Source organism: Adiantum capillus-veneris, chromosome 28, assembly GCF_014529385.1.
Source record: "Adiantum capillus-veneris isolate H3 chromosome 28, ASM1452938v2, whole genome shotgun sequence".
Lineage (NCBI taxonomy): Eukaryota > Viridiplantae > Streptophyta > Polypodiopsida > Polypodiales > Pteridaceae > Adiantum > Adiantum capillus-veneris.
The window spans coordinates 63,170,805-63,308,175 of NC_140958.1; the positions used below are offsets into that span (position 1 = coordinate 63,170,805).

Below are 137,371 nucleotides of genomic sequence, written 5' to 3' on the forward strand. Positions count from 1 at the left end.
AGCCCAAATGTTGAAGTTGTTTCATTCCATAGATGGAATTCTCTTTTGCTAAAGAGACATAGAGTGAATGCAATGAGCCAGACTTTTGGCTTTGAAAGATAACCAAGTTCCCTTTGCGAATCATCCAAGATCCATTTCCAAAGACATTAGTATGGCCCAAGTCCTCAAGCTGACTGGCTGACACCAAACTTTTAGCCAACTTTGGCACATGTCTGACACCTCAAAGGTGCCATTATGCATACATAGTATCACATCTTCAATGCCACAAATCTCAACTTGATAGAAATCACCAAGCTTAACCAAACCATGTGTGGGAGAATAACTAGAGAACCACTCCCTATGCAAAGTAACATGAAAACTAGCACCTGAATCAATGATATAGTTTTGCGCATAACACTCATCTAGAGACAACAATGCATCTAGACTCAAATTAGCAGTGATGCTCTTTGGAGGATCATAATTCACAATGGATTTCCCTTTCTCACACATCAAAATGCGTAAATATTTCTTTAAATGACCCTTCTTGTAGAAATGGTAGCATTCCACATTACGCATGTCACGTCCATGGCTCTTGATAGGATTTTGGTTAAGGCGGATAGGTGTTAGTGGCATTCATGAGAAATTAGTATAATGGATTTAATTACCAACAAGATGTAAACTCAATGTGTATACAATAGTGGACAACAATACATTAGATTGGAAATCAACTAAGATACATAGTACTTTTATAGCCCAAGGTTAAGCTTCTAAAAGCATAAAAATCATGGAAATTCTTTAATGAGGTCTTTGAACTTCATTTAATGCATGGGTCATGGATGCATGCAAGTATGCCTCATGGAAGTGTATGGCCATCTTGTCACAGAGAGAGAGGTTATTCCCATAGCACTCCATGGCTAGGGCAATCCCAACAAACTCCCCCTGAAATAGTCATGGATACTCTAACGTGATTCATCTAGGGTTTTTGATGACACACTGCTACATCATAGGTGGTTCAATTTAATTCATCACTCTATGGTTCACAAAGCTGGCCATTTGATCATGCTTAGGTTCAATTCTAGAGGACATCACAATTATAGAAGGGGTAAAAGTTAAGTTGCTTCACATGTCGTAATTGTCTTCTTCATGCTTGATTCCATGACTTGTTTTTGAGTTTTTTTATTGTGTCTTAGTGGCTCTTATTCATTTATGTCATTGACCTTGGTTTCCATGTCTTCATTCGGTTCATCTTCATAAAGTAGATAAGGCTCATGCTTATTGTGCAAATGATGCAAATCGTGAGAGATTTTATGAAGGTATGCAATGGGGGTCTTACCAATAGGATTAGTATCCTCTATGGCAGTGTCTAACCCGTTAGAATGGTGGAGCAAGAGTGCAAGCACAAATGCAATTGTTTAAAGAAAAACTCCCCCTTGAGTGACACTTGGTTAAGAGTCAAAACGATGGTGACTCTTGAAACCCCTTGCAGTGCAAAATTTTGGTTCTCTCAAACCCTTTTAATAAGAATTGAAAAGATTTGAAGAGGGCTCCAAGATTCAAAGGTTTGAGTTAAATGAATGGGAATTGAATTTATTTATTTACTTATTTTCTTATAAACAATGCTTTGTTCTTGTGAGGGCAAAGCTTGGGAAGCAACTTAAGACAAAGACCCCCCTTTTGAGGCAAGCTCCAACGTGGGACACGGGGCCGAGATGATAAGCGTTTTAAGAAAAATTTTACATTGGTTGTGTCTGCAGACGCCGCGTGAGCATGAAGGACAAAGTTTGAGGGCCGGTACTGAGGAAGCTTCAAGCAGTGTTAGATATGGCGAACTTGCAACAACAATACATTGATGGGAGCAAATTAGCAATTGAAGTCAAGGCCAAAGTGGACTAATCTGAAGAGTTGAGAGATTGCGCAGCAGGAAAGGATCATACAAGAGCAAAAGCAACTGAGGATGATAATTATGCTTGTGATTTGAGCAGCTACATTGAGCAATGGTAGCTAGGAGCTGTAGCGTTTTTGGTCGATGGAAAACTCGGCCTGAGTTCGGTGCATGCTGTAGGCCCGCATACCTAGCTAGGTATGCGGTGCCTCTCGAACAGAAGCTCATGATGTTATTCATTGTATGAAAAACACTGGAAAAGACTCCGTTTTCCTACACACACACACACGCACACACACACACACATTACTGAAAAATATCTCTTACTGCTAATGTTAGCTAGCTATGAACTTTGAGCTTAAACGATAAATTGGATATATCTCTATTACCAAAATTTAGTTAAAAAGCACCACTAAGGTGATAAAACAATACTACTAGATATTGCGATAGTGCAATGTCCGAAAAAAATCACTTTTCCAAACATAAAAAATTCTCTCCTTAGTTCTGCCAAGAGGAAATTTATGAAAAAATAGGTTTATTCTAACACATTACTCACACAAAGTGTATTGCGCAGCAATTTGTGTTTCAGTCTGTGCCTTAGGGATCGGGAAACATTTGTTGTGGACCCAACTTTGGAACCTTTTCACACGCATATGAGCAGGTTATCTTTAAAGTTGAGAGCGATAATTACACTAGAAATTTCATATTATAATTTGAACCGGCTTAAGAACCTTCTTGCCCAAATTTGAGCCGGCCGTTTTCTGTTTTTTATTTTTCAGGCTTTGGATAAAGCGAACGTATCTTTACCCAAGCCCGATGATGCTCACCTTTCCCAAGCGTGAACAACATAATGGTTCATTTTTTTTACACTTTGGAAAATTATAATCGTCTAGGCTTGGCTTGACAAAATCCAATGTTTTTTAAAAGATTTTCGACCTCAAGCAAAAAACAAAAAAAAAACGGAATCACTTGGAGGCTTGTGCAGTACGCGTTGGTCTCGACAGATAAATGTGGGTCACCTATAACATGTAGGTTATCTACATCTACACACACACACACACACACACACTCAATTCATCCTGACTAAGGGACTGCAAAAAAACGCCGTGGCTCACAACTGCAAATGATGATGGCATGGCTCACAAGCAAAAATACAAATAGCCTGTGGCGAAACGACCTATTTTGGCGATTGGTTTTTTCTCCATGACACACACACACACACACACACACACACACACACACACACACACACACTCCGCACACTTATTTAAAGAGCACTATCGAGGGCTGTTTCTCACACTCTCTGTGTTTCGCAATAGGCACTTGCTCATTTACTACGTAGTACACGCCGTCTACATTTTATACTAGCTTGCTTTCATGCGTGCCACACGCTTATTACGAGCGCCGTGCAATTCTATGCTCTACAAACATACGGCTCTATGCTCCCAGCTAGCTACAAATCACACTTCCAACATGTTATGACATACATGTTTATTGAATGCCCAAGAATTTCTCCTCAGTAGCCTATAATTTACACATAATAGTATTATTTAAGCACTTGACCATACTTCCTTGGTTGAAATGATCTTCCTTTCAAAGTTCAAAATCTCAAAAGATTCTAGACAACGGCCAAATACGTGAATAAAAACACTTTCTCGAGGCCGTCTATCTACAAACTTTACAATACGGCCACTTTCATGGCAGAAAAACGAATGGATAATGAAGTCATGTACTCTACCTCCTCTCAGGTGGAAAGTTATTTTTATTTTCCTTCCTAATTTTTTTTTAGCTCGTGTTTATCTCTACTTGGATTTTCACATTAAACTTGTTAAATGTGTATATAGATACATATTAACATGAAAAGTAAGTCATCAATTACTGTGTTTATTCATAGACATCCATAACCAAGGCAGGTTATAGATATTTCTATTGTTTACTAGCATGATATTGCTACTGATAACAGTAGTAGTTTCGGACTTTATCCTTATGGGAATAAACATAGACTATTCTAATGGTATATTAACCATATAATAATAGGCCTAAGAAGTTAAAATGGATCTTGTTATAAAAGAGGACATTGATTTACAAATAAGATACTATTCCCCCTTAACACAACAACAAGCATTAGAAAAAGCCTTTTTTAATGCTAGTATGTCAGTATTAATTTATTTTTTCCATTAACATAAGAACTAAAGTCAATTTATGTTCAGCTAAACACTATGCATAGCTTAACTAAAACCTTTGCTTGGAAGGTTTCTCCCAGCTAAGTACCACAATTTTAAAATCTATTCATGCCTTTAACCAAGCTTGATAATGTAATTTAAAAAGCGTATCTTTCACTTACCAACAAATCTAGAGTTATTACTCTAAGCTACATAGGCTATGATTTTTTATTTTATTTTTTGTCGTCACTGAACAAATTTGAATGCATGGATATGAGGGACATGGATGATAACTGTCGGATCCGCCCTATACCTGCATTCCACGTCTAAACAAAATTATTGATGTTTTTTTTTTTGCATGATGGTTGCAAGTAAGGACTTCGGCTTCTTTTGTATTTGAATTCAAGTGTTGTTCGAACAATTTTTGGCAGGAATACTTCTTCTACTTCTGCTGCTGCTTCTTTTTTATTTCTTAAATGTAATGAAACATCAAAATTCCATTTCAAACGTACATGTTTTTTTGGTAAAAAATATGTATGTATTCACTTTTATTAATCTTTGTCATGTCTCTTTTTGAATATACTATTCAAATTGTGAATAAAGTATATAGATTAATACTTCAAAACACACATAGGCACAAGGACATAAATTGCTTTGTCAATTTATGACCAAGAGTATGGCAAAGATACATAAAAATAGGTTTTGACCTGATTCTCTAATTGGGATACATACACACAGTTATTATATCTTCGGATTGACTGGTTTAAAGGTTGTATGTATTACCTCTTTAATTTTTGCACTTTTTTGTAAGGTATCTCAAACCTACAAATACATTGCCCAAATGCGAAATTTTTAACTCCCCAAAAATTTAAAAGCTATCAATAAAAATTGGAGAATGGCACGTGCCAGTTTGTACAAACATACCCTTAGGCGTCCTTTGATGTATCCTGCAAATAGATACAGACCTTTTCTTGCTAGAGTTGATTTTTTTAATAAAAAATTTGGTTGTAAATCAATTTTTTTAGCTTTCTTTCTCCTTTCCTCTAATAAAATTCTCTATTTTCAAAACTAACTCCTTTACCTTGGGTTGGAGTTTCCTGTCGAACTTACTTCTTCTAAAGCGAGTATTTATGTTCTATGTTGCATTGAAGATGCAACTGCATCTAAACTTATTATTAGATCAACAAATTTAAACAATTATCCTCATGGTTCTTTACTGCAACTTCTTTCATTTAACGATTCTCTTAGAAGCTCTCGTTAAAAACAAGAAGGAAGAACTTAAATTCTTAAAATTAAAACAACTTCCTTTGCACACACAATCACTTGCTACCTTTTCCTCTTCTGGTGCAGAGTTGACCAATTTTCTTGAAAAGCTATGCGGACTTAACCTGGCCTTCATTACTACACTAGTTGCTCCTACTATCAATGTGACAAGCAGTACCTTCACCGCAATTCGGCGATACTGGAAGCTATTAAGAACTTTCAACCTGACTTATGCTCGCTTAGTGAGTCCACTCTTTTTAGAGATGGTTCCTAAAGTGTCAAACCGCTTCCCATTTCTTCCTTCAAAACAACTTTAGACTCTTCCCAACAAAGATTTTTTGGCGCCTATCTCACTTGATCTTGGATTTTCATAGCCAATTTGCCTGTTGTCTGCATGGATGAATGCAAAGTTCATATTCTTAAAGGTACCCAATTCTTGGATAAAGGAGAGTTAATCAATGCTCCCTTTACCGAACTTTTTGGATCCTGCAAAATGCTCTACTAATACTGGGATTTATGGGCGCACAAAGGGTATTATGGCTTTCTCCAAGCCAAATGCAGACTACTTTTCAGATTCTATTTGAAACATTTACATGCCTTATATCAAATGTGCCTGCAAATTCCTCGACAACAAAGCAACATGTGAATCTAGTATTATTTGGTTTGATCATGCAGTTTGGTATATTCTTAATCACCTGGAATTATTATTCCCAGACAAAGCTGCAAAATTTCACTTATCATTAATAGGTTTATGGCTGGGTAGACAAGCTCGTAACTTGGTTTTAGCTCAAATTGCTTTCATTCACTTCCGCAACATGATGATTGAAGTTCTCAAAGAGCTTAAAGAAGATGAACCAGGAACTTTTCTTACATCGCAACTACAAAGGAGTAAAGACTCTTCTCAGTCTTCTTAAACCTAATACAAAAGAAGAAGCTACCCCATCCCTAAAACGACATATTTTTTTAACTAACACTCCTAATTCACTTACTTCTTTTTTGACTCCCTCTATTACTTCAAGTTCTAACTTTGACAGTGGTAAAACTAAAAGCTATACCGGTAGAGGTAGAGCCAAAAATCTTCATGTAAAACATCTTCCTCATATGTGATTGTAATATTTTCAGGTTACTACCAATATGGCGGGCTAGAAGATCTTGAATAAAAAGGAGGAGGCTCAGAATCACATTTTGTGCATTGTCTTTTTGTAAACAAAATTCTAGAATTATACCCACCTAAAACTCTTATTATGGAAATATTTCAACAACACTTTGGTAATAGTTCTCTACTTGATTCAGTTTTGTTTGGATGAAATACACATCCACTAAAAAATTGATTTTAAGATTATATAACACCCCTACCTATAATTGTGCCGATTCTTTAAAGTTTACATCACTATTTGACAAATTGGGCTCATACATTTGTACTTCGAACTTAGACATTTGCGAGGACCTTGAGATTTGCGTACTATTGAACAAAGGATTAAATCATATTCCCCTACCACCTCTCAACCCTGACTTAGCTTTTGCTGCCCTTCTTAATTGCTTAATCGACTTGGTTAATAAACTCCAACTAGGGTAGAGGAGCCAGTAGGGGGACGGGTAACTTGGGGAGCTTCAATCTCTTTCCTCCGAGCTCGACTTCTTGCGCTTAGCTGCTCATTTTAATCGCCTTTTCACAAGCTTTCAGGAGAATTAATTTGGGGCTGGTTGGATTTGAGAGCCAATGGTTGCGGCACCATTTTCGGAATCATGTGTATAAAAAATCGGCATGAATAAGAAGATCAACAAAGACCAAAAGAGGTAAAATGTGACCACGGAGGCTTGAACCCACACATTGGCCAATGAAATGACGTTATTTCAAATCAACTAGCCGTTTTGGCTGCTCTTTTTCGTGCCTCTTCTGGTCATCAACTGTGTTATATTATGGTTTTATTTGTCCTTCCTTTGGGGGCCGTACCACAACTGGCCCCTCTACCCTAGAGTCAAAGGTAATCCACACCCTTTCTCAAATACTTTTCCATAACTTTTCAAACAAAGTAGGAAACCTGAACCCACAGTGGCTTCATTGGCTATTCAACAATAGTTTCATCCAACTTGGAATAAATTGTTTTAAACAACAAAAAGGGACTCCTCATGGATTTTCTTGTTCAACAGTACTATGTAATCTTTATTTAGCTTACTTTGAATACAAATGGTATATCAAAAAATTACATAACTCTGAAACACACAAAGAACTCACACAAAACTTATACATACTACAAGATATATGGACGATATTCTTAGTTTAAACAATAAATTCTTTAAAGAGAAGCTTTTTAATATCTACCCCTTAGATGTGCTTAAAACAGAAGATACTTATGACACCATTATATCATTAGAAGGAGAGCCCTTCACAACTAGTATAACTTATATTACCAAAAAAAAAACGTTACTTGAACCATTTACAAGAGACTTTACAACGAGACTTTCCTTCCTTGCATTTGAAGAAATCTTTAAATTAATAAACAAATTTATGCACAATGGGTTTCTAAAGCATAAAATACTAAACAAAATTACTCAATCTCTTAATAAAAATTAATGGCCTGGAACTAAGGCTACTACAAATACTATCATCAATCTAATGAGGCAGTAGACCCCACTCTATGGGTCTACTGCCTCATAGAGTGAGTGTGATGGGTTTGGGCAGAAACACACACTCACACACACATTATTGAATAATATCTCTTACTGCTACTGTTAGCTATGAAATTTGAACTTAAACAATCAATTGGGTATACCTCTATTACCAAAATCTAGTTTAAAAGGATTGAACATTAAAACCCACTAAGATGATCCCTGTCGTTTTTCTATATATATATATCGATAGAACCTAATTTCTGTCAAATAGGAATAAGACAATACTACCAGATATTGCGATAGTGCAATGTCTGAGAAAGATCACTTTTTCAAACATAGAAAATTCCTCTCCTTAGTTCTGCCAAGAGGAAATTTTACAAAAAATAGGTTTATTCTAAAAAATTACTCATACAAAGTGTACTGCGCAGCAATTTGTGTTTCATTCATTACCTCCGGGCTTGAGAAACATTTGTTGTCGACCCAGCTTTGCGACCTTTGCACACGCATATGAGTAGGTTATCTCTAAAGTTGAGAGGGATAATTACAGTAGAAATTTTATATTATAATTTGAACAGGCTTAAGAACCTTCTTGCCCAAATTTGAGCCGGCCATTTTTCATTTTTTATGTTTCAGGCTTTGGATAAAGCAAACCTATCTTTACCCGAGCCCAGCGGTGCTCATCTTTCCCAAGTGGGAACAACATAATGGTTCTTTTTTTTTACACTTGGGAAAATTATAATCGTCTAGGCTTGGCAAAATCTGTTTTTTTTTTTTTTTTTTAATTTAAAAAAAAAGCTTGGAGGCTTCTGCAATATACGCTGGTCTCAACAGATTCATGTGGGTCACTACGGCATGGCTTACAAGGGAAAGTACAAACAGCCTGTGGCGAAACGGCCTATTTTGGTGATTTTCTTTTCCTCCATGACACTCTCAGACTGTGAGAGAGAGAGAGAGAGAGAGAGAGAGAGAGAGAGAGAACAAAATTTTAGGCTCTCCTATGCCACTTCCAATTGGTGGTAAAAGACGACATCGACTTCTCTTAGCATCGGAAGCGTTTTCCACCTACCATTGACACACACCTACGCATCAACAACATCCCAATTTACACACAATTCAATGATTTCTGGAATGGGAGCATACTTTTTAGGCCTTTTTGAGATCTCTAGAGAGACCGATGTCCAGAGCACACTTCTGAGAGGTGGAGAGTCAGTATTGACAACACAAGTGGAGAGTGTTGGAGTTCCAAAGATCGAGGATCACTTTTTAGCTTAGACATCAACATCCAATAGACAAGAGGGAACACACAACCATAGGATAAAGCACATATACCTAATATATAAAAGACCTATGAAAATGTGATTATATATATGCTTTAATTGCATTCACATGAAATATCTATATATGATAAAAATTCCAAAGTTGAACTAGAAAGAAGAATTTAAACATGGAAAACTTTAAAGTTAACACATTTACCAAAGATAGCTTGCGATAGCACCTTAATTACTAAGTTGGTAGATAGTTACATATCTAGCATAGAAAAATATAAAGCTACATAAAAGACACATTTTACTTTGACCTCAATCACATTATGAAAAGTTGCATAGCATGCCCCCACACAACTTCATATGTTTTAGTTGTACTACGAAAGGAATTTTATTTTATATGAAAATTTCAATAAAGTGAATCACATGCATAAGTAGATAGCATGGATTATTGCATGCAACTAGTTCAATTGGTCAAGGACACATTTTAGAGTTGCATGTGTACTTTCACAACAGTAGTTTCATATGAGTTTGTGCTCCAAAGTTAAAATTATAATTTCTTTGATACTTTGACTAACATATTGTAAGCTTACAAAATAATTTTGTCTAATATTTTTATAGATATCACATAAAGTAATTGAGAAACGACACTTAATTTTCCTTTTTGGTACCATACTAGTAATGTTGGTTGGAAGGCTAGACACATGCATGCACAATTGAACTTTAAAAATTTATAACATCAAAGGACACTTTTTTTTTGAATTTTAAGAACAACATCAATAAATACATGCACACATACAATCTTCCTCGACATGAAATGATAAACACTCTCTCATACATAAAACAATACATATGGATTGGCACAAAATAGCATTTTCCTTTCTTTGATAATCAAGAATTCACTTACATGCAAGATTTGGGCAGTTAGGCAGTCATAATTCTAAAGTACAAGGAATGTCCCCTTCTTCCCAAGGCTTAGAGGACTACTAGTGTACAAGGGTGCACTGTGAGTTTTCAAATAGGTCAAACCTCTCTATCCTCAAGTACTCCAAGACGAGGTGTGCCTACAACTTCCTCATGCTAGGCCATGTGCACATATAGCTGAGCGTTGAGGAGCCTCCTACTCAACGATGAGTTTGTGTGCACATTGAAGGCTTCTACAATGGTAGGGTATCTTGTAGGACACAAGCACAAGAGCAAGCGTGGTGAGAAAAGCAAAGGAGATTGTGGACCAAATGCAACCGGTGACGATCTTTATAACAGTTGCGGACTCTTCTTTGCCATGCATCAAAGGTGTACGAGCAAATGGATTGGATGATAAAGCAAATCAAGCTCCAATTAAAGACAAAAGTGTTGTCCAAATCAATCTCAAGCTTAAAGAGAAAGTGTTGTCAAATCACTACAAACTAGTGAACATGCTATGCCTAAAGAGGTGGCATGACTACCACTCTCCTCTACAAGTTGCCGCTTACATGGTAAATCCAAGGTTTCAAGGCAAACCACAAGGACAAGGAAGTTAGTAACGACTTGCGAGGGGTTATTAGAAAGTTTTAGTTAGATGGATGGCTAAAACCAATCTATCTAGGTGAGCATGCGTGTATCTCTTGTCTCCTATCTTGCAATGTTAACCATAACACGATGCATGCCGACAATGCTACCAAACCACAACTTGGTGTACCTCTCTACTCATATGAGTTGGGAGAGAACATTTGCTTGGGTCATCGTATAAGTTTGCTCTAAGGTTATTGAAAGTAAATGGATCTCCCAAGGCTCGTATACCCAAAGAGAATCAATCCAAGGTCAAAGCTATCGTATAATGCAGCAATCGCTAATAGTTGCCATAGTTCGCTCCTACGAAAGGCTATGAGGAGAGTAGATCACTATGCGCACAACCGTTAGGGGCTGTAAACACATAAAATTTAGCGACAAAACATCTTCTAACAAGAGCCAAAAGTTAGATTTCGCAGTTATCTACATGCTCTATAGGTCCTTATGACAACCATTATGCAATCCACTCTTAAAGATAATATATTTCACAAAACTTAAAAACTCAAGGGAGGAAGGTAGAAGAGAGGGCAATTTGGTGAGTTTCGTGATGAAGCGGTCCATAAGTGCCACGACTACCACAAGGAAAGGGGTTCGCTCCTCTAGCTCCAAAAAACACTAGAGATGAGACATGTACTTCTCACGAATGATATGCTCAGAATTTTGATTTGGGCACATTTCGGCCTCCGTTTCCACTACAGGCTACTCTGCACAAGCTATTTCGTCATTTTGTGCAAAATTTCTGTCAATGCCGTTTTCTGCATAACAGGTGCCTTATAGTCTTCTACGATTTGTGCTACATAACACAAGTTGTTCCCGCTCCGTTTCTCCAATTTACGGGCAGTTTTCACATCAGGTGCAGCATTTACCATGGCTGACAACAACAACACAGATGTGTTCACGATGTTTGCTGTTGAGGACAAGTTGGATGGGGACAACTACCCTATGTGGGCTTATATGATGCAACATGTTCTTGTGTCAAAGGCTGTCTGGAACATTGTGCAAGGCATTGATGTACGTCCTGGTTCTGAGGATATAGGCGATGTTGAGAATGTTGCAGATCTTGCTGCAAGGATTGCAGCTGTTAGAGTTGTTTTGCCTACGACAGAACAAGCTCGTTGGGATTTTAAGGATGCACAGGCTCATACATTGATTGCGTTGTCTGTGAAGCGCACCATTGTTCCTCACATCCGTTCAACAAAATCTGCAAAATAGGCTTGGGATATTCTAGCAAGTCTTTATGCAAGCCGCAATGAGACTAAAATTGCTTTGCTGCGTAAACAGTTGGAGTCGAAGATTATGCATAAGGAAGATGATATGGAAACTTTTCTTACTAGTGTCAAGGATATCAATGAGCAGCTTATTTCTACAGGTAAAGTCATTTCAGACAGTTCTTTGTGCAGACTGTTCTTGATGCCTTACCAGATTCCTACCACACTTTTGCTAGTACTTGGAGACTGATGACCCAAGGAAATCCTGAAGTTGTCAAGTTTGATGCATTAGGCACATTGCTGTTGCAAGAGTCACTTTCCAAAAAAAACAGGACTAGGCAACGTACAATTGAACAGGCTTTTATTGCTTCTCAAAGAAAGGAAGGTAACAGTAATGTAGCCACATCTTATGGTTCTGCTGCGAGTGGCGAAAATTCTGTTCTTAATGCTTCTGCGGGCAATACTTCGTCTAGCAATTATGGTGATAAGGGCAAAAAGAAGATGCGTTGCCATTACTGTAAAGCTAATGATCACTTGATCAAGTTGTGTCCTAAGTTGAAGGCCAAAGAGGCTAAGAAGAAAGAGGGTGGTTGCACTACAAATCGTCATTCCACTACAAATGCAACTATTGTTGAGTCTTCTGTGAAAGGAGACTATGTTGTTGATGTTGATACAAAATGGGCTTCTAGCGCAGAGTGCACTTACAATCCTGCTGTCCATGATGCATGCTTGTCAGTTGCTGCAGATTCACATGTGTGGTATTTCGACAGTGATGCTACAAAGCACATTACCTCACATCGTGAATTGTTTACCTCTCTCGAGTCTGTCCCTCATGGGAATTCAGTCACTTGTGCCAACAACGCGTCTTATCCAGTTCAGGGAGTTGGAAAGATTGTGCTCACTAATGCTAATGGCAGTTCCTTCACACTTGTGGATGCACTTTATGTACCTGGGATAAAGAAGAATCTCTTGTCTGTATCAGCACTTGCTAGAGTTGGACTTGTAGTCAAATTTGTGGATGACAGATGTACAGTTAATGATCTCAGTTTGGGTGATGAAATTGTTGCATCTGGCCTTTTGTGCCATGGGCTGTATAAGCTCACTTTGTATGACAAGTGTGGACAAAATTTTGCAAATGTTGTTGCAGATTCAAGGGCTATTTCAGATGCAAAACTTTGGCATACACGTTTTGGTCATCTGAATTTTGCCAGTTTGCTGTGTTTGCAGAAATCTGATATAGTTGCTTCTTTGCCGTCTCTTGAAGCACCTATCAAACATGTTTGTGAAGGCTGTATTTTGGGTAAGATGCAACGTTCTAAATTTCCAAATGATGGTTTAGTACAGGCCACATGCAGGTTGCAGCTTGTGCATAGTGATGTTTGTGGACCCATGCAAACTCCGTCCTTGGGCAATTACCTGTACTTCGTGACTTTCATTGATGATTACTCCAGGCATGCATGGGTATTTCCGCTTAAAGCCAAGTCCGAAGTTTTTATGTGCTTCAAACAATTCCTGGCTATGGCTGAAAATGTCTCGAAATGTCCTATGGGCACCCTCCGTTCCGAACGAGAGGGGGAATATATGTCTCACGAATTTAATGCACTTCTGGCCAGTCGTGAGATAAAACTACAATGTACAGTGCCTTACACAACTCAGCAAAATGGTGTTGCTGAGAGTAAAAACAAGTCACTAACGAAAATGTCACGATGTATGGTCAAAAGTCAAGCTTTACCGCATTCTTTTTGGCTTGAGGCCATCATGTGTGCCACTTATGTACTAAACAAGTGTCCTACAAAAGCCTTGCAATCTATTACTCCATATGAAACATGGCATGATAGAAAGCCTTCTATTGAGCACATGCGTGTTTCTGGCTGTTTGGCATATGCTTTGGTGCCACAAGTGCAGCGCAGAATATTGGATGATAAGGCTGTCAAATGTATTTTTGTTGGTTATAGTGCTCAAAGCAAAGGTTATAGGTTGTATCATCCGCAAACAAAACGTATTCTGGTTTCTCAGGATGTAGTGTTTGTGGAAGATTCTATTCAGCCCTTGCTGTCATGTACTAGAGAAAGTAATGTAAGCACACTTCCAACACTATCTACACTGACAGTCATAGCGCATTGGCACTGCAAGGAAAGTTTTTCATGCTCGCACAAAGCACATTGAGATGCATTACAACTACGTCAGGGAGAGGTCCTCAGCAAGAGGGATTAGTTTGGATTATGTGCCAACACACGACAACGTTGCAGATCTTTTTGCAAAGGCATTGTCTCATGATAAGTTCGAAGCTTTCTGCAAAGCTTTGGGCTTACTCCCCTTTGTGGACTGATCATGTCCTCAGGGCATGGCACTTCCCTTTACTCATGTGCAAGCTCTGATTCACCGCATCACTCAGGGGGGATTTGTTACCATATAGATGTGGTAGTGATGTGTGTAAACACACCAGGACCGTTGGGGCATTTTTTCCCTCTCTAGGAGGTTTTTTCCCCCGTGCTTTGTATATACGCCCATCACTCTAGGACTATCTATCTTTCCATTGCACACTAAGTAACACACTCTCTATTGTGTGCCTTGAGTTTCCTTCGTCTTCTACAAGCTGTGTGTTTCTCTACAACCCTAATTCCACCATCCTTGCCCATTAGTTTTTCATCACTACTACTCATGCGCTTTATTCATAGACACTGCTCATGTTCCACATTCACACCTTTAGGAATTGTACAACCTTGAATCCTCATGCAATCAAATCAACAAACGTGAATTTTCAAAAAGTGAAAAATAAATTGTTGAGTTATACCTAATGGCTTCCAAAAAAAAAAAAAAAGTGATAAAGACACTCAAGAGAAGAAAATGCTCATCTTAGCATTAGACAAAAAACAAATGTCGCAGTGTGCATTCGACCCACCTCTTTAGAAGGACGTGAAAAGTCTTGTGATTTCCACTTTCTTGGGTCTTTTCATTTCCTAAATTCACTCTACACTTATCCACGTAAGATATTTTGAAAGGATTCTTACTTTTTTGAGATTGGAGGCCCCTACTTCCTCAAACAAGAACATGCTTACTTATGATACATGCTTGACGTTGAAGCTCAAGAGAAAAGAACATAATGATATGAAGAAAGAACCTTAATGAACAAAACTTTACAAGTAGGTCTTGTCAAAGAACATGCTTACTTATGATACATGCTTGACGTTGAAGCTCAAGAGAAAAGAACATAATGATATGAAGAAAGAACCTTAACGAACAAAACTTTACGAGTAGGTCTTGTCAAAGATCAAATCAACATTGAATATAAAAAGACAACCTTCATTAATAAGAGACTTTGTTACCGATCACCCTAATAAATCTTACTCCCGAGGCAAGTTTAACCAATTGCTTTTATTCTTTTGCATTTGCAATGCCAAAAGTGTGCTTTATATGGATGGGGTATATTCTTTCTGCAATTTTTGCACTAGTACTTTTTTATATACATCAAAAACCAACTTTTTAGAAAGCTCACTTGTGTATGTTTGAGAGAGAGACTTTTTCTCCCATGTAATTGCTTTGTTTGATCCTCAAGAGAAAGAGTAGCATCTACTGTTGGGTGCCTTTTAGTTCGTTGACACAAAAGGATCCTTTATAAACATAAGAAGAAAATTCAATTAATATAGAATTGGTGAGAAATAGAGCGAACAATAAAATTGTAAATCATAGGTTTTTCATAGGCTAATCAAACATCAAATTTGATTCCAACCTTTGGCCAATTAGAAGTGTCATTTGAAAATCTTAACATTTTCGGACAAAAAGTAATAAATAGAGCGAGGCAATTGATAATTTTTTGCTTACACTATCGATACTAGATATAATATTATATCAAGTAAACATTGACATACTAACTAGAGAATGATCAAGAGAAAGTCTATCAAATTGACTCACGCTTGAAACCTTTGAAATAACATATACATGTTTAGGTTATCTTTGTGCAAAGAATGTTTCATGTGCATAGTCTCATTGCACCCAAAATTTAAGGCTACTTAAGAGAGTAACTAATGGCTCTACTTTCAGTTTTCATTACATAGAATCTTCCCAAAATGCTTTAGCATCTCCATTCAACTCATAATTTAAAACCAATCCTAATGGGTAGGATTTGACCTCATCACGTAGAGAGTATAAAGCTCAACCTTCACCACTAGGCTACAAGCCCACGGTACCCTTTGGGTGCCCTTAACTACTAAAAAAAAACAGTAACCCCCCCCCCCCCCCCCCCCCCCCCAAACTAATTAATGGGTTTCTCAAAAAGTCGTTTTGGGCACCTACTGGAAAGTAAGAGCTTGCAACTTGTTAACTAAAAAGCACATTGCAAATATACTTCGTTAGCAAGAGTGTCACAATACTCCTTTGAGGACATCGATAAACATAAGGCACACCACAAATATACCTTCATTAGCTAGTGTTACAATACCCTCATAAATGAGAACTTGCCAATACAAGAGGGGATGCTGCATAGTTTTCCTCCCAACTAGCATGTTATATAGCAAACAATAAAATTTTTGACAAAACAATCCCCTAGCTTATCAATCATGAACACATTTTCAGCAAATATCATTGTTAACATCAAGGTTAATCATACCTTGCAAGAGGCTTGTATGGCATGCTCATTGCTAGTTCATTCATGAATTGGAAGACAGACACATGTGAATGCCTTATTGCAGAATGAAAGACAATAGTTGCATCCATGAAACTACTAACAAGGAGGAGTAAAATGAGGCATTTTTTGCATTGCATATAATTTGCTTTTTATTTTTTCATATGCTTTACTCTTATTTTTGGGTCTAGAGTTTAATTTCTTTGTGTTTTCTTAATAGACAAAAATTGTATTTTGTTTAAATAAAATTTTGTCCATGAACCTTCAAAAAATTTCAAAGAATTCAAATAAGACTCTTGATTTCATAAAAGAAAACACGAAGAAATTACAACCACTACACTTTGGTCATGAAACAAAAATGAGTTAGAAAGTGGATGACCAAGGCCCCAAAGCATAGACAAATTATATCCTAAAGTGTAGAAAGATCATGGTGGATGCCAAGGTGGTGGTTGCTATGCGAGAGGTGGCAGCAAGGAAAAATACACAATTTACTTTTGCTTGTCAGTTGTTTCATTGTTTGTAGTCATTGTTTCAATGTTTACTTTCCACTAATCATCTCTCCCTCTAGAAGTCATGGCTCTCTTCGAAGTTATGAGTCAATCTATAGTAATGATGTGAGAGATGACTTTCATTGTTGCACAAGGACAAGACAATTGAGAGAGCATAGTATACAAGCCTTTTACGTAGCGCCATAACCCTCGATGATAATGATGAGGTATTTACTTTTGAAGTAAATGTGTTAATAGTTGATAAGATATGATTTTCTTTTTACTACTTTTCTACATATTTGCTATAAACAATGCTTGGTTGGCGATATGCAAGAAAACTGTAAAGTAATCCCTATGAGATCTCCACCTAGGCATCTCCTTAGCAAAGAAGTCTGAGCAGCTCCCTCAAACCCTCATCCATAAACTTGTAGGCTAGAGTCTAGAGTCTCATATATATATATATATATATATATATATATATATATATATATATATATATATATATATATATATATATATATATATATAGCGTGAGTCTGATTATTAATAGACCCATCCTATTTACAATGCTGTGAGGTTTAAATGTCAAATCCTACGAAAGTGATTCCATCTTGAGACAAGTTGTTGTTTTTCTCTGTTTACAGAACATAAACGTCGTAGGCGGGGCTTATTTACCTGACAAACCCCGAAAACACACCTCTTCTGTGTGTAGGATTGGAAGAGAAGGTTCTCTGTGAAGAGATCCCTTCCAAGAAGTTGCTTATTGAGAACCGAGTTGCATTCCAAGTGTCGAGACTTTGAAGGTAACGTTTCTTTTTTTCATGTTTTGATCTTTGAGTGTTTTCTTGCAAGAGTACGTCCTTTTTGCGAGGGAGTAGGGACAGAGGAATGCATAAGCCTCTGCAGGAGAAAAGCACTCTAAGTAACTAGAGCCAAATCAGCCAAGGGGTTTCATGCCCAGAATTTGGGTGTAGATCCACGGATCTGAGAGGGTATACTCTCGAGTTAGGATCTGGAAGTTGAGATTCCCAAGGAAGGACCTCGTGTCCAAGAAAGCAGAGGTAATGCTACGATCATCTACGGGAAGGGGACTCTTGCAATAGAGTTGGAACAGGGATAAAGGGATGACATGCCTTGAGTCTGGAAGGTCAGATCCAGACATAGTGACATACAAACGGGTTTCAGCCCTGTGAAACCCTGAAATGACGAAATAGCAACGCTTAGGCGAAACGGGAGAAATGAGTTGATTTTATTTTTTTTCCCCTCTTTTGACCAGTTGACCTCAAACCACCCGTTTGGGGATTTTTTACGCCGTGTATCTTACCTTGTTCACTCGTGACTCAAGTCTCACATCTAAATTGACATAGAGCATCGCGAAGGAGATTCTACCGTAAGTTCAGTGAGAAAGGATTAGGTGACGGGTATTCCTGATGCCGGGAGGGCCACCTCTATTCCTGCTGGCCGCCAGGAGCTATAAAGGTAGAACCTCTCTCACTCTCAAGCAAAAAGAAAAAGCCAGCGCTTGATGCAAGGACATGATGCTACATATTTCGGCCACGAAGACGCCGCCGCCGCTCATGCCCATGGCTGCCCCGAGTGTATACTAGATGTCGCCAAGACCAAGCAAGCATGTTCGCTTACGAAACTGATTCCATCGTGACAAAGTTGCTGTTTTTCTCTGTTTATAGCCCCTGCACGTCGTAGACGAGGCTGATTTACGAGAAGGATCCCGGGAACACACCTCTTATGTGTGTAGGATTGGAAGAGAAGATTCTCTGTGAAGAGATCTCTTCCCGGAAATTGCTTTTCGAGAATCGAGTTGCATTCCGAGTGTCGAGGCTTAGGTAACATTTTTTTTTTCATGTTTTGATCTTTGAGTGTTTTCTTGCAGGAGTACTTGCTCTTTCCGAGGGAGTAGGGGCAGAGAAAGGCATAAGCCTGTGCACGAGAAAAGCGCTCAGAGCCAAATCAGCCCAAGGGCTTCGTACCCAGAATTTGAGAGTAGATCCACGGATCGTGAAGCTAAGATTCCCAAGGACCTACCTTGTGTGCAAGAAAGCAAAGGTACTGCTACAACCATCTGCGCAAAGGGGACTATGGGATAAAGGGACGCCATGCCCCGAGTCTGGAAGGTGAAATTCGAAGGCGAGAACCTTGGTTCTCGAGGATTTAGAATCGGGCCTTGGAATAGGGTTTTGCCCTGAGAATACGAAGCCGAGGCTTCCAATTACCATCGAGTCTGATTCTAAAATGAACGTGGTAATACATTCGGTTCAAGTGCTTGTTTAGACTTTTCCCAAGTAACAAAGATACGCTTACCGCGGGGGGGGGGGGGGGGGGGGGGGGGGGGGGGGGGGGGGGGCACCCCATCTTTTCGTCCCCAATAATGTGTCGATCTACTGACCCTCTCCCTCATTTTCTCTCTATATCACTTGGCTCCAGTATTAGGTGATAAATTCTACTAATCCGAGTACATTTTATATTGTTATGCGCTCCCGTTTGTGACAATCTTGAAGTCTTCCTCTTGTGATGTTGAGAGTGTTTCATGGAAATGGCTCGAGAGTCCTCATGAAGATGAATTTGGTGACGACTCATCTTTTGTTCTGGCTCTCGTGGCTGATCAACGGGCTCATCTGGATCTACGTGCAAACTTTGTCAGGGACTATGTTGTCCAGATTCTTCATGAAACAGTAGTTTGAAAAGTAATTGGGCGAGGAAGATAAATTTTCATGCCATTTCACTCCAAGATCCCTCTGGGGCTGTGTTGGAGCCCCAGTCTCAGGTATATGCTGAGTCGGCTCTGGGGGGTTCTGAGGTGGCTCTACCACCATTTTCACTTTCTTTTTTCAAGGGTCTAAAGTACCTTCTGCACTTCTAACTAAGCAAGAGCAGCTCGCAATTCTACCATGTGTTGTCTGAGCCACTCGAGCTCTACTGCTTGTCTTCAGCTCGTCTTCCAGTGATGGGTATGTTTCATCCAAGAACCGTCTCACCTTATAGAAAAGGAATTGAGAGGACCTTGCTCTGATACGGCTGTCACACATACGGAAGCGTGCTCTTATATACTTTTGAGATGATTCAATCATGTCACATCGGAAACCACACATAATATTTTTTAGAAATTTGTGTGGAGAGAGAACACGACACTCCCTCCCCGAGGAGATTTGTTATTAACATTGAACTTTTTCAAACACATGAACCGGAATAGCTTGCACTGTGCTCTGTCCCGAAGATAATTCTGATGCATGATATGTGTATAATTCATTAGCCTGTCGGCTGAAATTCGATATACCTGTAGCTGGAGACGGCTATGTCTAATTCGTTTTGAAGTCTTCTATGCAGGAGCGGTCCCTACTGTTCAGTGCTCACTTATGGGTTATCCAAGCGAAAATGCCTTGGCTGAAATTTGTGTCTAGAACTCGTCATAGTGCTGAAATTCTTTGTCGACAGCCGGTACTGCACTGGTCTGAGTGCATTTCTTCCCAACAAGGACACACACAAGGTTCTACAGCTGCCCTTCACCTCCAAGCTCACTTTGTAGCCTCTACACGGCCTTCAATGAAGTCGGAGCATGAAATCGTTAGAGAGAGAGAGAGAGAGAGAGAGAGAGAGAGATGTTATATTAACGTCTTCAAAAGGCCAAAATGACCTATAAGACCAATCAGTTAAAAAATAGTGAATCTAATACCATGTCTGGGTACAAAAGAACTAGAAAAGAACTAGAAGTGGAACAAAATACTACTACTACTACTACAATCTAAAACTACGTGGGTGTAGCGGCTGATACAATAGGTACCCGGTAAACTGGATGTAACAGTGTGTGAAACAAAGATGGAAGAAATGGTGAGGATCCATCCTCATCTGCACTCTGGATGTCGAGAGAGTATGGCTCGAATCTTCTGTTGTAGTCTCCGTCGATGCTGTGTAGCTCCTCTCCTCAGTCGCGGTCGTCTGTATCTCTGTAGCTCCAATGCTCGGTCGATGAGAGTGCCAGTAGTGGTCGAATGAGTGTGGGACGAGCTCTGCAGTGGTGGCTGCTCCTCTGGCTGTCCCATATCTAGTGAAAAGAAATCTGTAATGTGTCTCTGGGACTGCCTCTCTCTAGCTCTCCCCAGTAAAGTGTCTCTATACCTGTGTAACTCAAGTAGATATAGTCCAAGACATCTCTGATCCTCATAACTCATGACCCTAGATAGAGGACCAAAACCCTCTCTGAATAAGCAGTGGAAACTCAGAGATACAGACTCAGAGCCGAAAGAGAACTCGCTCTATGTGCGTGTGTGTGTGTGTGTGTGTGTTTTACTGAAAAAGCCTATGCAAATGCTAGTGCTACCTCTCTTATTACATAGCGTGTGATTTTTCCGACTACCTAGCATTGAGTATGCAGCTGATACCTTGTTATTCACTCAGTATAATCCACATATTTTGGACAGTCTACAGGCAGCTCTCACTACCTTTTGCTTGGTTAGCTGTGCTCTTATAACTGGCTCGAGTCATTTGGTTGTCTGGTTGGAGTTGAGGAGGATTGCAAGATCAGTTTACTTGGCTCGGGCGAGGTTAGACTTGCAGATTTTGGGTTTTGATACTGGCATTGCTGTATCCCCTGAGTTGCAGTTTGACTTGGTCTTGCAGTCTATCAAGAGGAAGCTTTGTCATTGGTCTTTTGTGCTTTGATCGTAGACCAAGTTCTTGTGACAGCCCGACTTACTACCTTTTGCTTGAATCTACACCCTCAAGCTAAGCATAGAAACATGTAACAGGGAATGGGAACAGAGAACGAGGTCAGGGTTGGTACCCGTATGTCCCATAGAGCTAATAACACTTCGAGCATTAAAGTGCACCGAAATAGATAAGAAACATGATTGATGAGTGTTAAAGTTATAGCATCTCAAATGAATAGTCCATTGTGTTCCTAGTTTATTACTTGTCCTTTAGGTACTTATTTTACTTAATGGTATCAGATTCACCAATTGTAACTTTTTGGTCTCATAGGTCATTTTGGCCTTTTGAAGACGTTTATATAACATCATCTCTCTCTCTCTCTCTCTCTCTCTCTCTCTCTCTCTCTCTCTCTCTCTCTCTCTCTCTCTCTCTCTCTCTCTGTGTGTGTGTGTGTGTGTGTGGATAGTTTCCTACGACGTAAATAACACTCTTCTTCTTCTTCTTCCTCTCTCGGCTCTCACTTCCGCATCATCGACTTTGACATGGTATCAGAATCCAGAGCTTAGTGCTCGTGCATGGTGGGGAGGAGTAGCACGCTTTGAAGAGTAGTAGTTGTGTAAAGAAGGTGGCATTGGCAAAATAACGCCTGCTAGCGTTCTTTCCTTGCGTTTTAAAAGGTTGCAAGTAAAGCGGTCCATCGGTGGCGTTTTGAAGATGAGTCCGCGACCGGGATCATCAGTGGCATCTTGCATCACCGGTCAAGCAAATCAGGGTACCCATCCAAGGGCATAGCGACACCACACAACTGCGTAGTCTGGCCTCTCAAGTAAAGTGCCTTTCATAGTAACAAAACTAGAACCGAGTGATATAGAATTGAAACTCCTGCAGTCCACGACAAAACAAAGCCCATCCTCTGCAAAATGCCTTCTAAAAAGCCCCAATCAACCGGATCATATGCCGTTCAGACTCGAGAATCATAATAGCCATTACCGTCCAGACAGTCATGTCACGTCCACAACTGCCTATAGTAAAAATATTGTCCAAGATGCATCTATCCTGCACAAATTTAATCAGAGAAGCATGAGTGAGATCAGGCAAGAAAGGCTACATTCGAGCACTAATGATCCGAGCCAAAATCTTATGCACAAAAGCCATGAGAGTAATTGGCCTCCATTGTCATAAGTAGGAGAAATCTCCCCCCTTCGATATAGGGGAATACAACCCAGAAGACAGTGGGAGACATCAATCTTGTCTCAAAAATATGCTACTAACCTTGTAGTAATACATAGCATAGCATATCTCAATGCTGCAAGAAAAGCTGACACGTCACTCCATGCTCACCAAGAGAGGAGGCACCCAAGGCACCTAGTACTGCATCATGCATCTCTTGCATAGAGAACTGAGCTAGCAACATCAGACACATGTTCTTGGTAACCACAGGTCAAACATGAGACCAAACCTCCTCTCCAGCAGGTGAGATCGCATCTGTCATCAACTTGGCAGTAAAGAGTGCATCAAAGTAAGCAAAGGCAATATTAAGAACCTCATCTGTAGCAAAATATCTGCCGTATCACGTAAAGTCTGAACTGTGCTACCAGCGGGACTCTCTCGAAAATGCGCAGAGAAATCTTTATTCATCCTATCAACCTTGGATATACATGTCAGATACCAAGGCATGATAGGAGAATTCAGATTTCTCGAGTTCTAGCTGAGAGAGAGTCTCCCTAGTGTCAGCCTCACATTCACCACGATAGGCATCACCCGAAAAATCTTCAAGATGTTTGTCGATACATTCTAAAGTATGTTGTAACCACCTCTCTCTCTCTCTCTCTCTCTCTCTCTCTCTCTCTCTCTCTCTCTCCAAGACATGCCCCCTGTGTTACATCGAGCCTGAGACAGAGTTGCACTACACATGCCACTGCCCCGTCTACTACGAGATACGAGGCCGCTTCCATTGCTTGTTCAGAGAGGGCTTTGGACCATTCGCTAGAGTCATGCGGTACGAGGATCAGAGATGCCTGGGTTTGTTTTTGCTCGAGCTGCGCAGAGAGAGCCTGATGAGAGGAGAGGCTAGCCAGTCTTAGAGACAGATCACAGACTTCTTTAGAGCTGCCACAGGACACCTGGAGGAGTTACTACCACAGCAGAGCCCGTCGCTTTACACCATAGCCATACTAATCGACCGAGCGATTGAGCTAGGTAGATCCAGATGCCCAGGACTGCGGAGGACTACACAGCATCGACGGAGGCTGCATCAGAGGATTCGGATCACTTTGGCTCAACATGCACGACGCCCGGTTAGACTATTGACCATGGAGGAGATTGATGAGATCCGCCAGCGACCGATGCTGGATCTCCTGTGATTTACCTATCCCAGCTAGTTGTTTAGCTGCTTAGTCCACACCTAGCAGTTTAGGATTCCATAGTATTTTATTTTGTCATTTTGTCATTCTGTCATTTTGTCATCTTGTTACTCTGACTTTGTATCAGATCCACCACATCGTAACTTTCTGGTCTCATAGGTCACTTTGGCCTTTTGAAGACGTTAATATAACATTTCATTCTCTCTCTCTCTCTCTCTCTCTCTCTCTCTCTCTCTCTCTCTCTCTCTCTCTCTCATTTTGTCATCTTGTTACTCTGACTTTGTTTCAGATCCACCACATTGTAACTTTCTGGTCTCATAGGTCACTTTGGCCTTTTGAAGACGATAATATAACATTTCATTTCATTCTCTCTCTCTCTCTCTCTCTCTCTCTCTCTCTCTCTCTCTCTCTCTCTCTCTCTCTCTCTCTCTCTCTCTCTCTCTCTCTCTCTCTCTCTAGGTCACTTTGGCCTTTTGAAGACGTTAATATAACATTTCATTTCATTTCATTCTCTCTCTCTCTCTCTCTCTCTCTCTCTCTCTCTCTCTCTCTCTCTCTCTCTCTCTCTCTCTCTCTCTCTCTCTCGCCCTCTCTCTCTCTCTCTCTCTCTCTCTCTCTCTCTCTCTCTCTCTCTATATATATATATATATATATATATATATATATATATATATATATATATATATATATATATATATATATATATTTGGGAGTCACATTCACCAGCAGACAGGGGCCCTTCTCCATGGCACAGGCCGCCACTGACAAACTCACCAGAGGATATGCAGCACTGGCCATGCTAGAGCGAAGATGCCATCAGGCACACTTTCAAGAGCCCCGCACGAAGGGGTGGCTAATCGACACATTAGTCACTCCAGCCCTAATGTATGCAGGAGTAGTGTGGACACCCGGATTGACATATAGCCAAAGGGCACGGATTTGATAGACCGCAGATCTATATGATTTCTCCTCTTTTTCGAGGCAAGCACACAGTGCCTCCAAACATCATCAGGGCAGAGCTTGCCACATCCCCCCCCCCCCCCCCCCCCCCCCCCAATGGTAGTAGAGGCACTCTTCCAAACGGTCTACTTCATCCAAAGAGTGCGAGAGCTCCTAACCGACAGAATCAAACAACGAGCGTTGAGTCAACTATACAGATATCAGAGACACGATACGACACAGCATGGTACACACACATAAGACCATGGTTCACAGCACATGGCCTTGATCTAGAGAGTTTGCCACCTCTCTAGTACGACCCCCCCTCCCCCCCCCCCGCCCCGCTTCATCTCTCACGTAGTCAGAGAAACATAGTGATCCAACACAATCTCTGGCAGCTCTGTATATTAGACAGACTTGGATCACATCTCCCCGCCGGCGGAAGATGTCACACTACAGAGACCATTTTCTTACCATACTGGAGGATGGGTTCATACAACGACCATGCTATATGGACATCTACATGCCACACAGCTCACGGGTGGAAATTGGTCAGCTCAGAGTGTCATCACAAAGACTAGCGATCGAGGTGGGGCGAGCTTATGACATTCCCATGGAGGAGAGTGTGTGTGGAGTATGCAGAGAGGAAGTGTGTAACTAAGTCAGACTTTGTAAATAATTGATTTATTTACGAGAAAAGAATTATCTAATTAGTTGTGTACACACCAGAATAGACCTAGCAGTTCTAAGGCCTCAGGTGAGCCTAAATGCGGGCTAGAACACCTCAGAGGGACCTTAGCAGAAATTACCCTGAAGCCCTAGTGATTGGGAAATCGGGTCTTCAGAAAGGGGTAAGCAATAGCCTCAGATTTTAGGCTCAGAAAAATACGCGCGTCAGTACAAGCACATGAATGAGATGGGGTCCTTAGAACAGTGACCCTAAGGCTAATAAAGCTAATAAAGTCTTAGGGTAAGTTTCGTTAAATTAAATTTAAGGGTCCGTGCCCGGGCGGGCGGCCGGACAAGTGTGAACAGGTAAAGGCGGTGCAGTGCCGGTGCGGCATTGCGCCGACAGACCTTTGGTGTTCTCATAAAAGAATCATTGGTAGCAGTTGTTAGTTAATTGCACATTTTTTAATTAATGAGCTAGAAGTTTTTAAAGTCAAAAGTTGAATGGTTTTTAAGTTTTTAAAGTAAGTGTGCCAAGTGGCACACTTACCAATGCAAACTAACTCTCTCTCACTCTCACTCTCACCCTCTCTCTCTTCCTAGCGCCCCCTCTCCCTGATGGCTATTTAGGAGTCCCCCCTCCCCCATTTTCAGGGCTGGCAGTGCACCTACCCCCCCTAATGTGAGCGTGCTCTACGCGGTGGAGCCCTCCATAGAAGCTTGAGAGCAGCCCCTTGCGACATATGTGGTAGCCTTGTGCTCCCATTGTCAAGAACAAGGGATCTCACAGTCATAGACACCTTCTGGTGAAGTTTCATCGCGATAAGCTGCCGTAGACGCTCTCTTAGCAGAGTGCGGCTGCTGAAATTCTCTGTTTTCAGCCCCTAATCACCTCGATTAGGGCTGTTTTCAGCAGATCAGCCATAGAAATTCTCTTCTCTCTCCTTATCCTAAGTCTACATCAAGTTTGGCGCGATTCCATCGCGAAGAAGACCTCTATTTCGGCGTAGGGGTGCGCACAGGTAAGAATTTCAGGTTATGTGCAGAAAATTACAGCAAGTATGTGCCTGTGCATTTTGCTTGTTTCTCTTTTGTGTTCGATGCATGAAGGAATGAGCATGAAGGCAACACATAACGGAAGATGGACTCTCCTCTGTGAGAGCTTCCGATGAGCTGTTTCGGAAGATAGACTCTCTTTTCGAGAGCTTCCAACCAGTCTCGCAGAAGAGGGGAAATCCCCTAAGCAGTAAGAAAGTGGAAACACTTTCTCAGTCAGTAGTCAGAACAGAACAGAAGAAAGAATAGAGGACGGGCGTATGCCCCGTTCCTGTGCTTGTAAAGATTCTCCCTTAGTAATAAAGATATTCTCTTTATGGGGGGGGACCAGCCCATCTTCTGGTCCCCAATGAAGTGTCAAGTTTTCTCGCTCCCTCTAATTCTCTTGAGTATTTGAAGTGCAATTAAACGTCAGTTTACGCTTCCGTATTTTTGTGACAAAGTGGAGAGCGAGGAGCTTTTTGTTTGCAAATGCACAGCTTATGCGGATATCAGAGGCTGATACGAGACCCGATTCAGAGGGCAGCCTACCTTCCGAGATATCATGCACTCTAGAGATCAGAGGCAGCCAGGATGCTACTTGCTAGACATACGAAGGCACAGGGACACACTTCTACAGCCACCTACAGAGAACCCAGGGAAGGGGAGACATTCACAGCTTACAGATTTCTTTCAGAGAGCTACACCCCTTCCACTCCCAGACCCACCGAGGGGAATGACCCTTCAACAGGCTGAGGCGAGCCAGGCCCGGTGACACTCGCGGGCTACCAGAGGCCAAGCCCCACGACTCCACCGTGGACAGATCAAGCAGATCCGGACTCGAGCACATCGAGCTGCCGAGGACAGACGAGCCCAGATGATGGCTCACCCAGAGGTGTTGATCACAGCCGCCCTTGCTCCCAACCCTCTCATGTACTGCATTTTACATCCCCCCATTAGCACACGATGGAGCAGCTAGACTGATGCATTTGCATGGTTTTACTACCCTCAGCATATAGACATGCACGTATCCCTAGTACTAGTGCTCCATCCATCCCCATAGATTTCATCACCCACCAGACGTCCTTCTCTCTTTTATTTTGTACCAGTCTGAACTATGTTGTCTTTTCCGATAGACAGAAGACATACACACATATATACTTGATTTGTCTAATAGGTCGACTTCGGCCTCACATAGACGTTAAACTTGATTTGTCTAATAGGTCGACTTCGGCCTCACATAGACGTTAAAAAGCTCTCTCTCTCTCTCTCTCTCTCTCTCTCTCTCTCTCTCTCTCTCTCTCTCTCTCTCTCTCTCTCTCTCTCTCTGGCACACACACACACAAACACGCACCACATTTAATGTTTTAATATCAGGGATTAAAGACATGCTTTTGCTGGTCATAATGTACCACCCACAAAAAAATTATTAGAAATTCACCCACATTTTGAGGACAAATCGAATAACAATGTTACCTCTCAAGTGAATCAAGCATTTTCCTGATAACCTGGAAATCTTGGCTGGGTAGACGCTGCTACATTGCGAGATGCTGGTTGAAGTGATTCACTAGAACGTTGCAAAATAGCCATATATTCTGCGTAAATAGATGCCATCTGAGTTCCAAGTTCATCAATCATTCCTTCATCTGGTAACGCTTCATCTCCTCTATGTTGAAACTATAGGAAAAAGAATCCATGAAAGGAAAACAAAAGCATTAGGATACGAGATCTAGAATAAATAATATTGTCAATCGATATGCAAATTTAGGACAACTAACAATATCTGACAGCATCTCAACCACCTTCCATGTAAACAATCTTATGATATGAGCTCTAATCCTTGCCTTCGGGTTTTCTACAAATTGCTGCCTGAAAACAACCTCTTGTCCAAAGCATCTCTGTTTCACTAGCATTAGGGGCTTGGGAAGGTAACTCCTCTGCCATCTCTTCATGCTCGATTTGATTTGACTTTTTGTTTTTTTTAATGACAGAAAATTTGAGTTGTATTTCAAAGTATTTTCAAGCTATTCAAACCACAAGATCTATGTACATCATAGGCATAACCACAAACTCAAAAACATCTATGTCAACTTGAAATCTATGCATGACTTACAAATACTGCATCGACAAGCAAAGAGAAAGGGAAAGAAGTATTTGTGCACGCCGCTTCTTGCCTCACGGCCTCTATATGCTATGAGGTCACAACCAATTGGCGTCAAGTGCATACCCGAGTTGTAGTCTCAAGTCAGCACATGGGAGTACACCTTAGCTGCTGGCATTCAAACTCCAATTCCATACGCACAAGCCCAGCATAACCCACTTGTACTCTTTCTTCTCAAATCGATCAACAACAAAAAGCCAATTTTTAATATAACCACGTCCCCCCAACCCACCCCCCCCCCCCCACCAAAAAAAATAATAAGAATAATACACTGTATAAAAATATATCAGCTATAGGTAATTTCTGTTTACTAATTATCTCCGTGTTGAAAGCATGTGTGAATGTAACTACTGCAACGCTTTGATTGGCCGCAAACCAGTGCAGCAAAGATGAAACGTATGTATGTGTGCCCTGTTGTCCTTATCCAATGACTTCAAGGGCACTTTCCATCATTAGCTTGCTGCCCATTGGTACCATATATTACTCTGTCCACAAGTCACAAAATTCATATGTTAGCCTTCCTGTGAAAATTCAACAAGTGAGCTTCTCCTTTGCACACAATAACAATGCTAGCTAATGCTCTAATACCAATTGTGAGGCGCGCTCTTGACTTCCCACGTGTAGGGGCACTCAACTGAAGACCTGACCACTTGTGTGAGGATGCCAAAACGTTCATCTCAGTTATTCCACAACATAGAAACTCGCTTAGTTTATTGCAAAAGCCCAACTAGTTCATGGATATCAGACAGTTTGCAGATTTATTTGAGAGTCAGTTAGTGAGATCTGCAACCTTGTTTGGGGTGCTGGGGTGTTAACTCACCCAAGGAGGCCAGCCATCAACCATTGTCTAATCATGTATGATATCATAAACAGCATCGCTAGTCCAAAAACGGAGTCCTCCTGTAAGCCTCCACTCTGAATCTTATCATGGAAGCTCTCTCTCTCTCTGTCTCCCCCCCCCCCGTGGGGCTCAGTACCCTTTTGTATTTCGTAATCAAAATTACAAGCCCGAAGGCCATACATCAACCCGTAGGCATACAAGAATAACAGATCTCATAGTGAAAAAACCCGTGAGATATTCAATAATTACAAACCATAGGGAAAAAATTACCAGAGTATGATGGGTGATACAACAAAAGCTAGCAGCAGGGGAGCGAGGAAAGCAAGTAGCAAAGAGTTGAAGCAGAAACGAGCCAACTTGACGTCGAGAGGAGGCCGAAAACTCCATCAAAGAATCTTTGATAGCCAACTCCAGATCTCCTAGGCCGTATACAACACGGCATCCCAGCAGAAGAGACATTACTACCGTAAGAAGACTCTGCACCCAAAATCCACGAGAGATTGCCTCTAGCCATCCCTAGCAATGATCAACAACGCTATGACTGTAATAGACTTGGACACCCCAAGGCAAAGATCTAATACAACACACGCGAGAGAAACTGAAAGAAATAAACAAAACCGAGAGAAAGAGACGATATGGCACGGCGGAGTTCCACTCCTAGAGGTACTCGCCTCAAAGACTGGCGCCCCTTCTCAGTATTTCTTTATTATTACTACCGGATTTCTTGATTGACTAAATCTCATTACTATCATATCCACATCACCCCTCGCGCGAACAAGACAAAATGTTGCAGTCATTTCGTCTTTCAACATCCACGCAAACAATACACACATGAGAGAGCACATGTAACAGATTCATTTTAGGAATTCACATTTCAAAAGTACTTCTTTACATAGTCATCCAACAGAATATTGTCAGCCCGTCAGTATCCCTAAAATCTCAAAAAGAAATCAATGACTTTATTCCATTGAGGTAACCTGTGACAAACGAGCGGAGTAACTCCCCTCTTGTGCAATCCGCACCCCACCAGATTCAACCTGCTAATTCACGGTAACACTTGGAATAGTCGGTGCCAAACCAAAAGCTTCAAGGGAAAGCTCTAAAATCTGAGGAGTATTTGCTAGGTCCTCCTCCTCCATCCACTTGGCATCTAAAGCGAGGTAGTTCCTGAACTTGACTAAATATCGGCGTATCAGCTAACCTTTCACTTTCCTTTCCTTGTAAGCCACGACCTGTTCTCGAATAAGAATTTCCTCTATCTCTTCCACTTCTGGCTTCTCTTCTGGAATGTTGTCCACTGGTACTTCACCTTTGAAAGGTCTCAATAGACTCATATGAAATGCGTTGTGAATCTTCCAAGGATCTGGTGACTTCAATCTGAATTGGATCTAGAAAGGTCCATAGTATCGTAAATTTAACTTTAATAAAGCCTCTCCTTACCCTTCCGTTTCCATAGGCGTGCCCTCTCCAACCATAGTAGCACCCAATCATCTTCCTTCAGCTGCAAGCCACGTCGATGCTTGTCTGCTGCCTTCTTATGCCATGCTTGACACTTCTCCAGAGCCTCCCGTACCTTGGCAAAAGCAATGTTCAGATCTTGTGTATATTGATCTGCTTCAAAAATCTTATCTTTGGTGCTCAAAATATGTGGAACCTTCTTGACACCCTTGATAACCTCAAATGGTGCCTTCCCTGTGGACGTATGTACTGTGTTGTAGGAAAACTCCACCAAGGGCAAATACTTCTCCCATTAAGTCTTCTGATCAGAGTTGTACGACTTTAACAAGTCTAAAACCATTGAATTGGCTATCTCCGAATGCACATCTATCTGCGTGCGGAACGAGGACGAGGATTTAAGTCATGTGTAAATATTCTCCCACATTGCCCTCCAAAACAAGCGCGTGAAACGGGGATCCCTATCTGAAACTATAGATTCAGCAACATGTAATCTGAAAATCTGCCAGACACACAGCTTAGCCAAATGATGTAGCACACAACATAGTCCTCCGCATTAAATAACTTTCTTTTAGAGCATAGCTTGCAACAGTCTCCCCACTCTGCAACCGGTCAAAGATGTCTGCAAAATCTAGATATATGGCGTACTGATCAACCATATCCTCGAAGTTCTAATGGTGACAACGCTTGAGAACAATATTGAGCTGATTCGACCCTTTTCTAGAAGCTCTTTTACTCGGTTCATGATTTCCTCATTTTGGGCTCCGCTGACTCGGTAAGGTGGCCGGTTCAGTGGCATGTTGTCGCATGCTGCCGGGAATCAAATCAATCATACGATCTTTAGGTAATTGAGGAGGTAACTCTCCCGGCAAGCCTTCAGAGAAACAATTGGCTTGAGCTAGTAGAAAATCTTGTCGTTCCTTCTCAAGGTGAGACAAATTTGAGTTTTATTGTCATTTAACTCATTCAAGTAGATTGAGTAAACAAATAGACTCGATTTCATTGATTTCGAAATGGTCGAAGCCGATACAAGTGGGACAGACTCACCCTTTAAATTTACATCACGAACTATATCCCTACCCTTTTCATTCTTCAATGTCTCTTTCCTCGCCCTGTAATCGACCACAGCGCCGTTCTTATGGAACAAGGGGATTCCCAACAGGACGTCACACCGTTCCAAGGGCTTGATGTAGAAGTCATCATGCCCCGTCACATTGTTCCAAGGGCTTGATGTAGAAGTCATCATGCCCCACATACCCCTAACAATGCAAAAAAGTTTCCAAATGACAAGTGTAATAAAAATATCCCGCCCTCATGCTGCTAGAACTGCCTCGACCAGTGGTCCCATTTCCTGCAGCCTAATCCCAAGTCGAGCCACCAATTCAATCAAGATAAAGTTGGCCTTACTTAGCTCCTCTATCTAAGAAGATAAGGGCTTCATGATCTCGTACTTTGCCCCACGCTCTACAGATTTACGTACTTTCATCCATTTGTTCTCGGTCAGTTCCCACGAAATCCGACACCAGTCTTGCTTTTGTCTTGCCTTTCTTCGTTGGCTCCTCTACCGCTTTGGAACTCCCTCGCTTTTCCTCTACCTAATCATTAGACACTTCGTTGGAGCACTTGGAAAGCAAATGCCCTTGTTCCCCGCATCTGTACCATTTGCCATCTTTGTAGTACTCAGCGCGCTTTTGTGTTGACAATCTAGAGTCTGATGGTTTCTTTTTCTATTGCTTTCCCTTTTTCCTGTTACCATTGGTCGCTTCTTGTGCAGTCTAGACTGCCATAATTCTATCTGTAGGCTAGGTGAGAGTGCCTGCGTGCAAAGCAAACCCAAGTTAGGCATGTCCCATGAGCAGATGCATGAACTCGGACTTCTTCTACAAACAATAACTCCGTATTTCTTTGGGGAGTCCACAGCAAAACCGCTCAGCTTGTTGCTTAAAGGTGATTTTCTTAAAGGAAGAAACAAGTAGAAAAGTATCCCAAAATCTCTGACAGTTAACATCCAGTGTGCCTTTTTCTTGGTCATCCTCATATGATTCCAAGCAGTGATTACATCTTGCTTGTATTCCTGAGTGAGCCACGAAGAGGTGAAAACTGGCTTGAACTACAACCGCTTTGTTGGTCCTTCCCTATGTAATAGTAGGGTAGACCACCATGTCTCGGCATTCCTTTTGAGATAAGACGCCGCTCTTCGTACCTCGGAGTGCTATGAGTAACGCCCTCCCAAAAAGCGATGTAAAATTGCTAGAAAAAAGCGAGGGCTCTGCGGGTATCCTTAAAGCCTAAAAACGTATCAAACTTTAAAGCCTTGCCACCCTCCTTAAAATCCGTAGTCTTCTTGCCCTTGTCCTCAAAGTAGTCATATTGGTTGGCTCGGTTGGGGAGCAAAAGGGTGAAGAACTAGGTTGAATCGGCCCTTTTTCTAGCAGCTCCTCTACTTGGCTCATAATCTTTCTATTGGGCCGCACTAACCCTGTAGGGACGTCTAGTTGGTGGGCTACAACCTAACACCAAATCTATCGCATGATCCTCAGGCATCTCTGGCGACCACGGAGACGGTAATAAATCAAAAAAACAGTCACTAAACTCTCATAAAAATGCTGACCTTTCTTTATCTAGCAATGATAAATTTGACTGACAGTTATTTGAAACATCACGTGCAAAAATCGAGTACGTGGAAAGATGATTCTTAATTACACAAGTGATAGCCGAAGTTAATACAATAGGGACAGACTCCCCTTTAAGCTTTTCATCCGAAATGAATGTTTTACCCCTATGGTGCAGGGTGACATTTTTGTTGAAAACATCCAACACTCATGTACACAGAACATCCATGGGATTCCTAACAGCGCATCGCACCTTTCCACTGGCATGGTATAAAATTCCTTTGTGCCCACATACAACTGAATATGCGGACACAGCTTTCCAATGACGGAAGTAACACACTCTGAGTGGCCAGGACATGCCAAATATGCCTCTCCTCTGTACCCCATCTCTTTAGCTTTGATGCCCAATCTGATAGCCAACTCTGGTGAGATAAAGTTTGTCTTAGCACCTGGATCACAGAAAAGGAGCGTTGTTTGATCTCTAACTTTACCCCATGCTCTGCATTACTCACTTACTCACTGGCATCCAAGTTCGGCCTATCACCCACCATATCTAGGACTAAACCTACCGTGGGTTTGGGCTTCTTCCCTTTCTTATCCTCAATGTTCTTTAAGTCAGTTGTTCTCTTTCTCTGTGGACAATCTGCAGCAAAATGACTTGGCTGCTCACAAATAAAGCATTTATTCTGAGCCATTAAAGCCTTCTAATCTTCGAACGACCTGCGCACAAAAGGCTTCCTTTCTGTTTCTTTGCTTGTCCTCGAGACGTCTCGGCTGTGTTCTTAGCTTTCTCTGCCTTTTTTGACCCCTCGGACGCTTCAAGGGTTGCTTTCACAAAGGGCTTCTTTGCTAAATTTTTCTTTGGCTGGTCCCCCTTTCACGTTGCCCTAGAATCCACTGTCCTCTCCCTTCAACAAGGCATGACCAGTGTTGTTGGCAACTTCCATAATCTGAGTAAAGATGGCCACTCTGTTCTTTGTACAGTAGTTTCTAAGCCCTTTAGGCAGCCCACAACAGTACTTCTCAATCTACTCTATCAATGGCACAAACCTATAGGAAGTTACTAAAAGCAACACTTTACAGAACTTCTAATTGTATTTCTTTGGCGCTTGTGCAAGAAGCTACATTGAGTTCGTGCCATCCGTCATGACATTGGCTTCAAATTCATTTGACAGTCATGCAGATGCAAATATTTGCTTGAAGTAAACCCATGTGACGGGTGCCTGCCCTTGCATCAACAATGTCGTCCACCATGAACGAGCATTTTCTTTCAAGAAAGTGGCAACTTTCCTGACCTTAGAGGCCTCTGTAAAATCCTCCCCTACATAAGCCGTATCAAACTCTTGGAGGAAAGCAAGAGCCTTCGTCTTGTCCTCAAATCCGCTGCAAGTATCAAACTTCATAGCTGCACAACGTGCTTTGTATGGTTTTGGCTTTTCTAGCACTACCAAATTATCATAGGGAAGTGTCTGTAACATGGGTACAGTGATAGGGATTATCTGTGTCCCTTGGCCATCAGCATTTTGGTTCCCTGGTGCCATATTTGCCTCAAGTGTGCCTAAATGCAGGCTAAAACCCTTGGGGAGACCCTAGCAAAAAATACCCTAAAGCCTTAGTGATTGGGAAATTGGGCCTTTGTAAGGGGTAGACAGTAGCTTCAAATTTTAGACTCAAAAAAAGTACGCATGTCAGTGCAAGCACAGGAATGAGATGGGGTCCTTAGAACAGTGATCCTAAGGCCTTCATTATTTTTAATAAGGCCTTAGAATAAGCAAATTAAATTAATTTTAGTTATTTGTGCCCAGGAAAATGGTCGGACAAGTGAGAACAAGAAATGCACGAGCACTGTCGGTGCGGCATTGCATCGGGAACCTCTAATGTTCTCATGGGTAGAATTAGTGCTAACATTTGTAAGTTAGTTGCACATTTTTTAGAGTGACTTGTGAGCTTTTAAAACTTAGCAGTTGAAGGTTTTTAAAGTTTTAAAGTATGTGTGCCAAGTGTTACCCATGCAAGCTCTCTCTCAACCTCCGTCTTCTCCTAGCGCCCCCTCCTCTTGCTCCTGTCTATATAAGTGCAACACCCCTCCCTCTTGGGAGGTTGGAAATGCTCCTAGTCCCCCCTCTTGTGAGCATGCTCTACACAATGGAGCTCTTCATTAGAGCTTGAGAGCAGCCCCTTGACATATGTGGAAGTTCTGAGATCCCATTGTCTAGAACAAGGGCTCTCACAGCCATAGCCACCTTCTTGAGAAGTTTTGTCACGAGAAGTTGCAACACACTCATTTCCTAGAGCGTAGTGGCTGTAAATTCTTTGTTTTCAGTTTCTAATCATCTCAACTAGGGCGATTTTCAGCAGAGCACTCATAGAATCTCACTCTTCTCTACTTATCCTACGCATACCCAAAGTTTGGTGCAATTCCATCGCAAAAAAGGCCTCCATTTTGACATTGCAACGTGTGTGAGAGTGCGCGTGTGCGGAAGCGTGAGAGAGAGAGAGAGAGAGAGAGAGAGAGAGAGAGAGAGAGAGAGAGAGAGAGAGAGAGAGAGAGAGAGAGAGAGAACACACCACCCGTGTGGGAAAGGGGGCAATCAGTCCCCCCACTGACCTACAGCAAAAAAAACGCTAGAGAGAGCCAGTGTGGGATACAAATGCCAGATGATATAACTTATAAGATGGGTACCCCCTTGGCCTCATATATATGAGTGCCCAAGGTGGGCGGCCGCCCCAAACCTAGGCAGCCGGACAAAAGGTGCAACCTATGCATGGGTGGCCAGGCCGGTGACATACTAGCCGTACAAGTATGCCGTACCTATGTGAAGTAGCAAAGTGGTGTAAATCTAACAACGTGCACGTATAAGAATTTCACGTTATGTGCAAAAAATTACAGCAAGCGTATGTGTATGTGTTTTACCTGTTTCTTCATTGTGTTCATTGCACGAATGATTAGGAATGAAGGAGACCAGTTAGCAGAAGATAGACTTAGACTCTCTTCTCTAAGAGCTTCCGAGGAGGTTTGTGGAAGATAAGACTCTCATTCAAGAGAGCCTCCAGAATCTCACAAAAGAGGGGGAAATCCTCTTAGCAGTTAGAGAGTAGTTTTCTCTCTCTCAGTCAGAAGCAAAAAAAGAACAAGAAAGCATTGAGGACTGTTCCGTCTTATTTGTGACAATTCATCTCTCACGTAGTGAGAGAAACATAGTGCTCTGACAGGATCTCTGGCAGCTATACATCAGAGAAACATGGATCACATCTCCCCTACAGCGGAAGATGTCACACCACACAGATCATTTCCTTATCATACTCGACGATGGGTTCATACAGCGACCCCGTTACATGGGCACCTACATGCCACACAGCTCACTCAGAGTATCGAATTGATACATACTTCAAACCTATGGTGCCAAATTTGCAAAAAGTTGACAAAATTACGTAGCTGTAAATAATCGCGGCAATTTTTTGTTTGGACTTCATGATTTTGATCTTTACATGTTTTTATGCATCTATGCATGTTCAAAAATTAATTTGAAGCAAATTGGACTCAATTTCTCAGCAATTCACACTGAAGGACATTTCAGGGTGGAATCTGCCAAACTTTCACACTCTATTCACTTAGGAGGAGCCATGCAAGCTGCAGAGAAGGCCAAGAAGAGGGTCTCCCAAAAGAAGAAGTTGCAAGAGCTACCACCGTACCAACTGGACCCCAATCCAGTAAAGACGGCAAAAGTGACCTATCTGTCTAAAGAACATCTTGAGGAGAATAACACAATGGTTTTCACAGGTAGATTCAAAAGTGAAGAAGGGCATCAGGTAGAACTCACGGGTGGCGATTGGTCAGCTCAGAGTATCATCACAAAGACTAGAGATAGAGGTGGGGCGACTCATGACATTCCGAGGGAGGAGAGAGTCTGTTGAATATGCAGAGAGGAGGTGGAGAGTGAGGAGCATTTTGTTTGCATATGTACAGCTTATGATGATATTAGAGGCGGATAGGAGTCACTATTCAAAGGACAGCCTACCCTCCATAAGTCGTGGGATCAGGAGAGGATGTGTTCGCACATTCAGTTCCAAGAACCCCGAACAAACCTCTGGATCTTTGATACCTCGTAACTCCAGCTATGCTCTATGGGGTTCAGGTTTGGGGACCCTTTGTGGGTCAGGATGGGTTGGAGAGGTATGGACAGGCCCTTGGTATCTATGATCTCTCGGTTGATTAGAGCCAAGGCCTCCATGATCTCTCGGCTGATTAGAGCCAAGGCCTCCGTGCCACAGGAGATCATTAGAGCAATGTTAGCAACCCCCCCACAGAGATAGAGCCACTTACCAGATCAATCTCCTTTATGCACAGCTTATAGGATACTACGAGAGACAGATATGCAAGATTGGCCCTTGAGTCCTCCAGACAATTAGCTTTTTTACAGGGGGACACATCATGTTGGTATGCACAGATGTCATCATGGTTCCAAATACATGGCTTTGGCATGGACAGCTTGCCTCCCTTCTTCCAGTACTCCTTTGATGCACCATTGTTGTCTCTTACACGGGTGGAGATCTCAGATTACTAGACTCATTCGCCAACAACTGACCTAGATGGACACTAGGACATGGATAGAGCCGACACAGGAGTTGGGCACAAAGATGGCTTTCTATAGCGAGCATCTTCTCCAACTCACAAGGGATGGGTTTGTGATTCGACCCAGCTAGCAGGATATGTGTCTATGCCATACAGAGCCAGAGACAGAGATGCATTATATATGTCAGTGCACAGTGTGTTACTAGATACGGGGTCGCTTACACTGTCTATTCAGAGAAGGCTTCGGGCCCTTCTCCAGAGTCCTAAGCTATCAGGACCAGAGATGTCTTGGACTGTATCTACTTGAGTTACACAAACACAGAGATAGTTTACTGAGAATAAATCTGAGAGGCAGGGTGTGAATCAATCTGAGAGTGGGGATGTATACACCATTGAACGGTGCATCACCATCACCCAATACAACACTTGGGCTACTGGCTACTGCCAATCTCTGTAATATGTGGATGAAACTCTGGCAATAACCATGGAAATTTCACTGTAGCAACGAGACCCTCGCCGAGGCTGGCTAGATCTCTCTCAAAAAAAATATCTCCGATTAACATGAACACCTCAAGGGCACACTCCTCAATTCAAGATACAAAATATGCCAATTAAGAAAATTAAAACAATCAAAAATTCAGAAGTTTCAAATCGATATCCAGAGGCCCGAACATATACCCAAAACACCTCAAAGCAGGACAATATAAACTACTCTAACAAGACCAAAAAATTTAAGCCGTGCCATTCCATGGGCCCTAATTTTCATTAAAAAAAAAGTGATTGAAGCACATCAGTTACGAACTTGCCTCATCTAATGCTTGACTAAACAAAAAAGTTTTTTTGGTTGATACACATGAAGACAAACCGTGCTGGTCAATGCTATGGAAAGAAATGTCTTGATGACACTTAACTCATTCAACGCTCAAAACAACGATAAGCCTTACTGCTTCTACGAGCAAACCAAGTGGACAAAGATAAACATTGCCACTAGAACAAACAGAACCGGTGTACCTCTAAGTCTTCCAATCTCTTTAAGGTTTCCCGTAATATAGCTTCTATGTCTGTGGCCGATGGAACACCCTCGCCACCTTCACATACACCTTCAAGGGCCTCAACCTGCCAGAAAGCAGCAGCAGTGATCAATCCAACTGTTGAAGACTAATAAGAGTGTTTCAGAAGAATAAATTACAAAGATGGTACCTCACAACCACCTGGCAGGGTCTTTGAACCTCTGACAGTTAATAAACAAGCTATTAAGTAAATAGCCTCAAATCTTACCTTCTCATAATACTTCTTCCTGCCCTTTTGATTGTTTTTTTTTCCAGCCGTCTGCATTTTTTTCCAGCCACCTATGTATCTTCTCTTGCCTTCCAAAGAAAAAGCCAAAGACAACGACCACAGCACCCTCACATTTTTTCATAGTTTCTCCATACTCAATCTTGCAGCAATAAATGCCTTCTACTCTTCCGGCCCTTCCACCCCCACCCCCAAAAAACCCCTCCTTCACTCTGCTAATGCCCTTTCAAACGTCAAGCTCTGTTGTAATTGGACCATGAATTTACCTTGATTTAACCACCCCTTGTCAACCTAACTACTGGTTCACATAACAAGCTTTATCATGATCATAGTAGCCATGAATTTTTGAAACGTCTCATATGAAACGAATTTCAAAAGTTTCGAAATGGTTAAAAAATGCCACCTCAGAAGTTTCATCAACAACTATGAGGGACAAGTCATAAATATGCATGAGCAAAAGTACGCAGCTGCAGTTTGCAGACTCATGTGATTGGCTGCAGCACGTGAGCACAAGCCATGGGCAGAGTGGGTAGGCCGGAACATCAATGAGACCTCTTGGGTGTGAGTCGGCATGCCAACGAAGCATGGCTAGAAGAGGCGGATATCCAGTATGAACTGCCTCAATTTCCTTGACATAGAGATTACTTATAAAAGACTAGAAGAGAGTCCAAAACTCCCTTTGAGTTCAAAACGCAACAAGTGTGTAAGACCATGTGACATAGAGAGTAGTAGGAAGCAATCACCTTTGAAACGTTTCGAGAGAAGTTTCAAAACGTTAGAAACTTCTCGTAAGTTTCTTTATTTAAGAAATGAGTTTCTTGGAAACCTGATACCGCAAGCTGCTTCAATAAAAACTACATACTTTACACTGCATCCCATAATGACCCTGTATTTTACTCAAAAAAGGACATTCTAGACAATCTTTCAGCAGCAATAGAGATGTCATTGCTATTCAATACCCACTTCAGCCTGACTGTTCAAGTTTGGAAGAAAAAAGGGCCTCTATATTGCAAAACAAGCAGGATATAAAAGAGATTTGTGCTAGCCATGTCTTTTCAAAGAAGATTTGTATCAAGGGTGTTAAATGAAAACCTAACATAATATGTATAAATGGCAACGACATCTTGTGGGTGGCTATCACAAAGTCCTTTAAAAATTGTGGAGACGCACCTAATGGCTTCAAAAGAAATAAATTGACTACCTACATAGTGCATAGTGCAAAGAAGCTCTAAAGGAAAGAAAACGCTGGAGGAAAGATAATTAAGAAGAAAAATTTAATGTATGAATGCACACTTTAAGGTCGAACACCTCTTTATATGAACATGAAAAGTCCTTTGACTTTCCAATTTTATGAGGCTTTTCATTTCCTAGACTTAGGTAAAGTAATAGACAAAGAAGCACTCTAGTAGGTGGAAGGGGCTTAGTTCAAAAAGCCCCTTCACTTATGCATTTGAGATGTTTTGAAAGAATTTTTATTTTTCCGAGATTGGGGAACCCTACTCACAAAGTCCTTTATAAATGTTTATCCAAATGAAATATTCAAAAGTCCCTTCAAAAACTTCATAGCCAGAAATTCGTTTTAGATTCTATTGTGACAATCTTATGAAACATATTTTACAGGAGAGTAAACTGTGATTCAAGGAAAAAAACAAAATGGGTAATTGTTATGAAATTTGCAATGCATCAAGCAGCAGAAGTTACTTCTTCGTGCATGGGGTTGTTTAATAAGGATCACGACATCAACCATGACAAAGCTATAGAATTCATCCAAAGTAAAGAGAATTTGACGTGCCTGTCTTTCAATGCTATAATACTGAAAGCGAGCAGGGATGAGCCATTCAAGGCTTTGACTACAGGCTGCCATTTCTACAGAAGACATAAAATGATCAGCTAGCATACAAAAACAACAGCTTCTGGATCAAAATCTATGCAAGGCTTATGAAAACAAGGACCTTGAATGTTATACCAGCTTGTATGTCGGACATGAGATAGCCCATATCTTCACGTGCCATCACCATTTCTTCTTGCCTACAATAAATGCAGCAGTTAAACATGTCGCAAAATGGCTTAGAACCATGTTTTACTCAACTTGTCAGATTTGTTACTAAGTGATTTGTTAAAGGTGCCAGGCAGAATTACTGGAAGCTCTTCAAAAATCAGATGCTGTAGCATTGCACAGCTAAAAACCATTCATTTAAGATTTCCCTTTCAGCTTTCTTTAAAAATTAATATGGTGAATCAGAGAAACTATCCTCCTTATTTACATAGAAGCAGCACGTTCAAGTATTGTCAGGTGTGCCGATGCCTCTTGAGATCGCATCTGTGCTTCCTTGACTCTCTGTTAAGAATTTTGAGCAATCAATACAATGAACAAAGCAATGCCAGTGTTATGTAGCAATCAACTTACGTGATCCCTAACAAAACAAGGAATGGACTAGTAAATATGGCCTACAATGATATTTTCTGGGGATTTTTTTATTTACTGTTTTTTTTTCTCTCTCTCTCTCTCTGTGTGTGTGTGTGTGTGTGTGTGTGTGTGTGTGTGTGTGTGTGTGTGTGTGTGTGTGCGCGCACATGCGTTGTGTGCGTGTGCGTGTGGGCGTGTGTGTGGGTGCGCGCGTGTGGGCGCGCGTGTGTGTAGAGATGGGGGGGGGGGGGGGGGGGGGGGGGGAACCGAACAACAGTGGTGCCCTACCTTCTACGCATATCGTTTTTCATTTGCTGATTGTTTCTGAAACTGCTTGTTTGCTTGCTTGTTGGTCTGCCTGTAGTGTGCTTGTGTGACTGGATGGGCTAGAATGGTTGCTCTATGTTTATGTGTGTGTGCGCGCGCAAATTTTTTTTTACAAGGAAAAATCTTCTCATTAAAATAACATCTCAAGGGAATAGCCTGAAGAACAACGTAAAATGCCACTTAACATAGAAGTCTAACCCCATGTGTGTCCATAAAATATATGAAAAGAAAAACCAAGACTAAGGACTGAGGGTGGGGGTGGGGGTGCATAGAGCATCAGACGGTGCACCACAATAACTCAAAACAAAACCCAGATTACAGCCAATCTCTTTTATATGCACCTGAAACTCTGTCTATTAGACTAAAGCCAATCTCTTTTATATGCACCTGAAACTCGGGCAATAGACCTGAAAATTTGTCTGTAACTAATAGACCCTCGCCAAGGTTAGATAGATCCATCCCCCACATCCAACTATACAAATAACAATAGGCTCTGCTGAAGCTAAGGGGACTCGCTTCCAAAGCTAGACTAGCTTCATCTGATGTCTCAAACTGAAGCTTGAAGCAACTTCGCACTAGTGGAAAGACAATCACAATCTTGGGGATAGGTGGCAAAAAAAAGTTAGCTTTAATAAAGTCCAAAACCTGTCCTGCTGATAGCCTTTTTCCCACCACTTTGCATCCAAAAAACATGACTCTAGTTTAGCCATTGTACTGTGAATAAAGCTAAGTGTGTCTGTTGAAAGTTTGATCCAATGGATACCTGGTTGGATCCATGATAAAGAGCAAACTAACCTCCAATGATCAAAAATACAAGCGCCCAATAGTTGATGATGGTGACCTACTGGGATTCCTAGCCTATGGAACGGCTTACTAGAGTTTGGAACCCAAAAGGCTAATGTGTCATCAGTGTCACAATGAAGCCGATAGAGAACCGCTAGTGAGATTACTCCCTACTGTGCAGTAGGATAATGCACTGTCTGAACTCAAGGCCAGCAGCAGAATTAGATGACGGGCAAACCTTGCTAGAGCCAAAATCTTCAGCGGGACGTTTGGGGGGCAGGGGGCGGGGGGGCAGCTTGACAATGCTCTCACCCTTAATGGATGCACATTGTCCATCCTGGCAATAGCAAAAGTAAGCATGCCGCAGCCCTTCTATGTGAGTGAGGTGACAGCTTGTGGCCTTGTCTGTGAAACCTTGAAAATGAGAGTGAAGTGGATAAGCCAACTGCACTCAATGGCCCTATGTGTGTGGGTCCGTTAGAAGGACACGAGTGTCAAATAGGCTTGGGGGGCACAAGGGCAAGCAGGCATTTTTTTTGGAAGAAGGGGTGGGGGGGCAAAATGACAAAGGCTAAGGGCTGTAAACTAATTGAGGGGTGATCTATAAGATTCTAAGGCTAACATTGTATGGATAAAGGCTGAGGATGCACGAAGTGAGTAGGAAAGGCAAACTACAACAAGGAGGGGGAAAAGGCCATGCGCGAATAAAGCAAGAGCAGGAGGGAAGAAAGCTAAGCACGTGCAACAAAAAAATACCAGAACGAGATAGCAAGAAAGTGCACGGCAATGGCGGGACACCATGTAACAGACTTAACCACTCAAAGTCGAGATTCTACCGCAAGACCACAAGAATACACTTCAAAACAGTTCACACTTCACAATTGATTCGACACTGGCCTGGCGGAGTTCCGTGCCTAGAGATATTGGCCCCATAGACTCGCGCCCCTTTCGGTATTTCTTCTTGTATTAATCTGTTGCAAAAGTACAAACGAGTGGGAGGCTCTCACTCTCAAACTCTGCGTCCAGATGCTCTGAGAAGTGGGAGGCCTGCCCACTTATTTCAAGGGTTTACAAGGGATGCCAAAAGCAGAGCCCCAAAAGCTGGTAAATCAAAAGCTTCTAAAATAAAGCAAAAGAGCTCTCTCTCTCTCTCTCTCTCTCTCTCTCTCTCTCTCTCTCTCTCTCTCTCTCTCTCTCTCTCTCTCTCTCTCTCTCGTAACAAAAAGCAGGGCTGATTTGCGTAGCCAAAGGCTGCCGTAAATCCGCCGGAATTCACAGGATGCCACGTCAGTAGTACGGAACTTTCGGGTTCTGCGCCGCATTGTGCGGAGGCTGCCGTATAGCCTTCACGGATGCCACGTCAGCAATACGAAACTTTCGGGTTCTACGCCGCATTTTGCGGAGGCTGCCATATAGCCATGCCACGTCAGTGTTTTACCTGTCCACCAAGACTATTCCAGGCCAAAGGGAATGTGTGTGTGTGTGTGTGTGTGTGTGTGTGTGTGTACTGGGCAGCCACGTCACCAGTTTGTGACATACCCCCTTCATGAAAGCATTGTAATCGCCCTCGATTACGCCTGCAAAACAAACAGAGACCATAAACTGTCTTAGCAGACACTGACTGTTAGTACTGACGCACTAGGAACACACATCTAGCACATGTACCAGTCGACAGTCACATCACACAACATCACAGGACATCACTAGACATCACATGACAAACCACATTCAAAATCCATTCGGATCTCAAACCATGATTTATCGGCAATGCAATTAGCAATCGCATCTAGATCCACTCAGGACATCATAGATGCCCGATTGACTAACCCCTATTGTAACCATGTCTATCGAGATCATTCAGACCAAAATATTGCAGTCATTTCGTCTATCAGTTCCTGCACATTAAACAAGTCAAGAACAAATCAGTATCATATTATCCGGAATTCCATTTCATAAAGTCATACAGTAGAATACTGCCAGCTCTCGGTATCCCTGAAGCTCAAACAGACATCAATGACTCTAGTATCAAAAATCGAGGCATCTGTTGACAAAGGAGCGAAGTAACTCCCCTCTTGTGCATACCCAGTGCACCAGATCTTCGGCCAAGCTGAATTCGGAGTTTCATTTGGAATAGACTATGCTAAACCAAAAGCTTCAAGGTAAAGTTTCACAATCTGCGTAGTATCTGCTAGATCCTCCTCCTCCATCCACTTCGCATCCAATGCAGGATAGTTCTTGAATTTAACCAAGAACCGCCTTCTCACTTTACCCTTAATCTTTTTGTCCTTATGTGCCAATATCTGTTCTGGAACAAGGATCTCCTCGTTTTCTTCAAATTCGGGTTGCTCATCAGGCTCCCCATCTTCGGGCACATTGCCTTTAAAAGGCTTCAAGAGACTCACATGAAATGCATTGCGAATCCTCCAAGTGTCGGGCAACTTCAGTCGGAAGGAGATATCATTGATCTTTTCGAAGATCTGAAAAGGTCCGTAGTATCGCATACTAAGCTTTGGAAAAAGCCTCTCCTTTCCCTTTTTCTTTCTTAGGCGTGCCTTCTCAAAACATAAGAGCACCCAATCATTCTTCTTCAATTTCAAATCGCGACGATGGCGATCTGCTGCCTTTTTCCGTCTTTCTTGAGATTTCTGCAAAGCCTCGAGGACCTTGGCAAAAGCAGTGTCCAAGTCGCACGTGTACTCATCCGCTTCAAAAATCTTATCCTTCGTGCTTAGGAAGGGTGGAACCTTCGTAGAACCTTCAATAATCTCAAATGGCGCTTCCCCGTCGAAGAATGTATCGTGTTGTTGTAGGCAAATTCCACCAAAGGTAACTACTTTTTTCATTGAGTCTTCTAATCCGTGATCTCGTAATGCCTGAAAGACCTGAAACAAATGTTCTCTATGTTCTGCCTCATCCTTGGAGAAAACAATGATGTCGTCAAAGAAAGTGCCAACAAATAGTCTGCACTCTCGAAAAATCATGTCCACCATCTGGTTAAATGTCGCAAGAGCATTGGTTAGGCCAAAAGGCATCACCAAAAACTCAAATAACCCAAAAGTCGTCCAAAAGGCTGTCTTGTAGACATCTCCCAGCGCGATTCGGATCTGATGATATCCACTTTTCAACTCGATCCAGCTAAACCACGAGGATTTTTTAAGTCGGTCAAGTATATTGTCACAAAGTGATGACGTGGCGGACAACAGAAACCCTAATTTCTGCCAAAAACCGTAAAATTCCTGCAAACCCTAATTTCTGCCAGAAACCCTGATTTCCGAAAATCGTGGAGGTTGAAAAAAGAAAAAAAAAATTGGAAAATGATGAGCGATACGAATTTTGCTTTTTTTTTTTTTAAAAAGAGAAAAAGACTCTCTAAGAGAGAGAGAACTGATGCTTTTTATTTTAAAAAGCTTTTGGGGCTCTGCTTTTGGGCATCCCTTGTACCTTTAAATTAGTGGTGAGGGCCTCACTTCTCAGAGCATCTGGACGCAGAGTCTGAGAGTGAAACCCTAACCGCTCTCTTGTACTTTGATGATTGATTAATACAAAAAGAAATACCGAAAGGGGCGCCAGTCTTTGGGGCCAATATCTCTAGGCACGGAACTCCGTCGGGCCAGTGCAAATCTATTGTGATCTGTGAATTGTTTTGAAGTGGTTACTTGGTGTTGTCGCGATTGATTTTTGACTTAGTGTCCAAGTCTGTTACATATATCATCGATTCTAGGAATCGGAAATCTATTCTTGATGGTGATTTTGTTGAGAGCTCTATAATCGATGCACATTCTCCAAGATCCGACTTTCTTCAAAACCAACTACACAGGAGCGCAGTACGGTGAAGTACTAGGCTGGACAAGACCCTTTTCCAAGAGGTCTTTCACTTGGTTCATAATTTCTTCATTATGGGCTCGGCTCACACAGTAAGGTGGCCGGTTCGGTGGAGTGTTTCCAAGTATCAGATCAATAGTATGATCTTCATTACGAGCGGGTGATAACTGGTCTAGCATGCCCTCTGAGACGCAATCGGCATGAGTGTGGAAAAAATCTTGGCGTTCTTTATCAAGTTCAGACATATTTGTCCTACTATCATCATTCATCTCTCTCAAAAAGATCGAGTAAACAAACAGACTGGATTTCATTAATTTTCATATGGCCGAAGCCGATACAAAAGGGACAAACTCGCCCTTAAGTTTTACATCTAGTACAATGGTTCTGCCCTTCTCTGTAGTTAAAGTCGCTTTTCTCGCCCGATAGTCGACCACGGCGTTGTTCTTGTGGTACCAGGGAATTCCCAAGAGGACACCACAACCTTCCAAAGGCATTATGTAGAAGTCCTCATGCCCCAAATACCCCTGACAATGCAACCGAAGTTTGCCAATGACAAGTGTAATGGCTACGTCCCTGCCAAGTGCCGCTAGAACAGCCTCTGCTAGTGGTCCCATCCGATCGGGTGTGATCTCGAGCCACGCCGCCAATTCCGGTGAAATGAAGTTGGCCTTGGCTCCTCCATCAAAGAAGATCAGGGCTTCTTGGTCTTTTACTTTGCCCCAAGCTCGGCAAAGTTCTGTACTCTCGTCCATCGTGCTGGGATCAATACCCACGCAATCTGGAACCAGTCTTGTTTTCATCTTGCCTTTTCGTCCACGTTCCTCAGCTGCTCTCGAACTCTGAGGCGTTTCTTCATCCTTGTCGTTCTGTTCTTTCGGTGCCTTTTTAGGGCACTTCGCGCAGATATATATATACCTTCATAAGTTCAGAATAGTCTAAACTCACGAATTATAAGAGGGAATAAAGCACACACAAAACTATAAAAGCAAGGGACACAAGAAAAGAAAAGAAAAAACAAAAAAAAAAAACAAACAAAGAAAGTAAATCGCTTCGTTTGCTACGAAGCAAAACTAGATAAAACAAAACATTATTAGCTTAAAAATGTTTCCCAAGTAAGAGGCAGCTCTCCGAATCTTGGAGTGCTCTGAGTAACGTCCTCCTAAGATAGCTGTGTCAAACGGCTGTATGAAAGATAAAGCCTTGGAAGCATCTCTATAACTAGAAAACGTGTCAAATTTAATTGACTGTCCACCTTCCTTAAACTCTCGGACTTTCTTGCTTTTATCTTCCAGAAAGTCATACTAGTTGGCTTTATAAATATTCTTCTTTGCATAGAAGCTGCTGTCGTCAAAGTCCGAACTATCCGTAGACGAGTACTCTATAGAACTGTCAACAACTGGGTGAGATTTAGGGTTCTTTGCCATTTTCTTGCCCTTTTTGCTTCACTTTTTGCCTTTTCTGTCTTCACTTTTTGCCTTTTCTGTCTTCTTCGCTCGAGTCAAAGGAGCTAGAAGAACTGTCAGAAGAAGAAGAAGAAGAAGAAGAAGAAATGGGTACTCCTTCAAATCGAACACGCTTCTTCTGTTTTCTTGCCAACGCAAATGTAGACTGACGACCCAAATAACCCGGGAAGTCAGCGCCTTCCTTTTGCTTTGTTCTCCGCGTCAAAAAGCTGAGCAATTCGTGCATCAACCACCTCTTCTAATTCTTGCTCTATATACATCCTTGGAGTAGGAGGTTTCTTCAGGGCCGGTTTGAGGGGTAATTCTGTGGTCTGCCGCCATTATGCATGCACCTCATTGAAGGAGGTCTGGCTCATAAAATTTGCGAATTTCAAGTCCTTCGCAAAATTTAGAATCATCTTTGTTACATCGCCGATCAATCGCCGATGCTCCATCTCTTCGATCTCCGCCTGAGTAGGCCGAGGCGGGCCGTACACCTCGCGTGAATTCTCGTTGTGATCTCTTCCCGCATCTTCGCATGCAGAGGAAGTTGATTGATCTCTGCCTGAAGCCATAGGTGCCGCGTAAAAAAGATTGGATTTCCCGATAGAAGAGAAATCGGTCGTGCTCTGATACCACTGTAACAGACTTAGACACTCCAAGTCAAGATTCTACCGCGACACCACAAGAATACACTTCAAAACAGTTCACACTTCACAATTGATTCGACACTGGCCCTGCGGAGTTCCGTGCCTAGAGATATTGGCCCCAAAGACTGGCGCCCCTTTCGGTATTTCTTTTTGTATTAATCTGTTGCAAAAGTACAAACGAGTGGGAGGCTCTCACTTCCAGACTCTATGTCCAGATGCTCTGAGAAGTGGGAGGCCTTCCCACATATTTAAAGGGTTTACAAGGGATGCCAAAAGCAGAGCCCCAAAAGCTGATAAATCAAAAGCTTTTAAAATAAAGCAAAAGAGCTCTCTCTCTCTCTCTCTCTCTCTCTCTCTCTCTCTCTCTCTCTCTCTCTCTCTCTCTCTCTCTCTCTCTCGTAGCAAAAAGCAAGGCTGATTTCCGTAGCCAAAAGCTGGCCAAAGGCTGCCGTAAAATCCACCGCAATTCACGGGATGCCACATCAACAGTACGGAATTTCCGAGTTCTACGCCGCATTTTGCGGGGGGCTGCCGTACAGCCATGCCACGTCAGCGTTTTACCTGTCCACCGAGACTATTCCAGGCCAAAGGGAATGTGTGTGTGTGTGTACTGGGCAGCCACGTCACCACACCATCCACCACCAAGGTGGTGGATGGTAATTGGAAGGCAACGTGACGCTGAGAGGTAGGAGGCAACGCAACGGGTTGGGCAAAAGAGGTAAGCAGAGTGCTATTAAAGAGCACAAGGTAGAGCATAGGTTACAACAACCTCGGGAGCACAAGGTATTCCGTCTCTCATCTCTCTTTTTTGTGTGTGTGTGTGTGTGTGTGTGTGTGTGTGTGTGTGTGTGTGTGCACGCGTGCGTGCGTGCGTGTGTGTGTGTGTGTGTGTGTTATCTACAAAAACACAAGGCTTGAACTTTTTATATTACAAAAGGCAGCAATACGGCCGTGCCAAATGACAAGATACAACCAGAGGAAAAACATCCCTCAAGATCTTCGAGAATAGCAACAGCGGGGGGGGAGGAGGGGATTGATGGAACAATATAGGAATAAAATATGTGTAGGCAAGGCAAAATAGGAAGTTAAAGAAGCTCATGACTCTAAACAAAAGGCCACAAAATCTTCCAAAGACCAACTAAAGCCCCAAAGGTACAACTCTGCAAAGAAGCCATCCTCTATGAAAACTTCCCGACTAACTAGTGGTGCACACCTGTTATGTCCCGCTTATAGTAGAGGGATCTAGCCTAGACGCCGTCGGGATGGGCATCCAATGTCCGGGCGGACGTAGTGTGAACCCGGCCAGTGTGGCCCTGGCCATTATTATATAAGGAAGGCCAAGCACTCATTTGTAGTTATCGACCCCCATTAACAAGAGTGCCAGTGGTTAGCCCGTGAGACTAGGAGTGAGCAAGGTCACCTTGAGGGGGTGAGGCCAAGTGGTATGGGACGCTCGGTCTTACAGGCGCACGCCTATTTCCTCAGACGCTGCCCCAGCATGAAGGAGCAACCGGATGGTGGCTATGGCCAAGAGGTTCGCTCGACGCGTGTCTGGAGGCCGTCCGTGTAGCCCGGAGATCCACTTTGCGTGTTCGTTTCATGGTATCCGAGCAATGTGACATGAAACGTTTCGGGGTTTCTGAAACGTTTCAATTTGGAGCTCAAAGAGAGAGAAACAGAGGTTTCGTTTTACATGTATGTACCTATAATTATACATTGAATATACATACAAATTTACCTGTCAAGACATGTGAAATACCAAATTCTACATGTGAGACTTGAGTCACGAGTGAACAAGGCAAGTCGGCCGCCAACCGCAGCAACATAAAGGTAAAGATAAGGAGGCCACGCTGATGTGTAAGGTTCACACACACAGAGAAATTATTCGATGTGGGTGAGGGTCAAAAAATCTATTGATTTTTTGAGGCGGCCTCTGTACATGGCTTAAAAATTTTCGTAACGGGTGGTTTGACGTCAACAAGTCAAAAGAGGGCCAAAATAAATAAATAAATAAATCGATTCGTTTTGCCTGTTTCGTCGAAACGTTTCAACAGTTTCGGGAACGTTTCGGGGTTTTGGGTTTTGAAAGGGCCGAAACGCGTTCTTATGTCACTATGTATCACAGTCGGACCACGTGCACACCTACAGATCAATTCGAGTCAGATAACCTTAATTTTGCGTAATTTTTAGTGATTAATTGCTAAAATTACTTGCTTTTCTTCTCGTAAGCATGTTTGCAGGTGAGAATTAGCATTCTTTTTCTTATTTTCTTATTAAAAAAACGGCAATTTAAGAGGTAGAGGAGCTGAAAATTGAAAGTTTTCTGGTGAATTCTACTGATTTTCGATGAAAATCAGAGAGTTACTTGTTAATTTGCTGATTTTAGACTAAATTCAGCATACAGTAGCTTTAAAATCTCTCTCTACTCTCCTCCTCTGTAGCATGGGCTCTGCGCAGAAAAGATTCGAAAGGGGAAAAAAAACACTGACATGGAGGGCAGCGTGGATTCCAACATGGGTTTCTTTTTGTGTGGAAAGTATAAGAGGCAGAGGCCTTCATGTGCTGGGCATACCCAGATGCCCTTACCCTCTCTCTCCACGTGTCACGGCAAGGCAGCCTTGCGGCTGAGTTTTTTTTTCTTATGCTACTGCTTTCCAGCGTTGGGCCTTTTTTTTTTTAACGCTATCTTCTTATTGAGTGGTCCCTTTCATTAAAATGTGGCCAAGAGCCCTTTTTAAGGTGGACACTTTGGGTGTTTTCTAAAAACGAGTCTGAAACCTGCAACTTATTAAAGAAACTCGTACAGAGAGTGAAAACTCCAGAGAGCTTTGCTTTACAGGCTCCCTGCTTCTCTCTCGAAGCTCCTCCCTCTTTCATATGTTCGCGCTCACGCGCCCTTGCCGTCATTTGCACACCTCCATATGCTCCCGTTGACGCGGTCAAGCGTGGAATTTCATCTTTTTGCTATGCGAAAAATCCGAATTTAGTCGAATTTTGATACTTCTCTGGGTTTCCCGCAATGGGATTGATTCACAAGGCGAGGGCACTCCAGGTAAGAAACTATTTTCTGTTTTTGTACGCCATTTTTATGGAATACAAACATTAATATTTCTCATCTCGAGAGGCTTTTACATGGCCTTTTGATACTCGTATTTTTGTTCCCAAAAACATAGCTCAGTCGACGACTGTGCCGTTTTCTGCGAGGGATTTGAAAGTCGACAATTGCCTGTGCTATCAATTCCACCCTTGAAAACAATCGGCTTTCGTAGGCAATGACATGGCCTTCTTGCATCAAGACCGTACCCAGACTACGACCACAAGCATCACAATATACTTCGAATGATTTTTGCAAATCCTCAAAACAGGTCCTGTAGTCAAATTCTCTTTCAAAGTCTGAAAGGCAGTCACCTCTCTGGTTCCCCACGAGAAAGGGACTCCTTTCTGTGTTAAGATATTCATAGGGGAAGCAACCCCTGCAAACTTTCTAATGAACCGCTGATAGTAAGAACATAAGCCCAATAAGCTTCTAACTTCATGGACATTCTTCCAATCGAGCCAATCACGGATAGTCTCTATCTTGGTCGGGTCCATCTGCACTCCTACTACAGAGACAATATGTCCCAAAAAGTGTATCTTGGGTAGGAAAAATTCACTTTTCTTCGCATTAATCACCAACTTGTGATCTCCTAATGCCTGAAAGACCTGTAGCAGATGTTCTCTATGTTCTGTCTGATCCTTGGAGAAAACAATGATGTCGTCGAAGAAAGTGCCAACAAATAGTCTGTACTCTCGAAAAATCATGTCCATCATCCGGTTAAATATCGCTGGAGCATTGGTTAGGCCAAAAGGCATCACCAAAAACTCAAATAACCTAAAAGTCGTTCGAAAAGTTGTCTTGTACACATCTCTCGGTGCGATTCGGATCTGATGATATCCACTCTTCAAGTCGATCCTGCTAAAACACGAGGATCCCTGTAGTCGGTCAAGAATATCATCGATCCTAAGAATCAGGAATCTGTTCTTGATGGTGATTTTGTTGAGAGCTCTATAATCAATGCACATTCTCCAAGATCCGTCTTTCTTCAAAACCAACAACATTGGAGAGCAGTACAGTGAAGTACTAGGCTGGACAAGACTCTTTTCAAAGAGGTCTTTCACTTGGTTCATAATCTCTTCATTCTGGGCTCGGCTCACACGATAAGGTGGCCGGTTCGGTGGTGTGCTTCCAAGTATCATATCAATGGTATGATCCTCAGGACGAGCGGATGGTAACTCGCTTGGCAGGCCCTCTGAAAATCTTGGCATTCTTTATCAAGTTCAGACATATTTGTCCTATTCTCATCATTCAACTCTTTCAAAAAATCGAGTAAACAAACAGACTGGATTTCATTAATTTTGAAACGGCCGAAGTCGATACAATAGGGACAGACTCGCCCTTAAGTTTTACATTAAGTACAATAGTTCGGCCATTCTCTATAGTCAAAGTCGCTTTTCTCGCGCGATAGTCAACCACGGCGTTGTTCTTATGTTACCAGGGAATTCCTAGGAGGACATCATAACCTTCCAAGGCCATTATGTAGAGGTCCTCGTGTCCCAGATGCAGCCGAAGTTTGCCAATGACAGATGTAATGGCTACGTCCCTGCCGGGTGCCGCTAGAACTGCCTTTGCTAGTGGTTCCAACCGATCGAGTGTGATCTCGAGCCGCGCCGCCAATTCACGTCAAATGAATATACCTTCATAAGTTCAGAATAGTCTGAACTCACCTGAAATAAAGTTGGCCTTGGCTCCTCCATCAAAGAAAATCAGGGCTTCTTGGTCTTTCACTTTGCCCCAAGCTCGGCAAAGTTTTGTACTCTCGTCAATCGTGCTTGGGTCAGTATCCATGCAATCTAGAACCAGTCCTGCTTTCATCTTGCCTTCTCGTCCACATTCCTCAGCAGCTTTCATACCCTCAGGCCTTTCTTCATCTTTGTCTTTCTGTTCTTTCGGTGCCTTTTTAGGGCACTTCGCGGAGATATGCCTAGTTTCCCCGCATCCAAAGCACATCCCCTCTTTGATGTAGAGAACTCTCTCTCGAAGAGTGAGCTTGGGTCGTGCATCCTTTTCATTCTTTTCTGGGTTGCTCTTCTTCTTTCTACTTTCATTGTTCGAAGTCTCTTCGGTCCTTTGCGTCATGATTTCATCTGTGGGGTAGGTCAAATTGCCTGAATGAATGGCAAAACCCCGTTTCGCATGACTCATCAATTCCTGAATGGAATCTGACTTTTGCTCTAAGCAGTGATCCCGGATCTCTATAGGAAGTCCCAAGGTAAACCGCTCAATCTGTTCTTTGAACGAGATCTTCTTAAATGAAGAAGCTAGTAGAAAAGAGCTCCAGAATCTCTCGCAATATGCGTCCAATGTATCCTTCTTGGTCATCTCAAGATGGTTCCAAGCAGTTCGTATGTCGCGTTCGTACTCCCGAGTCAACCAAGAAGAAATAAAACGCCTCTTAAATTTCAGCCATTTAACTAGCGCTTTCTTGTTTAATAGAAGCGTGGACCACCAAGTTCGAGCATTTCCCTTGAAGTAAGAGGTAGCCCTCCGAATCTTGGAGTGCTCTGACTAATGCCCTCCAGAGAGAGCTATATCAAATTGCTGGATGAAGGCCAAAGCCCTCGAAGCATCTCGAAATCTAGAAAACGTGTCAAATATAATTGACTGTCCACCTTCTTTAAACTCTCGAACTTTCTTGTTTTTATCTTCGAGAAAGTCATACTGGTTGGCTTTATAAAAAATTATTTTTCTTTACATAAAATCTGTTGTCGTCAGAGTCCGAATTATCCGAAGACGAGTTCTCTGTAGAACTGTCCGAAACTGGGCGAGATTTAGACTTCTTTGTCTTTTTCGTGCCCTTTCCGAAGTGTTGCTTTTTGCTTCGCTTTTCCTCTTTTCTGTCTTCTTCGCTTGAGTCGGAAGAGCTAGAAGAACTGCCAGAAGAAGAAGAAGAAGAAGAAGAATTGGGTACTCCTTCAAATCGCACACGCTTCTTCTGCTTTCTGGCCGTAGCTTTGTTCTGCGCATCAAAAAGCTAACTAATCCGTGCATCAACCACCTCTTCTAATTCTTGCTCTGTAAACATCCTCGGCGTAGGAGGTTGTTTGGGTGCCAGTTTGAGGGGTGGCTCCGTGGTTTGCCGCCACTGTGAGTGCACCTCGTCGAATCGACCGTGCTCTGATACCACTGTAACAGACTTGGACACTCCAAGTCAAGAATCTACCGCGACACGGCAAGAATTCACTTCAAAACAGTTCATAATTTAATTCAACACCGGCCCAACGGAGTTCCGTGCCAAGAGATATTGGCCCCAAAGACTAGCGCCCCTTGCGGTATTTCTTTTTGTATTAAATCTGTTGCACAAAGTACAAGGGAGTGGGTGGGTCTCACTCTCAGACTCTGCGTCCAGATGCTTTGAGAAGTGGGAGCCCAAGCCACACTTATAAAGGTTTACAAGGGATGCCAAAAGCTGAAAATCAAAAGCCTTCAAAAATAAAGCTTGTTTTACTCTAAAGCCTTCCTTTGATAAAATAAAGCAATTCAAATACAACTCTCTCTCTCTCTCTCTCTCTCTCTCTCTCTCTCTCTCTCTCTCTCTCTCTCTCTCTCTCTCTCTCTCTCTCTCTCTCTCTCTCTCTCTCTCTCTCTCTCTCTCTCTCTCTCGTAGAATAAAGCAGGCCAGCTTTTTGCGTAAAGGAAACCTCCATACAGCTGCCCGCAAAACGTGCCGTGAAATGCGGGGGTCCGTACGATGCTACCACGTCAGCACTGCCAGCGCGTTCTGAGATGGAATTTCCAGACGCCACGTCAGCACTGCAGCCAGCCGGGGCAGGTGTGTGTGTGTACCATGGGCAGCCACGTCACCGGGTTGTGACAGGTGGTGTAACATGACAAGAAAAACCGGCGTGGGTTGATTTCTGTGCAAAGTTCTTCAATCACTTCGCCAGAAAGGATCGTTGAAGGCATACGCTAGGCTTCAGAGCCTGTCGATGAAAACAATGTCATTCGACAAATATACTACCTCCTTCAAGGAAGCCCTCTGCCTTACTAATTTGGACTCAGAATACGTTGTCCACATGTATATCCTCGGCCTACATGAGGAGTACCATTGGGCATTACTCACAGGTAAAGCTCCGACAGATGTAGAAGATGATGTGGCTAAGGACACGATGCTCTACTGTTGTACCCACCCATCCACTAGCAACCCTTCCAACAACTAATATCCAGATTTTTCGTAAGCTCATTTCAATTTGAAATTTGTTATTTTAGCGCACATTCCATGCACTAATTGCAAATGTGACACCAAAGTATTTTTTAAGTACACTCTTCTACGTGAGCGACAGCCATGATGTGACTATCTTCCTTGATAATTTTGTGGACGCAAAATTGTTAAAGGTGATGCGCCTGTAGATGCGGGGTAGTGATTGTGAGAATCGCTTGAAGTGGCTCGCGATATGAACATGGATATAGAACCAAATACTTTTGGACTTTGAGCTTGAGCAACAAACTACAAAGAGAATTTACAGTTTTCTTTGTACATAGACTATGTACATAACTTTTTATTTATGCGGCAAGACATGCCACAGTTACGTATTTCTCTTTGTAAATACTTGTACCTATCCTTTTGGTAATGTCAATTGTCACTGCTCTTGCAATGCTTAAAGATATCAAGTCTTTCAATGTGGACTTTTATCTATATGATCCATGTTTATTGTTTCGGGATTGCTTTGGAAATGTTTAATGATACAAGTCTTCTGATGTTGACTTTTATCAGTGTGTATCATTTGCTTGGTTTGATTCATTGGTGCTTGGTACTTCTGTCACTGAATTTCGTAAAAATGTTTCATGTTCTTCTATTGAGCTTCAAGATCCCGACAAATCCATCTGTCACAAAATGGTGACATGGCATGATCACCGCTGGCAGACTGCTGACGTGGCAGGTACTACGAATTGCTCACGTGGCAGACTACTAACGTGGCACACTATACGGATTCTCGTAAACCACACTAACAGGCTGACGTGGCACAAAGTAAGGATTTTCGCATTCAACGTTGGCTGCTTTTTGGTCCCTCTGCTTTTGAGTTAGAAGCTTTTAGTTACTGCTTTTGGGGCTCTGCTTTTTGCATCCCTTGTAAGAATAAAAGAAGCCCAAGGGCCTCACTTCTCAGAGCATCTAGAGGCAGAGTCTGAGAACTGAGGACCCGCGGGAGTTGTACTTTGCTCAAAGATTAATACAAAAAGATATACCGATAGGGGAGCCAATCTTTGAGGCCAATCTCTCTTGGCACGGAACTACGCCAGGCCGTGTTGACTCGATTGTGATTTGTCTGTGGAGTGTTTTAAGTGAATCTCTCTTGTGTCGCAACAGATTCTACACTTGGGGTGCCCAAGTTTGTTACAGTGGTATCAGAGCAGGGCTGATTTCTCCTCTACCGGGAAATCCGATCTTCCTCCTTGCGGCACATATGGATTCCGAAAAGAATCAGACTCCTCTATCTGCCACCTCTGAAGCGGGAGGCAGTACGGAAAATTCAAGCGGATAAGCAGAGAACGAGTACGGACCACCTCGGCCTTCGCAATATTAACTCATGGAGATACAATGTCAACAGCAGGTTGATGAGTGCGCAAAGCAGATGCTTTAGTTTGCCAAGAATTCACAGTATGCCAAATTTTTGACCCAGCACCCGATGGATGAAGTGCATACCCATTGGCAGAAAGCCATTGAATCACCAATCAAACCGGCAATCAAGAAACCTCCTACTCCAAGGATGTTCATTGAAGAAGAACTCAATGATGTGGTCGAAACTCGAATCAATCAAATTCTAGACACGAAGAAGCCATCGAAGAAGCAATTGAAGAAGCGCAACAAGGGGACTGACTACCCAGGTTACTTGGGTCGTCGATCTTCTTTTGCAACGGCACGAAAACAGAAGAAGCATGTGCATTTCGAAGGACTACCGAGTTCTTCTTCCGACACTTCTTCCAGCTCTTCCTCTTCCGACTCGAGCGAGGAGGACAGAAAGGGCAAGAAGCCAAGCAAGAATGAAAGTTTTGGAAAGAACAAGAAAAAGGTAAAGAAGATCAGATACCGACCAGTTTCTGATAGTTCTACAGAAGAGTCATCCTTTGACAGTCCAAACTCCGCTGATCACATTTTTTATGCAAAGAAGAAACACTTTTACAAAGCCAACCAGTATGGATTCCTCGAAGATAAGAACAAAAAGACTAAGGAATTTAAAGAGGGTGGACAAACAGTGAAATTTAACGACCTCTTCGTTTAAGAAGGTCACTTTCAAAGAGCATTTTGAGCGGTTTTGCTACGGACTGCCAAAAGAGATCCAAGATTACTGCCTTGAGTAGAAGTCCAAGTCTATACAACAACTGATGGGACATGTTAAGCGGGATTCTCGATCCATTCGGGTAACTTGACCTACCCCACTGATGAAGTTTTGACACAAACGACCGAACAAAACTCGACAAACGACAATCGAAAGAAGAACTCCCAGAAAAAGAAGCATGCATGACCCCGATTGACTGCGGAACAGAGAGCTGACTATCTCAGAGAGGGGAAGTGTTTTGGTTGCGGGGAACAAGGACACATCTCCCCAAAGTACCCCATAAACGCACAACAAGGACAATCTGAAGAAAGGCCTGAGAGTTCTAGAGCAGCAAAAGAACGTGTCTGAAAAAGCAAGATGAAAGTAGAACTAATACCGGATTGCATGGGGACCGACCCGAGTCAGATAGACGAAAGTACGAAACTTTGCCACACTTGGGACAAAGCAAAAGATCAGGAAGCCCTCATGTTCTTAGATGGAGGAGCCAAGGCCAACTTCATTTCACTTGAATTGGCGGCTCGACTTGAGATTACGCACGACAGGATTGGGACCACCGGCGGAGGCAGTTCTAGCGGCGCCCGGACAGGATGTTGCAATTACACCTATCGTTGGCAAACTTCATTTGCATTGTCAGGGGTATGTAGGGCACGAGGATTTTTACATCATGCCTTTGAAAGGGTGTGACGTCCTCCTAGGAATCCCTTCGTACCACAAGAACAACGTTGTGGTTGACTATCAGGCCAAGAAAGCGACTTTGACGAATGAGAAGGACAAGAAAATTGTACTTGATGTAAAATTGAAGGCAAGCCCATCCCTGTTATATCGACTTAAGCCATTTCGAAATTAACAACAATTTCTGCACACACATGCTGACTGTTTCTCAAAAGGCCTACGAGGTGAGTTACCTCCATCTCGTCCTAAGGACCACACCATTGATTTAATTCCTGGAACCACACCACCGAACCACCACCTTACCATGTTAGCCAAGCCCAAAATGAAGAAATCATCAACCAGGTGAAAGACTTCTTGAAAGGGGTCTCATTGAAACCGGCCCGTAGGGCAATAAGCTTTGGCTTTCACCCGAATTTCTTTACTTTACTTTAGACACAGACACAGAGCACTTTGCAAAGGGAACCTGCGACGGGAATTAACACTTATGCACACACACGGCTCGGAAGCTAGAATGCTCCGAGCAGACGTCGACAACCTCTAGGCCCCAAAATCGGCGCCCCTTTCGGTATTTCTTTATACTCTGAGAGGGTAAATTACAAAGTAGAGTCCTGGGAATTCTTTACCTGTATCCAGCTAGATACCACCTGTTTTGGCCAAATTTCGGCAGCATAACATCCGCAAAAACTTGGGCGAAACCAATTCTCCTGCTCGAACTCACTTCCATCGGCATAAACCCTCTAATTCATGCCCAAAAACAGTAAATTCAGCACGCTATATTTACTGGTTTTTCATCTGTTAGCCCCCAAACTGTCGTCTAATAGTGGGGCATGTTAAGTATGGAGCCTGATTTACCCTTGTAATTTTCTGTGGTAAAAGCGCACATTTGTAAGGCCCCCATTATGAGGAGAAGCCATCGTGCGTGAAGGAAAATCACTCACCGGAAACCAAAATTTTCACGGACAAGAATCAGGGGCAACTTTAGAGGCCCGGGAGACTTTTTTTTTCGCCGGAATATTATGGCCGGCCGGCGGCTGGAAAGTGGTCGAAAAACAACCGGTCGGTTGGCCGGTGGCCAGTAGTCAATGGCCGATGGCCGGTGGTCGGAAGTCAATGGCCGATGGCCGGTGGTCGGAAGTCAATGGCCGGTGGCCGGTGGCCGAATTCAAAAGCGGACTTGTCTTCTCAAGGGCGGCCACACATGGGTGGATTGGAGGGTCCGATTTGGATTTATTCGCACAAGGGCGGCTACACATGGCTGTCTCTCATAAGAGAGGACAGCCCTTTTGGCCTATAAAAGGAGGCCATTTCTACACACATTTCATAGTGTGAAGTTGATGCAACAAGGTGAGTGTGAGGTGGTGAGAGTGAAGCAAGGCGGGAGCTCTATCAAGGGTTTAATCCCTTTGTAAACTACTTCTTCTTTTGAAGTGCTAAAGCCATTGAGTGGCTGCTTTCCCGTGGATGTAGCCCACATTGGGTGAACCACGTATATCGTGTGTACTCTCTCTCTCTCTCTCTCTCTACTCTATAATCTCTTGTGTGTGAAATCTATCTCTCTCCATTAAGTAATCTACTCAAAAATCTATTTAGCTACGTCTTATTTTCTAACAGGGCACGGTTCCCAATGATTCTGGCATCATGGCGACTGCAAAAAAAGTCCAAAAACAGCACGTATACAACACTGAAAACGCACATGTTTGGCGAGGTTATGACCCTCACCGGTGCCTCCTTTGGAGTAGCAATTAGCTACTCATGTTCCTGCTCAAGGAGGCTCTTGCCTCGGCACATAAGCATGAAACCACACAGTTGTACATCAGTCAAATGAAGAGTCCTCTTGTGGGGCATCACATAACTACACGTAGGGGAGAGAGAGAGCAATGTGTAGTGTGCAGGTCATCACTGCTAGCACCACACTGTACATAGAGAGGAAAGCAAGCACTCCATAGCTCTTAACCTGTGGTCAGGTTCTCAATGAAGCATCCCCCCAACATAAATCAAGCGCCCCCTCTTATGCGCTTGACCTGTAATGCATCTGTGAACAAATGAATCCAAAAGGGGAAGATTTCCAAGGCTTCCAAAACCTGCGTATCGTTGAAAACGCAGCAAGACAGCCCTGTAAACACGTATCTGATGCCAACCAATGCTGAAAATGAGCTCCTTGGTCCTAGGTAAAGTCATGGGAAGCTCAGAAATCAAGAGAAATGGCTGAAAATAAGAGTTATCAACCTCCAAAACTGCTCCAAAAAGTTAGTTACAAGTTCTTTTCCCACAAACTTGGTAAACTGGACAAAAAGTGCCACTTGGCACTCATGCATGCAATTTCCCCGAATTGGGCTTCCTGCTTAAAAATCTCTCAACTGGTGTATCAATTGACTTTGCAGCAGAGTAATAAAATGTTCCCCTTGTCATTCTGAAGCTAATGACATGAACAGATTTCACGGCCCAAAATAGCAGTTCCCTAGATTTTAGGGGATGCTTCCGTTGAACTCCCATTGGTCATCTGACCACCAATGCCCATTGGGACCGCATCCAAAAATGCAATGTAGCCGAGTTGTCGGGTACTTCCCTTTGGTGACCCCACCTTGACATTGTACCTTTATTGAGTTCACTTCCTAGTATCCACCAACTTGCTAAGTGCGACGGGAGGACCTACATGATCTTGAACTGAGCCTAGACATCCTTTTATTTTACGAGTTTCAGTGCTGACCAACTTCCTGTCTGCGGGTGAAACTACCGTTCACATTGGCCATACAATGTCCGACCATTTGCAACTTCAAAAAGAGGGTCTCAAAAATTAAACAAAAATCATTGGAAAGAAACCAACAACTAAGATTAGCAGTTGCCACGTCCTCGTGACACTCATCTAGCCTAGTACATCACCTTATTGTTCTCCGCTTTTACTAGAACTAAAGAAAGACGGATCTTGGAGAATGTGCATTGATTATAGAGCTCTCAATAAAATCGCCATCAAGAACAGATTCTCGATTCCAACGATCGATGATATTCTTGACAAACTTCAGGGATCCTCTTGTTTCAGCCGGATTGATTTGAAAAACGAATATCATCAAATCAAAATCGCTCCGGGAGATGTCTACAAGACAACCTTTCAGACAAGTTTTGGTTTATACGAATTTCTGGTGATGTCTTTTGGACTTACAAATGCTCCAGCAACTTTCAACCGAATGATGGATAGGATTTTCTGAGAGCTTCGATCTTTTGTGGACACTTTCTTTGACGACATTATAGTTTTATATACCTAGATAAGCTCAGATTCACCCTTGAAGGAAAGTGCAAGGTATAGACCCATGGTAGTCACCCACAAGACAATATAACCATCAGCTTCATCATGCATAGTATCGACTAAATACCACGACATCCCCACTAACGTCGTCAATCCCCAATAGTGGGTATAGAACTAGGTACTGACATATGCTCCCCAACACAACACACACCACACGCACACACACATGAACATACATCAACACAAAGTTCAACGTATTAAGTTTCTGTCATGACTCCGGAGATCAAGAGCAGACTCAGCCATAATGAAGCCATAATGAAAAATTTAGTGGCGAATACATTGTCTTTGAAGCCCCTAGGATTCATCACCAAAGCTTCGAAGATATGGTTGACCAGTACGCCACAGATCTTGACTTTGTGGACATTTTTACTCAGATACAGAAAGAGGAGACGGTTCCAGGGTTTTCCATACAACATGGCTACTTGATAAAGAAAACGATGTTGTATGTCGCACAACCTTTGCAAGAAAAGTTCTTGACAAAGTGCCACTGTCCACCTTTTACGGGTCACCAAGGCATTGATACCACCTTGAAGGGTGTCGAGCGTAATTTCTATTGGCCAAGACTCAAAAAGGATGTGGACGACTTTGTTCGCAGTTGTTCGCAGTTGTCAGAGGGTATTAAACCTCTTGTGTCCTCCCACATAGGGAATGTTCAATGCCCAAATCATAGAGTATTAATCTCGATGTCTTCCTGCACAAACAAAGTCTGGGATTACCTTAAAGAAGGTTCTTGTTTCGGGCCGTCGCTCAATGTAGGCCGACAGTTCCAATCCGAAGATTCCTTGTGCACGGCACACTTCCTTCCAATCTTTTCCTCCTTGCAAGCATCAATGACGCCTTGCAAAATCTCAGGCAGATAGGATTCTAGCCATAGCATTTTATGAACGTACGTTCAAACCTACTTCACAATAGAGCGAACCCTCTTTGATTCTCAGGGATGTTCTCCCATATGTAATTCTTACCATTTTGAAACGGTTGGCGAATTATATTCTTACGAACAGAATAGTTCGAATTTATTCCAGCAGCGTGTAAATGCTACTTGACCTTCTCATGGAGAAACATATACCGCAACCAAAAGTTGCTACAATAATGGTAAAAGCACATAGCATACTCAATGATCAACGACCATCAGAAAACCTCTTCTCCGTAGAGAAACTCAAATTACTTCTACCGAACACATCTCAAATAGAGATTCTCGTGTCGGAGTATCCTTGTGCACAAAAAGGCGCTCAAGAGAGTATAACAAACTCTCGTCTAGTTCCTTGGTATAGGTCTGCATCTTCGTGTGTTATCCATGTACCCAAAGGTGTACATAAGTTTCAGTGAGCCTCGGAAATTACCTTCCCTTCGTAAGATCCTTAGAGCCAAGACGCTCAACTTGATGATCACTTGGCTCAATCTTAGAGCAAAACCCGCTCATCAAATAAACTAGGATTTCAATCCTTGGATTCCTCGAGCACAGGCCGTAGTCGTCACTTGTTCCTTCCCTCGTAAAGAGAGTATTCCTTCACTTGTGCAAAAAGCACTACCATGTCTTCTCTTACTGGGTAGGGGGTGTGGGCTTAAAGAGTACTCAAGATTCATGAAAGCTTTTCTTTGCTTAAAAACTCAGAATGGTTACTTCATAATTTCCTACCCGCAATTTGTTGGAGAACTACCAGATACCAGATCAATCACGGACCTTCCGGATGGTTAAGCAAAGCAGTTCATCGTATAAACAATGTTCTGACTCAACCTTACTCTCATAAACACTCGAGAGTGATTGTCCTGGTTAGACACAACCATACCTCGTGCAAAAGAGCAAACAAGCATAATGCACTTTATGATTTCCTCAAAGATGTAACTTTGATTAAAAACCTTCCCTCTCACTTAAAGTTCAAGGGTCTTCTATTCAAGAACTCAAGAGTTTGATTTAATTCCCTTACTCCAAACTTTTTGTGTTCAATGTTTCCCGTCCCACCACAGGGATTGGATTCTATGTACACTAAGGTGTACACTTTCAGCTTTGTATTGCTAACTCCACCATCTGTTGTAAAGTATCTTGCAGATGGGTTTACAAAATTCGGGCAAAAGTCCTTCGTTAAATTTGTTCATCTTTCCTTCCTCAAAGAGGATCAAGAATGGAGCTACCTTGGCAAGAGTGAACCACTACTTGCTTGGACTCGCTCGTATTTCTATTGGGAAAATCGATCCCAATCTTCTTGGATGCCTTCCTCAAAGCGTAGAGGAAAAAAAATTTGTCGAAAAATTCAGCCTTGAATTGAATCCAAGTCTTGTTGTAAGTTCCTTGCAGAGCTTTGGTATACCACCAAGTACTTTTCATCCCCCTCGAGGTGTTTGGTCACATGCCTCACCTTCGACGCTTTTTAGAAATTGCCGCTTGCAAAGGTAGCTTCAAACTGTCGAATGAAAGCGTTAGCTTTTGGAACATCTTCCCATCCGTCAAAAGTATCAAACTTGACCGGAGTGTTCTGAGGTCTAAAGACCTTCTTCATATCCTTCCCAAAATGACGGGATTTCTTGGCTATGGTTTTGGATTGATGTTCATGGATATTTTCTAGATTCTGAAGGATCTCGAGCATTCCGCTCCTTGGATTCTCCAGGTTCTTGAGCATCATGCTCTTGTCGCCTTCTCAGAGAATCCCAAGCCTTGTGTCGACTTCTTGCAGAGAGAAAAAAAATTCCAACTCTACGAGCTTTTCCTTGCAGGACTTAGGGTTCCGCCTGCTTACTTCTCTCTTGGCTTGTCATGGCTTCTTCCCGTATCTTCCCAGAGTCGTCCTCCTTTACAGAGAAAGAGAGGAGACCATGCTCTGATACCACTGTCACAAACGGGAGCGCATAACAATATAAAATATACTCGGATAAATAGAATTTATCACTTAATACTGAAGCCAAAGGATATAGAGAGAAATAAATAGAGAGAGAGAGAGTGAGAAGATCGACACAGTACTAGGGACCAGAAGATGGGTTGGTCCCCCCCCTTAAAGAGAAAACACCTCCGTTCTAATTCTCTGACTCGATGGTCGTTCCTTCCCGTAAGGGAAATCCGAGAGACGAGCTCTCAATCCTTTTTCCGTCTATACTCGGAGTCGAGACTCCACAGACAATTTCCGAATTCCGTTCCCGGAATTCCCAAGCGTAGGCCGAAGCCGTCTCGCTTCTCCTTCACTATGAAGTACCTACAAACATACACGCAAATACGCGACAACAATTCCTATGGCGAATCCACAATAGGTACCTGTCGCTCTTGCACGAGAAAATCACTTCCGTGCTTCGTAGTCTCACGATCTCTCGCGTCTTCTGGCGGCAGAGTCTTCTCTTGCTGGAGCTGGCAACCTCCCTTCAATGAGGGCATGTGGTGCTTTTATAGCTCCTTCACCACGGCGCGAATAGCTGCTCGCGGAGACATCGCGGCCGTTTTTTTTTTTTTTTAATTTTAAATTTTTTTTCTTTTTCTTTTTTTTTCTGTTCTACCTGAAATAGGGAGAGAGAGTTCGCTGGCTAGTTTTGTTGCTTTATTTTCTAAGTGGCTGCCCACTTATTAAGTGGACGGCCGGCATATTTTTAAAATTGGTCTGAACCTGCCCAAAAACTCAATAAAACCTTATAAGTTAAAATCAATGCTTTCACAGCACTTCCCAGGCGTCCCTTGATGCAACCACATGCACGAATGCAATGCAAACATAGATTCCTCGCGGGAAAGCGTCTGCTCTTCCCGAAAAACTCGTTAAAATATTCCGCTTTTTAAGAAAAGCTTCTCAAAACCCATCTTTATTCTTGTGCTTGCATCTTTACGCGTATTCCTCTTTCCAGTTCAGATTTCCTCTCGACTATGGATATCCCCTTTCTGATGCACCCGTCACCCACCTTGTGACGCATCAGGAATACCCATCACCTAGTCCTTTCCTACCGAACTTACGGTACAATCCCCTTCACGATGCTCTATGTCACCCATCCTATGACGCATCAAAGATGTCCGTTCCCAGATGGTCGGATACTTCTTCCCGATGCTCCCTGTCACCCATCCGATGTGACGCATCAGAAGTACCCGTTCTTGGTGGCCTTGCAGATATTCCCGTTCACAGTGCTCCCATCATTACTTTGAATGACGCACTAGGAATACTCTGTACTCGGATGTCTCTAGTGAGAAAAACCCTCTCACTTAAAATTCCAATAATTCATTTAGAATTAGTTTCTTGGTGTTCCAAGCAAGAAAACCCTCTCACTTATGAATCCAATAATTCATTTAGGATTATTTTTCTGTCAGATAAAGCCAATTTAGCAACAGAGTTACTCCGCCCGCTTGTCACAAATTGCCTGGATGGAATAGAATCACATTGTTGACGTGGCAGGCAGCACGAACGTTGGCATGGCACACTGTAAGGATCCCGTAAATTACATTGACAGCTGACGTGGCACAGCGTACGGATTTCCGCATTCAACACTCGCTGCTTTTTGGGCCCTCTGCTTTTGAGTTAGAAGCTTTTAGTTACTGCTTTTGGGGCTCTGCTTTTGGCATCCCTTGTAAGAATAAAAGAAGCCCAAGGGCCTCACTTCTCAGAGCATCTGGACGCAGAGTCTGAGAGCCGAGGACCCGGGGTTGTACTTTGCTCAAAGATTAAGACAAAAAGAGATACCCAAAAGGGTACCACTCTTTGGAGCCAATCTTTCTTGGCACGGAACTACGTCGAGCCGTGTCGACTCAATTGTGATCTGCTGTGAAGTGTTTTAAGTGAATCTCTCTCGTGTGGCGACAAATTCTAGACTTGGGGTGCCCAAGATTGTTACACCAACCTTATCTGAGAAATCATGACCGATTTCAAAGATGTTTTTCTTGATGATCTACCTCTTGGCTTGCCGCCTTCGAGAGGAGTAGATCGTGCCATTGGGTTGGTGGCTGGTAATCAGTCCTTCTGAAAGAAACCCTATCTGTTTAGTAAAACCCAGGAGAACAAGATTCAGCGGCAGCTGAAAGGTTATCTTGACAGGGGGTTTTGTTCAACCAAGTAAATCCCCGTGGGGAGCGCCTGTGTTGCTTTCCCGACAGAAGGATAACACTATGCGCTTTTGCGTGGATTACAAAGGCTCGAATAAGCTCACTGTCAAGAATAAGTATCCGCTCCCACATATGGACCTGATAGATCGGCTGCATGGGGAGTTGTACTTTACAAAGATAGACCTGCAATCAGGCTATCATCAGATACGGATCAAACTAGAAGATGTTCTTAAAACAGGTTTCCATATGCGTTATGGTCAGTACGAATTTTTGGTCTTGCCTTTTGGTTTGACCAACGCTCCAGCTACATTTCAGCAAATGATGAATGATCTGCTGAGGCCATTTCTAGGCAACTTCGTTGTTGTATTTCTCAATGACATCTTGATCTACAGCCAAAAGTTTGTTTGAGCATTTGGCGCATATACACCCAGTTCTCAAGGTACTGAGAACTGAAGAGCTTTAAGTTAAGGCTTCTAAGTGTGAATTCTTCTACTATATTTGGGTCATATTATTACTCGCGGTGGAATTCGCGTCGACCCTGACAAATTGGATAAAATGCCCATTTTGAAGAATGTGCGCCAAGTAAAGTTCTTTTTAGGCTTTACAGGACTCTTTCACAAATTTATCAAGGATTACTCCAAAGTTGCTGCTCCGCTTATGCAACTTCTGAAAGGAGGGGTGAAAGGACCAAAGATTTTGGGTCCTCACCCTAAAGGTAATCCCCCTCTTTTCTGGAATGAGAGTCTCGACGAGAGCTTTCGGACATTAAAGCACTTGGTGACTACCGCACCAATATTGCACATTGTGGATCCTAGCAAACCGTTTGTGGTTGAAATGGATGCTAGTGATTATGTTATTGGTGTGGCGTTATACCACGATGGATGTCCTGTTGCGTTTGAAAGTAAGAAACTTTCTGATGCAGAGATGGGTTATCCACCGTATGAGGAAGAGCTTTACGCTGTAGTCCACGCCTTGAGGAAATGGCAGTACTACTTGTATGGCTCTACATTTGTTGCATGGACAAATCATCACTCCTTGCGCTATATCTATGATCAGGGTGATCTCAGAGGCCGGAAGGCAAGAAAGGCCGAGCTTATGCAAGAATTTGACTTTGAGAACAGTTACAGAAAAGTATCCAGCAATTGAGTTGTCGATGCACTCAGCAAGATTCCTGAAGTTAATGCCTTGTCTATGGCTCAAATCTCGATGGATTTCTATCTCTCTCTCCAAAGGCTATGTCGTTCCGATAACTATTTTGGCAAGATATGGAACGAGGTCGAAGCAGGGCATGGCTCGTGTACAGGCTTGGGTGGTCTCGAGACCCAAGTGAGTCGTGCTAGAGAAGACTCTAGATAGGTAAATCAATCTCCGTTTGTAATCCCTATATGCAAAAATCTATGGTTAGAAGGGCCATCACTCTCAATTCTAGAGATTGAAGCCTTAGGGAGACCTTGTTCTCCATAAGAAATAGTGTTGTGCGAGACAACTGGATTGATTCAAGGAATAGAAGGTGGATCTGAACATTAACCTTTAGGAATCCAAGCTCTTTTAAACTGACTTGAAGGAAGAACTAACTCGGGTTTGGGATGCATTTGCCAAAGCATAGATTTCTTGTGGTAAATTGTCTTATTTTTACGTAAAGAATACTCTTACCTTCCAAGTTGAAACCTTTAAGGAAAAAGGTATCCAAAGTTCTCGTCCAAAACAACTCTCAAGGCCACACTAATTTTTAAACTCTTTGGAGTTTCTAAAATTACCCTCTATGTGCTCAATAGGAAAACAATTGAAAGACTCAAAGCCATGTTTTGCTATTGCCGCATACAAGGGTTTAACACTTTCACGTAAGGTGTTTTTACTTTGCTTTTCTGGTTTCTCTCACGTGTTCCTGAAAACGGACAAAAGTTGTTCGAAAGGTTTGGCCAACATACATCATAGAACTATCATAAATACTATAAATTGCATAAATCACTTGAGAGGTATGAACCAAACTTAAAGGACGATCTACCATAAGATGTTTTTTCCTTCAACGCCTCAAACAATTGAGAGCTTTTATGGAAGAGCTTGTGTAATGAGTACTAACTAAGACATTCTTGAAAGAAGCCCAACGAATAGGACCATCACCAAAAACATGTAAATCCTTCAAATTAGACTTAGCTAAAAACTTTTTGATACAAATTATGACTACTTCTAGCTACTGAAAAGAAAGAAGGGTCAAATAGTTTAATAGACATACCTAAGAGTCATCAACATTGCTTGCTCAAGCTGAGGAAGAAGTAAAAGTGTTTTTTATTTTGATAGTAAGGTCAATGTTTCAGATCAACGCCCACCTTAAGGCTAAAGATCCTAAGGCTAGATTGGTGCTAACCACACCCCTCATTTGTATAGCACAGTTGCTGCCAAGCAATGAGGTCCTTAAATAAGGCTGCTTGCTACACTCAAGATCATCGACAATAGCGTGCAATCGAGTACACGTGATCCCTTGTTACAATCACTACTTAACCTCTCCTCTCACAAGAGATATTTCATGAAACCGCACAAGAGACCCTTGATCCAAAGGACCCAAATTAAGATGTTATTTTTTAAGAGAAACAATTATGTTAAAACATGCATTCTACAAAGTTATATTTTATAGCTTTGTCACAACCAACCTCGAAAAAAAAAAAACAAACAAACAAACACAAAAACAAAAACAAAAAACAATAAATAAATAAATAAAGACAAATTAAAAATAAAAAACAAACATCACTCACATAACAAATAAACAAACCAAAATCAACTCTACACAATCGATCCTAATAAAACTAATATTACAAACAGACCCATTATTTATTTAAAACACTTTATTTAAAACGAGAAAGAAAAGTAATATACACATAAAATCACATTGACACATAAATATACGATTTGTAGCTATTGGGGTATGCACACCCTCCAAATATATCTCCATGAAGCTCAACAATTGGTCACCACTCAGACAAAAATCAAAAAGATTTGCAAGTTTGCTCTTGACTGAAAAATATACCTTCATAAGTTCAGAATAGTCTGAACTCATGAATTATAAGAGGGGATAAAACACTCATAAAACTACAAAAGCAAGAGACACAAGGAAGGGGGGGACTCTATTTGCTATTAAACAAAACTAGATAAAACAAACCATTATTTACTTTTTTTTAAATTTAGAAAAGGCATACACAAAATAAGTTGAAGCAACTTACTTGGCTAAAACTTGAAACAAGTACTCAACTTTAAACCAAAAAGGATAAGACATCTCAAAGACTTAATCCTAGAAATGAGACTCCACACAACAACTTCTAAAGGAGTAAAACCTAAAGTAAGCTAAATACTAGAAATGAATACTACTACAAACCTACAAAGAAGAGGCTGAAAATAACCAACTTGCATGAAAATCTCCAACACAATAGGACAAGACAGTAAGTCCAGCTGTTGTTGCCAGATTGAATAAACTCGTCATCCTGAAGTCAAGTCTACCTGTTGTTGCCGGACCTCAGAGGTCTAGTCTCCGCATCATCATCGATGTCCCACAAGCCTACAAGCCTTTGCGTAGGAATCACAAATGCATGATCAATTTCCAATTAGCATAGTCGTCTCCATTAAGTTGGTCACGTGCGTTCAAGCCATTGCACACTCGAGTCAAGAGATCGCTAGCAAAACTTCACTTGTTGAGCTTCGAGATCAACTCCACCTAGCAAGAATGTAGCCTTTTATTGAACGTTGGCCAACACTTTAAAAAACTTACGATAGCATTAATTTTTCATTGATGAGTCACCTGCATTATTAAAACACTGTGTAGGAAAACGATGCCAACGGACCCTCTTTTCTCTCCTCCTTTGTGCATTCTCTGATATCATGTCGAAATCGACTATGCAGAAGCGTAGAGAGAGAGAGAGAGAGAGAGAGAGAGAGAGAGAGAGAGAGAGAGAGAGAGAGAGAGTTCGCTCAAACCAATCAACCAGCAATGAATTAGATTGATTATTACAATGGGGGTAGAGAGCTTCTTATATACTCTCCAAGGGGACTTAAATGCCCTTCACATGAATTGCCTGACCCCGAGTCATGTTAAATAAGTAAATAAATACCTGAACGACTGAATAAAGAAATAGGATCACATTGGAGCCTGGGCATTCACTTGAGATGCATAACTTTAACACCATGAAGCCACACAAGGCATCCCTTGCTACGTCTTATAGCATAGACTTGTTAAAGGGAGTTAGGAAACTCAATGCGGCTCTCATGAGTGCATACACATACCTCCTTCTTTGAGGCAATGACCACGGGTGAGAGCCACTCGGAATGCTCTATGAGCACAATGCATTGCAGCTTCCATGTTTTTCTCGTCCTAAGGGTATATGGAATCCCAATTCAACTTGGATACCTTCCAAATCCTAGTAAGACCATGCAAATACATCTTTGTATAATTGCATGAATTAAGTTATCTAATCTATTCACAGGGCCATGCTACCACAAAAGAATTGGTTTTGGGTCCTCTTCAATGCCTAGGTTGAATTTTTTCATGGGTTAGGATTCAATGGTGGAACTTCACGGATGTAGCTTTGGGGGGCTTTGTGTCGTTAGTTGGTGTTGTAATGAGCCTTCAAGGAGCTCATAAAACAGAAGGTGTAAAGAATGGGACAATTTTGCAAAAATGGTGTCAATGGGGCAGAGGCTACAAGTAGCATAGGGGAATACTGGGAAAATGGTGACTTCTTTCGTGATCCGCAAATCCCAAACTTTTGTCTTAACGAGCCTTCAAGGAGCTCTTCAAACAAAACATCTTCAAGAGTAGGATGCTTTTGCAGAGACGTGTGCAGTTAGGCAAGCGAGTAGCACAGGGGAACTGTGACTTCTTTATTGTGTGATGGTTCGTAATGGGCTCACCTAGCTCATTGTTGCTCAGAGAGGTGAGTGTCACTCTTGCTGCACGGAGATGTGGGAGGGAGCATCAATGTCTCTAGTGGGGAGGGTCTCTGGAATAAGAAAGGCAATTGATAGTGTAGGAGCCAGCATAGTATACGAGTGGCGTTAGTTTTTGGGGGGGACAAGACAAAGACCTTCTACCGGCTCTGAATTGTTGGCATTAGTGTATGGAAACCACATAGCATCGGTGTCTCACTAGTGGGGACGGTCTCAGGAGTAGGAAAGGCGATTGGTAGTGTAGGAGCCAACATAGTATTGGAGTGATTGTTAGTTTTTGGGGGGATAGTATAATCAACATCAGGACAAAGACCTTCTGCCGGCTTTGTCTTGTTGGCAATAGTGTAGGAAAACCAAGAAGAGACTCTGTAGCGCCTAGACATCCAGGGAGGTCTACCTTTCTGGGTAGGTCAGAGTTGGACTTGAAGGTGTGAATGATGACTAAGTTGGGTGGTGTCACAAACGGTGACGTGGCTGCCCATCACGCGCACTCTCTACCTTGCATGGACAAGCCCCGGGAATTGCAGCCGAACGCTGACGTGGTTGGCTGCCGTACGAACGCTTCCGGAAATTGCGAAGGATGTGCCACATGGCAGCTGTACGGACCCCTGCATTTTACGGAAAGCTGGGCGCTGATTTTGGCTACGCAGTTTCTAGCTAAAAGCTAACGCTGAAGCTTTTTTTTTTGGGATTGCTTTATTTTACATTAAGCGAGAGAGAGAGAGAGAGAGAGAGAGAGAGAGAGAGAGAGAGAGAGAGAGAGAGAGAGAGAGAAAGAGAGAGAGAGAGAGAGAGAGAGAGAGAGAGCTCTTTTGCTTTATTTTAAAAGCTATTTATCGACAGCTTTTGGAACTTGCTTTATTTTACAAGCAAGAGAGAGAAAGAGCCTTTGCTTTATTTGGGCTTTTGATTTTCAGCTTTTCGGCTCTGCTTTTAGCATCCCTTTGTAAAACCTTTAAATAAGCGGGTAGGCCTCGTAACTCAGAGCATATGGACGCAGAGTCTGAGTGTGAGCGCCTGTTCGCACTCTTGTACTTTGAACATAGATTAATACAAAAAGAAATACCGAAAGGGGCGCCAATCTTTGGGGGCAATATCTCTGGGCACGGAACTCCGCCGGGCCAGTCTCGAATCAATTGTGAACTGTGAACTATTTGAAGTGAATATTTGTGGTGTCATGGTAGATTCTCAACTTGGGAGTGTCCAAGTTTGTTACAGTGGTATCAGAGCGCGGCCGATTTCTCTCCTAGGGGAAATCTGATCCTTTTTACGCGACACCTATGGCTTCAGGCAAAGATCAATCGACTCCCTCTGCATCCGGAGATGCGGGAAGGGATCACAACGGAGAGTCACGCGAGGAGTATGGCCCGCCTCGGCCTACTCAGGCGGAGCGTCAAGAGATGGAGCGTCGACAATTGATCGGCGATGCAACAAAGATGATGCTCAATTTTGCGAAGGACCCGAAATTGGCAAAATATATGAGCCAAACTTCTTTCGATGAGGTGCACACGCAGTGGCAGAAGACCACAAAACCACCCCGCAAACCCGCTCTCAAGAAACCCCCTACTCCTAGGAAGTATACAGAGCAAGAATTAGAAGAGGTGGTTGATGCACGAATTGCTCAGCTTTTTGACGCGCAGAACGGCTTTTTATTTCTTCTTGGCTAACTCGAGAGTATGAACGCGATATACAAACTACTTGGAACAATCTTGGGATGACCAAGAAGGATACAGTGGACGCTTATTGCGGAGATTCTTGAGCTCTTTTCTACTCGCCTCTTCATTTAAGAAGATCTCGTTCAAGGAACAAATTGAGCAATTTACCTTGGGTCTTCCTACAGAGATTCGAGATCACTGCTTGGAAACAAAAGTCAGCTTCCATTCAGGAGTTGATGAGTCATTAGAAACGGGGTTTTGCCATTCACTCAGGCAGTTTGACCTACCCCACCGATGAGATCATGACACAAAGAGCCGAACAGACTTCGACAAATGAAAGCAGAAAGAGGAAGAGCAACCCAGAAAAGAAAGATGCACGACCCAAACTCGCTCCTCAGGAGAGAGCTCGCTACATCAAGGAAGGGAAGTGCTTTGGATGCGGGGAAACTGGACATATCTCCGCGAAGTGCCCTAAAAAGGTACAGAAAGAACAGAACGACAAGGACGACGAGAGGCCTAAGAGTTCGAGAGCAGCTGAGGACCGTGCAAGAAAAGGCAAGATGAAAACAGGACTGGTTCCAGATTGCGTGGGTACCGATCCCAGCACGATAGACGAGAGTACAGAACTTTGCCGAGCTTGGGGCAAAGTGAAAGACCAAGAAGCCCTGATCTTCTTCGATGGAGGAGCCAAGGCCAACTTCATTTAACCTGAATTGGCAGCGCGGCTCGAGATCACTCCCAATCGGATGGGACCACTAGCAGAGGCAGTTCTAGCGGCACTCGGCAGGGACATAACCATTACACCTGTCATTGGCAAACTTTGGTATTTGGGGCATGAGGACTTTTACATAACACCTTTGGAAGGTTGTGATATTCTCTTAGGAATTTCCTGGTATCACAAGAACAACGCCGTGGTCGACTATCGGGCGAGGAAAGCGACATTGATCACAGAGAAGGGCAAAACCATTGTACTTGATATAAAACTTAAGGGCGAGTCTATCCCTATTGTATCAGCTTCGGCCATTTCTAAATTAATGAAATCCGGTCTGTTTGTTTACTCGATCTTTTTGAAAGAGTTGAGTGATGAGGATAGAACAAATATGTCTGAACTTGATAAAGACCGCCATGATTTTCTCCACGCTCATGCCGATTGCTTCTTAGAGGGCCTGCCAGGCGAGTTACCACCCGCTTGTCCCGAAGATCATACCATTGATCTGATACCTGGAAGCACACCACCGAACCGGTCACCTTACCGTGTGAGCCGAGCCCAGAACGAAGAGATTATGAACCAAGTGAAAGACCTCTTGGAAAAGGGTCTTGTCCAGCCTAGTACTTCAGCGTATTGCTCTCCAGTGTTGTTGGTTTTGAAGAAAGACGGATCTTGGAGAATGTGCATCGATTATAGAGCTCTCAACAAAATCACCGTCAAGAACAGATTTCCGATTCCTAGAATAGATGATATACTCGACAGATTACAGGGATCCTCGTGTTTTAGCAAGATTGATTTGAAGAGTGGATATCATCACATCCGAATCGCGCCGGGAGACGTCTACAAGACAGCCTTTCGGACGACTTTTGGGTTATTTGAGTTTTTGGTGATGCCTTTTGGCTTAACCAATGCTCCTGCGACATTTAACCGGATGATGGACAAGATTTTTAGAGAGTACACGCTATTCGTTGGCACTTTCTTTCACGCCATCATTGTTTTCTCCAAAGATGAGGCAGAACATAGAGATCATCTACTTCAAGTCTTTCAAACATTACGAGATCACAAGTTAGTCATCAATGCGAAGAAAAGTAAATTTTTCCTATCAGAGATACACTTTTTGGGACACATTGACTCAGCAGTAGGAGAGCAAATGGATCCGGCCAAGATAGAGACTATCCACGATTGGCCCGATTTGAAGAATGTCCATGAAGTTAAAAGCTTCTTGGGATTGTGCTCGTACTACACGCGGTTTGTTAGAAAGTTTGCAGAGGTTGCCTCCCCTTTGCATATCTTGACACAGAAAAGAGTCCCTTACTCGTGGGGACCCACAGAGGTGACTGCCTTTCAGACATTGAAAGAGAAATTGACTACGGGACCAGTTTTGACTTTGTTGGACTTGCAAAAGTCATTTGAAGTATATTGTGATGCTTGTGGTCGTAGTTTGGGTGCGGTCTTAATGCAAGAAGGCCATGTCATTGCTTACGAGAGCCGATTGTTCTCAAGGCCGGAATTGACAGCATAGATTTATGAGAAAGAGCTTTTGGCGGTTATCCATGCTCTTACTCAGTGGCGGCACTACCTACTCGTAGCGGATTTACTGTCTTCACAGACCATCAAAGTTACGCTACTTCTTGTCACAAAAGCAGCAATCAGAAAAGCAGATATGGTGGGCGAACATCTTGTCACAGTTTCACTTCCAGATTGTCCATGTTCAGGGACTAAAGAATTTGGTGGCAGATGCTTTGTCTCGGAAGCCATTGGTTCTTGCTATTTCCGCGATACATCATGGGAGCTTCGAGGATATGGTCGACCAGTATGCCACATACGGATTTTGCAGACGTTTTCACACGGATACGGGATGGGGAGACAATAGCGGGATATTCCATTCGGGATGGCTACTTGATGAGAAAAAAGATGTTGTGCGTTACACAGCCGTTGAGGGAAAAGGTTATGATCGAATGCCAGTGTCCACCTTTTACGGGTAACCGCGGCATTGCTACCACCTTGAAAGGGGTAGAGAGATACTTCTTTTGGCCGAAGGATGTGGACGAGTTTGTGCGCAGTTGCTTGGCTAGAAGGTCAAGTTTGACAGGCATAAAGCACAGGGATTGTTACAGCCTTTGCCCATACCCACCGGCCCATGGGAAAGTATTGCAATGGATTTCATTTTTGATCTCCCGATGGTATCTGGACAGTTATTGACAGATTTAGCAAGCAGGCTCATTTCATTCCAGTGAAGAAAACAGTCAAGCCGGATCACTTAGCGAGACTGTTTGTGGCCCAGATTTTCAGATTACATGGCATGCCCCAGACAATTGTCTCCGACAAGATTTACGAGTTTGTTTTGGAAGGCAATTTGGGAGAACATTGGCACGCGGTTGCAGTTCTCGTCATCTTTCCACCCGCAGACTGACGAGCAATCTGAGATTGCCAATTCAGTGGTTTTAGATTTATTGAAGTCTTATATCTCGGATCAGAAAACTCAATGGGAAAAGTATCTACCTTTGGTGGAATTTGCCTACAACAACACGATACACTCTTCGACGGGGAAGTCGCCATTTGAGATTATTGAAGGTGCTGTGAAGGTTCCACCCTTCCTAAGCACGAAAGATAAGATTTTTAAAGCTGATGAGTACACACGCGACTTAGACACGACTTTTGCCAAGGTTCGCGAGGCTTTGCAGAAATCTCAGGAAAGACAGAAAAATGCAGCAAATCGCGATCGTCGCGATTTGAAATTGAAGGAGGATGATTGGGTGCTCTTACGTTTCGAGAAGGCAAGCTTGAGAAAGAAGAAGGAAAAGGAGAGGCTTTTTCCAAAGCTTAGTATGAGATACTATGGATCTTTCCAGATCTCCAAAAAGATCAATGATGTCTCCTTCCGATTGAAACTGCCCGACACTTGGAGGATTCACAATGCATTTCATGCGAGTCTCTTCAAACCTTTTAAAGGTGATGTGCCTGAAGATGGGGAGCTCGATGAGCAACCCGAAGTGGAAGAAAACAAGGAGATCCTTGTTCCTGAACAGATATTGGCACATAAGGACAGAAAGAATAAGGGTAAAGTCAAAAGGCGGTTCTTGGTTAAATTCAAGAACTATTCTGCATTGGATGTGAAGTGGATGGAGGAGGAGGACCTAGCAAATACTCCTCAAATGGTGAAACTTTACATTGAAGCTTTTGGTTTAGCATAGTCTACTCCAAATGGAACCCAGAATTCACCTTGGCCGGAGATCTGGTGTAGTGGGTTTGCACAAGAGGGGAGTTACTTTGCTCCTTTGTCCAACAGATGCCTCGATTTTAGAGTACTGGAGTCATTGATGTCTCTTTGAGCTTCAGGGATACTGACACCTGACAGTATTCTGCTGTAAGACTTTAAGAAATGGAATTCCCGAATATGAAACTGATTTGTTCGACTTTTTTTTAAGTGCAGGAACTGACAGACGAAATGACTGCAGCATTTTGGTCTGAATGATCTCGAATAGACATGGTTGCAATAGGGGTTAGTCAATCGGGCATGTATGAGGTCCTGAGTGGATCTAGATGCGATTGCTAATTGCATTGCCGATAAATCATGCTCTAAGATCCGAATGAATGTTGAATGTGATTGGTCATGTGATGTCGAGTAATGTCCTGTGATGTCGAGTGATGTGACTGTCGATTGGTACATGTGCTAGATGTGTGTTCCTAGAGCGTCGGTACTAACAATCGGTGTCTGCTAAGGCAATTTATGGCTTCTGTCTGTTTTGCAGGCATAATCGAGGGCGATTACAATGCTTTCAAGAGGGGGTATGTCACAAACGGTGACGTGGCTGCCCATCACACACACTCTCTGCCCTACATGGACAAGCCCTGGGAATTGCAGTCGAACGCTGACGTGGCTGGCTGTCGTACAGACGCTTCCGGAAATTGTGGAGGATGTGCCACGTGGCAGCTGTACGGACCCCCGTGTTTTACGCAAAGCTGGGCGCTAATTTTGGCTACGCAGTTTCTGATTGAAAGCTCTCGCTGGAGCTTTTTTTTTGGGATTGCTTTATTTTACATTAAGCAAGAGAGAGAGAGAGAGAGAGAGAGAGCTCTTCTGCTTTATTTTAAAAGCTATTTATGGACAGCTTTTGGAACTTGCTTTATTTTACAAGCAAGAGAGAGAAAGAGCCTTTGCTTTATTTGGGCTTTTGATTTTCAGCTTTTGGGCTCTACTTTTAGCATCCCTTTGTAAAACCTTTAAATAAGCGGGTAGGCCTCATAACTCAGAGCATCTGGACGTAGAGTCTGAGTGTGAGCGCCTGCCCGCACTCTTGTACTTTGAACACACATTAATACAAAAGGAAATACAGAAAGGGGCGCCAGTCTTTGGGGCCAGGCACGGAACTCCGCCGGGCCAGTGTCGAATCAATTGTGTGAACTGTGAACTGTTTGAAGTGAATATTTTTGGTGTCGTGGTAGATTCTCGACTTGGAGTAGATTCTCACCACTAATCTTGGTACTTGACTAGAGGAACAATGACCTCACCAGGAATCTTCTTCTCTGCACTGACCTCACCAGTCTTTGCTGCCAAATGCTCACTGGGCTGAGGAATTTCAGCCATGCTAACAGGTGGTGCAGGCATCAGAACTGGATTGTAGAAGGTCTGATGTCCTGGTTGTACACCGATGTTGGCATTAAGACGGTTCACTGCCTTAGTAGGCAACATTCCCGGTGACCCTCTTGGCACGAATCCTGAAAACTAGTGGGCTGCCTTGCCATGGCCTGAAAAATTGGCCCACCACCAAAGTATCCAGGTTGGGCAGTAATCTGGGTAGAAATGGTCGGCATAAGCAATTCTGCATTACTCCCTTGACCATTCACTGATGGGTCCTATGCCTGTGTAGCTTGTTGCACTGGACCTATTGCCATTGCACTGGGCCTATTTAGTATTGCCACTGCTGGCGTCTTCTCAACATGCTCTACAATAGAAGGAACTTGTTCCTTCAATCTGTCTGTGGCATGATGAGATGATTCAGCCTATGAATCCTCTTTGCATGATTTCATAAACTTCTTCATTCTGGGATTCTTGACGAGCTGTGCAGTGAACAGATCCTTCCTGTTCCTGCTCTTTAAGAGTCTTCGGCTGTGGCATAGCTCTGTCTGGCAGATGTTGACACCTATGCACCTGCCATGTCTCTACGGTGTCTGCGCGTTGAAGAGGAACTCTCTTCAGGAGGGAGTTTGCCTTTGCCCTTTTCTGCCATAGTTCCAATTCTGGCTCAAGCAAAATCTATAATATCCAAAGAAAGATTATCATAATCTTTCTCACTTGTAAGGCAACTGTGTGTGTCCTTTTCACCCAAAACTGTCCGTGTCAGACTCTTTAAGGAAAGAGTTCATATCCCGTCGATGGAACCATAAAACCGGTCTATGCACTCATAATGCGGTGATTCTATCAATTAAGTACCTGGACTTTTCATTCACACACAGACTTCCTCGCTCAATACCAGATTGGCCCCGAAGTCTGGCGCCCCTTGCAATATTTCTTTTTCAATTAACAGAGTGAAACTTTACAAATCCAAAGCTCTAAATCCAACGAAGCTGTCGAGTGTCCACACTTGTAATTGGTAGCCATAACCTGTTTTTGGCCAAATTTCGACAACATAACGACTCCGAAACTTCACATGACCAAAATTCCATTGAAAGGACAACTTCTCGCGCCGTCTGGCACGCTTTCCAAAACCTGTCAGAAAAATTATTTGCCCTGTATCTGCTGCCCAAACTATGTGACTGTCAGGACTCTTGCCCAAGATCTAGGCACCTGGCACCTGTGCAAATAGGGCCAAAACCTAAGACCTGCAATTTCTGTACAGCAGCCTGTTTTGCCCTAATTTCAAACATGTACCTGTCAGTGAGGGCTTCTACACGATCCTCGCACTATTTCCCAAGCATAGGACTACCTGCCCATTGATTTCCTCGCAATTCTACAACCGGAAATGCGAGAAATCAGCATAAAACAGTGGGGAGAATTCATGTACCTGTTTTGGGGTTGCAGCTAACTACCCCAGGTACCTGTTCAAGAGGCTCTTGCCTCAGCAATCGAGCATAAAACCCACACAGTTGTACATAAAGTCAAATGATCAGCCCTCTAGCGGGGCATTCCCATTGCTCATAAGAGATAGTAAGAGTCAGGAGGGAGCAAGCTCAACCGCCTATGCATGTCACACAAGGAGAGGGCAGCACACAATAGCTTTGGTACCTGCAACGATCCGCCTGCCTTGCAAAAAGAGCAGAGCGTTCAATTTCAACGCCCTCTCTCACTCTCAAGCTGGAAAGTAGCCAAAAATGTGCCGCATGCATGGTTTTCCTGCTTTGTACCTACCGGTCAAAAAAGATCTCAACCGGTTGCTCAATTGACTTAGCAACAGAGTAATAAAATGTTCCTCTTGTTATTCCGGAGCTAATTACGCGAACACATTTCAAGGTCCAAAGATAGTAACTTCTTAAAATGTTCCTCTTGTCATTCCGGAGCTAATGAAACGAACACATTTCAAGGTCCAAAGATAGTAACTTCTTAAAATGTTCCTCTTGTCATTCCGGAGCTAATGAAACGAACACATTTCAAGGTCCAAAAATAGTAACTCCCTAAATTTTAGGGATCACTTCCATTGCATTCCCTCGGGTCTTCTCACCATCTTTCAACATTGTGACCACATCTAAAAATGCAATGTGGCACAAATACAATGACTTAAAGTCGGTGTCCACTCACAAGAGTGCACTTTCATGTCCGGTCAAGCATTCTATCTTGTGTGACGCCCCACAATCTGGGCGCGTCGGGGAGGGGACGTTTTGGGCCCGGCTCGGACAGGACCGGCTCGGGTCGGGGTGTTTCTTCAAGGGGTCCCGGCGCGGACGGCACCGGCTCAGGAGGGCCCGGCTCGGACGGGACCGGCTCGGGTCGAGGTGTTGCTTCAAGGGGTCCTGGCGCGGACGGCACCGGCTCAGGAGGGCCCGGCTCGGACGGGACCGGCTCGAGTCAAGTTGCCTTCACGGGGGCCCGGCTCGGACGGGACCGGCTCGGGCGTGGTTGCGTTCCATGGGTCATATAAGGGGTATGAGCCTCCCGAGAACGGCCACGGGAGGGGACCCCCCACCTAGACACTGTAGCCTCACTCCACGCACTCGCGCACCGTGGGGACTCCACGCAAGGTTCCCCGGGGCACGCTATGACCCTCCGTCAGTGCGGCGGAGCCTGAGGCTACGTGGGGCTAGGGACCCGGAACGCAAGACCCGCGAAGACCCGCGAAACGCAAACGGCCGTCGACCCATGGAACGCAACCACGCCCGAGCCGGTCCCGTCCGAGCCGGGCCCCCGTGAAGGCAACTTGACCCGAGCCGGTCCCGTCCGAGCCGGGCCCTCCTGAGCCGGTGCTGTCCGCGCCAGGACCCCTTGAAGCAACACCTCGACCCGAGCCGGTCCCGTCCGAGCCGGGCCCAAAACGTCCCCTCCCCGACGCGCCCAGATTCTGGGGCGTCACACTTGGTATCAGAGCAAAGGAAAACGGTCCCTCCCCGACGCGCCCACATTCTGGGGCGTCACACTTGGTATCAGAGCAAAGGAAAACGGTCCCTCCCCGACGCGCCCAGATTTTGGGGCGTCACATCTTGCACCTTTTCCAGCAGCCAAGCATACGGTCCATACCCACTGTCAATCTACTTCTTCAGTGCCAATTCTCAGACGACCATTAGTCCAATGTCCCAATGGCCGCCTTCTCTGGCCATGCAATGGTCCAAGCTTAATCCAAGAAAATTGGGGGAAAACAACAGCCTATATATAAATAGAGAAAGCAACTGCAACAATATCACCACCTGGTATTTGCTTGACCTTGCCTTGGCTCACTAAATATACGGCCTAGGGGGCTCTCTCTCCTTTGTCTTGTATCATTCACACAGTTTTCCATCTGAGCTTACTAAGCTTGCCATCGTTTTTACTCTTGCCACATCATATACTTCTTTATTGGACATGTTTCTGTCAACCAGAGTATCCTTTGGCTTGTGGAGGCTTGCTCAATGATCTTCTACAAATTGATTCATGGTGGTTTCCTCGCCTTGCCTCTCTTTGGTGGAGCTTCTACCTTGCCTCTCCCTAGGCTTATGGCTCCTACCGCTTCAGTTTGGATGTACCTAAGCAACCTTGTTCTGGTGAAGACTTCAAGGATGATTCTTGCTTTGGTGATGGCTTCTCTATCCGTCTTGGTTGTAGCTTCTCCCTTTGCACTTGCACCATGCCTGCTTACACTTGCAAATTGTGGTAAGAAGGTCTATTCTAAGTCTATGACTTCTACTTCGACAGTCATTCTTCCCAATGTATCCTCTCAATCATTACTTACCCCATGGCATTCCAGAACTGTTCCAAGGGGGAATTCTTCTATGTAGTGTAGTGTGTCTCTCTGACTTGCACTTGCAGGGTCCCTCATGGGCATTTTGTCTTGACCCCGGTGGTGGATGTGCCCTCACAAGTGGACATAGCCAACATCTCCTCCAACTATTGTGTCCAATATTGTGTGGATGTCTTGGAAGGGCATATCATTTTGCAACTTATACTTCTTCAAAACAGCTTCCTTCCTCCTATTCTAGAGACTTCTCAACTTGGACTTGTTGCCAGCTTACGACATTGGAAGGTTTCTCTCCATTTGGTTAAAGTGTTCCTCTCCAAGGGAGGTCCTCATCTTGCCTCTTCTCCTGCTTCTTGCCTCTTCTCCTGCTGCTACACTAGGTTTATGGCAAAATATTGCATGTTATCGCATGTTATTCAAAAAATGTTTGATGCGTCATCCCGATAAGCGAAATAAATGCTATCGATTTACTTTCAATATAATCTATGACCTTTCACTAAGCAAACTAATTAATCACATAGCCCCAAGAAAATTAGATTTTGCTGACATAGGAGCTTATCCAAACATAGATACATCCCATTAGGCTCCTTGAACTTCATACCCCAAGAGCTTCCGATAGTCATTTGGAACCCTTTGCAATCAAGTTATTTGTAAGACAATCAACCATTTTGAACCCTTGAAGCTAGAAGCTCTCTCTAAAAATTTGAGCTGGATTGAAAAGATGCAAGACCTATAAAACCTACAGTTGTTTCATGCATCCAAAATTGAAAACATACAGATACTAGTTTGCTTCTCTCCTAAATTCAATAAAGTGGAACAGTTCTGATAAGCAACATACATTTTGTAGTAATTCTCGCGTGTGATATGCCTCCATAAGCATGTCTGCTAAAGCTTGAAGTATGATGGGGTCCTCTCCCCCTTGAGATTGCAATGGTGGAGCACCCTGCACTAAGAACTTTGCCTAGTCAATATCAGCCTGAAAAGTAGCTCAAACTGCTACCTTCTATGAATATATCAAACAAAAAGAAGTCATTTAACTTCAAAAGAAAATATAAGCATGCAACCAACAGGAAAAAATTATTTGAAGGATAAAAAATCTTAACCCTTCCATATTCTCTATATGCATCCCTCTCTTTGGCAACTGCCCACCTTTTCTCCAGATCACGAACCTTCAGAATATGAACAGAACAAGAGAAAATAAAATTCGTTACATTGAAATAGAAGAGGTCAAAATGACCAGAAACTTTTAATAACAATTATGGCAGTATAAATTCTTCACAGCTGGCTCACTTATTCTCACAGAAGGGAATTTTTTACAAAGGTACCTCCTCAGGCCAAGTGCTACAAAATGGAGAAATGGTCTGCTGGTTTGCATAGATCACTGTTGGCTATTCAGAGAAATGAAAACTAATTTTCACGAGCGTCAGGTCTATCAATCTCTTGAGGTGAAATGAATGCACATGAGAACAGTTGCTTGCAATCTTTAGCATTTTTCAAGCACTGAACGCACCAGTGGCCATTCCCATGTCGGTTCTCACTTCCACCTCCTCCCGCAATGAGCAATGATCTGGCAAGGTCTCCATCTTGTGTTGTTAGTTGAAGCGACCCCTTCCTAGGCCGGCTGCCTTACATGAACTGTTTCCTCTTAGAATGGTCAGCCTAGCTCAAGGCCACTCATTCTAAGTTGTCATGTTCCTTGCAAATTAGTGACTTTCACCATCCTCAACATCTCAAAATATGGTGTCATTCAAAAGGAAACCCAGAACTAGCAACTCCTGAAAACCTGTGGAATGGTATTAGACATGCTGACCCTTCATGCCCAGCTTTGTGGAGCATTTGAAACAGAATTTGGCCTGACATCGCATCCATTTTGCATCATTACAAAGTGTGCTTGTGATAGTTGCTACAGCAGCTTACCTTCTTGAAAGCTCGCTGCACATGATCGGTCCTGATATGAGATAGCTTTCAAGGTAAGGAGAGACATGTGAATATTTGACAGGGAAGGGCTACCACCTCTTTTATGAAAAGGTCCATGTACACAAAAGAAGATCTCAACAGCGAAGCTCTCTTGCCTTGAAGTGAGTCTAAAGGTAATCCCACTTCCCCAAAGTGCTTGAGGGGTCACAGCTAGGGGAAAGCAACCCACATGTGCGCAAGAACCAAAATACAAGTCATTTCATCATCTATATTGATAGATAAAGTGCCATCCTTTAAGCAGACAAATATCATGTCTCTTGTAAAGAAATCAATTATAAAAAAGCTGCACCAATTATCTCCCTCATCCAACACATAATTATATGATCCGAAGGCTCATTTACATGATCCACTTTTCATGTCAGGAATGGTATAAAACCACAAATGTCATCCTTAGATGATTGAAAATCCAAAGTAAAACACTATAATTCATGTTTTTCACGATAACAAGTACCTCCATGTAAGCATGATCAACTTTCGCTTGTAATTTCCGTTTCGAAAGTGATGCTAGCCTTATTGCATCTGAACATCAAGCAAGCAATACTTTTTCCTAATCTTGTAACCATTCAATTGATAAGAGCAGACAATGTGATAATTTTGAATCTCACCAATCCACGACTGCATGTCTTCAAAGTCCTGTGCAGCCAAAACATAATTAGTGCGCTTAAGTATCCCTAACCCTGCTAGTTCCTCTGGTAAAGTTACAACGAAAATGTGCTGAACCGACGTGTTTGGTCCAGCCGAAGCTGTGCCAACTTTACAGCCTTGCAAGGGGATAACCCCCGTGGGCTCTGACTGCTCCTGACAAAGAAAGAAAAATTGTGACTCATCAAAGGAGTAGGTAAGACAGGTTGGTTTTGAGACTCATCTTGCACACATGAACATGATAAGATTATCCACAGAAACCTCATTGTTGCATCATTTTATAATCAAGAAACGTTCGTGTGTGTGTGTGTATGTGTGTGTGTGTGTGTGTGTGTGTGTGTGTGTGTGTGCGTGCGAGTAGAGAGATATCCACAGAGCAAAGACATACCACGCTGGCCAAGACTTTAAAGTAGAAGAGGTAAGAGTCCTTGATGACAAATTGGCGCTTCTTCCAAGTCTTGATTTCCCCTCCCCTCTTCAGGAGTATGCCCGCCTTGTCAGGCTTGGCCCACAGCAAGGCCTTCAACCATAACAATGTCTCACTCTCTCTCTCTCTCTCTCTCTCTCTCTCTCTCACACACACACACACACACACAGACGCGCGCGCGCGCGCGCGCATACCTTATTGTCCATGTCGCCCCCTCAGCATCAAACGCTGCAGCTCTTCTTCTTGGCTGTCCAGTTCATGGTAGCTTGCAAACGGTAGCTTTAATCCGTCTTCAATTTTAGTTCAAATCCCGGTAGGTCCCTGGGTCTCGCTCGTTCGTAGCTCCTTAATGAACACTTTGCCATGACCGGCATTATCTGTCCATGGCTGCTATAGAATGGCTGAAATAATTTGTCCATGGCTAGCTAGTAAGCATGCAGCTTGAAGCACCACGGCGCTTCGTCGAGTGTGTCCTCGTACAAGTAAATGGGTTAACCTGCATGCTTGTAGGTCGAGGCAAAGACCCGGTTTTGGCACGCACGGCACCACATCATGCTTGTTCACCACGCGGTAGCTCAAACTGCTATCCATCACCACTTGCTTCTCAAAGTCCAATGCATACGCGATGTACAGTCACCTGTCTGTGCATTCATTAAAATGACCAAGATCTTCCTGGACCCTTGAAATTGCAATCATAAGTGAACCAAGGTCAATGTCCTCCGTGATGCCACATGACTTAAAGACATAAGCACAAGCGGTCATGTTTGAAGAGGAGCTTTTGCCTTGTTTTCCAAGCACAACATTGTTTTTTAGTGTTCTCTCATTACCATGCTCATGACGAATTTGTTTGCCTATTCCAATGTCCTCCATGATGCAGCATGCCTTAAAAACTGCAAGCATAAGTGGTCATATAAGTTGCACAATAGAAACAAAGCTCACAATGCTACATTTTTGTGCTGAAACAAGTATATTAACATTTCACAAAAAGTGATACAATCTTTCATCAAATTGGCTGAGTATAAATAGACACTCAAAAAGTGGTATAATCTTTCCTTTGAATGGCTAAAGAAAAGGCACTTGGAATGCCAATAAAAAGTTTTGCACCCATCACATTCTTTTGTCATATTTTATCATGGTTTCCACTATCTAAGTCACAAAGTGCTTACTGCTACAATTAAAAGTACTGATATACATGGCTGAGAGGGAAAGAGAGAGAGAGAGAGAGAGAGATTGATTGATTATACCTGCACATCCCAAACTCCATTAGACACACTGCAATAACCCTGTACTGACAAAAATGAAACGGTTACAAATATATAATAGAGAGTTGAGTTGGACTCCGACCAAAATGATGTATCCTACAGAGTCCTCTCTCTCTCTCTCTCTCTCTCTCTCTCTCTCTCTCTCTCTCTCTCTCTCTCTCTCTCTCTCTCTCTCTCTCTCTCTCTCTCTCTCTCTCTCTCTCTCCGCAAGCGGCCGCCATCACTGCCATCGCTACTATGGAATTTTTTGTTTTGTTTTTTGGTTAGCCTTCTCAGTTAATCCCAAAAACAGTTTTTTTTATTTTGACCAAGGGGTGGTTCATCCACAGTAATCTGGAGCAACGACGGGAGTCAAGGACTTCGAGCAATGTTGGAAGCTTGAGCTTGACTGAGCTCATCGCTTCAGAAAAATTTCTTGCATAAAATATTTTCAACAACTCTATAAATTTTTACCAACCTCTTTTTTGAATTTTCATGTGTCACACACGCTTCTGCTTGAGCAATTCAATTGCAACGAATTTGGTATGCTTTGAAGATAAATTTTACAATCAACCTTGAGGAACTATCATACGCTCAAAACTCCACACTACATGTTGTCAGCAGTTTTAAATGTTCGAGCAATTTTGGATCAAAATTTTGTAGCCAGCATTGACATCAATTTGGATTTGACAAATCATCTCGGCGTAGGAAATTGATTTCGCAAGACCAATATCTCCTCATTTTGCAGTTGCTAGTCGTCAACGTCTACTTACCTTTCGAACCTTCTCGCAAAGCGGTTATTTTTACCAGGTATTACTTTTTCTTCTTAGTTTAACACTACACCATGGATTCAAACATAGATATGCATCTTCAGCTTGACTTCAAACGTCCTATACCTGATGCATTTGCTCATGTCTGGCCGTTGGCTACTCTTACAAAGGGTGCCTATACAGCAACAGGCATAGATGATAGCATAGAGTTGCTTGAATTGCAAGAGTTTAGAGCATTACAATCACGCATTTTTGTCATGGAAACAAATTTTGCACGATTGAATGATAATGTCACAAAGCTGTTTGATTTGGTAGTGCAGTTTCTACATCAATAGGCCAAGAGCCCTTTTAGTGATCTGCTTGGGGGTCCCTGAGGCACTATGCTTGCCCCTAGCATTTCAGAGCAAGGCTCCAAGCCGAATTTGTTGTTTGTTCTTACCCAAAAAGACTTGGTGAGCTATTGAAAAACACGAAAACCTTTCAGGGGGAGGAAAAAGAACGCAACAAGGATGCAGTGAATATCTTTATAAGTAAATGAGATGGTATTCATGATCTGCATCAAACTCCAGATGCAATCAAGGCACTACAAATTAGCATGACACTAGAAGGTAAAGCTTATAAGTGGTGGAGGTCGCTCAAGGAGAAGGAGAAAGTGTGTCATGTTCATGGATGAGAAGGAAAAAAAATGGACAGCATGGGATAAGTGTTCTATGTGTCAACATAAGACACTGTTTGGGTACATTTTGTACCATAGAGATGTTATTCTCAGGTTGGAGGGTTTAGATTCCTTCCAATAGATGAGAGATTCATATGTGGGTTAAATCCCGAGCTTAAGAAGCACGTTAAAACACAAGATCTCAAAATGCTTTGAGGAAGCAACGATGCAGGCTCATATCCATGACGATCTAGATGATAAAAATTTGCATAGTACGCACATACATGTCACAACAAATGCATGTGCATCTCACAATCATAATAAGAGAAAATTTGTGGTAGCCTCATCTGATGGGTCCAAAAAGCCCAAGGGGTTTGGCAGTCATCTGTCAAAACTGAGGATTTTGGAAAAGATAAAAAAAATAAGTTGTGATATAATTGCTTGGGAAGTGAGCATGACAAAAAAGATTGTCCCAAGGGGAAATTTGATGCCCAAGGCAAAGAGAAAGCTCTACATATGGTGCAATTGCTTCCTCTAGAGTCCTCTTCTCACTATTCCAAGAGATGGAAATAACACACACCAAAGTGATGCATGAGTGTTGTATTATGGCCTCTATGTGGCAACCGACTTTTGGGCCACATGAGCTTGTGTGAATGCACGGTTCTATCAAGGGTCACAAGGTGAGAATCCTAGTACACGACAGTGTTTCTTACAATTTCATTAATTATCAGTTGGTGAAACATCTCAATCTACCGCAAACCCCAAGTACCCACTGCTCCAAGGTAGCTACTATGATTAACGACCATGATACTGAGGTGTGGGATACACATGTTAAAGGGGTCACACTTGAGATCCAAGGGTAAGGTATCTGACAACCTATATTTGCAAGTTAGGGTAGATGTGGCTTTGACTTAGGAGTGGTTGCATGGGGTTGGGGTCCTCATTACATCACAACTATGAGCATAATAGTCTAATGTTTAAATCTGATAGTGCGCATGTGATGTTGTTGGGATACTCGTTACGTCACAGCTATATGAGCATAATAGTCCAAAGTTTGGATCCAATGGTGTGCATGTGCTACTATTGGGGGAAAAGGATGTGCCTTCCTTACCACTTATTTCTACAGTTGATCTTATGAAGCTCTCTTGAGATAATGAGATAGAAGAACTCTTTTGTGTTACTCCTTGTGTTATCTTTTATCTAATGTTGATACTGCTTCCACTCTAATAGATGATTCCTTAACTCTGCATTCTTCTTCTTCTCCTTCTCTTGCTACTTCTCTGCTATGACAACAAGCAAGTGTTGTTAATCAATTGAAGGAACGTTTAATGGAATACAAAGATGTATTCCCTGAAGATTTACCTACAAGGTTACCACCGATGTAGCACGACACATATGTGGTTGCATGTACTAACCCATTAGTAAACCACCCTATAGAATCAATCATTATGAGGCTATTGAGGTGAAACATTAGCTTGCTGACTACCTCAGTAGAAGGTATATTCAACCAAGTTCTTCACCTTGTGCATCTCCTTTGTTGGCGAAAAAAAAGAAGGTACTATGCACATGTGCGTAGATTATTGTGGCTTGAATACAACCACTTTAAGAATAAGTATTTTGACTTGAATACATTACTATTAAGATTATCGTGGCTTGAATATTGTTACTACTAAGATTATCATGGTTTAAATACAATTACTTTTAAGAATAAGTATCCATTACCACGAGTGGATGGGATGTTTGCCAAACTCGCCCATGCCCATATTTTTACCAAAATAGATTTGCCGATCGGATATCACCAAGTACAAATTTAGCTTGTTGATATACCTAAAATTGCTTTTCAAACAAGGTTTGGATATTATGAGTTTTTGGTTATGCCTTTTGGTTTACCAATACGCCATCTACTTTGATGATGGTTATGGTTGGTGTTTTGAAACCATATCTGGGCAAGTTTTTCGTCATCTTTCTTGATGACATTTTAGTGTATAGTGAAAATGAAGCAAAGCACTTGCAACATTTGCGACAGATATTTGATCTGCTATGGAAACACAAACTATATGCTAAGGAAACCACGTGTGATTTCTTGAGGGAGGAAATTCATTATTTAGGGCTCTACTATTATATTGCATATGGATAAATCCAAAGTGGATGCCACACGAAATTTGCCTTCTCCAAAAAAAATAGAAGACCTCCATATATTTTTTGGGATTTGAGGTTTTTATCAACGATTTATTAAAAATTATGCCCAAATTGATGTTCCTATGATGGACCAATTAAAACTCAAGAACAAAGAATTTCATTGGGGAGAAACTCAATAACAAAGTTCCAATGCACTTAAGATCTCTCTAGCTATTGCACCCACTTTAGCTATTGTTGATTCTATACAACCTTCCGTGAGTGATGAAATCATGTCAATAATTGAGCTATTGGGGCCATTTTTCTCTAGGAAGGTAAATCAATTGCCTTTGAAAGCAAAAAAACTCTATTTCAGCACAATAAAATTATTCTACATATGAATGCGAGCTTGATGGAATTGTGTCTACTTTGAAGGCATGGCAACATTACTTGTATGGTGATCAATTTGATATCGTGTTTGAACATGAAAAATATAAAATGGTTTACACAATAGACTAATTTGAAGGGTCAAAAGGCCAAGTGGGATGGCATTCTTCAGGAGTATGATGCAAAGCTCTAGTATGGTAAGGGACACTACAATGTGGTAGCTAATGCTCTTAGTCACATGCCTAAGATCAACTCTCTTCTCTTTACGGAACTTCAAAGTGATTTTTTGGAATCTCTAAAGGGTAAATGTGAGCATGATGATGCACACTCCACAGTATGGATCCATGTCAAAGAGAGGGGTCCTTCTCACTCCAACGATGGCAGTGTGTCTACTTTCTTAACACCCAGTTATCCTCTTTCAAGTGATGAGCTGCACAGATGGAGAATTTCTTCATAGATGATGGGCACCTACTCCATAAGGGGGGAGTTTGTGAATTAACGAACACAGACATTCGACACCAACTTCTCTATAGATTTCGTGACAATCCTAGTGCAGGGCACCTAAGCATAAAGAAAATGTATGCATTCATACGACGATAGTTTTACTAGCCAGACTTACAGGGGTATATGCAAGACCATGTCTTGCATTGCCCAAAATGTCAAGTTAATAAAGTAGAGCACCCAAAGGTAGGAGATCTCTTACATCCTTTAGAGACTCCCAATGGTAAATGAGAGAGTATCTATATAGATTTTATTATGGGTCTACCAACCACTATCCAAGGTCATGACTTAGTATGGGTGGTTGTAGATAGGTTAACTAAAATTTGTAAGTTTATTCCCAACAAATCCACTATCAAAACTCTAGAATTAGCCAAACTATTTGTTGACAATCTGTACAAGCTATATGGATTGTAATGGAAATGGCCTATTAACTTTGAGAATAGCATAAATTAGAGAAAGTACTTTTGTGAAATTACTTTGTGAGCATAGAGGGTGAACTTAATTGATGGTAGCAACATAAACATAGTATTTAGTTAACTTGGCATGACAATACTTTTGCAAGAGAGAGAGTTTAGAGAACATGACAACAGTTGAGGACCGGATTTATGTGGAGCCAGTCCCCTCCAATAGGCATTTGTATTATAGTTTCTCCCATCAAGGGAGACTTGGTACATTACAATCTTTGTGTTCCTTATGACCTAGGTGATGCAATGAAGATGGAAAGCTTCATGCATCACGAGCATGACGTAAACTTTGTGGAAAGCATTAACTATCCCAAGCCTCAGTCCCAAGGCCTCAAACACCTTCGAATGTGGAGAGAGCTAGCAAGGAATGAGGGTAGGAAAGAGGAAGAAGAAACATTTCATAGGAGAAAGAATTAGTTCCTCACTTACCTCATCACTCTTCTTGCTAGCATACATAATAGCATAGTAACGAAGATGGAGAAGATGGAAAGCTTAAGCATTGAAGCATGGCTCTTGGTTGGATTTTCATTCGATAGCCAAGAGTGTTGGTGTACGCTCTCAACTTCTCCATTCGCTAGGAGAAGGAGATGGAGCTCTTGCACTTTGCACTACACACAATGAGAGTGTGCGTGAGTGTGTGTGGGAGAGTATACCCCTCAAGCAACCCCCTAGCTTGCTTTGGTCGACCCCCCCTCCCCCCCCCTTGTAGCTCATGATTGAAGATCATTGGACCTCTCCAGGTCTAGCCAATCACATGCAGGGGCCCATATCAAGCAACAAGGGTAGCCTTGGGACAAGTGTCCCCTAGTCCCCTTTGAGAGAGAGGACTTGATAAATACTAAAACAATGAATTAAATTAACTAATTTATCATTGGACCCCTTGGGCGGCCAACCAATAGGCTTTAGGCACACCACGAGGGCAACATGAGGAGGAGGTTGACACGTGTCCTTGTTGCCTCCTTGGTCTAGGTTTGCCTTGAGTGAGGGTGTGTGTGTTCTCTCTCATGCTCCCAACTTGTAGGGCTCGCCCCCTCCTTGTAGGGATACTTGTTGACTTTTTGACACCTCAAGCCCCTCAACCTTGGGCCCGGCTCCCACCACAAGCTTGGCCCTTAAGCCCCTCAAGCTTGGGCCAGGTTCCCACGTCAAGTACAACCCTAGCATCTCAAGCATGATAAGCACCTCAAGCATTTCAGTCATCAAGCACCTCAAGCATCTCAATCATCAAGCACGACAAGCACCGCAAGCTTGGGCCGGGTTCCCACCTCAAGCTGAGCCCTAGCTTACCTAAGGTCAAAAGACTTTTTAACACTAACCTTTGGAGGTCTTGAATGAAGCTAACCCTAAGGTCTCTAAGCTCCATTAGCTAGCCTTGCTCTTTGACATACCATCTCTCATTTGGACCCCTTTACCATTGGCCTCGTGTTGGGATAGATCTGAAAGCACGTATCTATACGCTAACCCTTGTTCCTGTTTATTCTCCCACATTAAATGATCAGTTTAATATGAGAAAATCATTTGGTTTGGTTAGATATTAGATTTTATGACATTACCTCTCTCTTGAAATCATAGTCGTCCTCGACTATGAGGTAGAAGAGATAAAGCCTTAGTCATCAGTCAATCTTGCTTAGTGGGTAGAGGATCCCTTTTTACCCTACAACATCTTTCCAAGATAGATGACTAATCCATTTGATGCTTGGGAGACATAGCTGCCGCAAGCATGTCTACTCTTTAGTTCATTTCATTCTCCCAAGTAGAGTGACAAATTCTACTTGGTATTTGAGATACGTCGTCATCACAAACACGATTCTAAGCATGCATACTATTTAAATTTGTGCACAATAAAAAGAGAACTAGCCTTATAAGACAAAAACATTGATCATTTAAAAGAAATTTGTACATTTGCTTACTCTAATGTAGTATTGTAAGCATTGACAAGGTTCATACTATCCTTAAGATATATTCCTTGCATCCATCTAGCATCTTCGAAAAGATAATTTTTGAACTTAATAAGATACCGTCAGATAATCTTACCATGTCGTAGTACCTCCTCTTCATGCCAAAGGATAGCTTCGAGTTGTAGCACCTCTTCTTGGTCTTCAATTTTGGGAGGGTCTTCAATAATTGGTTCACTTGGTGGCTCTCCTTTGCAGGGCTTAAGTAGGCTCACATGAAAAGCATTGTGTATGAGCCAATGGTTGGGCAACTCGAGTTGATAAGCTATCTCATTGATGGGCTTCAAGATTTAGAAAGGACCATAGTATCTTTTTGCTAACTTAGTATAATACTTTTGATGACTCATAGGATTTTTGCTCGTCGTTTGCCTCGATGGAGCCTTCGAAAACTTAAGTAAGACGCAATCATTTTCTTTGAACGTTAAGGCCCTTTGCCGTGGAGAAGATAACCATCTTGCAAGGTGAATGGTTCCTCTTTATTCCCCAAAGCAAGGGCTGACATTATGTCTCTAAAGTCAGGGTCAGTAGCATACTCATCTATCATAAAAGTTAGATCATTGTGAGTTGCTATAAACACCGCATTAACTTTTGGTCGTCGTAAATTTCATCGGCCACTTGATTGTGCTTACCAGCAATGCGAGCAATATGAAAATTAAATTGTGAAAGAAAATTTTCCCACCTCATTTGTTTGTCTGAAAGCTTGGTTTGCGTCATGAAGTACTTGAGACTTTGGTGATCGGTTCGTAGAATAAATGGAGTCCCCAATAAATAGTGCTTCCGTGTGTCTAGGGCATGTAGAATAACTAATAGCTCTTTCTCATAAATGCCTAAGACACATTCATTTGTATTGAGCCTTCGGCTCTCATATGCTACTATGGCATGCCCTTCTTGAGCAAGACTGCTCCAAGGCAATCACCACAAGCATCACATTGGACCTCAAATGGTTTTGAGAGATCTAGAAGCATGAGGACTGGTTGGGAGGTAAGCTTCTCTTTGAGCTTGTCAAAAGCATTTTGCTCCTTAGCAGTCCATAAATACTTAACAATCTTCTTAGTTAAGTCAAGTAATGGTCCTGCTATTTGAGAAAAATTTACTATGAAGCATCTATAGTATGCACACATACTAATAAAGATTCTTATGTAGATTCCTTGGATTAGGCCATGCTTTTATTACTCGTAACTTCAATGCATCCATACAGATACCATCTTGAGAGATAATATGACCTAAGTATTGAATTTCTTGAAGGAAAAATTCGCTTTTCTTTTGGTTGAGAAAAAACTTGTTCTCCCTCAATGCTTGCAAAATCACTTGGAGATGTTGCTTATGTTCCTCCAAAGACTTGGAGTAGATGATGATGTCATCAAAGAACACTCCAGTGAATTTTCGATAGGGTCTAAAGATTTTCTCCTTTAATCGATTGAATGTTTCCGGTGCATTAGTCAAGCCAAAAGGCATGACTAGACATTCATAAAGGCCAAACACTGTACAAAACGTGGTCTTTAGGATATCTTCATCCACTATCCTTATTTGATGATAGCCACTTTTAAAGTCAATCCTACTGAAGTAGGTAGAGCCTTGTAGCTTATCAAATGGACCTTCTACCCGAGGCACAGGAAATCTGTTTTTGATAGTGATATGGTTTAGTGCTCGATAGTCCACACACATACGATATGTACCATCTTTCTTTTGCACTAAAAGGACTAGAGATCAAAAGGGAGAGGAGCTAGGCCTCACCATCCCTTTGTCAACCAATTCTTGTCCTTGCCTCATGATCTCCTCTTGTTGAGCTTGAGAAACTCGATAGGGAGGCTTGTTAGGCAGTGAGCTTCCGGAGCTCAATTCGATGGTCATCATCCCCTCATTTTGGAGGTAAGTCCATAGGGATATCATCAATGAACACATCTTGGAGAACATTAGACAAGCTTAACTCTTCTTGATTCCTACCATTTACATTTGATGAAACGTTAGGACCTTTTAGGGACTCTTTGACAAAAATCATGTACGCAAAAACTGAGCTCTTCATTGATTTATCAAAAGCAAGAGGATTTACAAGTGGTATAGTACGACCAAACTCACTAGCATCTATATACATGTTCTTTCCCCTATAGGTGAAGTAGATTCTCCTTTCAGGGAACTTCATGTTGCAGCCATGCGGTTGAACCATGGTGTCCCTAGGATGGCATCCTCATGTTGGAGAGGAGAGATGAAAAAGTCTTCTTTGTCGACATAGATTTGGACATGGAGCCTCAACTTCCCAATGAAGGGAGTAATGGAGGCTCGATGTCCCTTGAAAGCAGTGTCGACCATTACAGTGTCTCCCATCTCGAAAGCTTGAATGCCCAACTTGGTGGCCAACTCCGTGGATATGAAGTTGTGAGTAGAGCCAGGGTCAAACAAGATGAAGGCATCATGCTCCCTTACCTTTCCCCAAGCATAGGAGAGCGGTGCACCTTGGCAATGAGCATCTTCTTTTGGAGCTTCGATGGTGGAAGCTCTAGGAGTCTCATTGCGAGCATTTCTCTTGGAGTAAGAACGATAGCCATGTCCTTGCTCACCACAATTAAAACATTTATGGTCCTTGCGAAAAGCTTCAAGCTCTTCAGGAGAGAGTATATTTTTACCTTTGTAAACTCCCTTTCCCTTGGACCGATTGTTGCTGTTGGAATTGCCTTGGGAAGAATTTTGGGCATTGGTATTCCCCTTTGCATCATTTTGGTCTTTATTTTCCATGGGCTTGACATTTCGTCTAGACCCTTGTTGGAAATTGATGCACGAAGCAACCATGGTGTGGTGGATTACTTCGGTAATAGAACCAGGCTATTTGGAGTTGACATACTCGGCCATCTCTTCAGGTAATCCCACACAAAAATGTTACTTTTGCTTGGCAAAGTCTATCTTTTGGAAGACAGTAGCTTTGAGATGTAAGTCCCAAAACTTGTCTACGTATTTGTGAATAGACTCATGAGAGAGAAGCTTCAAACTGCGCCATTCGGTGAGCACTTTGTCCTTTGCATCGCTTGCAAGGAATTGCTTCATGATGGAAACTTGTAGAGTTTTTCATGTCTTTGGGGCTTCTCCGTTGCCACAAAGGCTAGCCCACCATTGACAAGCCGATTTTTGGAAGTACATAGATACATGGGGTAGCTTGGAGGACTCCGTGAAGCCCTCGTCTCCAAAGGCCGCATCAAATTTCTGGATGAAGGCCAACACTTTGTCAGTGGCACCAAAGGTGCCATCATAGTTTAGAAAAGAGATACTCTTTCCTCCCTCTTTGAATTTCTTCAGCTTTTGTGACCTTCATCATGTAGGGTATGATTTGCGATGTCCTCCCCTCTTGTATTCTCTAGGAGAATAGCCATAGCTTTCGCTGGAAGAGGAGGAAGGTGAAGAAGAAGGAGAAGAGGGTGATCTCTTTCTTGCTCTTTTCTTTCTTTGTTTCCTTTCTTCCCTTTTGGAGTGACGAGGAGGACTGTGTGTTGATCTTTTTCTCTTGGGAGGAGTTGGCGATTGTCTAGACCACCATCTTCAGAAGAACTTAAAGTTTCATTACTTTCTTGCTCTTTGGAATCCTCCTCTCGTATGGGAGAGAGTCTTCTTTTGGGGGTCTCTTCAAGAAGCCTCCTAAGCTCTCTCTCCTCTTGGAGAGGAAGGGTAATCCCATAAGCGCGAAGTTGTTAACTTCAGCTTGCAAAGCAGGGTTGCCGATAGCTTGCTGCAACCTAGTAACAAGATAATTGACAAACATGGGGGCATCATCATTAGCACCTTCATGTGCAAAATCAAAGTTATTAATGTTCATTCTACTCTCTTGGTTATTGACAGCCATGTTAATAAAATTTGTGTACTTACTTAGTGTATGCTTTGGCAATTCAAAACCTTAGTTGCTACTTAGCCTTTGAAAATCCACACTTAAGTATCTACACCCACGGCTCGAAGTGGTTAATTATAGAGAGTAGTGGAGTGGGTCTAATATTGCAGAATTGTCGAGGGCTAGCTCCTTTCGGACTTCTTATGGCTCAATGATGGTAAAGCCGTAGGAAAGTCTAAAGAGACCCCATTATTAAGTCCAAAGCTCTCGAGGTGTGCACCATATCCCACATAGTGGGCTCAACAAAACCGATAATAGATCCCAGTCCCACTTACCCTAATATATTTAACAAAATCAACCATTTATAGGCTACTTAAGGACCTCTCTTCTTAAGCAAGAAAAGAGAAACCAAATGCTTTAATACCAATGTGATGGAAATGGCCTATTAACTTTGAGAATAGCATAAATTAGAGAAAGTACTTTTGTAAAATCACTTTGTGAGCATAGACGGTGAACTTAATTGATGGTAGCAACATAAACATAGCATTTAGTTAACTTGGCATGAACAATACTTTTGCAAGAGAGAGAGTTTAGAGAACATGACAACAGTTGAGGACCGAATTTATGTGGAGCCGGTCCCCCCTCCAATGGCATTTGTATTATAGTTTCTCCCATTAAGAGAGCCTTGCTACAATACAATCTTTGTGTTCCTTATGACCTAGGTGATGCAATGAAGATGGAAAGCTTCATGCATCACGAGCATAACTTAAACTTTGTGGAAAGCATTAACTATCCCAAGCCTCAGTCACAAGGCCTCAAACACCTTTGAAGGGGGAGAGATCTAGCAGGGAGTGAGGGTAGGGAAGAAGAAGAAGAAACATTTCATAGGAGAAAGAATTAGTTCCTCACTTATCATCACTCTTCTTGTTAGCATACATAATAGCATAGTAATGAAGATGGAGAAGATGGCAAGCTTAAGCATTGAAGCATGGCTCTTGGTTGGATTTTCATTCCATAGCCAAGAGTGTTGGTGTAGGCTCTCAACTTCTCTACTTGCTTGGAGAAGGAGATGGAGCTCTTGCACTTTGCACTACACACAATGAGAGTGTGTGTGAGTGTGTGTGAGTGTGTGAGGGAGAGTATACCCCTCAAGTAACCCCCTAGCTTGCTTTGGTCGACCCCCCCCCTTGTAGCTCATGATTGAAGATCATTGGACCTCTCCAGGCCTAGCCAATCACATGCAGGGGCATATCAAGCAACAAGTGTAGCCTTGGGACAAGTGTCCCCCTTTCCCCTTTGAGAGAGAGGACTTGATAAATGCTAAGACAATGAATTAAATTAACTAATTTATCATTGAACCCCTTGGGAGGCCAACCAATAGGCTTTAGGCACACCATGAGGGAAACATGAGGAGGAGGTTGACATGTGTCCTTGTTGCCTCCTTGGTCTAGGTTTGCCTTTAGTGAGGGTGTGTGTGTTCTCTCTCATGCTCCCAACTTGTAGGTTTCGCCCCCTCCTTGTTGTGATACTTGTAGACTTTTTGACACCTCCTTGTTGTGATACTTGTAGACTTTTTCGCCCCCTCCTTGTTGTGATACTTGTAGACTTTTTGACACCTCAAGCCCCTAAACTTGGGCCCCGTTCCCATCACAAGCTTGGCCCTTAAGCCCCTTAAGCTTGGGCCGGGTTCCCACCTGAAGTACAACCCTAGCATCTCAAGCATATCAGTCATCAAGGACCTCAAGCATCTCAAGCATCTCAATCATCAAGCATGACAAGCACCTCAAGCTTGGGCTGGGTTCCCACCTCAAACCCAGCCCTAGCTTACCTAAGGTCAAAGGACTTTTTAACACTAACCTTTGGAGGTCTTTAATGAAGCTAACCCTAAGGTCTTTAAGTTCCATTAGCTAGCCTTGCTCTTTGACAAACCATCTCTCATTTGGACCCCTTTACCATTGGCCTCACGTTGGGATAGATTTGAAAGCACATATATGTATTTTAACCCTTGTTCTTGTTTATTCTCCCACATTAAATGATCAATTTAATATGAGAAAATCATTTGGGTTGGTTAGATATTAGATTTTATGACATGGATTGCCTAGCGACATTGTTAGTGATCGTGATCCCAAATCACTTCTGGAGCACCGTCTTTAAACTCCTAGGAACACAGCTCAATATCAGTATTGCACATCATCTAGAGATGGATGGGCAGGCTAAACAAGTTAACCAAGTGCTAGAGGATATGCTACGAGCATACTTTAGCAAGCAACAATCTGATTGGGAAGATTAACTCCCTCTTTTGGAGTTTTCTTATAATAGTGCTAAGCATGTTACAACACACTTTATTCCTTGTATGCCTATGTACAGTTTTCAACCTAGATCACCAGTTACAGTGGGGTTGGCTACTGAGAAAATTCAACAAGTCAAGGTCTTTATCTAATTGCATATGGATATGTGGAAAATTGCTCATCAAAATGTTCAACAAGCACAAGCATATGGAAGATGATAAGGGGTCTACTAAGAGTTGGCAAACTTGAATAGTAAAGCCTTGGTGGATTTTGAGAGCTTTGAGAAGAAGAAGATATGCACAAAGGGAGTGTCAAGAGTCAAGATTACATTCAACAAAGCAAGGCAGTAGGCATTCATTTTGTAATGCAAACGCACCAAATCTTGATCCACATCAAAATGTAAGTAGGTCAAAGGCAAGAGATATGGATAATAATGCATGCAAGATAGGGAGAAATAGTGGTGCTAGAGAGAGAGAGAGAGAGAGAGAGAGAGAGAGAGAGAGAGAGAGAGAGAGAGAGAGAGAGAGAGAGAGCGCAACCCCTCCTCTAGTACTATCGAGCTACCCCTTCGACGTGTTGTTTGGCTGGTCCTCAAACTACCACATTTACATTGCCCCATCCAGCTCCTTGGAATCTCTGTTGGTCATACCTATGAAGGACTGCCTCCATGTGCCTGATACAACCAAGGTCAACCTCCTCAGACACCCCAACTCTTACTCCATGTCTCTTTCCTTGTGCCACCCTATCTCGGCCTTCACCCTCGAGCTTGCCCACCAATGACTACACTAGCAAGGGCCTTTGCCCTACGTTACCTGGCGACCACAACCTTGTTGCATTGTTCCCCAATCACTCTTGTAGCTCCTACTCTCTTGACTTGACCTCTCCTCCGGTCAAACAACCTCAAAAACAGCTTTTTGAGGCTCAATTTCTTGCAAAACTATAGGTAACAAGACAATTCTTCAAGACGCTCTTCTCCTTGTGATTAATCCAGGGCTACTTCTCCATGGTGCTCTCCTCCCTATGGTGGTCACTTGGCATTGAATGGGGTGACTTTCCCAAGAGTCATCCCAATGTCCCATCATATAGACATTTCATCATGCAATCACAGGGAGCTGCTGGCAAAGCTTTACACTCTGTGCCTTGCTTCATTTTGTTGGCTACCAAACTGCAAGTTGTTGCATGTAGAACATATAGGTGAGTATCTCTCTCTCTCTCTCTCTCTCTCTCTCTCTCTCTCTCTCTCTCTCTCTCTCTCTCTCTCTCTCTCTCTCTCTCTCTCTCTCTCTCTCTCTCTCTGTGGGCTTCTGCCGCACGTATCGAAACAAGGGCCTTGCCTAGCACTGTGTGCGAGCCACAGATGGCTCCAAGTACGCAACTAGCCTAAACTAGTAAACTCAAAGATGACGATGGTGTGTCACTCACCGCTCTACGCTTGCTGTCGTGGAGGATTCCTCGTTCGCGAAAAAGAAGGAGCCGCTGCTACAGCGCGCACAACCGCCTCGTCGTCGTCGCGCTGCCACAATGCTCGATCACTCTCTCTCTCTCTCTCTCTCTCTCTCTCTCTCTCTCTCTCTCTCTCTCTCTCTCTCTCTCGCTCTCTCTCTCTCTCAAGCACGCACGCGCACACACACACACACACATGGTAGTACACAAAGGAGACGGAGAAGGAGATGGAGCAAGAGCACCCTTCTTGCATTGCACAAATGAGAGAATGAGGTATTTTAGGTTTAGGTTGACTTTTATATGGGCTTGCCGGTTCACATTTGGGTGCCCACACTTAGCCAATCTTACCCAAACATTATAGGTTCTAGTTTTAGAGTGCACCTCTCATTGGTGATCACTCTTAACCATTCCTACCTGACCGACAAGCCCGGCCAATAACATAATACACTACTGGCAGGTCCAACAAGCCCGGCCCATGGCTACATAAAAGGTGGTCGCTTGGTGGTGGTGATCGCTTGGTGGTAACATGCCCCCCTTCCTGATATAGATTCCGCCCTCAGAAGTTAGTGAGAGAAAGCTCGTTTGGTCCATGTTGTAGAGCATCTGGATTTGAATCTGCAAGGCAAAGTCATTGTTTTATGCAAGCGAAATTATATGGCAGTAAATCATAAGAGGAATGTAAAGTACATGTGGAAACGAGTAAATGCAAGATTTATGAAATGCTAGACTGCCATTAAGGACAAATAAATTGCACTTTGATGAAATTAATTAATCAAGAGTTTTGGGCTTATGGGTGAGTTTATCAATTAGTTAGCTATGACTAAGGTTAAAACAACTACTCTAGTACTAGCCAAGCTAAGAAGATTATATAATTTCAAGATTCCCTAATTGTAATTTTCAGCTTTAATTAGCCAACTAGCTCTCACAACTCCAAACAAAAGCTTGAAATTTTAATTGTAAGCTCGATGGAAGTCTTTTAAATGTCATTTTTTTCTTCTTTTACTTTGGTTCACAATAATTTGACGTGTGTGCTTATTTTGTATGTCCGGGGCTTTTTGCTTCTCAAAGAAAAGTGCCCACACTGGGAACCTCTAGGGCTCTAGTACCATAGACAATACATGTGAGTGAAGTACCAAATCAAGCCAGGATTTCTCTTCCAGTGTAAGAGTTTTCATTTGTGGCACTTATGTTTTTTTATTCTATTTCCTTGGTATTCTCATTAGTGTCTTTTGTTGTTTAAGTGAGCAAGCTTCTCTATGCCTAAAACATTCCTAAGGTCTCACTTAGATAATTTTATCAACTAGAATTAGTGGTCAAGTAAATGAGTTAACCTAAAGTCACGGTCTTCTAATCTCAAGGCTCATCTATAAGATTAAACTCTAGTTCAATCAACTTAAGCAAAGGCAAATTTATACATCTATAATGGCAGATAACAAACATAACTATTGCACTCAAACAAACCATGAAAAACCACAATTAGCAATTATACATATCCACCAGCATGAATCATGGAAAGTAGTACATCTGGAGGTATGGAGTTGCTCATTTTGTCAAAGCAGATGTCCTCAGCCATGTGGATGGAAATCCATATAAGTCCTACATAACAATATCAAACAACAAGGCACTATACCTCGAGGAGGCATGTCAATGTGAAAAAATTAAACTCCTAGAAAACAAACTCAAAACACAATCTAGACCCCTAACCAATCTATCTGTCATACCTTTCAGAACCAAGGAAAGAGGATATTATATAAACCGGGTGGCATCCCTAAGGCTAGGCCTCTATCCTCATCATCTAGATAAATGAAATCATTTTCCATGAGGTCATATTCTTCTTCGGTCTCTATTATTTCTTCTTCATCATCCTCTTGCGTAAGCGTGTTAATCAAGAATTTCGCTAGCGTGGATACTCATCTTGTGCAAAAGAATAAGCATGTGCCACTAGAGAAACATTTGCCACTGGGTAGGGATCACTAGTTATCCATAGAAGTATCAGCCATTCTAACTCCTCAAAAGTTTTCTCACGTGCAAGTCTCTCTACCAAATCCCATTCACAAGAAAGTACAGGGTAGCAGATGTGAAACACTTGAGCAAAATAAAAAGGGTACCTTTCATAAAAAATAGAAGCACATGCCTCTGGTGAACTAGCCATCTCTGAGAATACACATAGATTGGTTAGGTCTTTAAAACATAAGAGTTGTTTTTGTTTGCTGCTTGATGTGACATGGAGAATTTGGACTTATGTGTAGGATCTGATAGGGTGCTCTCTTGTTTCTAGTCGCTCTTGCTCTTTTACTATTTGTTTTCTTTTTTGTTTGTTTGCTAGAACTAGTATAAGGCTATGTATATACAGTCCCTCAATTGCAGAGTTCAGATGTCAGGGAAGAAAACTTAAGAGGATGGGGATCCAAAATATTGACGTGAGTGAGGACTCTCCCCTTCCTTGGGTAGGTCATACTGTTTGAAATGTGCTCGTCACCTTTGAAACCAATTGTTCTAGTTGGTAATAGGTGAGGATTTTTGCCAATAGTTTTCTAATACCTTAGGTGCCTCATCGAGTTGCAAGGGTGGTAAGGTACTCTCCCAAGATCGAACTTGAAGTGGTTCATTAGGTGATTCTTGAATATTGGGAGGTGTGGATTCCTTTCTAGCTTCATGGAGGTCCACTATTGTAGGTGGAGGCTGTGGAGAAGCTTTTACCTCTATGGATGCATTACATGAGGAGATAAAAGCTTCATGGAACTCCCCCCTTCCTGAGCTAGGTGGAATAATTTGGTTTTGCCTTGGAACCCAAACTAGCTCTAGAATAGGTCTGTAGCATTCTGCGATCTTTCCCTTTCCACGGTCTACCATTGGCTTTGGAGTTACACTGATTGACTCACATGGTTTTGTAGGTGATAGGGAAATACACATTTTACATTTAGGTACCCAAATTTGATAATTTCCATCATTGTAGCCTTGGGCTTCTAATAGTCGTTTTGTAATCCATCGTGATTTGGTCTTGACTCTCCTAGAACGCGCTCTTGGTTTTCCATGAGAAGTTATTCTTGAAATGGATGGAAGGGTTGAGGTATTTGGAAGTAAGGCATTGGGGACCCATTGATATGTACTCTTAGGTCGTGCAGGTTGAGTACTTGCAATATTATTGCTTGCTGCAACTACAAGGGTTGAAGTGCTAGGTTCATGGGCAGCCGACAAGGACGAGTTAACCACTTTTGAATCTTGGCTATCCTGTAACTTCGCTAGAGTCTGCAACGTAGGTGACTTTGCTTCAAGGATAGGGATAAGAGTCGGTGGTCGCGTCGTGACATTACCAGTATCCCAATCAATAGTGCATTTGGTTGCCAACATCCACGTGCATTCAAGGTTTATGTTGCCCTCCATAGTTCCAGTAGGCATGGCTAAAAAGTCTTGAGCTACAACCCCATTGTCATAACTGACAGAAGTGTGCCAGATACCACAAATTGATGTTTTTTTCTTGTTGACACCCTTGACTTGTATAATACTCTCAGATAGAGGTGGCTTCCCTAACTGACACCAAACTCCATATGACAACAGATTATATTTAGCACCTGTGTCCAATAAGGCGTTATATAGCACTTTTTCATAGGGGCTATTTAGCTCAATAGGGTATCGTAGAGGTGTGTTAGAGTCCAACCAATCGTCCTCTGCTTCAACATGGAATGTATGTGTAACTCCAAGATTGGCCTCTCGTTGGCGTCGTATGCGTTGTTGTCACTCTTTAGCCTCAACTTGAGCTTTTATCTTCTTCAATTCTGTTTGTGCCTTGGCTGCCTTTTTTGATGGATGGCATGTAGCTTTTCCTGGCTTAGAGGATCATAGTACCTTTTGAATTTGCTCCCATTGAGGAATCCAATGGTTTCAACTCCATCTAGAGTCTCCACATGAATGGTTCCTTGTGTGGTGATTTCACATACTCTATATGGTCCTTTTCCCGCATATTTTAACTTTTTCTTTTGTTACACACTCCATACATAAGGACTTTATCACCAACATTGATATCTTTGTTCTTTAGATGACGATCAAACCATTTCTTCCTTCTATCTTTATCCACAAGTGCATTTTGCACAGCTAATTGCCTCTCTTCATCCAGCCTTTCAAGGATATATAATCGCTCAACTAAGGGGTTACCATCCCAACCTTCTTGAGAAGCTACTCGAAGACTAGGAATGACAAACTCCCATGACATAACCGCTTCTTGGCCATACACCATTTTAAACGGTGTGTAGTTATTGGCAACTTTGTACACAGTACGATAAGCCCATAAAGCTGAAGTCATCTTTAAATCCCAATTTGTGCGATGAGCTTCCACGTTTTTGGTCAAGATAGAGATTAAGGTCTTGTTGGTGCTCTTAGCTTGGCCATTTTCTTGTGGATAATAAGGTGTTGACTTACGGTGAGCTATCATGAAGTTGGTACTGAGTTCTTTTATCACTCCATTTATAAAATGAGTACCATTGTCACTCACAATCTCAAAGGGACAACCAAATCTTGTAATAATGTTCTCAAAGAGAAACTTGGCAGTTGACCTCACATCAGCCTTACGTGTCGCCCTGGCTTCTGCCCACTTTGTCACATAGTCAGTGGCAACGATAATATATCGAGATTGAGTGCTACGAGCTGCTGAACTAATTGGGCCTACAAAGTCCAATCCCATTTTTCAAATGGTTGAGTCACTTCAATAGGATGTAAGGGCATCTTATCCTTTCGTTGTGTGATCTTGTAACGTTGGCATTCATCACATCCTTTTGCACAAAGTGATGCATCCTTGAATAAGGTAGGCCACCAATCGCATGATTGCAACACCTTTCTAGTTGCTAGTTCCCCTGAGAAATGTCCTCCGGCTATACCCATGTGGGCTTTTTGTAGTATGTATAAATACTCATCCTCACGGGCACAACGTCTAAGAATATCGTCCTTCCCTACCCTATAGAGAGTTCCTGCAATGAGAGAATAAGGTTCACATTCTTTTAACAGTTTTTGAGCTATGTCCTTACGAAGCTCTTTGGGTGAAAAACCATTAACTAGAAAGTTCACAATCTCTCACTCCATTCAGGTATGGTCTTGACTAGAAATAGAGAAGTATTAGGCAATTCATCATCGACTCCAGTAGGGGCTTCACCATTGGGTATGCAAGACAAATGATCCGCTAGTTGGTGTGGGATACTCTTGTTCCCAATGTGCCCACTATGAAGAAATCATTAGTGCCACAAAAGTTCTATGAGTTTGTCATCTTTTTTCAATCTTCCAATACTCATCCTCTCCTACTTTATTCATGCGTGACACAATGATGGTGCACTATATTTGGGTGCAAATAGTGTCTCTCCAAGCAATCCACTTAAGGTTCATTCCCACTTGATTGTTTTGTTTTGAATCTCAAAAGGAGTCATCAACAAACACATTGATGTGGCTTTCTCTAAAGTTGTGTATGGCCTTCAAGGTCTCTTGGATTTGAGAGAAAGATGTTGCTTTCAAATCAAAGTAGCTTGTGTAAAATGTCTCCTCAAATATAGCCAGGAATGTGATGGTATAAATATAACATTTGCAAAAAATCCATATATAGCATGCTTTGGTGGTGCCATAATAGGTTTCAACATAATCCTTGCTTTTGGGAAAGACAATCACAACACATGGGTCTTCTTTGATTTCTTCTAACAAAGGTTTCAAAAGCTTTATCTCCTCGTGTCTCTTCTTATTTGTTGTATTCTTGGTCATCCTTCTTGTTATTTGTGATTCTTTTTTCATGCTCTTTTTTTAGATCTTCCTCTTGCGCTTTACCTTGATCTTTGTGTTTCTCTATTTCTCTTTGATCTTCATGTCATTTCCCACTCTCTTTGGTCAAAGAGACCTAGCCTCTTTGATTAATATCTCAATATCCTTGGCCTTTACTCTTTAACTTTTGTTGTGCCTCAACATTAGTAGATGTGGTCTCTTTGGCTTGTACTTCAATGTTACTTTCAAGTCAGATTTAACTTCTAGCTTCTTTTTTCTAGCCTCCAATGCTACCTTTTGTTATTTAGCAAATCCTTCTTTTGGACTTGTTCTCGGACTCAAGTAGTTTTGATCATCAAACCTTGAAACTAGACTCCATCTTAGCAAAATTCACACATGTAGAACTTCAACTATGTATTTTCACATTTGGTGGTAAAAAATGTTGTGTTGATCTCCATGTGACGAACATATTGTGAAAAAAAATCTAGAAGGACTTACATTTGTTTGTGGTCTCAAAGCACGCTATGGTGCCATATATGATTTTTTGTTATGTTGAGTATCGATGTGTGCACAAGAGTCATGAGATGTGTATCATTATTAACAAGTTATGGCCAAGTGTCCACCATTATGGAAAGGTTACATTGTGATTTATTAATGACTAATTCTTTGATAACTAAGAGTTATGAAAAGCAAACAAAATAACTCATTCCCTCTCTACCTCTCTCTCTCTCTCTCTCTCTCCCCCCCAAAAAAAAACCCAAATTTGAATGTTGTGCCTCCAGTAATCCTTCTCACACCACATCAGACTCGAGTCTTCAAGTCACAGATGCTAGGTATGTCAATAGATTTGTCACCATCAGTAGGGCACATCACTAAATCAGCATGCTCTCTCTCTCTCTCTCTATGTATCAAGTTTCTCTCTTCAAATTTTAGACTCCAGTAATCCTTCTCACACCACATCAAACTCGAGTCTTTAAGTCACAGATGCTAGGTATGTCAATAGATTTGTCACCATCTGTAGGGCACATCACTAAATCAACATGCTCTCTCTCTCTCTCTCTCTCTCTCTCTCTCTCTCTCTCTCTCTCTCTCTCTCTCTCTCTATGTATCGAGTTTCTCTCTTCAAATTCTAGACTCGTGCACTCTTTAGATCTTGCAGCTCCTTCTTGCTCTCTTGATCTTCTTGGGCAAATGACTCCCTCGGTGATCGGTCCCACAAATTTAGGCCAAGGAGGACTTAGGGTGTCGTCACAAAATGCATAGTTATGAGCTACTTTTTGAAATGATTGCACCTCATGCATGGTCACACATGCACTAAGTATATATACTTCTCTATTATGGTGAAGAGGATTCAGGTACTCGACATGGCACAAAAAGAAGCTAGCACACTTAAGAAGGGATGGGGTTCGTGAGTGGGAGGCAGGGCAACCTGTGGAAGCTGAAGAGCCTCTAGGTGGGAGGAGAAGAGGCACCACCTCTTGGGGGCCAAGGGGAGAGAGAGAGAGAGAGAGAGAGAGAGAGAGAGAGAGAGAGAGAGAGAGAGAATGAGAGAGTTACCACCAAGCGACCACCTTTTATGTAGCCATGGGCCGGGCTTGTCAGACCCGCTAGTAGTGTATTATGTTATTGGCCGGGCTTGTCGGTCAGATAGGAATGGTTAAGAGTGACCGCCGATGAGAGGCGCACTCTAAAATTGGAACCTATAATGTTTGGGTAAGATTGGCTAAGTGTGGGCGTCCAAATGTGAACGGGCAGCCCCATATAAAAGTCAATCTAAACCTAAAATACCTCATTCTCTCATTTGTGCAATGCAAGAAGAGTGCTCTTGCTCCATCTCCTTCTTTGTCTCCTTTGTGTACTGGTGTGTGTGTGTGCGTGCTTGAGAGAGAGAGAGAGAGAGAGAGAGAGAGAGAGAGAGAGAGAGAGAGAGTGAGCGAGCATTGCGGCAGCATGTCGGTGGCGAGGCTGTTGAGCGTGGCGCAGCGGCGGCTCCTTCTTCCTCGCGACGAGGAATCCTCCACAACAGCAAGCGTAGAGCAGTGAGTGACACACCATCGTCATCTTTGAGTTTACTAGTCTAGGTTAGTTGTGTGCTGGGAGCCATTTGTGGCTCGCACACAGTGTTAGGCAAGGCCCTTGCTTCGATACATGCCGCAGAAGCCCACATTTTTGGCGTCGTTGCCGAGGAATCGCCCTGCACTAAACTCAAGAGGCACTCTGTGCTTCTTCTGTGAGTGTTTGTGTTAGGAAGGAAGAGGAAGAAGAAAAAGTTATTTTCTGCAAGTTTTGATTTCCTACATAATCTCTGTTTTTTGCCAATGTCTGCTTTTACATAGTTTTTTTAAAATTTGCACAGTTAGTAGTTAGTGTGCTAGTAGTGAATGAGTGTTTTCTACCAATGTATGCTTGCACACAATCTCTTATTTGCACAGTTAGTAGTTAGTGTGTTAGGTAGTGAATGAGTAAGCAGTTAGCATAGTAGGAAGCTTCAGTATGAGTTAGCAGTTACCAGAGTAGTTAGCTGTAGAGATAAGGTTAAGTTAGTTAGGAGAGCAGCTAAAGGTGTAGTGTGTGTGTGGTCCAAAAAGGCCACTAAAACCGCGTGCAACGATCGCTTGAAAATAAATAAATAAATAAATAAATATATATATATATATATAGATATATATATATATATGACCGAAAATATTTAAGTGTGAGGCGTGAGTGTGTTCTACGAAAATTTTGGATCGGGATCATTTCCCCAAGCCCAAGCCTAGGCCCAGGCCTCAGTCCTCAATCTTATGATATATACTAGACTCACTTTTATATATATACCCTACCCCCACAAGAAGGAATGAGGGCATATGGGACAAGTTCCTCAAGTCCTCCGCCATCCCCTTTACACTCATCCTTTGGACTTACTAATTCTAGTCCTCTCCCCACCTAGGAAAAGACTAGTTTTAGGAACGTAACCGAATTGGGGGCTGTAAAGCACGGCACGTCCCTCTAGCCAAGATGCTTTTTTGAGCTATTGCACGCCATATTCTGTGGCTAAGTTAAAAAAAAGGAACCAAAAATACCAAAAAAATTGGGTTGTAAACACCTAAAAAAATACGTGAGCGGCCTCCACGGGCACTCACCAACACCTCTAGAGTGTCGAGGTCACATGCACCTATGCTCTGGGCGTGTGCTAGAGGACGAGCACATTCAGAGTGTCTCCGTTTATGTGGGCACTCATTATTCCTCTACCTTAGGCTCTAGGCCCTCAGTGGGAACCCAAGATAGTACCACTCAGGACCCGGATATAGCATCTAGTGACTCTTCCTCTTACTACGGCGTCGTGGAAGGTTACCCATGCCTAATCCTAATAGCTCAAGCCAAGACATGCATGCCATGGGTCCATGGTCCGAGCCGAGCGTGCTTAGCCGCTTAAAGGAAACCTTTAGTAGAGCCACTCGCTCCGAACATGGAGCTAACGATGTAAATGAGGGGGGTGGGAAAGTAAATTCACCATTCATGAACAACGTACACCCCATGATCTTGGAGAGTGTGCATGTGAATACTCCATTCACTGCATCCTCTGACTCTTCAGAGCTATTCCCCTCTGAGGTTATATTACTTGATGGTAGAAGCCTTGCGGAAGTGCAAGAGGTTGAGCGATATATCATTGCGGCTAGGGAAAAGGAAATCAAGAGCTTACACAATGCGGAGCAACGAAGAGAGTTAATAGCGAACGCTCCTATGTCAATATCATTGCTAGGAGAGCAATCGAGTGCTCCTGAATTAGCGACCACTAAGGGCCAACCCATAGAGAGCCATATTGCATCTAGTTCAAGGGACACCCCTAGCACCTCAAGCCTAGATGGAGCATTCCTAAATGAGAATTGGGAGTACGAACTACAAACAGAAACTTTAACCGACCTATGCACATGTCATACCTATCACGTGGGTTGGTTAGATGTCCTACAATCCACAACGAGTGCTACTAGTGTGGAGGATCAACAACAAAGAGTTTGTGAGGTCATCCATAGGGTTATTGAGCTAGAGAGACAGAACAAGGGGATCCACATGCCTTCAACGGTACTCATGAGATTCTTGGATACAGGGAAGGCTAAACAACCAAACTTATCGCAAATAGAGACGCCCTCGGTAAGTCCGATGGATCCTCTATATGTGGTTTCGCCAGGGGTCTCAATGCAATCTGAGCCCACAAGTGATAGGTTTACTTTTCCAAGTCTAGCTAATCTTTCCCTTGATGATGGCTACCCTGCCTACCCCAATGATGGGCATGCCGAGAAACACGCCATGGACCTTATTTGTTAGTAAAGTACCGCTACATGGTAGCTCAATGCTTGCAACAGTACCTACAAGTGTGTACCAATTGTATACACGTATGGGTCCTCGCACTCATGTAGCCCCTACCCCTCCCGTTGTTTCAACAACCTATGCTCCACAACCACAACAGCCAAGCTCTTAATTCCATGCATGTTACATCCGACGTCTGCTATGCCTAGGGCCACACATATGAACTTTGGGCCGCCACATGGCACAATACCGTACCAAACATGGAACCCAAGGGCTTCCTATGCGCCAATCCCAATGCCAATACCTACTCCACATGTGGTCTCTGGAGCGCCTTCACCCACGGTGCCTGCTCACTTAGGTGACTTGGCAACATGTGCTCAAGCTATGGGTCGATCTATTGCTGAGAATATGCGTAACACGCCTGATAGAGAACCTAGAAGTAAGGCAATACAAATATCCAAGCTCACACAAAAATTTAGTGGAGACGGGGATGTGAGAAAGCATATCGAAGTGTTTGAACAAATGTGCGATTCTCTAGGAGAACACAATGACCTGCATAAGAGTAATGCTTTACGCCTAACCTTAAGTGGGAAGGCTGGGGATTGGTATAGAACCCTAAGGGTGGAAGAAAAAATGATTTACCCTACTCTTGGGAGACTATTCTTAAAAGAATACATACGAGAAGGAGTGCTTTGGGGTGTAGCCTCTCACCTCCAGAAAGCCCAACGAGAGGAAGGAGAGTCGGTAAGAGACTTTATTAGTCGCTTAAAGCAGTTGAATTCTCATTTAATCCAAATAAGCGCTTCAATAATAATCAATTGCTTAATAGATTCATTAGGGGATTACGACATGAGGATATCTACAATGGCCTACTCGTTAGAGGTATCACCACTTGGGAAGCGGTCACCACCAATGCGATCCAATTGGAGGGTAATTTAATGATTCATGGAGAAAGAGTGTCTGTTGAGCCTAAATCTATTAGTTCTCAAGCATCGAGCCATCAACCAATGACCCTAAAGCCTATTTCTAAGGAGCCAAAGATATCTGAGATGACATTAGCAGATCTCATGAAGGCCATTCAAGAGAGTCTTAGAGACAATCGTACTCCGCAAAACAATCATATGCATCCAAGAAGGGAGCAACAATGGTGCTTAGTATGCTATGGTCCACATAGTACCAGTGAATGCCCTACTTTTAGAGTGAATTTCAATGGGAATTGCAATGCCTGTGGGAGGTATGGTCATCACACTAAGGATTGCATCATATTTAAGCGCACGATGGCCAATAGACCAACCTTAGCATGGACAAACACACCTTGAGTGCCTTCATTGATGCCGGCTCCACCTCTTGAACAAACATCACAACACATGGTCCCTAGGGCCCAAAATGTTGTTCAAACAACACCCTTATCACCTCGAGTGCTTGGATCGCAACCACCACATTTAAGAATCACTTCTCTGAATCAAGTGGATTGTGAGTCATCTATTGCTTGTTTGGAAGGCTGCGAGGAAGATATAGACCCTTATATTGCCTATGGGATTGATGCGCTTGAAGAAAGTCCACAATACTACATGGAGGACTATTGGAAGCAAGTCAAACCTGTTTATCAAGTAGCTGCTCTTGCTGCAAGAGGCCAAAATATCAAACTGCTAAGAGACCACCTCTTCAATGCTATGAGTGTGGAGGTCCACATCATGTGGTCGAGTGTCCTATTAGGCTACAAAAGAATGCCACACTAATGCAAAACAATCAAGCGAGCACGTCTACAATGCCGATATTCATGTGTAATTGATGTGGCATAGATCATTTGATTGCCCAATGTCCAGATAATCCAAATACCGCCGAAATCATGCCATTAAACTTGATTGAGGTTATTGAGGAGCCATCACAAAGTACACATGTGGTACCAGTAAACGTACTCACACATCGATGCTCCAAAAACAAAATTATATTCTAGAAGGATCACTTGCCCAATCTCAGAAGAAGAAGAAAACACAAAGGAAGATATCGCAAAAAGCAGCGAAGTCAGACCCCAGTTCAAACACCAACATAGGGACTGGTGAGACAACCTCGTATATATGAACGATGTTGAAGAGGATTCTGATTCATGTGAGACCATGGAGACCAAGACAACCACTAGGAAAAAAACCAACAGGAAGATCATCATGAACCGCAATGGCCAGGATCCAAGAAGAAGATAGGAACTTATCCAAACCCTACATAGGAGATTGAGCGGGTCAAGCAATTAAGGAGTTTGGTAGAAGATACCCAAAGGGATCTAGAGCCAACACCTAGGCAGATCCAGATTATAGACACAGTGTTCCCTACGCAACAACAACCTTAGAGAGTCCATAGACCCCTATCCATACCTAGTGTCATCCAAGAAGAAAGTGACTTAAAGTCATGGGAAAGTGGGCATACTCACTTGGGAAAGAATGTTTACAAAGGGACTACCTGACCCTATCAAAGAAATGGATATCACATCTTCCCCACATCAAGGGACTGAAGCCCAAAAGGTGCCGTTAAATATTCCAAATTGATGGATTTCATGGTTTCCGAAGTTAGAACCACCATCATGTCCAAACTATATGGAGACCATGAGCTATTCTTAGCTCTTTGAGCTTTCCTCAATGGAGAGCTCAAGGTCGGGCTACCACAATTTGCACAGATGGATGGAGTTAGAGAGATGCCAATAGAGGAGGAACACTTAGATCCACAACCCAACCTAGATGAGAACCCTATTGTAGAAATACATGTTAACAAGTTGGGACAATACTTTGAGGGAGATGAATCCAATGCAACCATACCAATCACTACCAAGGGATTAACTGTGAAGGGAATCCTTGATGGTGGCACTGAGGTTAGCATTGTGACTAAAAATTGATGGGAAACTATGGGAAGACCTCACCTTGGAACCACAACCATAATAGTAAAGATGGCCAATGGGTCTATTGTTAAACCCATTGGGATGCTAGAAGATCTCAAGGTCAAGGCCTTTGGATATAAAATAAGAATTACCTTCATTGTTATGGATTTATCCAAGCACACTATGGCATCTGAGATGATCTTGGGACGTCCTTTCATGAGGGAAGCAAAAATGGTGCATGACCGGTCTAAAAACCATGTCTACTTACAGTTCCAAGATTCTGTCATTTGAGTCAATCTTGTAACTAGGTGAGCACAGCTTCTAGGAAATAGGTTTATAATTGATCATAGATATGACACCACAGTTCACTCGGACTCATTGCAGTATTGTTACACGTGTAAAGTAGACACTGATGTTGGGGAAGATTCTCCTTATATGGATGTACTACCTGGGATGATTGAGTCCGACAATGTGGATTGGGTCCACCTAGCAACAACCATATACACTTGGAGAAAAAGTGGGACGACCTGGGTAACACTTGAGGGGGATGAAATGCCACCACTCGTACCCTTCAATATTCTAGAAGCAATGCATATAGCTTTTGATGACCTATAAGATGAAGGTCTGACTGGCATTGGAACCAGTAGCGTCTCACAAGACTATAGCCCACACGATTTGGGGTTGGAATCATCAATTGAAATGGACTCGAAAGACGAAGAATCTGAGTTAAATCTTAGTGCAAATGTGGGGACAAACCATTCAGGGCCCAGTGGTACCCTAGATGAAAATCTATCCAAGGGAGCAGAAGACACAAGTAGCGGTTCATCTAGTGACTCTTCACTAGAGATCGGCCGTAATAAAAAATTAGACCAGAAGAGTAAGAGATATAAGAGGCGATGATATCGATCAAATATGCGTGCTAGAATAAATGAAAAGAAGGTAAAAAATATGTCATAGAGGGGGCTATGATCTTCCTAACAATCTAATGAGGATGTTCACCAAAGACTTTATAGCTGGACAACCATTGTGTTGGATGCAATGGTGCAATATACTCCTTGAGTGACTAAATAGGAAACATAAGTATCAAATCTGGGTGAAGGCTCACACTTCACATGTCAAATTATCAGAAGATACATAATTAGACAAAATGTGAATGAGATTACTGGACAAACAGATTCACATGAGTATGGTCTCTACTTTCTTGAAATTTGGTACATCCAAAATTTTAGTTGTATAGGACTTCACCTTTTTTGTTTTGCCTTCACTAGAGGCTTCAGATCTACATCAAGTTGGTTTCTGAGTGAATAGATTTGGAGGCCCATAGGTTTGTTAACTAATTCCTACTTTTTTGATCACCATTTAATGTTGAGGAGTCTTGGCATATGCAATTTCCTTCATTATTAATCTATAAGCCTCTTGCTCAGGATGCTCCTTTTAGTCAGTCAACATCTCTACTTCATTGGGCGTGAGCTGGTGGTATTTCTTTGTGTCAGGATCATTAAGGGTTTTCTTGCCCTTTCTCAATCTTGCTATGGATAGCTTATGGCATATGGAAGTAGTGGCCATCCATCCAGCTCGATCTGGTTGGTTAACTTTTATTATGGCCTTGAAGAGGATCTCATACATTTCTCTGAATTGAGAATCATTACTAGCCTTGTTGGGTAAATCCTTTCCTAAAATCTTTGACACTCATCATTCTTCTAAAGTTGGCTAGATCTTCTTTTATCTTAGAAATTGTGTCCTTCTTTTTAGTGGCATCAAGTATCATCTTCCAAGGTACTTGATGATACTTGATGCCAATCTCGAAGCTTATTGAAAATCTAGACATAGGCCAATTGATTTGAGGTTCATTGTATATAGGTTAGATAGCTTGATGGAACCCTCATATAGGATAGGTAAATCTGACACAACGTCAATGTAGTTCCTGAAGATCATCAAACATCGTTTTCATAGTAACTCTGACCAAATAAAACAAGCATTTTAGGGAATGTTCATGTTCCCTTCCTGTAATCAGTGTAATTGCCTCTATTGGTTGATGCATTATTCTCCAACAATCCGTGATCCAATATTTTCCTATAAATTTGTAGAATGTGAAGGGTTGTTTGAGTTCATCCTTGACTTTCTTTGTGCACTTGCAAGTAGGATGATTTCCTAACAACATTTTTGATTGAAACCCTAGACTTTGGCTATTCATTGTGGTCATCTTTCTATCTTAGCAAATGTTGGAGCTTTTGTAATTCCTATTTCCATTTAGCTCTATTATCGATCTCCTATGCTAGTTATTACTTTACCTGGATTAGTTTAGTAGACTTCCTTTGTCCTTGCATCTCAATCATTTAGGGGAGTGCATTGACAATGCTATTCCAACGGGTTTGTATCATAACAATGTATCCATTGATTAAAGAGTCTACATCTATCTTATAACTGTGAAACCTCATAATTGGGGTAGCATAGGGTACAACCAACTGCCTAGAGATGTTAGCCTATAGTTTTCACATAGATGGACTTTTTTTGTAGAACCAACAGCCTACCAGGGAGGCGTCTAAAAGCAATGTGTGCCTAGTGACACCGTGAACTATTTATGATGGCTTGATGGTCTCAATCCGAGAAGTCTTATCTAGCTCCTGGTACAACTAAATAGCCATTTTTAGAGTGCTATGTGAGAGGGGTATTACAGTATTGTTGTCTTAAACTTTACTGGCGAGGTCAATTTTCTTTATCGTATTGTTGCTTGAACCTTTACAAATGAGTTGACCCTTCAGCTTTCTTATCTTCAGCCTTCTGAGATGTAATATTTTACATCATATCCCACAGCTTATGGTTAGTTGAAACCTTTTGTTTCTTGGTAGCTGGTTCAGATGGGCCTTCTTGGTCAGTTGAAAGCTTCTATTTCTTGGTAGCTGGTTCAAATGGGCCTTCTTGGTCAGTTTTCAGATTGTGCTTCTTTGTTGCAGATGTAGTCTACTCCATAATGTCCTTCTTGTCCTATCAGCTTTTGTGCCAATGTTATGACCGTAGGATGGGTACGCACACAGGTGGTCCAATAGACGAATTGCCATACGTACCATGCCTTAAAAAGATGTTGTACTTTGACTTTTCCTATTTGTGCCACCACACTATTATACAAGATGGTGCTCAAATTGTAGGGAAAATTCTTATTCATGGCTCTAGCCTATAGCAAACTAAAGACATTTTTAGATACATATGTCAGCGGATTATTTTTAGGCTTAGAGCTTCTCCTTTCAAACTTATATGATGCCTTGTGCTCGAGAGCCGACACTGGAATTCCTTGCCCTCCAGACTTCCTCTTTGCCTTTATCTTTGGCGTTTCCTTCAAAAAAGTACTCATTTACTCATCTGTTGAAACCTGGGGATTTTGCTGATAGGAAAATCTAAATACATGTGCAAATAGAGCAACAATGAATTGTATCTATTGTTTATTAATGGTGACTATTGTTATATCAATGCTGAAGGTGTCTATCACATGTTGGATAACTAACATATTTATGGGTATCTTTGCCACATCCAGCAATATCTTCATACCCCAATTCGTGAGCAATTCCTTCTCTGCAGCTTTAAAGACATATTTACCAATACCTCGGTATGAGGTGGCAACTCTATTCCTTTGCAACCTGCTTTGCTTCTAAAATTTTCTTCATAGCTTTGAATGCTTTTGTTTTACCCATGGTTGGGGTATGAGGTGTACCTTGTGTGGAGAACGAAGACTCAATAGAACTGCTTAAAGAATAAAGTAGGCTATAACATACGCCATCTCTTGCATAGTGGTTGCATGTAAGAGCTCATGTGGAGACAGCACTATGTGTGTAGAGGTGGGTGAGGAAAATGACTTAGGGTCATGAATGTTTCTCATTACAATTCTAATTTGAGCCATCAATGCCCCACTCCATTTGTGCCTCAGGAGAAGAATATTTGTTATTGACGTGGCAAAATGCATTGATTGATCCTTCTCATGATCATTGGTTTATTTATCCAAGAGAGTTGACATTCAATGCACCACCATTTATCATTGGTTACTTCAGATACTGAACAAACATTTGATTGACTCTTCAGATTTTCTAGCTATTGAAACATATGTCTGGCAGGTCTCAAAGTATTTGAAGTTTGAAAACATATGAGATCTTACCAGAAATAAATCTAGTGTTTGAGTTTTAAATATGATGTATCCAATAGTTCAGTAATAGGTTGTGTAGGGGGTTTCTCTAGCATTGAATAATAGAATTTGATCTTTGATATATTACACACACTAGGTAACATCAATTGAGATAAGTTTTTCAGCCTAACTGTATTGTTAGAAAATACCTAGTCAACCTCATAAGGTCAAGACCGTGCAATCTTAAAATTGGGTTTAATATGCTCTAACTGAAGCTGATATAGTAGAACTAAATCCCCCTTTGGAAACTCATGTACTTTCAATTTGCTATCATGCCAGCATTTCCTCCATCTTTACACCACCTCCAATTCCAGCATTGCTCGTTGTTTGATCTTATCCAACTTTAGTAGATTGTCCAATCTCTTTTTTGGATTATTGTAATAATCCAAACATGTTTGACTGCAACTCTGGTATTAAGGACCACAAATTCCAATGGGACTACAACCTCTGTACCATACACCATTTTGAATGATGTCATTCCAATAGTGATTTTATAGGCTATTGTATGCCCGTTGCGCACTCTGAAGCTTTTTATGTGAGTTGTGAGGATCTCTCTAGAAAATCTTCATCGGAATGGTGTTTATAGTTTTGTTATTCCTGTTAGCATGTCCATTGCATCTAGGATTATAAGGTGTTAAATTTTAATACTTCATAAAGTATACCTTAGTCGGGATTAGAATAGTGTCTTTATTGAAATGAGTTCCCTGGTTTGAAACTATTTCTAGAGGGCAGCCATACCAACATATGATATGTTCATATATGAACCAGGTTGTGGACTTAGCTATGTTGTTCAAGGGTGCCTTAGCTTCTACCCATTTACTGACATAGATTGTTGCAATGATTATTTTTGGGTGTGATCTTCTTGAAAGGTCCTACAAAATCTAGTCCCCAATTCATGAATATCTCTCAAGGCTGAATGGTGGTCAATGGTGTCATATCTATTGTAGTGGGTCTATTCATTCTCTAACAAATTTCAAGTTTTGTAGAAGGCTTGAACGTATGACATCATACTTTGCCACCATAGGCCAGCTTGTAGAATCTTCTTGTGAGTGATATTAGTCAAGAAATGCTCTCTTAAACTCCTGATGTGGGCCTCGATAATAATGACCTACATTCTTGCTGCAAAAGTACATGCCTCCTTAATAACCTATCAATGCCCAATCTATACAAAGATCCATCAATTATAGTGAATTTCAAACTTTTGAGGATGAGTGCCTTCTCACTAGACTACAACCAGTTTCTTGGTAAACCCCCATACTGCAAGAAATCATAAACTTGGTGCCATTCTAGATCTGGCTCTTCAATAGTCAAGGTTTGAAATAACTCAACATCTAGTGGCTTATCTCTCAATGATGTAGGTGAGATACCTTTAGTGCTTTTGGATAAAAAAGCATTGTTGCATGGATACAAAATCCACGCCACAGTGAGTCTTGACTAGCTTATGAAACATCTTAAACTCAAACTCCAAACGAAACATCATCCATTTGATCAATTGTCATTGGATGAAAAATTTGTTGATCACATACAAAAGAGCTTGATGATCTTCATAAAAGTGGAATAACTTTCCTAGCAATATTGTCTAAATTTTATAGCATTAAACACCACTCCCAATACTTCCCTCTTTGTAGTTCAATATCCCTGCTCTACCTTGATGTCTAGCAAAGTACATTGGATAATCAATCCGCCCATCTGGTTGAGCTAAAATAGCATCCATCGCCATCCAAGAGGCATCAACATGCACATGAAAAATTACTGCCCAGTTTGGTTGGCGAAGCACAAGTTTTGTGCTAATAGTTGCTTTTAGTGATTGAAAGGTTGTACCTTTATGAACCAATTCAAAGAGTTGCTAATAAGCATAAAAGACCTAGTGTTTCAAAAGAAAAATAGTTTTGCCTAAATTCTAGGGAGGAAGATGGATAAGAACTAGTAAGGCAAACCACATGACATCTTAAGGTACATGTTAGAGTTGCTAAGAGGTACAATGGTCCATTCTTGATTCTAAAAAGAATCAACAATGCAACAACTTATAAAATCAAGTTGCGTGAGCATTGGCATATACATAATGCATTTCATGTGAGTCTACTTAAGATGTTCAAGGGTACACCTCCAATGGACCCCATTGAAGAGGATCCTCCACAGTTCAATGAACGAGAGGAGATCCTACAACCTAAGGCTGTCCTTAAACATGAAGACAACGTTGTGCGAAGTCAAAAGGTATTACATACATATTTGATTAAGTTTAGGAATTATCCAGTCAAAGGTGGTAAATGGATGCAAAAACCCCACGAAATCATTTTCATCCTTTATTGCAAGACTATAAGTTCTTTCATGGCTTAAATGTAAACTAAGATATCGATATACAAAATGCTCAATTATTTAATGCAAGGTTTACTTTCTCGCTTTGTGCATTAAATTTTTTTGTGTGTACTTTAATATTTTCAAAGAATAAGTTTTACGCTAATTATGTCACCAAAAATCATTCTAAACTTGCCATCTAACTTAAAGAAAGTATTCTCGTTTAAATGTGAATTCTAAGAGGAAATGTGCTACCTTCCACTTGATCCATGTACAGTCAAGGATGATTATGATTTCAAGGGAGGGATATGCCATCAAAATTTAATTTTGATGAATTTTAAGATTTACCATTTTAGAAATGACTAAACTAGAGAGAGAAAGCGCAAAAAAGCACTTGTCAAAGGACAATGAGGCATGCAAGGAAGTGGACCCATGGATATGAAAGCCAGTTTATGAGTATATTAAAAATCCTCCTACGATCTCACAAGAATTCTATGAGACTCAAAACGACAAAATATGGCTTACAGTGGGTGGGAACTGGTGGCAATGTGGGTAGAAAGGTATGCACTTGGTATGTGGATGGGCATGAGGGCCTAAAAAGTTTGTATGCCTCTTCCTAGATCCCAAAATAAATTAACCTCCATGCTTATACTCCCATACTTTGGACTCTTCCACCTCCTTCTAGAAATTCAAAGCTATTATTTTTGAAAATGAAGGAAAATAGTAGTCCATTGAATTGAACATAGCTCCCTTGTACAAGGTTGGAATACAAAATTTTGTTTATCAAACTTAGCTCATTTCAAGCAAGGTTGTAGGAAAACACACACAACTTGGAGAACACGAAGGAAGCTCCAGGCACACAACAGAGAGTGTATTACTTAGTGTGTAATGGAAAGATAGATAGCCCTAGAATGAATGGACGTATATATAATGCACGGGGGGGAAAACCTCCTAGTGAGGGAAAAAATGCCCCGACGGTCCTAAATGTGTTCACACACATCACTACTACATGTATATGGTAACAAATTCCCCATGGAGTGATGCAGTGAACAAGAGCTAGCACATAAGTAAAGGGAAGTGCCATGCCCTGAGGACATGATCAGTCCACAAAGGGGAGTAAGCCCAAAGCTTTGCAGAAAGCTTCGAACTTATCATGAGACAATGCCTTTGCAAAAAGATCTGCAACGTTGTCGTGTGTTGGCACATAATCCAAACTAATCCCTCTTGCTGAGGACCTCTCCCTGACGTAGTGGTAATGCACCTCAATGTGCTTTGTGCGAGCATGAAAAACTTTCCTTGCAGTGCCAATGCGCTATGACTGTCAGTGTAGATAGTGTTGGAAGTGTTCTATCCACCAACACCCAAATCAGCCATAAGGCATCTGAGCCATACACACTCAACCGTAGCTATGAAGACTGCCCTGTACTCAGCCTCACAACTAGAAGTGGCCACAGTAGGTTGCTTCTTGCTCAACCATGATATACATGAACTGCAAAGCATGAAACAAAAACCACTTGTGGATACTCGCGTGTCAAAACAACCAGCCCAATCTGAGTCCGAAAAAGCATGTAAGTCTGGTGACAATGATCCCCCTTGGGATAAAACAAGCCAAGATATAAACTGCCAGTCAAGTAGCGGAAAATCCTCTTGACAGCCTGCCAATGCTTAGACCCTGGGCTATGCATAAATCTGCTGACCTGTGAGACTGAAAACTGAATATCTGGCCTTGTGTTGCATACATAAATGAGGCATCCAACAACAGTTTGGTAAAGAGTGACATCTACAGGATCACCAGCATCATGAAGACTCAATTTCAAACATGTCCATGGGGTGGCAATGGGTGGTTTGCAATCCTCAAGTCCAAACTTACATAGCAATGTCTCTATGGAACTTTTTTGACACAAGGCAATACCACCATCACATTGCTTAAACTATATACCCAAGTAATGATGCAACAACCCCAAATATTTCATCTTAAAAGTAGCATTCAAATCAGCCTTAAATTCAGCAATATGTCTCTCATTCGGTCCACCAATGATCAACAAATCATCTTCATAAAGAACCACAATGAGTAGTACATCACCTTCACACTTCACATACAATGTGTGATCTGTTGGATTGTTACAAAAGCCTCGTTTGACCAAATGAATGTCAACCTTCTCATACCAAGCACAAGGAGATTGCTTCAACCCATACAAAGCTTTGTTACATTTGCATACCTTATCCTTTTGTCTTTTCTTGAGAAAACCGCAAGGTTGTTTTACATAAACTTCCTCAAATATGTCACCATTCAAGAAAGCAATAACAATGTTGGATTGATGTACACCCCAACCAAAATGAGCTGCCAATTCACATGGAAAAACGCATAGTAGTCATACGACAAGTGGGAGAAAAAGTCTCTTCATAATCTATGCCTTTTTGCTGTGCATAACCCTTTGCAACAAGTCGAGCCTTATAGCGATCAATCTCACCATCCGGCTTGCGTTTCAACTTGTAAACCCACTTTGTACCAATGTCCTTTTTTCCAGGAGGCAAATCACATAAAGTCCATGTGTCATTTTCTATAAGTGCGTCATATTTTGATTGCATGGCAGCCATCCAATTTCTTGAATTGTGTGCTTCATGAAAAGATAGAGATTCCTCAACATCATGTAAGTTAGACACAGCCAAAGCATAACATCTGATGCATAAGATGCATGGCGAGAACCTGAACGAGTACGACTAGACAAGGGTGCATCCAATTGACTGTCACGCAATGTATGCACCAACCATTTTGGCATACCTCTAGCCTACTCATTTTCAGCCCTTTCCTCATCAAGTACATCATGTACATCTGCATGAGTAATAGGCCGATTTGTAACATTTTTTAAAACCCCCATAGGCTGTACATTTGTCTCATTCAAATTTACATTCGAACTTCCACCACTAAAAAGAGGCAACAAAGAGTCATAAATGTCCTGTGAGCTTACATTACTGTCTCTAGTACATGACAGCAAGGGCTGAACAGAAGCTTCCACAAACACTACATCCCATGAAACCAGAATATGCTTTGTTTGCGGATGATACAACATGTAACCTTTGCTTTCAGCACTATAACCAACAGAAATACATTTGACAACCTTATCATTCAATTTTCTTCGCTGTGTTTGTGGCACCGAAGCATATGCCAAACCGCCAAAAACAAGCACGTGCTCAATAGAAGGCTTCTATCATGACATGCTTCATATGGAGTAATAGATTGCAAAGATTTTGTAGGACACTTGTTTAGTACATAAGTGGCTCACACGATGGCCTCAAGCCAAAAAGAATGTGGCAAAGCTTGACTTTTGACAATACATCATGCCATTTCGGTAAGTGACCTATTTTTCCTCTCAGCAATACCATTTTGCTGAGGCGTATGAGGCACTGTACATTGGTGTTTTATCCCACGATTAGCCGAAAATGCATTAAATTCATGAGACATATACTCCCCCCCTCAATTGCAATGGAGGGTGTCCATAGTACATTTTGAGACATTTTCAGTCATAGCCAGGAATTATTTGAAGCACATAAATACTTTGGACTCCGCTTTAAGCGGAAACACCCATGCATGCCTGGAGTAATCATCAATGGAAGTCACAAAGTAAAGGTATGTCCAAGGACGGAGTTTGCATGGGCCGACAAAGATCACTATGCACAAGCTGCAAGTTGCATGTGGCCCATGGAGAACCATCCTTTCGAAAGTTAGAACATTGCATCTTACCCAAAATACAACCTTTACGAACGTGTTTGACAGGTGCTTCAAGAGGGGGCAAAGAAGCAACCATATTAGATTTTTGCAAACGCAGCAAACTGGGAAAGTGTATGCCAAAGTTTTGCATCTGAAATAGGCTTTGAATCCAAAACTGCATTTACAAAATTCTGCACGCACTTGTCATACAAAGTGAGCTTATATAGCCCACATCATAAAATGCCAGATGCAACAACTTCATCATCGAAATTGAGATCATGTACTATACATCTGTCATCCACAAATTTGACTACAAGAACAAGTCTAGCAAGTGCAGTTACAGACAAAAGATTCTTCTTGATCCTAGGTACATAAAGTGGATCAACAAGTGTGAAAGAACTGCCATTTGTAGTAGTAAGCACAATCTTTCTAACTCCCTGAACCCGATAAGAGTCATTGTTGGCACAAGTAACTGAATTCCCGTGAGGGACAGACTCAAGAGAGGTGAAAAAATCACAATGTGAGGTAATGTGCTTTGTAGCACTACTGTCAAAATACCACACATGTGAATTTGCAGCAACTGACATGCATGCATCATGGACAACAGGATTATAGGTACACTCTGCACTAAAAGCCTCTTAGTCTCCTTTCACAGAAGACTCAACAATAACTGCATTTGTAGTGGAACCAGCATTTACAGTGGAACCACCCTCTTTCTTCTTATCCTCTTTGGTCTTCAACTTAGGACACTGCTTGATCAAGTAATGATTAGCTTTACAATGATGACATTGCATCTTCTTTTTGCCCTTATCACTTGAATTTCTAGAGGACTTGCTACCAGCAGAAGCATTAGGAACATGTGATTTTCCACTCGAAGAAGAACCATAAGAAGTGGTTGCATTGCTGTTACCACCCTTTCTTTGAGCAGCAATAAAAGCTTTTTCAACTGCACGATGTCTAGTCCTATTTCTTTTGGAAAGTGACTATTGCAATAGCAGTGTGCACAATGCATCAAACTTGACAACTTTAGAATTTCCTTGGGTCATGAGTCTCCAAGTACTAGCAAAAGTCTGGTAAGAGTCTGGCAAGGCATCAAGAATAGTCTGCACAAGGGAATTGTCTGAAATGACTTCACCTATAGAAATAAGTTGCTCATTGATATCCTTGACACCAGCAAGGAAAGTGTCCATATCATTTTCCTCTTGCATAATCTTCAACTCCAGCGCTTTACGCAACAATGCAATTTTTGCCTCATTGCGGCTTGCATAAAGACCACCTAGAATATCCCAAGCATGTTTTGCAAATTTATTGAACGACTGTGAGGAGTAATGGTGCACTTCACAGACAACGCAATCAATGCATGAGCCTACGCATCCTCTACATCCCACTGAGGTTGTTCAGCTCTTGTTTCGGACAAAAAACTTCAGGCAAAACAACTCTAACAACGGCAATCCTTGTAGCAAAACCTGCCACATCCTCAACATCGCCTACATCCTCAAAATCGGGACCTATATCCATGCCCTACACAATATTCCAAATGCCCTTTGACACAAGAACATGTTGCATCATGTAAGCCCACATAGGGAAATTGTCCCCATCCAATCTGTCCTCAGGAGCAAACATCTTGAACACATCTGTGTTGTTGTCAGTGATGGTAAATGCTACACCTGATGTGAAAATTGCACCAAAATACGAGAAACGAAGTGGGAACAACACGTGCTATATAACAAAACTTGTAGAAGACTGTAAGGACATGTTATGCAAAAAACAGCACTAACAAAAATTTTGCACAAAATGATAAAATAGCCTGTCCAACACTAGTTGTAGTGGAAGCGAAGGCCGAAATGAGCCCAAATCAGGCTGAAATTTTTGTTGACTTGCAAACACTTGCCAAAGCTCATTGAAATCGAGGAAAGTGAGTAGGCGTGTGCTTGAGTTGGTGGGGACCAAGCCCAGGAGGATGCAACCTGCTCTGATACCAATTGTTGGAATTAGGGTTGCAAGAAAACACACACAGCTTGGAGAAGACGAAGGAAGTTCTAGGCACACAACAAAGAGTGTATTACTTAGTGTGGAATGGAAAGATAGATAGCCCTAGAATGAATGGGCGTATATACAATGCACGGGGTAAAAAACCTCCTAGTGAGGGAAAAATGCCCGGACAGTCCTAAGTGTGTTCACACACATCACTATCACATGTAGATAGTAACAGGAGCCTCTACTAATATTCCCTATACTACTATGCAATAGAGCTTCTTCTTGTCAAGCTCATGACTAAAGCCCTATAGATTCCACTCATTTTTCCTATTATATACTAGTATTGAGCACTCATTCATACTTTGAAGAGGGAGAACGACAAAGGATGATCAAAGAAGCCGTCACTTGCTTGGGTCATGTACATCTTAACCTCCATAGTCTTATGTATACTCAATCTTTTCTTTGTTATAAAGAGCTCCAAGAGCACGAGTAATGAGAAGCATTTTTGAAAAAGGGGTGGCCTTATGAAATTAGGCCCTCAGTCTTGTGTCGTCTCATGTTAATAATCTTGTCTTTAATTTTGGTTATAAGCATGGTAGTTTGAATATATATGTGAAAATGATGTTTGGGTATGCACTTAAAAATGTAATCTATGCTAAAGTAAGTTTATGCATAAACAAGCTAAAGCTAATGAAGGTTTCATTTCATCACTAATCACTAACCTAAAATACAATCTTCAAACGTTAACTATAAGTCTAAACTTACACCGCAAACCTAAAACATAAGCCTAAATTCAAAACACAAACATAAACCGCAAGCGCAAACCTAAAATCTAAATTGCAAACCATAACCACAAGTGTAAACCTAAACCATAAATGTAAGCCTCAGTTGCAAGGCACAAACACAAACTTAAAGCGAAAATCGTAACAACAAGTGGAAACCTAAACCGTAAATGAATTGCAAGCCAGAAACACAAACTTAAAGCACAAACCTAAACTTTAAGTTGAAATTAAAAACGCAAAGTTTATACTAAAAACTAAATTTAAAGCGCAGACCTAAAACCCAAACCTAAACCTAATACCTAAATCTAAACCTAAATCACAAACTTTAACGGCAAACGTAAACTTAAACCATATCCTACAAACAAAAACCTGAAGTTTAAACATAAACATAAACATAAATCATAACTTCTAAAGCTACAACAAAAAAACCAAACCTAAAACATAAGGTAAATTGAAACCTCAATTAGATTTGTTTGGGAAAAACCTAAACTTAAGCTATAAGATTTAAACCTGTCATAAAAACTAATCTGTAATTCTCCCAAATGATTTTCTCATGTTAAACTCATCATTTAATATGGGGAGGTACCAGGGAAGTAGAAGCTAGAATATTGGTAAGGCTTCCAGATTGGTCTCAGCAGGGATCCAAAGGAGGGAAAATAGGGATCCAAAGGGGGGCAGTGTGCAAAAGAGCAATGTGGATCAATGGAGTTTAAAAGACCTAAGGTTCAACTCCATTAAGACTTCCATCGGCTAAAATTCCTAAATTTAATTAAATTGTCCAATGGCCAAAAGTGGGCAAAATTGAATGGTTATGGGAAGACTAAAAAGTCTTCCCACATCCCTAGGAAGGAGGGGCGAGCCCTAATGGTAGGGGGAGAGAGAGAAACACACACACACACACTCCCAAGCTCCCCCTTTACACAAAGGGAGTAATGGACACATGGCAGGCTCCTAGCCCAGTTTCCCTCAATCTCCCCTCAAATCCTATTGGATGGCCATAGAGGTGGACCAATGAGAATTAGGCTAGAGTAAAATTAGTCTAATCAATTTAAAAATGCTTGTTAAAAGAACCAATAGAAATTAAGCTCCCTAGAAGACTATTGGACAGTCTCCCAAGGGGTCCAATGAGCATCTAGCAACCCAATGGCTTGCTTGATTCCTATTGGCCAGAAGACTAAAAGGTTCAATGACAGTGTAAATAAATTATTTTAATTACCTAAAGCTCTCCTAAAAGGGGAAAGTGGGACACATGTCACAAGGCTATCAATTATGCTTCTAATTTGTGATTGGCTAAGGTTTGCAGGAGCCAATGGGAGGCCAACAAGAGTAATTGGGAGGAGGGGCCGACCAAGAGAGAGAGAGAGAGGTTGGCATTTTAGTCTATCTAATTTTTTATACACACACACACACAACTCATGTGTTGAGCAAGAACTCCATCTCTTTCTCCAATCATTGAGAAGTAGAGGTCTACACCAACAACTCTTGGCTATGGAATGCAAATCCAACCAAGATCAAGCTTCAATTGCCTGCTCGTCTCCTCTATCATGCTAATTCCTAAGCTAAGCTATGCTATTAGAGTGATTATGAGAGGAAATAGTTTTTTCTCATAAGATACATCTTCTTCCTCTCAATCTTTCCTCTTATCCCTTGCTAGCTCTCACCTTCTTTAAAGGTGGTGTGAGGTCTTGGAAATGAGGCTAGGCCCACTAGGTGTGTTTTTCAAACATAATTTGGTGCATGAAGCTTCCATCTTCATTGCACCAACAAGTTTTGTCAAGGAACACAAAGATTGTATTGCACAAAAGTCTCCTTTGATGGGAGAAGCTATAATACAAAGCCTTTGTGGAGGGGGGGCCGGCTCCATGTAAATCCGGTCCTCAACTGTTGTCAAATTGTTCTATTTCTCTCTCTTTTCAAGTATTGTCTATGCCAAACTAGTTAGGTGTAAATTTCTATGTTTCTTTCTCCAATGAAGTGAAGGAGTACGAGCGGAAGTGCGACGCGAGAGAGAGTGCGAGAAGAAGAGCACGACGATATGGTGAACTCGCTCTACTGTAATGTGTAGAGCATAGTGAGTTCTTATTAGGTTTTACAAAAGAATATGTGTACATACCTGGTGGCCCGCCCACTTACCTGGGCGACCACATTGGGCTTTATACCCCAACAACCTCCCACTTAAAGTCCAATGTGGTACTTTAAGTGTGAGAGAAGCTACTATACAAGCTAATATACAAGGGATGTAGAGAAGTGATGTACTACCCAACACCTAACTGCTTGCGAAAGTGCGCAAAGCTCTCTGAGGGAAGTCCTTTTGTAAGTAGATCAACATGATTTTCTGTGGTGTGAACTTTGACAAGCTGAATTTGCTTATCCTTGAGCATTTCCCTGATGAAATGATACTTCACATCCACATGCTTTGTCTTTGAGTGATAATCTGGATTGCGAGCCAGTTATATAGCACTCTGACTATCACAATATAACACAGGCATCTCTTCTTTGATTCCCAAATCTGTTACTAGTCGATTAAGCCAAATTGATTCTTTGCATGCCTATGATGCTGCAACATATTCAGCCTCTGTAGTAGACTGAGTAACACAATCTTGTAATCTAGAACGCCATGATATTGCTCCACCAGCCAATGTAAAGACATACCCTGACGTAGACCTTCGGTTGTCTAAGTCACCTGCATAATCTGAGTCTGTAAAACCCTTTACACTTAGCTCCTGACTCCCATAGCATATACGCATACTCTTTGTAGCTTTTAGGTATCTCAATATTCCTTTCACTGCCTCCCAATGTTTCTTACCTGGGTTTGACATGTATCAACTTACTACTCCCACTGCAAATGCAATGTCTGGGCGAGTAGCAATCATTGCATACATCAAACTACCCACTGTAGACGCATATGGAATCTTATCCATTTCAGCCTGTTCTTCCTCAGACACGGGACAATCTTGTTTGCTAAGTTTCACATATGGTGGCAATGGAACACTCAATGCCTTTCCCTTCTCCATATTGAAATGTTGCAACTTGTCAATATACTCTGTTTGAGATAACCAAATCAACTTCTTTGATTTGTCTCTGTCAATGCGCATACCAAGTATATGACTTGCCTCACCCATGTCTTTCATGTCAAACGATTTTGCCATCTTTGACTTCAAAGCTGAAATTTCTTCCAAGTGCTTGCCAGCAATCAACATGTCATCCACATACAAAATAAGGATTAGCCAACTGCCATCCTTAGCCTTCTTTGTATATAGACAGTGATCGAACTCACTACGTTGTAGCCTTGAGAAATCATAAACTTGTGGAACTTATGGTACCATGCCCTCGGTGATTGTTTTAAGCCATAAAGACTCTTTAACAACTGGCATACCAAATCTTCCTTGCCTTTCTCAACAAACCCTTCTGGCTGCTGCATGTAAATTTCCACATCTAAATCACCATGCAAGAACGCTGTCTTGACATCCATTTGGTGCAACACCAAATCTAATATGGCAACCAATGCAAGAAAGCATCTCAATGTAGTCATCTTGACCACCGGAGAGAAGACTTCATCAAAGTCAATGCCTTGTTCTTGCTTAAAGCCCTTGGCAACAAGCCTTGCTTTGTACTTTGGCTGACTATCACGAGCGGTGATCTTATACCTGTAAACCCATTTACAAGGTAGAGCCTTTTTGCCCTGTGGTAATTTAACTAGCTTCCATGTCTGGTTTTTATGCAGAGCTGTCATCTCTGACTGCATGGCCAATTGCCAATTCCCGGAGTCCTTCATTTGCACTGCTTCCTTGTAACATGAAGGCTCATTGCAATCAGTCAACATGACATAGTTCATAGATGGAAAAAACCTATCAGGAGGTCGCGTGATACGTCCAGATCTACGCACAATAGGTGGCTCAGGCTCAGCCACAACCTGTGGTTCCACTCTATCCTATCCTTGCTCCTCTTGAGCCCTGGCATTTTGTCTTGCACGTGCAGGTCCATCTTCTTGGAAGACAACTCTTCTAATCTCCTCAACCCTCTCTGGTTTAGAATGATATTTGGCTTCATTAAAGTGAACATCATTGCTGCGGATAACCTTTCTGGATTCGGGATCCCAAAGTCTGTACCCCATCTCACCAGAATTACCATAGCCTAGAAAGATGCACTTTCTACTCTTTGGCTCAAGTTTGTTCCTAAATTCCTTTGGAACATGAGTATATGCCTCACAGCCAAAGACTCTGAGATGCTTGTATGAGGGCATTTTGCCTGACCATACCATCTCTGTTACTGAATCCTTCTGCAAAACCTTGCTAAGAGATCTATTTATAAGATGAACAGCTGTTGATACAGCTTCAGCCCACCAAAACCCATTTGGCAGCTGTGCATTAGACAACATACTTCTGACCTTCTCTTGTATGGTCCTATTCATCCTCTCAGCAACACCATTTTGAGGAGGATTGTAAGGAGCAGTAAGTTCATGTTTTATACCTTTTGACTCACAAAAGTCCTGAAGGCCTTTGAAACATACTCTCCACCATTGTCAGTGCGTAAGCATTTAAGATTCTTGCCACTCTGATTTTCCACAAGTGTCACAAATGTTTTGAAAACACTAAACGCTTCATCCTTGTGCTTGAGAAAGTAAACCCATACTTTCCTCGAGTAATCATCTATAAATGTCATAAAGTAAGAAGCTCCCCCTAGAGATAGGTTAGGCATAGGTCCACACAAATCACTATGAACAAGTGCCAACTGTGTATCTCTCCTACTGCTTCTATGCTTATGTGGCTGCTGTGTTTGCTTACCATACAGACAATGTTCACAAAATTCAAAATCATTAAATGAAAAGCCAGGCAAATAACCAGAACGAGACAAGATTTCCATTCCCTTCTTGGACATATGTCCTAACCGGCTATGCCACAAAGAAACGTTCGGCTGCACGGTTACATTGATTACATTTTTAGAGACATTTGATACATAAATCATGTAAAGTCCTCCAGACTTTACTCCTTGTGCTACTGTCATCGAACCCTTGGATATCTTCCACATGTTTTGTCCAAAAGTGGTGACGTAGCCAGCATCAGCAAGTAAACCTGTGCTGATCAAGCTCTTTGTAATTGCGGGAACGTGTGTCACATTCTTCAGCGTGAAAGAAGAGCCATTCTGAAACTTCAATTGAACCTCTCCAACACCTAAGATCTCACATGTCTGCCCATTGCCTAGCCGAACATGATCTTTAGTGGTCACATAAGAAGTAAACCACTCCTTGTTTGGAGACACATGAAGTGATGCCCCTGAGTCTATAATCCAGTCACTCAGTGCATTTCCATCAGATGCTGTAAGAAGAGCTGAGTCCATTGTATTCTTCAAGAAGTAGATGTCTCCTGACACTAGACTGTCATCCTCTGCCACAGTGTTTGTCACATTTATTTCTTGAATCTTCACTGAGGACTTGTTCTTCTCACCATGGTCTTCAGCTTTCTCTTTGCCTTTTTCTGCTTTCCATTCTCTGCAGTCTCTTTTCATGTGACCCTTCTTGCCACAATGGTAGCATTCTATGTCACTCTTGCCTTTAGCACTGTGGGACCTGCTGGGAGACTGATTCCTCTTTCCACCTTTGTACTTTTCTTTGGTCCTTCCCCTGACAACTAAGGCTGTTCCTTTGCCTTTGTCCATTGTCTTTCTATTGGTTTTTTCAGTAAGCAAACTTCCTTCTACACCTGCTATGTTCAAACCATCTGGAGGTGAAGAATTACTCAAAGCTGTGCGAAAAGTGTCCCAACTTTCCGGCAATGTGATCAACAGGAACATAGCTCTAATAGGTTCATCAAACTTGACACCTTGAGCTGACAACTGACGGTAGATGGTGTTGAATTCATTCAGATGATTGGACATAGGTATCCCTTCTTTCATCTTTAAGTCAATAAGCTTCTTAAGCCAGTATACCTGTGAAGCTGCACTCTGCTTCTCATAAAGATCACTCAATTTTTTCCATGCTTCATAAGCTGACATCTCGTCTGCTACATTGAAGTAAACGCTTTCTGCCAAAGTCAGCATAATGGTAGAAAGTGCCAATTCATCCATTTCGCTCCATTCATCTTCGTCCATATCTTGTGGTTTTGTCCCCTTGAGATTTATAGGTTTTATCTGCTTCTTTTGTACCAACATGTGTCAAATCTGCTTCTTCCACAATGGGAAATTGGTTCCATCCAGCTTCTTGATATTGTAAAGAGCAGTGTCCTGTGATCCAGCCATAGCTACGCTTCACAGTAGTTTACTTTCCTGGGAAAAATTCGGCAGAGTTTCCCCTGTAAACTAACCTCTGAACCAATATCAACCTGTCAAATGAACCAAGAAATCTTCAGATTCTGCAGAAATTTCGGCAGAGTTTGCTTTGTAAAATGGCTCTGGTGTACTTAAAAACAGACCAAAAAACACTGTCTCTCTGACACTGTAAGCTGCGGGTAAACCTGTCCTGCACCTGTACTGTCTCTCACCATCCTGTCACTGTCCTGTAAGCATAGACTGCGACAATGCCTCAACGGCAGTAAGGCAAAGATGCAATCCCAACTGTCTAACTCACAGTCAATACATCCTAGCTGCCTATCTAAGGGTGCTCGAGGGATCGCTCCAAGACCTGTATCACCGAAAGGATCTCAACATTCGAGAATCCCCCAGGTCAATAAAACCTCACTCGACCCTCAACAAAGGCTGCAGTAAATCTGACGATACATAGACTTCCCACAAAATCATACATCCACAAATTTCCCACTATATGCTGTAACCGCTGCGGCGGTTGTTTGCTGCGTGACTCACAGCCAACAAACCCTCAACATACATACATCATCTCTGATAATACATCCCATGTGGAAGTACCAACAATGTCAGGATGAAATCTGGAATATCAAGCAGCAAACACAAGCTACCTGATGAACTAGTGGATGTTGCCTACTACAGTCTGTGTGTAGATGCACCCGTGTCGTATGTGACACGCCTCCAAGAACTGTGAGCCATCCTTCGATATGTAGACAGCCACAAATCAACACTCTGGGAGTGCCGATATCCTCAGCACCTGCAGTCGTAGGCCAAAACCCGAAATTTGCAGAGTCGGATCTGCACCCGTTGAGACCACGTAGTCGAAAATGGCATGCGTAGAACTTTGTCGAAGCCGAACGGTGGACGAGATGACCTCAGAATGAAATTCTGAGAACACCAAGCCCTTTGGGCAGTCCCACAAGATTTGGGGCCATGTCTTCGCCTGTCGAATCTCACTCCAATCTGAGTAGGTGACTCTAGCTACCTGCAAATGCTACCCCGAGCCTCGATCAGAGCTCTGATACCAGTTGAAGGAGTACGAGCGGAAGTGCGACGTGAGAGAGAGAGAGAGTGCGAGAAGAAGAGCACGACGATGTGGTGAACTCGCTCTACTGTAATGTGTAGAGCATAGTGAGTTCTTATTAGGTTTTACAAAAGAATATGTGTACATACCTGGCGGCCCACCCACTTACCTGGGCGACCACATTGGGCTTTATACCCCAACATGAAGTACTCTCTCTATGCTTATTTGAAACTTATTCTTAATGGAATGCTCACTATGTTATCATTTTCCGCTACACACAAGTTACTAGTGCATTAAATGTTACATTGGTATAAGAGCTATTGGTTTCTTTTTTCTTGCTCAAGAAGAGAGGTCCTCAAGCATGCTAAAAATGGTTGGTGTTATTAATTGCAAAAGAGTAAGTAGAATAGGGATTTTTCATCCTTGAAGCACAGCTACTTTATGCAGTTAACGCGGATACCGTCGAGAGCTATGGTCTTAATAATTGAGTTGTATGGGGCTTGCCTATGGCTTAGCCATTATTGAGCTATTAGAAGCTTGACAGGAATTGGAGTTGTCTTGGCTCTGTGAAACGCTCTCTTCTATTTCTTGCAACTAATAATATTCGAGCCACGGGTATATATGATTGAGTGCTTATCTTTGAAAGTAAAGAGGAGCAGCAACTAGGGCTTGAAGTGCCAAAGTACAAGAAAAAATTTACGTCTAAAATTTGCTAGTATGTCTGACAAGGGAAAAGAGATTGAAATGAATGTTGATAACTTTGATTTTGCTAATGAAGTCCCCTATGCTTGTAAACTATCTTGTTTCTAGGCTTCAACAAGCCATGGGCAATCCCTCTCTCCAAGGTGAAGTGCTACAACAATTGCGCACCCATGGTATTCTCCAAACTCCCCACCAAGAAGAGAGAGTACCTAGGAAATCTCTTGATAAGACTTCCAAAAGAGGACTCTCTCCAATAAGGGAAGAAGACTAATCCGTACGAAGGGCTCAAAAACCTACTACTAGATGAGGCATCTCCCTCTCAAAGGAGAACCCAAGTTTCAACGGTAGAGCCCCCACCGAAAGAACAAGAAAGAAGCGAGTCTCCTACCACCTCGATGGAGATGGCTCCACGAAGATGGCGGGAAAAATGCTCTCCAACACCCCCTAAACGGAGAAGACCATTGCATACTCCTCTTCACCATAATTTGAAGAGGGAAGAGAGAAAACAAGAGAAGAAAAAGGCGAGAAAGAGGTCACCCTCTTCTCCATCTTCCTCATCCTCTTCCTGTTCTAAAGAAAGTGATGGTGCAGAAAAGGAGGAACAAGGGAACAAAAAGGCGAGAAAGAGGTCACCCTCTTCTTCATCCTCCTCATCCACTTCCTCTTTTGAAGAAAGTGTTGGTGCAGCTCTCAAATCCCCCAAGAGAAGAGACCATAGGAAATCCTATGCCGCTTGGAAAAGGTCGTCCAAGATCAAAAAGTTCAAAGAGGAAGGAAAGAACATCTCTTTCCTTACCTACGATGGCACCTTTGGTGCTACGGACAAAATCTTCGCCTTTAATCCAACAATACAATGCGGCGTTTGGAGATGAGGGCTTCATGGAGTCCTCTAAGATCTCTCTAAGCTACGTCATGTAGCTATGCATTTTCAAAAGTCCACCAGGCAATGGTGGTCTAGCCTACGAGCAAACAATGAAGCTCCACGAACATGGGAAGGGAGTTTATAAAGGCAAAAATAAACCCTCTCTTGAAGAGCTAGAGTGTGATCGAAAAGATAACCCTTGTTTTAAGTGCGGGGAGCAAGGGCATGCCTATCGTGCTTGCCCCCACAATAATACACGTAATGAGCCTCCTAGAGCTACCTTGGTCGAAATTCAAGAAGAGGATGCTCATCACAAAGGGTCTCCTTTATGTCATGCTTGGGGAAAGGTAAGAGAACACGATGCTTTCATTCTCTTTGACTTTGGTTCTACTCGCAATTTCATATCCATAGAGTTGGTCATGAAGCTAGGCATCCAGGCTTATGAGATGGGAGATGTCCTACTTGCTGATGGTGCTTTCAAGGGACAAGAAGCCTCAATCACTCTCTTAATTGGGAAGTTGAGGTTCCATGTCCAAAGCTATGTGTACAAGGAGGATTTATTTATCTCTCCTCTCAAACATGAGGATGTTATCCTAGGGGCACCATGGTTTGATAGCATGGTTGCCAATGTTACTAGCTCACGATCAAGCTGGAGGATCAACACAAAATTTCCTTTGCAATGGAATGGGGCATATTTGCATATTGAGTGATGCCATTTGGTCTAATCAATGCACTTGCCACATTCCAAAGGTTGATGGGTCATGTATTCAAGGAATATCTAAGATAATTCTTAGATATTTATATGGATGAATTGTGTGTGCATTCTCTTTGTAAGGGAATTGGCCTATTAACTTGAGAGTAGCGGAAATTAATGAGAGTACTTTTGAGAAATTAATTTGTGAGCATATCGGGTGACCATACTTAATA

The 137,371-nt window shown here is 42.2% G+C and overlaps 1 protein-coding gene across 15 annotated transcripts; it reads right to left on the reverse strand.

Annotated features, from left to right (window-relative positions):
- Positions 1-15,207: 15,207 nt before the first annotated feature.
- Positions 15,208-86,506, reverse strand: LOC147420563 (uncharacterized). 15 transcript variants are annotated; one of them, XR_015186986.1, is made up of 13 exons: positions 86,310-86,466; positions 86,077-86,208; positions 85,652-85,844; positions 85,498-85,565; positions 84,173-84,238; positions 83,908-84,012; positions 41,897-41,970; positions 41,599-41,660; positions 41,425-41,498; positions 39,348-39,452; positions 29,167-29,340; positions 28,922-29,025; positions 28,233-28,371 (listed from the first exon to the last, which is right to left on the reverse strand). XR_015186986.1 is itself a non-coding variant. In XM_086504657.1 (12 exons), the coding sequence occupies exons 1-11, from the start codon at positions 86,319-86,321 to the stop codon at positions 28,183-28,185; spliced, it is 1,080 nt and encodes a 359-aa protein (XP_086360783.1). In that variant the 5' UTR covers positions 86,322-86,466; the 3' UTR covers positions 15,208-15,528; positions 28,171-28,182. The 15 variants fall into 15 exon arrangements, 11 of the variants coding, with proteins under 11 accessions (XP_086360783.1, XP_086360785.1, XP_086360787.1 ...); XM_086504657.1 differs by lacking the exons at positions 28,922-29,025; positions 29,167-29,340 and adding an exon at positions 15,208-15,528 and having other exon boundaries at positions 28,171-28,371; XM_086504659.1 differs by lacking the exons at positions 28,922-29,025; positions 29,167-29,340 and adding an exon at positions 19,408-21,157 and having other exon boundaries at positions 28,171-28,371; positions 86,310-86,468.
- Positions 86,507-137,371: the final 50,865 nt, after the last annotated feature.

Excerpts from the sequence above, each read along its gene's own strand:
- LOC147420563 (XM_086504653.1), bottom strand. Across the intron at positions 85,566-85,651 it reads AGACATGCAGTCGTGGATTG|ATGCAATAAGGCTAGCATCA; the intron begins GTGAGATTCAAA and ends CTTGATGTTCAG. Across the intron at positions 41,499-41,598 it reads CATGTCCGACATACAAGCTG|AAATGGCAGCCTGTAGTCAA; the intron begins GTATAACATTCA and ends TGTCTTCTGTAG.